Source organism: Microchirus variegatus (genome assembly GCF_963457635.1).
Source record: "Microchirus variegatus genome assembly, chromosome: 3".
In the NCBI taxonomy this organism is placed as follows: Eukaryota; Metazoa; Chordata; class Actinopteri; order Pleuronectiformes; family Soleidae; genus Microchirus; species Microchirus variegatus.
The window spans coordinates 12,313,381-12,432,987 of record NC_139804.1 but is presented as its reverse complement, the minus strand read 5'-3'; the positions used below and the strand labels follow the sequence as shown (position 1 = coordinate 12,432,987).

Below are 119,607 nucleotides of genomic sequence, written 5' to 3'. Positions count from 1 at the left end.
GGCACAGGCTTGCTATACAATGAGACGAGTTTAAGTCGGTGTATACGAGAAATTACCCTATATATTATACATAAATGTATAGATATATCTATATATATACATATATATATATATACATAAAGAATCTATACTGTACACAGCTCACAGCAGTGCTAATTTTTAATGTGATTTGAAGAGATTTTGTGGGGACAGCTGCTTTACGTTTACTGTGTTTTACCGTTTTATTCTTTTAATTCTTTTGCCGTTTAGTGCATCCTGTGATGGGATGTCGAACATCTCACTGTAAATATGGTATCATTGCAGCAACAATCAACGTGGACCTAGTAGTGGAGATGGTGGTGGTGGTGGTGCCCGACTGGTTGCCTCTTTTACCTGTACTCTGTTTTTAATAGTTTAGTACGCATCAGTACTTAACATTTTACTCCCTCCGTCTTCATTGACATTCTTTGTGTGTGTGTTAACAATCATTTTTATTTAACATGTCTCCTCTCCTTTGTTTTCTTCACGTCATATTTAATTATTTTAGTAGTTGATTTCTAAGATATTTTTTTTTAACTTTGCACAAGCACTAAAGTAGATGATTTGCCTTCACAGGTGAGACGTTGATCAACATGGTTTTACTCATTTGTGGAGATGCTGCATGCCGTTCTGTCAGTCAGCAGAAAAAAAAACTACAGTGAGATCAAAAACCACTTCATCTCTCACTGTCTAATTTCTCTCTGTCGTGTGTGTGTGTGTGTGTGTTGTTGTTTTTTGTTGCTTTTTTGTTTTTTTTAATCAAACCTGTGAATATGATCTATTTTTTTTTCCCATTTTGTAATTAATTCATTACTTTAATCCACTTCTTTGGAGAAATACTGAAGCTAAAAGATTGAATAAATTGATGGTGGTAGAGGAACAACTGGCCTGAGTCCTTGACCAAGAAAAACAAAAGTGTGTTGGTTTAAAATCATTTTAACATGGATGACAGAACAAGTGTCAATCGCCAGGACACAAACTAGAACTGAAGCAGAAAATATTCAAAGGTTTTTTTCAGTTTCTCAAACAAATACGACCCATATTTACTTTTTGTTTGTTTTGAGTACACTGTAAAGTAATTACCCTTTGGGAAGATATTGGTGCAAATTAGTTTTTTGTTCAGTTTTATTCACTGTTCACTGCATTCCATAGTCTAATAAAGTAACTGTGCTAAAACATTTTATTTAGATGTATCCATTATACACATTTAAATATTTAATGAGAATGAAGAAATTAAATTCAGTTTACTGATATTTTGCATGAGTTACTTAAATTTGCTCTACAATCCTAGTGATTTATTTTGAAGGGGGAGTCTGCATTATTTTCCTAATGGTTTTATGCAAGACCGTCGTTTTTCGTGAAAAGAAAATATGCATCCTTAGTAACATTACAGCGTTTTGTAACAGTTTTATGGAACAAAAGTCGTTTTTTTGTTACATAAATAGCATTAATTAATCTGCTCCCATTATGCATACACTCTAACAAGGTAACACCCTCTGAAAGATAACAAATGTAGAAAGAAACATTTTAATGCATAGTTATTCAAACACATTGCAGTATGAATACTGAACTATTTTAGTCTGGATCATTCGTGACATGAATTTATTATATCCCCTATGCCTGTTATTTATTAGGGCAGCACAACAGAGCATGTGCAACATTCATGTGCCATGTAATAGATTTTTTAAGGGAAAAGCATTACAATACTATACAATAGGGCAGTTTATTAGGAAAAATGGCAGACAAAACAGATTAAAAATAGCCTGTTATTGAAAAGTTGTGGTGTGTGACAGTTATGATAAAATGATTAAACTACTTTGCATTTTAAGATAAACATACTGTTTGCAGTTATTTCCAGATTTAATTTGGTTGTAGTGGTTAAGTTGGTCCGTCCGTCCGCAGGGGGCGCTGTACACAGAGCTACGCCCTGATGCAGCAGCGGCGATATAAATACAGGCAGGAAAACATGGGCTAGTTTGGCAAAAAGAAACAATCGTACATGTGTTTATCAAATTGGCTTCGTGCTGGCTAGTGACGTAAAGGTAAGACTCGCATTTTAATAATTGTCATTTATAGAGGTTTTTTTTTTAACCTTGTGTGTATAGATGTGTGTCCATGCCAACGTCGCGCTGAAGAGTAACATAATTATAAGCAAATTAACCGGCTAGCTGCGGTGTTTAACCGTGCTTAAACTGCGTTAACGAGATCGACTGAACAGAGTCACGACAGAATATAATGTCACATCTTTATAACGTATTACCAAGACGTAAAGACGGGTATTTTTTTTTGCAAAATCGGTTAATGCCAGCACAAGCTGTACTAAATGCTACCTAGCTGCTAAGGAAAGTGACAGCTCAACTTTCACGGTTGAATTGTAAGTCAAGAAAGTGTGTTATTTATATATTAAATCGCCACCGACACTTCACTTTTATAGTTCATTGTTGCACTGCATTTGTGTTTTGTGAATGGTTTGACTCGGTTTCTTTGCCTCATTAGCGTATGTGTGACTGAAGTTAGCCAGTTAGCAGTAGTTGGCTAACGTCACCTGTGACCCTAATTAACGTCAGTTTGCTTGGTAGAGCTGCAACTCACGATTATCATTATTGATTAATCTGTTGATTTCTTTTCTTCAGTCAACCGAATACTTGTTTTGGTTTCCAAAATGTTGAAGAAACTGTTGAAAAATATCTTGATTTAAAAAAAATGCTTATCGGTGTTTCTCAAACCTGATATTCTCAGCCGTCTTGTTTTATCCACAAACCAAAAATGTATCAGTTTTAAGGATTTCTTTATGAATATTTTCTGGAGACCTGGTTTTAATTAATGAAACCTATTCATCGATTATCAATCAACGATTTATTTAGTGATTGATTAATAATTCTTGCAGCCCTAAAGCGTGGTGATTAAATCATACAGTGTGTTTACTAGAACAAGGTGTCATTTTACTGGCATGTTGTAGAATGAGATTAATTTTTGTCAGGCTACAGCCTAATACAGGCCAGCATCTGAAAGATTATTTTCATAATTGATCTGTTGATTATTTTCTTGATTAATCAATGTTATATGGAGTAAAGAAACCAGAAAGCATTCACAATTAAGAAGCTGAAAAATCAGAAAACTCAAACCAGTCAAATCAATTATCAAAATACTTGGTGATTAATTTTATAATCGGTTAATCATTGCAGGTTCGATATTTAACGTGTAGTGGTCCAACAAAATTGTTTCTTACATGAATGGTCTACATTTTCTGTAGGTGGAATGAAGAATTTTGGATTTGTTTGTTTTCCAGGAACAGTGGTCAGCAACTGGCGACCCGTCAGCCAAAACTGTCAAGCCAGTATTAATATCTGGCCAGGGAGGAAAAAAATAAGGATTTTTTTTTTCATAAAATTCATACATGTATGTTTAAAATGATGGCCATGCTGAATTTAGAACCTTTATTCTGGGGGGAAAAATAAAAAGAGCAGTTTTAAGACACTAGTAACAGTCTGTGGCACATTGTTCCTTATTCTAAACCAACACATCTCTTGTTGGATTGGATTTAAGACACTATATTTTAAAAAGAAATAAGAAAACAAAGCTTGATGAAGAGATCATATGCTGGCTTGGTATTCAATAGGCCCTAGGTGAAATTTACTTGCAACCCCTGTCCTAGGAGCTTCACAGGTAAAATATCCCCCACTTGTTTTTTTTTTATCGATTGTTTTTCGCCTCATTGTGTCATTTACAGTTATACATTTTGATACTTGCAGACAGTTTTTCTTGGCTTTTACTTTTCAGCCTGTTGAAAATCACTACAAGTCACCATGTCTCATCGAGGGCCTCTAACTGCTGTCATAACAACAGTACTGGGGGCCACGCTGGGGGGGCTGCTCATATGGCGAGTTTACCGAACAAAAAGGAAGAGGCTGCCTTCTGTCCAGAAGGTGGATGAAAGCATGGAGGCGTTGTGTCCCATGGAAAAGGAGATCACGTCTGGGGAATGTCGATGCGTCCAACCTCGGAACCTTGAAGAGAAGCCCCTTCCACCTCCACCTCCACTTTCTCCTCCTATACAGATCCCTTCCTCTGAACAGCTGCTGGGAGTGAAACCAGTTATGGTGAGCTCTGAGGAGGAATGGCAGCAGCTGTGGCCACTGATGCAGGAGGAGCTGTCAGTCTTCCCTATGCTGGGGCTCGACTGTGAATGGGTAAAGACAAATGGCGTAAGAGATAACTTTTGCATGTTTAAAGTATAAAAGAGGAAAAATCCAGCCTTAATGATTCAGCCTGTGTCGGAGCTCTCTTGTTTTTGCCTACACTGTGTAGTCCTGTTGCGTGAGATTTTCGTCTGAAACTGCGCGGCTGACGAGTGCTTCAGTGAGGAGAGATTTCTATTGGCTTGTTTGCAGCAATTAGGAGGTTTTTGACCGTAAAAACATTAATTAATGCAAGTAGATCGCCATAACTCACATATATGTGCGATAGGACAACTCTCTGGGAGCTTTAAGGTGCATGTAAAGAGAGAGGAAAAATGACAAAAGTCGTACTTTGTCATCCCACAGGAAAATGTGTTACTAACCAGTAACCACTTTGCCACATTTGAGTTAGACACAAAGTTTTTAAAAATTGGTTTAAGTCTAACAAAGTGTAAAGCAAAGTATACCAGTGCATCTTAATTGGGAATAAATATAAAAAATTACTTTATGAACTTTATGTCTTGATTATTTCAAATCAAAAGAAGTGTGGTACCCAGCGCCGCTTACAGTAGCCTGTGGGCCGTACGTTAGACACCCTAAACTGATACAGGCAGACTGATACTGTGACAGAGGCAGCAGAATTATTTCTTACAGTCTCTAAGGAGAACAGCAGCTTCATTTATGTATTTTACTTTGTTACAAAGTGATTGATCCAGTCTTTTTCCTGAAATCATTCTATTCTATTCCAATTTGTTTTCTACTTGCATTTGCTACATACCAATCATCTGTTTTCAAACACATTAATTCTAACATCGTTAATGAGAAAAGACTTATCTTTCTGCAGAAATTTTTGAAAAAAAAGTTTCACAATTTCATGTTAAAGGGTTGGAATTTTCCTCTAAACCTCCTCTAACATTTTAAGTGTCTCTCTTTCTTGTCTCTGACTTTGTTTCCTCTCCGTAGGTCTCAGTGAAGGGCCAGCCTTCCGCCGTATCTCTCTTACAGATGGCCTCATACTCGGGTCTGTGCATCCTAGTGAGGCTGCTGCCATTTCGAAGTGGTCAGCAGACGTTCCCGCTCAGCTTAATGGAAGTCCTTCGAGACCCCCACGTTTTGAAAGTTGGTGTCGGTTGTTATGAAGATGGCAAACGGCTGACGCGTGACTACGGTCTATCTCTGTCATGCACTGTCGACCTGCGCTACCTTGCCTTAAGACAAAGGTACTGTTTGGTTAATGATTTTTTGTGCTTTTTTCTCCCCAGGAGCGCTGATGTGATGTAATTTTTGTTTTGGTTACATGTTAAGAACTTGTTTATTGGAAAGTGATTATGTGCATTTCTCTCAATTTTTAGGCAAGCTAAAGCAACTAACGGCCTCAGTCTGAAGTTCCTGGCAGCAGATCTGTTGAATGTGTGTCTGGATAAATCTCTGGAGCTGCGCTGCAGTGACTGGGAAGCAGATGAACTGACTCTGGAGCAGGTACTGATTATTTCAGATGCACTTAAATTAATAGAATAATTTAACAATGGGGTCTAATGTGAGATGGTTTTTTTTCTGAGAAAAGTTGGAGCCATAGATTAGTTTTACCCTTCACGCTCCCAGTTAAATTTGTTATTTCTGCGTTGGCGACAGTTGTGGTGCATCGTGTACGTTGTATTAGAAACCTCCTTTAAATATGAAGGTTTGGGGAACCCAGAGAAGCTCTTAATTAGGGATGGGAATTTCACACATTTTTAGAGTCGATTGTCGAGGTCCATGTGTTTAATTTTTAGGCTCAAAAACATGGCTGTAATGTCCATTATTGACCATCAGAACATCGATAATAAAAATGAGGGGCAAAAAAAAGGAAAAAAAGCGGACTCTCCGCTGGAACGCGTGTGTCGTCACTCACCAGACGGCTCAGGTTTTTGAACCTGCGCTCGTTAGGTGTCCACCAGAGTGAAGTACAGTGATCCTAACTGGGTGAGATGCCGTCTTCATTTAGCTCTCGTGTTATGTCCCCCACTCCCGTCCTAAACTTAAGCGCAACCTCGTTCACACTGCACGCACACACACACGCTTGGACGCGCACAGCCACTCGAGAGAACGAGCCGGTGACGCGCGCATCATCATGTGAGAGCGCAGAGAGCCTGGACAGCAGGATCACCTTTTCCTGCACAGCTTCTTTAACCTCCATGGTCGTGAACTTTACGTGTTTGTGACACCGACTTTTTTTACTATAAATTTTTTTGCCGAGGTGCGCACGTGTCGATTGTCGATCGATTTGTCGACAAAAAAGTCCCATCCCTACTCTTAATAATGCGTGTATGAAATAATGGCACAGATGGTGCCAAAATGTGACAAATAAAACCTCACCTGTACTCTCTGTACTCACTATGACCACCAAAACTATCACCAAAATTATGCAAATAGACCTTTATATAATCATTTCATTATGAGTGTGCAATTTTGCTCACAGACCTACAAAGGGCTTGAACCGAACGTTCGGGAGCGAATTGACGTCTATAGATGTTAGTGGCAGTGAATGAGTTAATATGACAGAAATAACTGAAACGTGTCTTACACAGACTTCTGAGGGGCACATATTGTCCTCTGTTCAGGTTGTCTGCCCTCTCTGAGTATCCCCATCACACTTCATGTTTATCAACTGCAGTCACACACGGTCTGTTTAGCGTTGGAGCGGCGTTCAGCACCGTCCTCCGGTGGAAAACTAGTGAAACTATCAGAATGGACTGAGAGGGTTAAACTTGATTTCATCACTTGAAATTGAGGCGTCTCTCTGGCGCTACACTCTTGTTCGACGCCGGATTAGCAACCGTCGGCCAGGATATGTTGTACATAAGCTCTGGAGAAAGTTTCGACTGTGTCCCAAGTAGATGATTCTCCTCTCCTGCTTCGTCCACATAGCAGAGTAGAGCAGAAAAGAGATCGGCGTCGGCATGACCAGAAGCATCCCTCCTTTTGTTAAGAAGTACTGCCAAAGATTTGCGCTGTAACGGCCACAATTTAGTTCTTTTGCAATGCGTTTTTCCTTTTCTATCTCAAGCTTCTTGAAGTAGCAGTAACGAGCCCATGCAGGAGTGGCTGCATATAAAGTATCCATGCATTTCCTCTTTGACGTGCAGCTGACAAGCCAAAAAAAGCAGAAAAAAACATCACCACCCCCCCCCCCCCCCCAACTGGAAACGGATCACAGCGATAAACCAACCCAAATACAAGGTTTATGGTTTTGAGACCCCCCTGAAAACCCCAGAGCTGACATGCTTCTAATATAAATAAAAAAGGTTAATTCTGGCATGATTTAAAAAGAAAAAATCATACCATCAGGTGAATGTTCTGTTAATCTTTACATTTCTGCCACAGGGAAATGATTTTACCTAAATTTTACACACTGGATCTTTTTTTTTAAGAAAATATTTAAATTAGGATTCAGGGAGGGTAAATATATTCTCCTTCATCATTCTTTGTCTTGTGTGTACTCCAGATGACTTATGCTGCCAGAGACGCCCAGGTTTCCATCGCTCTCTTCCTTCATCTCCTTGGCCTCCGAGCTGAAACCGGACTCGTCTCTTCCAGCGGGAGCTCCTACACTGAACTGGCTGCCCGCTGCCAGGGCCTGGTGGATGTTCCCTTCAGGGGCCGAGGAGAAGGAGACGACGGCACCACAGAGAAGGAGAGGAGACGAAGGACGCGGAAAGTCCCCATTTATGAAAGCCCGGAGTCTGGAGATCAGCAAGTCCCAGACCCTCGAAAGAATAGCAAGAGGAAGCCGCTGGGCGTGGGATATTCTGCAAGGTAACAGGACAACTACAAATGACTAGAAATTAAAGCTGGGTGATGTGGCTTATAAATGATGCCTCAGTAATTTTAGCCTCCCAATATATGAAAATTGTATTAATATAAAGCTGGACACTGGCTGTTTCTTTGAGCTCAGGGAAAGTTTTCTTTCTTGTTTCAAATGTGTTTATTCGGAAACCGGTGACAAAACAGAGAAATTAACAGTCGACAGTTGAGTTTCCTTGTTTTTTTGTTTTTTTTTAATCCCTGTCAAAATTAGTGGCACGTAAACAATGCAGGTCAAACAGACAGGACGGAACAAAAAAAACAAAAAAAAAACAGTTCATATCTGTTTTTTGCCGTTATAAGGCCGTATGCCACAAGACGCTGTTGTGCACTATTTAGCTTCTTTAGCCCCTCAGATTTCCCCAGAATTATTAAAATAGGATCTGTGTCTAGTCGAATCTCCAAAACCAATGAAAAGAAATCAAATATTTCATGCCAGTAGCTTTGAAGTTTGGGGCAGAGAGCGAAACTATGAGATAGGGTAGCCTCCATGGACTCACATTTCTCACACACAAGGAGACTTCAGGAAATATTCTATGCAGCTTTGTTTTGGAGTAGTGTAGTCTGTGCAATACTTTAAATTGAATCAGACATTGTCGGGCGTTTATAGAACATTCATGGATGTGCTCCAGACTCTCTTCCCACACATTGGGAGGTATCAGGGATCCGAACTCTTTCCCTCTCCTCTTTTATCCTATCTATTTTGGGAAGGCACACATTTTGTAATATCTCATATAATTGTGAGATTATGTAGCGTGGATTGGGAGTTTTCTTTCTTTAGTGGTTTCTGCTTCGCAAAGGAAAGTGACTATACGAGGATTCAAGGTTTTTTATTTTTCACTTTTCACATTCATATGTTACACAGTAACACAGAGTAAAATGTATTTTGAGGCGCTCTGACTGGACTTACATGTAGAACTGGAAAATATAAATGTATATGCACAATGGGTAGGCAATAAAACAGTAATTATCAGAAAGGAATGAGAGCGTTGTGATAAAATGACAGTGTAAAGAGCAGTATGTATATATTAGGGCTGTAACGATATGCGTATCGAAATCGAAAACTCCCAGTTATTTTTCCTGTCAGCCACATGATATGAGCTGTTAGTGCTACCAAACTTATTTTTATTAGGGGTGTCAATATATCACGTTAATTGTGATTAATTAACTACAGTCATCATTAACGCGTTATGTTTTTTAATCGCGTTAATCTCTTCTTTACTGATGTCCCCACTACCGGGGGCAGCATCTGACGCAGCGACAAAAGCGTCATAAAACCACGTCTAACTTTAATAAACACAGACATGCTGCATACCCACAGAAAGGTCAGAAACTCAGCTAAAAGCTCATATAAACCATTCTTATGTTCCCCAAACACAGTTAAAGCACAGATGGATCAAACCCACAGGAGCAGAAAAAACCTGTTCCAGCGCACACATTAAGTTGTTATATAAGTAAATGTTTAAATAAAATGTTTTGTAAATTAAAAAAAAAATTGTGGAATGTATCGTATCGTGGGTCAAAGATCATGATACAAATCGAATCGTGTGTTTGTGTGTTTGTGTGTGTGTGTGGTGTAAGTGTCCCGAAGAGTGGGCAGGTCTGAGTCAATGAAGCGCTGGGCTGCTTTCACAGGTCTCTGCACTCTCCTTACGGTCCTGGGCTGGGCAGATGCTTGTTGTCAAAACGCTCTCGACAGCGCCTGTGTGGAAGGTTTTCAGGATCTTGGTGGAGACCCTGAAACTCCTCAGCTGTCTCAGGTTGTGTGTACACCAGGTGAGCTCGTCGGAGAGTTGAACTCCCAGGTACTTGATGTTGTTTTCCACATCCATTGGAGCACCGTCGATGAGGAGAGTGCGAGTCTTGCCTCTTTCAATAATCCACTATCATCTCCTTGGTTTTGCTGACTTTCAGCTGGAGGCAGTTATCCTGGCATCATCTCTCCAGTATCGCCACCTCCTTCCTGTAGGCCGTCTCATCGTTGTTGGAGATGAGATCCAGCACTACAGTATCGTCGGCAAACTTGACAATGTAGTTGGCGGCTTGAGTGGCCACGCAGTCATGGGTATCTGAGGCATCCTCAGTGGACCTATTTGGACAATAGACGAACTGCAGAGCTGGGGGTAAAGGAGCAGATGGAGTCCTTTTTACAAGCATCTCAAACGCCTTCATGACTACTGAAGTAAGTTCCACATGTCGATAGTCATTCAGGCTGGAGGGCTTGTTGTGCTTTGGCACTGGCACAGTGTTTTTTTTTTTCGAGGCATGCAAGGACCATGGAATTAGCCAGAGACTCATTAAAGATGTTGGTAAAGACCAGTCAGGTTATCAGCACAGCTGTCCTTGTAGTCCGTCCGGCATACAGGGAACGCAGAGTCTGCATTAAGAGTGGTGGTGTTCTTCCCTCCTTTACGGTGCGCAGTCCATACCATAACCGACGGGAGTCTCCGTGGTGGACGTGAGACTCTACCTGCTTCCAGTACCGACGTTTGGCCTCACTGCTCGCCGAACTCGATAGGATTTCTCCTTGTTCTCACTCTGGAGGCCCTCTCCGTATGCTGCTGTTCAGGCATTCACCGCTTCCCAGACGGATTGGTCGACTGGTTGGGGAATGTTCTGATGGTGACTGTGGGGATGATGTTGTCCTCTAGTATGCTAATGAAGCTGGTTGCTACATCTGTAAACTCACCGATGTCATCTTGAGCTCTGCCGGAGCATTTCCCAGTCTACATCAGTGAGTGTTTCCTACAACTCGGCCTCTGATTGGACAGACCAGTGCTTCACTTCACGTGTCCTCACGGGGCAGGTAGAATGGCCGGCGCATGATGGTAAGGTATTCCAAATGGGGAGAGCAGGAGCGGGACAGGTTGGATGTATTCCTCGGGTCGCACCATCTGTTGTTAGACATACCTTTTGGATTTACTGCTGTCCGCAGTTCTATCTGCTCGGTGCACGGAGGAGTCCGACGGCCAGTGGTCAGTCATGTTTTGGAGAAACAAGGAAGGTTGCAGTCTCTGTCATGCTGGAACTTTACTCTTACTTAACTCGTAAGATGCTGGGGAGTGGTGATCCATGTGGTCTCTTCTTCAGTCTGAGCCATAGTCCAGCACATTTCCCACAATGCATTTTTAAACGCCGCTGGCGGGGCCCGTTGTTGTTGTTGCTGGGTAGAGGTAAATAACTGAGTAAGCAAACTGTCAGTACAGGAGTGCTAAAGACGGTGTCGGACCCTGGTCACATCATACGTTGTAAATACTGTAAAGTATACTAAAATGATCTACCTCACAAATATGCATGAATTTATGTATTCTAGCGCTTTATGGTCAGTATTAACCATTTAAAATACCGTTGTTGCGTATTAAGTGATATCACAATGTTTAAATAAATTCTTTGCAACCTTTTAGAGGAGACTTATGGTTTTTCAGATGTTTCCACACATCTGTGTGTATGTTTTTTGTGTTTTCATAAAATTGTGCTGGTCAGATTTAAATTAAATTAAAAGTAAACCGATGATATATAATGTCTCCTTAAAGTCATAAAAAGACATCACAAATGCCATGCAATTTTATGTTATTTGATCGTTTGATGGTGCTATTGGAACAAGAGCTCCAAATGCATGGTGCCAGTTTCATAATCTAAAACAGAATGAAATAGTTTTAAATGAGACATCCTAAATCGGCTAAAGGTTATTCTTAACATCTCCTCCTACAGGAAGTCTCCCCTCTATGATAACTGCTTCCTCTATGCTCCTGATGGTCAGCCACTGTGCACCTGTGACAAGAAGAAAGCCAAGTGGTACCTGGATAAAGGAATAGGAGGTAAGATGATACAAAGTAGTTCTTCTTCAGATGGTTGCGTTTCCTCTCAAACTTACATCTGTATATGTTGACTGAATAAAATACCTAATTTGTTGCATAGTATAGCTTTAAATGTACCTGCATTTCCTTCATGATGATGATGATGATTATGACAATAGTAAAAGTCTGTGTGTGACCCAGTTCTTCAGAGTGAAGATCCTTTTATCGTAAAGTTGCTGTTTGAGCCGTCGGGACGTCCTGACTCACAGCAGGATTATTATCTCACTGCCAAGGAGAATCTGTGTGTGGTGTGTGGCAAAGCAGATTCCTACATCAGGTAAGATGTCACCTTACCTCACAGTTGCTTATGAATGTTTAGAATTTCAGGGTCTTTTTATGAAATCATCCCGTTTCTTAAAGGTGCATTATGTAATAAATATAAAAAGGTGGCCATAAAATCCCCCTAATATGTCACATAGACTCAGGAATAATGTTCATATAACAAACTGAACTCACCAACAACAACAGTACAGACAAAATATTTGCATTAAAAAAAATATTTTGCAGACTGCAAATCATGTTTATGTTTTGAAATCATGTTTTGGCATGTGGTGCCACCTACCGCCGTCTACCAATCATTGCAGGCAGTAGAGTCTCAGCTGCCGAGCAACCAAGGGTTGCCAGTTATGTCAGAAAACAAAACTTAAAAGACCTCTGTATTTTGAATTTAAATGTAGTAACTGTTTTTGGCCACATTCTTACATATGGCACCTTTAACTTATCAGTTTTATCCAAGTAGCAACCAGTCATGTCACCCATAAGAACCACCTGGTTTTTATTAGATTTCATGCCAGCGCCATCTTGATGCTTTAGAGCGGTGTTACCCAACCCTGGTCCCAATCCTGATTCAAATGGTCAGCTTGTTATCAAGCTCTGCAGAAGCCTGATAACAAGCTGTTCATCTGAATCAGGTGTTTTGGAACAGGACAACATCTAAAACATGCAGGGCAGTGTTCCCTGAGGACTGGGGTTGGGAAACACTGCTTTAGAGGTGTCATGTGTAATACATGCTATGCTTTTATTGTATATTTTCCTCAATGAAATCGCCCGGAGAGGCGGGACCATTTAAAACATGACTTGAATCTGGTGATTCTGATTGGACAATGACAGATAATGTCTAGAACACAGATGATAACTACTTTTGCTGGCAGAGACGGTTGAAAGGAATATCTTTCTCCTAGTTGGTAGTGCTTTGCCCGAATCGCCCCATACCCCGTCCACTCATGTCCTTATAGCGAGTAATCTGACAGATAAGGACGAGCATGTCATTTCGGCTCATCGTTACCCTTTTCAGTTTTTGAATCTTAATCTGTCATTTAGGGCCAACCAATAACATTTGAAAATCAGAAATTGTTGCATGCCAATAACAAACAAAAAACTAATTCATGGGTATGTTTTCTTCCTTGCATTTGATTCTAGTTAATATTTTTGATATATTTTGTGGTAATGCTCCATGTTGTTTCACATCTATAACACCATCATTTGAAGCTTGACATAAATTATATTGCATCACAAATTTTTGAAGATTGCTATGTTAGCCAAGTGGTTCAGTCTTCCAAACGTCTCTTATTTTGTAGGGAAACATTGTACATTACCTCGCCGCTGTGATTAAGGCAACATTTCCTCCGGTCACACAGGAAAAACATCGTGCCACATGAGTACAGGCGGCATTTCCCCACAGAGATGAAGGACCACAACTCACACGATATCCTGCTGCTCTGCACCAGCTGCCACGCTGCGTCCAACGTGCATGACGGTTTCCTGAAGCAGCAGCTAGCTGAGGAGTTTGGCGCTCCTCAGGGCTGTGAGGAGGGAGTCCGTCTGCATGAGGACACAGACCGGCGGAAGGTGCGGTCGGCGGCCCGGGCTCTGATCACCGCCAGTGACGAACTGCCGGAGCAGAGACGAGAGGAGCTTCAGATGTTGATCATGAATTTCTACAGTGTGAGCGAGATGGAGGAGCTGACCGACGAGATGCTGCAGAAGGCTGCTGATCTGGGGACGAGGTGAGATTTCACTCACAAATGTAATCCTATTGATTATTCTTTTCTCCAGAACTAAACGATACTGGGTTTAGTTAACTTTCAGAAATAAAGTTAAACTCGGCACTATATACAGTAGTATGCAGAAGTATGGGCACCCCTGTAAATGTTCATGATTTTCCTTTATAATTCATTGGTTGTTTGGATAAGAAATGTCAGTTAAATATATCATATAGGAGACAAACAGTGATATTTGAGAAGTGAAATAAAGATAAAAAAAAATCATTTAAACAAAATGAGGCATGTGCATACATTTAGGCACCGTTGTGATTTGATTGACCTTTAGCACTAATTATTGTAACTCAAAGTTGGTTTGGTGACCTTTGACCTCCATACACAGGTGAATCCAATCATGAGAAAGTGTATTTAAGGAGGCCAATTGTAAATGTTTCTCCTCTTTGCATCTTCTCTGAGGAGTGGCAACATGGGAGCCTCAAAACAACTCTCAAATGACCTGAAAACAATGATTGTTCAACGCCATGGTTTAGGGGAAGGATACAGAAAGCTATCTCAGAGATTTAAGCTCTCAGTTTCAACTGTGAGGAACATTGTGAGGAATGTGAAGACCACAGGCACAGTTCTAGTTAAGGCCCGAAGTGGCAGACCAAGAAAAATCTCAGATAAGCAGAGGTGAAGGATGGTGAGAACAGTCACAGTCAACCCACAGACCAGCTCCAAAGACCTACAACATCATCTTGCTGCAGATGGTGTCACTGTGCATTGTTCAACTATTCAGGATTCATGGATTCCACTCAATATCAGCAGATTCTGGAGAACAATGTCCAGGAATCAGTGACAAAGTTGAAGTTGTGCCGGGGCTGGATCTTTCAACAAGACAACGACCCTAAACACTGCTCAAAATCTACTTAGGCATTCATGCAGAGGAACAAATACAACATTCTGGAATGACCATCTCAGTCCCCAGACCTGAATATTGACCATTTGTGGTGTGATTTAAAGCGGACTGTCCATGCTCGGAAACCATCAAACCTGACTGAACTGGACGGTACTTAGAGGCTGTTATTTCTGCAAAAGGAGGATGCACAAACTTTCTTTACTGGTGCCTAAATGTATGCACATGCCTAATTTTGTTTAAATAATTCTTGCTCACTTTCTGTAAATCATATAGACTTTATTTCACTTCTCAAATATCACAGATTTTGTCTCCTATATGATATATGAAATGTGTTATCCAAACAACCAATGATTTATAAAGGAAAATCATGAAAATTTACAGGGGTGCCCAAACTTTTGCATACCACTGTAGATCACCACCAACAATCTAGGTTAACTGTTTTCCATGATATTACAGTGTGCTATCAACAACTTCATCAGTGTAGCAATATAATATGTATATAATGATTTAAACTACACCAAACCTAACATTTCACATTGCCATTAATACTTATTAATACTGCTTTCAGTTTCTGAATATCTTTGTCATGGAAGGGAAAAGTGTAAGTGATGCAGAGTAGGACCCAGCTGTGTCGGTTGGTTTTCTGCTCAGTGACAACATCACACAGAACTTGTCCTTCTCTCCTATGAAGGATCTTCAACACGGCATTTGTGCCCCACGGTCTGAAGGTGGTGCAGACTCGCGCTGAGCAGGGCCTGCGGGGCCTAATGTACCTGGAGCGTTGCTGGCGTCAGCACTTCCTCACAACCATGAGGCCGCGCCACCTCCCGCCCCTCTGGTCCGTCGACCATAACCACGACAAGTTCCTCCGCAGATACGGAGCGGACCTGCCCATCAAACTGAACTGACAGTGAGGACCGTGGTGGTCTACTGGTCAAAGTGCCCAGTGGATTTCAAACTTTTCCACGTCCACTCTGTCATTTTTACAAGGGACGGACAACTCTGACTCACTCACCGGGACCAAACTGGTACGTGTGGTAACTGACGAGTTCCCACTTGTGACGCATGTGTGAGTGAATACTCTCCATGTTTCGCTCTTGTTTGGTTGAACCAGTGAGATGCTGCTCAGTTGCCATGAAGAAATGAACTTAAGCCTCTTGAGCACTGAATCTGACAGACACTATGTAACTGCATAAGGACACTTTTCTGAAAAATGTGTAATTTATTTATGAAAAAAGCTATTGATAATGAAATTTATGAATTCCTTTTTAGAAGAAGCTGCATCTTGCTCTTAATTTCTCCTTAATTTTATTGACACGACCCACCTCCATCCGCAGGTTTGCAACTTTACTGAGACATTGGCTTCAAAGTAAGATGGTTGTTTTATTTACATGACGGTGAATTATTCTGCTGCTGTTTCAGCCTGTTGTCTGTTTTAAGTCGATAGATGAAGGAAAAAATTTCCAGAAGCAACTTGAAATCAAATAAACTTCGGTTATTTTGCTTTTTAAAAGGCGAGAAACGTTGGCTCATTTAGTTTTAGAATTTAAACTTGAGGAGTTTATGTCCTGTTGCGGATCCTCCTGATGGTTGGGTCACTTCCATGGCTCATGTTTTAATGAGCCTCTTAATCCCCAAAACCTGACCGGAGATGTCGCAGCATCAGGACGCGAGCTTGTTTCACTTCACAGCAGTTCTCACCAACGACGTCAATTCACACAATCCAAACTGCACAGTAAGAGAAAAGATGCCAACGTACCTGAAAACCACCATAAATGTTCCCTTTTGCAAAGCAGATTTTCATCCCAGGAGTGTAATAAACTTATTTACGACAAAGGAACTGTAAATAATGGAAAACAGCTGCTTTGTCTTTATTCATATTTTCCTGGATAAAAGCCTTGAAGCCGCTTGTTTACTAAAATTATGAATGTTAAAAAATAAATAAAAGTCATATTTGTATTAATTTTCTGTGACATTGTCTTTTTTTTTTTTAAGAGACAACAAAACCACTCACCATTTGCCTTTTATTTCTTACAAAATCACAGTTTAATAAAGTCTGTAAAAAAAAAAAAAAAAAAAATTAGTACAAAAGTGGATTTACATAACATCTCATATATGAATCACTCATGACTTTCAGCTCAAAGGAGTCTTAGTTGTTTTTTTGTGTCAGGAATGACTTTTTACAATCTAGTTTTGCTGAATTAAGGCCTCTTGATTTTAGCATCGGAACAATCTGTCAGTCGAATGTTTACTCATCTTAATTAGGGTTGAATTGGTGTAAAGAGTTAAGCGCTCCCATGGTTTCACAATTCGGTCAGAAAAAAATAAAGAAACACATTTATAAATAAACAGGAAAATGGCTCAAGATGCAGACGTGATCAACCCCTTTGTCCTTAATTGCTGACAGAACTGGGCGTTTGTAAAGGTCAGTGTTGGATACTGCAGACACAACAATAACAATGGCACATGAGGCTGCTTTTCTGACGGGGTTTCCATCAAATTTGACTTGAGAATTCATTTTTCTAAGTGTATTTCAATAATTTACAATGATTTTTTTGGCAAAATGCGTAGAAGTGCTGCTTAAAAAATAAAAACATGAGTGAAATCTAGTGGAATTCCCCGTTTCTTTTTAAGAAATTCAGTGGTGTGCAATCAATCCTGTTATAAAAGACACCGACATCTTTACTGCAATACAGAGAAACCTCTGAGGGAGGAAACGCCTGATGAGTCGAAGCTTTTTAACATTTAAGGACAAATTGGGTTTGAAAAACAGAAAATTCAGTACTCATGTCTGTTCAGCTTGTTAGCGTCACGTAAAGAGAAAAGCCTAAAAATTATCTTTTTTTTTTTTTTAAATTCAGTTTAAAATGTTGATGATTTAACCTTAAGATAAGGAGGGGAAATGTTCCCACGTTTTTTTTTCTAAATTAGGCCCCCATGTTCCCACAGTTCCCACATTTCTACCCCTGCCTGACAGTTAAGGGTTAGCCACTCATTCCCGTGGCCGGCGAATTGAAGGAGTGAGCTTCCAAACTGTTGTTATACCTGTACAACATCAGTGAAATGTACTCCTGACTTCGCTCCAAGACTGCGCTCACACTCAATTTAAGAAATGTGGGACCATAGGGTTTCCATCAGTGTGCGAAATACCCATTAATAATCGGGGGGGGGTCCCCATCTCCCATTTGCTGCGCAATACTGTCACCACCCCAGGTGCCCCCCTGCAGTATTGGCAACATTCCCTGTAAGATGTGGGCTTGTGTGGGCCTTTTCCACAGCGCCATTTGGAAAGCAATGAATTAATCCATTAAAAATACACAATTAGAAATAAAAATAATTGACATTTTGTCTGGTTAAAAATGATAAGAAAGCATGCAAAGTGTATTATGTATGTAGATCATATATGTAAAACTGAAATTACAAAAATCTTTAGGAAAAAAACATGCTTTCCAATTATACTGTAACATGTTTAGACCCCCCTCAAATTTAGCATTTGAGGCTTTCAGGGGGTCTTGAATCTCAATCAGGGGGGTCTAACCCCCCCAGACCCCCCTGTATTCCGCACAGTGGTTTCCATCCATCCATCCATTATCTACCGCTTTATCCTCCACCGGAGGGTCGTGGGGTGTGCCGTAGGGTTTCATTTTGAGACTAATCTTAGAAATGTGGGAACATAGGGTTGACCCCCATTGTATTAGTTTTTCCTTTAAAATTAAATTCAAGCAAAAAGGAGCCACTAGATTTTTAGTTCTTGGAACAATTTCTAAATATAAATAAATGTACTTGTATAGCCTCTCTGGGCATCAATGACTCATCAAAAAAAAAAAACCTTCCTCACTGTCATAATGTTCTAATTATCACACTTTTCAAGGTGCTGGTTGAAAATTTCATTTCAGCTCTGTATGCAGTTTTTTATGCTAAGCTAACTGCTAAGATAAAGCTTGAAACAGGACACGAGATTAAGGAATATTCTGTTGTTCCTTAATGTGTAAATACAGTCATTATTTATGAATCCATCCAAGTCTGTTTCTACCCAAACTGCTGCAGACAATTTCAACACTAAGTTACTGCATATTATTACTGTTTTTGTTCGTTCAACAAAAGACATTTTCACACATGTAAAAAAAGAAAACAAAAAAAAAAGCAATGCATTTTAAGAAATTAATTGGTCTTTTTGCTCTATTTTTGTCTTTGCAAATACCATTCCCTTAAAGGTACACATAATTAAAGGCATATTCATAATATTTTCTAATTCTAACAGATTCTCTGAATGCTGGATTTCTGGTGCACATTTTCAACTGGGTTTTTAACAAAGGACTTTAAGGTTGAATCCACCAACAAAGAAAGTTTTTGCACACATTTGAGTCGTAAAGCTGACATAACGGACGACTTTGACTCGCATGAATTCACATTTTCTCACGGACCAATAAGATTGTCACATTAACGTAAGACGTTGCAAGAATCGCATGTATTGCTCAAAAATGGCTGCGTGAAAATAAATCTCCAGCTTGGTTTTACAGCCTACAGACCAATCGTTTATTTAATAAATAAATAAAAAACATGAAAATGTGAATTGGGCGATTTTTGGTCAAAGGCTGTTCGATGATGCAGAGTGGCTCGGGTTGTTTTGTTTGTTTGTTTTTTAACAGGAAAAAAAATAACTGCAGATTTGGTGTTTTACTCTCCTGAACAGGATGTTCTTTATGGTCATTTTTGCCTTTTTAAGTGACCCTAAAGCCCTTGAAACATGTCGGGAAACACAGGCTTTTTTCATTCCTGAACTTGGTTTTTAACCAATGATGGTGGAAAGCAGAAATGTCTCCCTCCTCTTCCTCCTCTTCCTCCTCCTCCTCCTCCTCACTGCACCACCACTGCTCCAAACAACCCTCTCTCATTATTGCTTGCGTGTTACTACGTACAATACAGGGGAGACGTTCTTGTCTTTGAGGACGGACACAAAATTATTTCACAGTCAGACCCATGCATGAGTGACGATAAGAGTCCTAAAGAAAAGACAACATTTGTTTTGTCCTCTGTGGCCCCTCAAGTTCTCTCTGCTCCGAGAGACACTACATGGACGTTTGCTGGTGTATTCAGGATGGAGCAAGTCACAAATTCTTTGGAATTTCATTTGTTAAGCCGAGATGACAGAGCCTGCGGGATTTTCACCAAGTGTCCCGTCGCAGGACGCAGCGTTTTCACACACACACACACACACACACACACACACACACATCCGCACTAATTATTCCCCAGTGATAACACTCATACTTGTCAAACACTCTCTGCATTCTCAATGCAACTCATCTGAAAACACAATTGGCACAGATTATCAAAATAAATACCCTGGAAGCTTGGCACTATGCAACAGAAACTTCACATTGTTGTTCTTTTTTTTTTTTTTTGAAAGAAAGAAATGTTATTTTAAAAAAAAAGAAAAAAAAAATATTGAATAATCTCAGTCTACTCCACATTTTCATTATTCTCACTATTACTTATATACTATATGCTGATGAAGGTCACACCAGTGTCGTAAACCTCTGAATGACAGAACTACCACTGAAACAATATAGCTCCTATTCAAATAGAATTATTTTTTTTCCACAAACGTACATAAAAATGAAGTATCTAACATCTATCAGACTCTAGATAGTGCTGTTGTCTGGTATGCATCTCTTTAATAGTGCCTTTTCTTTTTTTCTTCTTCTTTAAAACAATCAGATCCTTTCAAAGGAAAATCTGAAACCGAGAAAAAAAAAAATCTCTTTTAGTTCTGGGAACAGATTAGAAGTCACATACTTTGCTTAATCCCACCTAGGACAGATGTTTCTGTATCTCTGTGGACGTCTGTCAAGGCTCGTTCCCTCACAGGTGTCCCTCCAGGATGCTGGTGACCACCTGGTCCAGTGATGGGCCTGATGTGGTCCTGGTTGGGGCTGCAGACGGGCCCTGCAGTCGCTGCAGCTCCAGGATGCTGTCGATGGCACTCTGTAGGTGTTCACTGAGCTGGTTGTCCTCTTGGAGGGACGGTGGCGGCTGACTGAACTGCGTCTCGAGCTGGGGAGACGTATCCAGCTTGTAATATTTCAGTTTTGGGGCACTGACATCACTGGGAGGCAACTCAAAGCAAGCAGCCTGTGGATCTGGCATAGAGAGGGGATTCAGGGCTTTTATTTTGGAATTCGGTGCTGTCTGTGGGACTTCCTCTTCAGTGTCAGAATGCAGACCTCCATTGGAGACCTCCTCATCATGCTGGGGACGATGGTGTGCTCCGTTGGGTGTGTGGGAGTGGCGTTCATCCACAACACTACCTCCATTGGTAAGCTGCCCCGCGTGGTCCCTCTTGAGTCCGAGGTCACAGGCTGAGTTGTGGACCACCTTACGGGAGCCCGACTCCTGCTTGATGGTGAGTCTGAGTGCACCGCGAGAGCTGGAGCTGTACGTCTTCAATCCTGGGGGTCGGTCAGACAGTCTGGACCAAGCTGGTGGAGAGGAGGGGCTGTCAGAGGAGTGCGGGTGGGAGGGCCCAGAAGAGTGGGCTTCACTGGGGGAAGACAATGATGTAGCCAAGGCTGTCATGAATGTCTCTGGAAGGAAAGATTAAACAGCATCAGGTCACTTCATCCAGGTTATCAATACTGCTGTGATGCATGGGTGAACGGTGTATAGGGGTGATTTGGGCGATGCACTACCAACTAGGAGAAAGATTAAAAAAATGTTCCTAACCAATTCCAAAGATCCTTAGTACTAATATTTACGATGGAGTATTAGGGCCACACATGAAGAAAAATAATATTTTTGCCGTGACGAGAAAGTCAACATGTCGACATTAAACTTGAAATGTCGAGAATAAAGTTGAAATATTATGTCGACTTTAATATTAAGTCAACCTTACAAGCGCAGGTAAGGTCCTAAAAGCTCACTGTTTTAGAAATACACAGAGGATTGTGCTGGTTTAATCGGTCCCAGCACTAACGGATAAGTACACGTAGTTTGACCAGTGCCACGGAGTTCACGCTTTCAAACGTGTTAGCTGTTTATGGCTCGTAGCAGCGGACAGCAGTCATTTGAAGCTACGTTCGTTAGCTTGTTTGCGAACAATTTTGAAGTTTGTATCGCTCAGGGTTTCAAGGTGAAGTAAGTAGTTTATAGTGCCATCTAGAGGAGAGGCTGAAAGAACTGCTCCTCTGCTCACCCCCTCCCTTCCCTGAGCGCTACTGTATCCTCAGCTGGTCAAATGTCGTCCTCGTCGTCTTTCTCCGTGTCAGCAGATGAGGTTCGTGAGGCGAGGGAGAGGGCGAGCTACCGCGGCCGTAGCAGACGAAGCGGAGAGAGAGGAGGCGGGACTTCTGCTACAAGTAAAGAGACGCTTGATTTGTTCTCTCGCGTTTGTCCTAACAGGCTCCGGTAGAAACATGGCGTCTCGCTGCTAACAGTGGCTATGCAACCGCGGCCCGCAACCATGTTATTTTACATGACTTTTTGAAACACTACGAAAATGAAACAAAAACTATTATACAGCGACTAGACAATGCAGGAGCACATAATATGTATAAAAAAGTGGATTTTAAATAATAATGTAATAAATACTACATATTGTACCTTTAACTGTAGGTTAAACTTCACACAAATCAGACAAAATAAACTGTTTTGTGTAAGAGTATTATTTTAAGATCCATTTATCAACACATCTAAAGATCCAATTCTGCACTTTCCTTTACACTTCATGAATAATTTGACTGCACTATCTTCATGTTTGTATGTATCTGGTAAAGGTTGTTAAAGCTCTTGATCCTTGGTCAGTTAATAAATACTTGACTTAATATGCTGCTCCTGTCTTTATGTGGTTACTGGACATATTTAGCTATTTTACATCATACATCAGATCCATTCATCTAGTAGATTCAAGAAGGATATTTTCTTCAGGAGCCGCCACTGCTCTCCTGTGTATTTTAATTATGGCATGGAATACCACAGGGCTCTATTCTTAGCCCGAGTTTATTTTTCTACTTAAGTGTTAACCAACAGTTTCAGTCATCATTTATGCAGATGACCCTCAATTGTATAGCTTTATAAAGTAGTATTTTGTGCTAAAGGTTTGACTTAAATTAAAGGAGTTGACTTACTTTCTTCACAAACATCTTATATGTACTTTTCTTAAATAATTCTCAAACATTTTCAAAATGATCTTGTTATTTTAGGTTTATTTCATGTTACTTAACATTTGCGCTGAAGAGCTATATAAAAACAATACTTACATTGAATTTAAGGTAAATATTGGGATGGTAATGGTATAATGTCTTAAAGGGGAAATAAGTAGTTTATAGTGCCATCTAGAGGAGAGGCTGAAATTTACAACAAAGACCTGCTGCTCTGCTCACCCCCTCCCTTCCCTGAGCGCTACGGTATCCGCAGCTGGTCAAATGTCGTCCTCGTCGTCTTTCTCCGTGTCAGCAGATGAGGTTCGTGAGGCGAGGGAGAGGGCGAGCTACCACGGCCGTAGCAGACGAAGCAGAGAGAGAGGAGGCGGGACTTCCGCTACAAGTAAAGAGACGCTTGTTTTGTTCTCTCGCGTTTGTCCTTACAGGCTCCGGTAGAAACATGGCGTCTCGCTGCTAACAGTGGCTATGCAACCACGGTCCGTGGTCATGTTATTTTACATGACTTTTTGAAACACTACGAAAATGAAACAAAAACTATTATATAGCGACTAGACAATGCAGGAGCTCATAATATGTATAAAAAAGTGGATTTTGGGTTATATAAACCCATAAATACTACATATTGTACCTTTAAGGAGGAACTTTAATTTTACTTTTTGACATTGAGTCCTGTCCTGCTTTTTACTGTGAAGTATTTTCATTTAACTTAACTTAATGTTATTTTGTAACATTTGTCCAGCAATCAAGGATGAAAACAGAATTTGTTGTCGTGTTACTGAATGTGCACTGTCAAAAGAAATGAATAGATTTCAGTATTTTGTTTGGTGAACATCAAACGTCACTAGAGATTTGTATAATGAGAGAATCACTTTTTGTAGTCGATTCATTTCTATTTCCCAGGATCTGACATCAGTCAGGTCTGACATACAGTATCTCTGCTTCCTTCCTCTTCTCCCACTTTTAATTAACATCCGTCCCTGTTTTAATTTGCTCGTCACCTCTCACATCTCTTTTTTTAGTCTTTCTCAGCACGACCTTGCTCTACATTTACACAGCTTAATTACACATTCACACCTGGGAGCAAATATGGAGGTTAAGTGTTGCACACCGAGGAGCCGCCTTTGTATTACTTTGTAAGAAAATAACAGTGTGCCACTAATTCACTTTGCCCCCCGTCAAGATGTTCCTTCTCAGCTCTGTGGATTTTGAAGAGCTTTCATTTTTTTGTTTTGTTTTACACAGATGCTTGAAGTGGTGCTTGATGACTGCTGTTGTCTGCTACTGGGACACTGACCTGGGTCTCTGCGGGCTCGCCGTCTGTCCTCCACCAAAGCATATCGCTCCGCCTGAAGGAAGAGACGCTCCAGCATCACCATCTCCGCTGAAGGACTCTCCTGCTGTGAGAACGTGTTCATATCTCATTAAATGAAACGGGACCACTGTGGTGAATGTTTGTGTTTGGTTCATTTGTATTCGCGCCACTTATTTACACAATTAATAATAATAATAAACAAACGCTGCCTTGTGTCTCACAAGAAGTCTGTTGGTTGTTATCTGGTAATAATGTCCAACAGTTTCATGATGGACTGAGTCAGCGTTTGCATTTAATCAGCTGAAAATGACAAACCTCATAAAACCTGTAATTTGTTAATTTATCCAGAGGAAGTGACAATGCTTATGCTCATGGTTGATGTATGGCGTATACAGTTTCGGGTTGCATTTCTTGATGCAGCTGTAGCCCATGTGGCTATGTCTCATAATACTGCCTGAGGGCTTTAAGCTCATGCATATTCAGCAACAGTTTCTGCCTTTGGCTTTTACGCACCAAGATTTCCCCTGATGCTCTAAATCTTTTCACAAAATTGTGTTCTATAAATGATAATAGGCCACGTGAGGGACTGGCGACCTAGCCAGGATGTATCCCGCCTTTCGCCCTTTTGGCACCAGTGCCCCCCGCGACCCTGACGTGGAGGATAAAGTAAGAGAAGATGAATGAATGAATGAATAAATAAATGATAATAGATGTAAATTTTCTGCAGTATTGAGCTGAGAAAGATTGTATTTGAAGTGACCAAGCCTTCGATCGTTACTCCTTTCATGCCCAGTTTTCTGTCACCACTTCACCTGCTAAATAGGGAACCTTCCAGAACCGCGTTGTTTGTATAACCTTTCCACTCCAGTCCTTTAAATTATATATTTTAAAATGTTTATTGCATTTTGCCAGAGCTTCCCAAGAAATTGAGTTTGCAATTAAAATCCAGACTTATTTTTGATGTGGGAGTGATTGACTCTTGACTCTGAGCAGGTGAAGATGAAGAGAAAGCGATGAGTCTGCTGTGACTGTGTCTCACCTGAGCTTCTTTAAGCAGTAGCTGCCTGTATTTGTTCACCATGTCCTTGGTACGTTTCAGCAGGAAACAGGACACGGTGTCAAACTCCTGGTCCACTGTGGAGAGAAGAGCCATGTCACGTTTTGATTCACACTGGTAATGAAGGTATTATTAAACTGTTGACGGAGCGGTTTGTTCATTTGTTTTTGACATAACTTTTGTATAATATCTGTAACGCTGTTCATCTGACGCTAACATGAGCTGACTTTAAAGGTGCCATATGTAAGAATGTGGCCAAAAACAGTTACTACATTGAAATTCAAAATACCGAGGTCTTTTAGGTTTCATTTTCTGACGTTGCTCGGCAGCTGAGACTCTACTGACTGCAATGATTAGTAGATGGCGGTAGGTGGCGCCACATGCCAAAACATGATTTCAAAACATAAACATGATTTGCAGTCTGCAAAATATTTTTTTTAATGCAAATATTTTGTCTGTACTGTTGTTGTTGGTGAGTTCAGTTTGTTATATGAACATTATTCCTGAGTCTATGAGACATATTAAGAGGATTTTATGGCCAGTTGCTTTAGATTTATTACATAATGCACCTTTAAATAACTCGTGCAAAACTCTTACTGTTCCCCTCGTCACTGCACGGACTGATGCTTTTAGTTAGTCACCTTGTTAGTTTGAAGTTTGAAGCCTGTCAAATAATAGACAGTTCCTTGCACATATAGATAGATGTATTGACCTCTAAGTTTGACAGTCCGTCAACACGATTTTACTGTTGAATTTTAGCTTCCTCGCTTTCAGGGTGTATATTTGTTGTTCCTGACGTACCTGAATTGAACAGAGCTGTCATTAATGTGATCCGTGACATGCTGAGCAAATGACCCATTTAATATATTTTGACACAAACACATTGTACTGATATTGTCAAATCCATGCTTTTTCTGAAGATCCCTTCACCGTTTGTGTTCTGGGTTCTTTCAGAGGTGGAACACACCAAAAGCCAACCCTCCTCTTGTCATATGCTCTGTGTTTAGCAATTATTATTTGATGGCAAATAACAGTGTGTTCCATTTCCACTGGAAGTTGGCAGCAATGAGAAGTGACGTCACCACCAAATTGAACGCATTCCTGATGAGAAGTTCGACTGACTTACTGTAAATAAATTAGACAGGCGTGCAATAAACGATAAAAGTTGGGGTTTGTGAGGTTGCTTTTCGAGATTGAAATTTGACGTGAGGGGGCGTTCCAGTTATAGAAACAACCGCTCAACTCGTAAATTCAGACTTCTGGAACTGGAACACTGCCCATCATTTTTCAAAGGTGGACAAGTGACACCAGAACTCACTCATGAATATGTTGTTGTTTTTTCTTTCAGTATCTTTAGTTCCACTCTGTGTCATTTATTTTACCAGCTGGTGTCATTAAACCTCGGTGTACTGACCTGAAGTGAAGTCATTCTCAGTTGGCAGGTGACCAGCCCAGGTGTGATACGGCAGCAGGTGTCGAACTGCATCTGTCAGCGTGGAGAAGGCGGGGCTGGTGAACGGGTGCTGAACTGCTCTGTGGTCCAGACAAAGCTGCTGCTGGAACCTGAAGGACACAGTGACAATGTCAGTGGCCATAAGACCATGACTGGTAAACAAACAATATCATATAAACTAATCTTAGAGTAGTTATCTCATTGTGTCTGAGTCCACCAAGCAAGCAGTGCTGCTGGAACTAACTGTCCTGTGGGAAGACCGCTTGCAAGAAGCCTTCGAGAGGAAGCTCTCCAAGTCCGCAGGACTCGTCAGCGACTGTCAGCAGGCTGGTTGGAGAGCAAGGTGTTGCCCTGTGGATGCAGAGGTTTTGCAGCCCGGTCTTTGGCCAGAGCCTTCAGCAGCTTAGGCATCGAGGGAGAGAAAGGAGAGCCATCCGCTGTATCACCGATGCAGCAGAGAGAGCCTCAAGATGGCTGTGGCTCAAAAGAGGGGCGCCATGGAGTCAGGGTAGCTAGCTAACTGTCTGGACACAAGCTGGGGTCTGATCAGCCCCGGCTGGGTCACCTGGAGGAGGGCTCATGATGTTGAAAGACCTGAAACGCCCTATGATTCCAGGAACATCACTGAGGATGTGTCCAGACTAGACATCAGTAGATGTATGTACACAGGGATTGTTGTCTGATGTGGCCAACTGATTTCATTATTTCTTCTACTCTACTCCACCCTGGTTATGTTGGTCCACATCCATTTGTGAGAACCCCTTTAAAATCTATGACTGGAATCGAGGCCATCTCACTAACAAACAAACTGAAGTTTGTAAAGCCCTCACTCTCCTGCGACAAAGTCCACGGAGGACATCATTGTTTTTAGCTCATGGTGACACAGGAGCTTCCTCTTTTTGTACGTTTGTGCCACTTCTGTAAATCTGAACAAAAGATTTCAAACGCCGAAGTCACAAAATAAAACATTTGAACTTACAGATGGTGGCAGCAGTTGATCAATAGCTCCTGTGTGCCATGCTCTAAAATGGCTGATTTTCTCTATGGAATTTGGTTTGCGGCGAGAGAAATTTACAAAAGTCAGTTTTGAGCCAAAAAACATCTGCCTCAATGAGAAAATTAAGCTAATGTGTATTTTATCAGGTGAAACGTGTACTACTTTTACCACTTAAGTGTAACAGTGTAAACAGTGAGGATGAGTGTCTGGGTCCCAGAGTGATTTATGGAAACTCCAACAAGTTGAGCAAAGGCAGTGTTGATCATGTGTCAATACCTCACTTAAAAAAAACCCCCCAAAAAACCCATCCCTTTAAAATACCCTGAAAATTAATTTAAAAAAAAATCACAATTTGAAAGAAAAGATGATTTTTGAGAAGTAGTTTTCTCTCTCATCAGTACAGCACAGGATCAGCGTCAGAGCTGCGTCTCTTACCTGTGTCTGCGCATTGCTGGTCTGAGCTTCTCCTCTCTCTGCTGCTGCACAAGACGACCTGCCAGCTGACAGACACACGTATAACATATCAGTTTGGATGAGATCAAAGGATGCACACGCTATAAACAATACATTTCCTGTGTAATCATTGCAAAGACGGATTTCTGCTGCAAGACCGGAGCCAATTCACTGAGATCTTCTCTGTGTAAAAAAAACCCACACAAGATAAAGATGACATTATCAGTGAACTAAAGAGTAATTAGGGTGAGTGTGTTTTTTGAAGCTTTAGCTCATAAAATTTTAATATTTCTTGGTATGATTATAAAGTTTACATTTTTGGAGTTTAACCTGGAAAAAAGACGTATTTCAATGAAGTATGCCAGCGTGGTAAAGTTTCTCTATAATAGTAATAATAATAATTAGTAATAAAGAAAAAAGGAAAACATTAGTGCAATAAGTCACTGTCTCAGCAAACTCATCTTATTACTTATATGAAAAAACACATAATCTGTGAGTGGATTGTTTTTGAGACTGTGGGTCATTGCATCTGAAATAACACTGACTTATATTAAAGTACCTCTTCATTTTGGCAAAAACTGATGAAAAAGTATTCAGGCTGCAAGTATCAATTACTCTCATAATTGATTCATCTGTTGACTATTTTCTCCTATTCACGCAGTTGTTTGGTCTAAAAATTATGAAAATGTGTGAAAACCTTGAAATAATGATGTTCTCAAATGTCCAAATTATCTTTTGGTTGCAACCCAAACAGAATAGGAACACATGTTTAATTAAGATATCGCAGACTTTACAATAAAAACAAGGCAATCGGAGATGGCAGACAGAAAAGAGGGCCAGCTTTTCGGAAGGCTGTCCAGCCATTGGGCCGGTCGACCCCTGTGCTACTATTTTGTGTTGCATGTACAGTAAACGGAATAGAAATTAATTAACACTTATTTATTGAAATGGCTGCTAGGGTAAGTAACAAAACCACCAACAGTATTTGCAAACGAATGACTTGAAATTCTTGAAAGTCAGCATCGCCCTGAACTAGGATCTGTTGAAAACATTTGCAAACCTCTTAAGGAATAATTTGAATGAATTTTTGAAATTCGGGAAATGATCCATTTGCCCTGATACACTTTGACAGTGAACTGACTTTCTTAAAAAAAATTTAAAAAAATAAAAGTATCTTGGAATGACTTGAAATTTTCTATAGTAATAGTCAGCATCGTCCTGACCAAGGATCAGTTGAACATATTTGGAAACCTCTTAAGGAATAATTTTAATGAATTATTTAAATTCGGGAAATTATCCATTTGCAACATTCAGGTACAATACAATTTGCGTATAGTGCAAAAAGGTTACAGTTACAGTACCACCAACATTTGGGTATAACAGTCACAATTGGCTCTTTCAAAATTAGAGGTAACAATATAAACAACAATGGCCACAAAAGGCTATTTTTGCAGAAATATAAGTAACAGTACCAATAATATTCAGGTACAATTGATGCAGTTGGCTCATAGTGCAAAATATTCTGGCACATACATAGGCTGCCTACAATAATAGCTGTACTAGTATTTGCCAAAAAGTGACACAAGTGTCAGAAATAGGCGAAGCTACAGTTTTATTGGCTTTTTAATAATACATTCATTATTTATGGGTTAATGGGCCGCGAGCCAGTCCAAATTACTTGACGGGCCCCCGGACCTTAAGTTGAATAGCCTTGGTCTACAGTGAATGTGTGTCCCACCTTGGAGCCTGGCTGCAGGGTGGTCTGGATGGGGTGAAACTCGCTGGGATCTGGAGGCGCGTGAAGCTGCTGGACACCCGGAGCAGCAGGAGAGTGTGGACGGACATCGAGAGTAAACGCGTTACCCTCCACGGCCAAGGCAGCTGTTGGCTCTGACAAAGTGAAGATGGTGGTTGGATTGAAGATCATGATAATTACAGAGTCCTCATTTTTAAGACTGGAATAGTTGGACTCACTGTTTTGTGTGTGCTGTTGGACAGCAGAGTCTTCTCCTCCTTTGCAGAGACCAGCAGCCGTGGGATCAGGCTGCTGCTGAGGCACCAAGAGGCTGACGAGCTGAAGGGAGGAGCTGCTGTGGACTGGAGTGTGTGTTGAAGGCTGAGGCTTGGAAACAGGAACCTGGATTTGGACCTGGACCTGGGGCAAAGGCTGGGAAACTGATGATTGGATCTGCACCTGGTTTTGGGCAAATAAGGCTGGTGAGACATGCAGCTGATGAGGGACCCGGCTCTGGTCCTGTTGCACAATGAGGGTCTGTGGAGCTGTGGTCTCCTCAGGTCCAGCTGGAGGAGAGAATGCTGTTCTCCCACTGTCCTGAACTGGAGAGGAGGAGGAGGAGAGCAGCGGCAAGTCCTCAGGGTCTGAGTGAAGCGGAGAAGCCTCAACACACTGGTCAGATGTGACGTCCTGACCGGGAGCTGCATGGGTCTGAGGTTGAGTCTCTCTCTCAATGGTGGAGACAAGAGTCTCCATGGGAACCACTGGCAGTGTGTCAACCAGCAGGTCAGATTTGATGGGAGAGCTAAGTGCTTGCTGTGGGAGACAAAGAAAATTATGAATAATTCACAAAATCATAAAAATAATCGAAATCTCAATGGGACCAAGTGCAATATCCCTATTCCACAATTCAACTGCCAAGAAATCTTGTTAAAATATGTTCATTTATTTGATTTTGTTTACAGTCTTTGGTCCTATAATAAAGGTTTGCACACTTTTCACATGGATGAAAAGCAAGAATCTCTCTCTGACCTGTTGCAGGTGTTGCATAAAGGCTTGGTTGGGGCTCATCGAGTGGGTCACCTCCGCGACCACCTGGGTCATGTCTGCTGGTGGTATTAAAAGTTTTGGCATCCCTGCAGCTGCGTCAGGAGGCAGAGGGGGTTCAGGAGGAGGAGGAGGAGGCTGCAGGATCGTAACTACAGGAGGAGAGGAGGTCTGCAGCCCTGCAGAGGTGGGCTGCACCGAGACATGCTGGAGGACATGTCCATAAGTCTGACAGAGGGAGAAATCAGACTGAGTGACTGAAAATCTAAAGTTGTTTTGTCTCTCCACACCAGACTTCTTTGACAAAAAAAACAATTTTAGCTCAAAAGACATGGAATTCTATGGTACACCCCTGCCTTGATATTTAAGTTTGTGTTTTTCAGGTAAATTCAACTAAAATTCTTTAGAAAGAAAAACAACACAAGTGAACTTAGTGATTGAGCAGTGTGCAAAATACCCATTAATAATTATATTGTTTCACCACTCCAGGTGCCATCCTGCAGTATTGGCTATCTTCCCTGGCAGATGTGGGCTTGTGTGGGCCTTTTATGTTCTGGCACTGCAGAGGTGTAAGCTTACCTGTGGCAGTTGGTGGAATGTCTCGTCTGAACTGCTCCTCTCTTCTTGAACTGCTCTTTCTGGCAGAAGCACCACAGATGTTGGCTGGAGGCTCAGCTGTCCCTCTGTGACTCCCGCCTGAGCCGCCGGGGCCTGGGCAGCAAAAGGCAGCCCCTGAACCACAGAAGGACCGTTAACGATTGAGATGGAAGTGACATCTGAGGGAAGCATCCCTGAACTGTTGATCAAGGTAATGTGGTTTCCCAGAGCGGGGCTGTGGACCAGGGTGGCACGCTGCCCCTGCCCTCCTCCTGGAGTGTAGGTTCCAGCCAGCTGGGCTGGCATTTGGAAGACAGTGGGAGGCGCTGACTGTAGATGCAAGGGTCCTGACAGCACAGTGGCCTGACGGAGTGCGATCTGCCCTGTGGGGGTGGTGAAGACAGGGCTGAAGTTGAGCTGCCTTTGGGGGACGGTAATGATCTGAGAGCCGTCTACAAGCTGCCCATTGGATGAAGTCACACTGTGGACCGATGGACCTTGGTGAGTGTGAGTCAGCAGTGGCCGAGCTGCACTGACTGGCTGGGAGATGGTAACAGGGCACTGGCCTGGAAGAAGGAACTGGTTTTGGCCTTGGAAGAGTCCCTGAGGCTGGAGCACAAAGGAGCCGCCCTGGTTGACCAGCTGGAGGCTGACTGGTTTGGGGAGCTGCTGCTGCTGTGTGGGCTGTGGTGGTGGAGCGACAGACTTTTGGCCTGAAGGTTGGGACAGTAGAATATTTGGTGAAGCAGCTCCAGAAACAAATGTTAGACCAGGAGTGTGTTTCTGCCCAGAAGGCTTGGGGCTAATTTGAACCAGTCTGGGCTGAATGCTGATGGGTTGCAGCTTGGGTTGGATGGGGAGCCGGGCCCTCTGCAGCACAATTCCTGGTGCTGCCGCTGTTGATCTCAGAGTTGGAGTGATTAGAGGACGAGTGGTCACACTGGAAACAGCCTTGTGGATGATCATACTGGAGGCCTGGGCAGGACTCAGAGAGAATGGTGTGTCTGGAGAAGGAGCAGGGAACACATTTCCAGGCAGGAGCCCCATAAGCTGAGGTGGAGCAGCGGGTTTTAGAGAAGGACAGCCAGGCCCAACAGCCAGGAGTGACGGCTGCGGAGGCTCCACTGCTGCCTGAGTGTCTCTGGGCAATGCCACAGTGACGGGCAACGTCACAGACTTGGGAACAAATGGTACAGAGGGAAGTGAGAGGAGAGGAGCTGGGGAGTACAGAGACAGACTGCCTCCAGTTTGGGCCAGACCTGCCTCCAGAGCCATGGTCTGCTCCGTGATCTCAGCCTCCTGCAGGCTCTGCTGGAGGATATCGCACGCCACCTCCGCCTCCTCCATTTCCGCCACTTCTCCCTCCTTCTCCTCACGCCCACCCTCCACAGGTTGCCCACCCTGCACCATCTGTGGGTCTTCTGCACTCTCTGGAGATGACAGCAGAGCCTCCTCCAGGAAGGACAGGTCCACACACTCGGGCGGAGGCGTGTCTGGGGAATCCCTGCCATCTCCCAGCAGAGAGACGGGGCTCTGCAAGGCCAGGAGAAACGGTGGGACATAGAGACAGCAGAGAGCATTGTGTGATTAAACAGGAGTTTACAAGGAAAAAAAGAATCCCCCTGAGGGAAATGTTGGTTGTTGTGACGCTGCAGGCTGTGGATCCAGACACTTACAGGGGCATCTGTGAAGAGGGAGGGCTCCCCAGAGGAGGAGTTAATGAGCAGGTCTTCAGTCTGCAGCTGTGGGATGAAATCACAAAATTTTGTGTTGGGCTTGTGCTTGTATTTCACACTGTGCTCATGCCCACATCCCAGTAAAACACATACCAACAAATATGTCCATTTCAAATAGTTTGAACAATAGATCTTTTTTTTATTGGAGTAACTTCTTCTGTTACCTCATTGGTCCCATGTAGGAAGTCATTCAGGGCTTGGGGGTCGCTGTGAAGAAAAAGACAAGGATTATAAACACAGACAAATAATTAAGCTGTAATCCATCATTTTTAATTATAAATTGTAAATGTCTGATACATTGTCAAATAAGTTCACACTATGCTGATTCAATATAAGCACTGAAGTTTTGTATCGTATCAGCTTTTTATCCCCTTGGAAATTGTGTTTTGTACGGTGGCCACAAAATGCAAACGCAAATAAAAAAACCTAAATGCAAATCAAAGTTTTTTGTATTGCGTTTGTGTTTTTTCATTTGCGTAAGCGTCCACTATACAGTTGTAGCACAGCTTGGCTCGACTCTACACGTTGTTTTTTGTGCTTTTCCATTAGCGATAGTACCTGGTACTCTGGTACCTGGTACACTCTGATGACAACACTGATTGATCAGAGTGTCGTCGCTGGAAGAGTCACAAGCGCGACATCCGAGAATTCAAGAATCAAACCGAACAATGCCGAACTGTAGATCAGTTAAAAAGACTTAAAAATCCTGAAAACATGCGTTAATCTCCAAATTTTAGCAAGGATATTTCTAAAATCTCATATTTAACAGTCAACACTGCTGAAAGCCAGCGATCGTGAGCTGTATCACAATCACATCAGCTCAGTGTCAGACGGAGACTGTGCTCCGGTCATGCAGGAAGTTCGTCACTAGTTTGTGTGTTTGTGTACGATGTCACAGCTTGTCCGTGCAGCCGTGCTATGACGACTCCGCCCATGTTGAGGCCGTACCATATTACTGGAAAAGACCCAACCTTGTAGAGTCGAGCCAGGCCATTCTTCAACTACATAGTGGGAAAGTGCATATGGATCAAAGATCGAATTTGCCAACTGTTTTGTGTGTCAAAACGGCGACAGAGTGATGGTTTTATATCACGGCTGACAGAGGGAAGGCACAAACATAACAGCTAAGCTGTGCCAGTAAATCTGGACCTACTGTTGTCCTCTGTAGGATCACCTGAAGAGTGAGGAAAGTCTAGTGTCAGTGCTCCACCTCCTGAAACACTCAGGAAAAGATCCTGAAAGTGTGCGTCACAGCTGCAGCAGGAGAAGAAGGCACGTCTCTCACTGCTTTACATCATATCTGCGTAGAAACTATCTACCATTCCTGTTTTTGATTCACTACTCTGCTCTTTCCATGCGCTCCTTGATAGTGACATTAGTTTATTCAGGACAGAATTTAACACTGCGTTTTCTCCGGGTTCTCCGGCTTCCTCCCACAGTCCAAAAACATGCAATATGGGGATGAGGTAAATTGGTCACTCTAAATTGACCGTAGGTGTGACTGACCTTTTTTTGTTCTCGTAAGAATCCGACAAACTCACCATAAAACATCAAGTAGACAAGTCCCATCTTCATCCTCCATGTCAACTGAGAGGAAGAGGATGACAAACGTGATCAGTGCTAACAACATTTAACTCCTTATTATCATTATTATGATGGTAACCAGTGATTATTTTCATTATTAGTAAAACTCTAATAACCCCTGAACTTCTGTCCTCTCAGCCTATGTACTGAACATGTACTTTTTGTCTCTTTGTTCTTCTGTGAGTAGTAAGTAAATTTAGCCGAGCCTAATATTTTTCTTGAATATCAGAAACAAAACATCAAATCTTCACCTTGAATTTGCCATTGAATGTTACTTGTGTCTTAAAACTCCATTAATCTTTTTTTCAGAATAAAGACTCTTGCTGACCACTGCTGTAAAGCAGGGGTTCTCAAAGTTGTGATACCTGAGGGCCGATTTAGGAACCCAACATTGGACTGAGGGCCACCAAAGGAGAGAAAAAAGGAAGAAAAAAATAGAAAAAAGAAATCCTGTATTTTAATTAATAGTAATAATTTTAATGACCAGAGCAGACAGTGGTACATTTAACAAGCTTAGTATCTCCTGGATTAAAACTATCAACTGTAATTCATTGCGGGCCGCCAGAAATGTTTCTGCGGGCCACCATTGGCCCCCGGGCCACACTTTGAGAACCAATGCTATAAAGCATAGTGCACTGATTCCAAATTAAGGTCAACATGGTTATTTCATTTTGTTTGAGCGAGAAAATGTCCATCATACGCTAGAACCTAAGGTGACATATTCATATTCACGTTCTGAACCTACAATGTATATGAGGCCCCATACAGAGCGGTCAGGCTGAGTTCTGGTGGAGGCCTCATGGGAAGTGGTGGTCGGGCTTCAGTGTTGTCTGGTGGAGAGAAACCAGGCCGAGGCGACGAGATGGTGATGGGTTCTCCCTGTGAGGAAGGGACATCTCTGCGTCCTCCCTCTGTGGAGACACAGGTGAGACACACACACAGAAACTCTGCTTTGACTGTCAATCATTAAACCTTTACACTTCAACTCATAGCCCCATATTTAACCAGTTCCTCAGTAGAGAAGTTCTGCCTCATTAGAAGCATCTGTTTGTCTCCATTAGGACGACCGTGTGTCATTAAGTATAATTGTCTTTTAAGACAGGGACAGTAGGGGCTTCATTAACAATAAATAACATTGAATTAAGTTTAACTTGAGCCTCAGATAGGAGGTTAGGACCAGGTTTTGATAACAGAAAAGTTCTTAAAAACTAGTGCACACTCAAAGCTTTAAGGGTCATCTGAGGTCATCTGAGGTTACCAGATGCCAAAGAGGTTGGGAGACAGTTAGGATCAATATTGTGATTGATGAGTTTCTCCTAAGTCAGTGCTGCTGCAGTGATTTGGTCGCAGACACGCCGTGGTGACAAACTGGTCTCAGTCTGTTCTAACAATAGTATCACACACACACACACACACACACACACACACACACGCACACACACACACACACACACACACACACACACACACACACACACACACACACACACACACACACACGTCCAGTCAAATTATCCTCAATTTCACACAGTCACAATCAATGATATGTACTGTATATACGTATATATATATATATCATTGAATTTGACTGTATTGATTGAACTGGCTGATGAGGAAAATGCAAGATATAATTGCTTCTTATTACAGACACGAGGAGCTCATGTCAGGAGATGTGAACTTCTCCTCCTCTACTCTTCTTATTTATTCCCTCTGTTCTCCTTCTCCTCTCCTCCTTCTCACATCCTCTATCTTTTTCTCTTCTCCTCCTCCTTGTCCCATGTTATTCTCCTTCTCCATCCTCTCTCTTTTCTCTTCTCCTTCTCATATCCTCTTTATCCTCTTCTCCCCTTTCTTCTGTCCTGTTCTCCTCCTTCTTGTCCAGTCCTCCTCTCCTCTTGACTGAGTCAGAAAAACACACTGATCCAGAGGAGGAGCAAGCAGCGTGGATGTGGAAGAGCATCATCATCATCACTTGTCCTGAGCTCAAAACCCCTAATCCTCTCTTTCTCCTTCTCTCTGACACATTTTTGTTTACAACAAGACGAAGGCTACACCATCATCATCATCATCATCATCATCTCCTCTCTCTCCCTCCGTCCGTGGAGGAACCGCAATCGATGCCCAATGAAATCCACGCATCATCTAAACCTGCAGCGGTGGAAACAACAACAACAACAACAACAACAAGAGCAGGATTCACTCACATCACATTCACAGGTTACATAAGGTGAACGTGCGTTCACGCGTTCATTAATGTCCCGTTTAAAAATGACGCGTGGATGCGGAGCCATGTGCTGTTTATTATTATTATTATTATTATTATTATTATTATTGTTGTTGTTGTTGTTGTTGTTGTTATTATCATCATGAATATAGTAATTAATGTTAATGATAGTGATGATAGTGGTGGCAGAAACAGCAGTTACTTCACTGAATCATATCGGGGTAACAAAAGATGCCTTGTGTTTTAATATCATCAGCCGCGGAGCTGCTGTTCTTCTCCTCACAGCATCATCATCATCATCACCATCACCACCACCACCACCACCATCATCATCACCATCATCACCATCATCATATCTGGACCATTAAAGGGTCATTCTGCAATTCACACACACGCATAAAATAAACAACAACAACAAGAGGCGAGAGGAAGAGGAGGAGGAGAGAGGAAAACTCACCCCTTCTTTGTGGTTTATTGTCCTGTCAGTCGGGCCTCTGCGCCATCGATTCTCACTCAGTGGTCTTTTCAGATGCTAAGAGGAGGGAGGAAGAGGGGGGGCTGGGGGGGTAGGGTGGGATGGAAGAGGAGGGGTGAAGGGGGTGAGGAGGAGGGGGGGGGGCGACTGGGGAGGGTGTGAGAAACAGACTGAGGGAGAGCCGATCACAGCATCACATAGGTGGGTTTAAACACACGAGTGTAAACTGAGAGCAGGAGGAGGAGGAATCAGCTTCAGCTGCGCCGCCACCGCCTGGACGAGCTCAAGTCTGGCCGCCTCCTGCGCTCCTTCAGGCGGCAGACGCAGCGTCAAACCCCCCTCCTCATCCCTCCTCCTCCTCCTCTTGTTCCAGTGCGGAGCAGCTGCTTCATCCTTGTTACACGTGTTTTCTGTCCACGTAATTGATTTTCATTTTTCTTATTCAAATAGATCAATAATTCCTGAGTGGCTGGTTTAGTTGAGCGCCAAAGGGAAGAAATGTAGAGGGGAATATACTGTACGTCATCTTCTACTACTGCTACTACTACTACTGTTACTATACTACTGCAGCTTCTACATGTACTACTGATGCTACCACTATACTTCAACTGCTGCTGCTACACCCATTGTTGATATACTACTACAACTGTCACTACTACTACTGCCAAACTACTACTACTACTACTACTGTTTGTGTACCTTGTGTCCAGGCTGCTAGGTCAACTTAATTTCCCTTTTGGCGGATGAATGAAATACTATATATATCTACTGCTGCTGCTGCAATGAAAATAAACAAAAGAAAGAATATTTTTATTTCAATGTAAGAGGTCTCTTTGAAAAACTTTAAATGAATGTGTAAACCTGCAGTGCAAACTATCATGATGGATATAAACTTGGCCCACATTTTTTTAATGCATTTATGATGCAGGCAACAATATGAAATATTAAATTAAATTAATGACAAGTTGATTTCTGAGTCAAAGGAGTGTTCATTTCTTATTGCAATACACCAAAGTAAATCATAATCACTGTTTCAAAACAAAACAGTTTCAGCACTAAAGAAAAAAAAACGCACTTGAAAAATGTAAACAGGCCAAAAGCAGGAGGACTAGACAAACTGAATGAATGTAAAAGTATTTATGAATTAAGACAAACTGAAACAAAGATAGGAAAATTCATAAAGTTATTTAAAAGGAAATCTTTATTCATCCATCAAACATTAAGATACAAAATACACCTTTTCACCTCAATGAAGAAAAAAAAAAACTTGAGTCCAAACAAAGATAAGTCAAACTTTATGAAAACAAGCTACACAGTAAAAACAATCCACACCCTTGAACTCTCAACTCATCCACTCAGACTTCGTCACTTTGATGCCTGCTGTGCCTGACGGCGGAGCAGCACGTAGATCTTCTCTTTGATCCAGTCCTTGTTGTATGGCTGGTATGTCTGCGTGTCGGCACGATACCTGAGGAAACGTGTTATTTTACATTTAGTTTTTTTAAAATGTCACGTTATAAGCCACTCACTCTTCCATACCAGATTCCATTCCATAGAAAAAAACCCAGCAATTTTAACATGAAGGGACACAGGAACTGTTTGCCTACTGCGGTTCTAATGATTAAGTTGGTGTTGCTAAGATAAATCCAAAATAACAATTTCAAACACTGATAAGAGAAATAACAGGCAGCAATGGATCGACAACTCCTGTGTGCTGTGATGTTAAAATGCTGATTTCCTCTATGGACTTGAGTGGACTTGAGGAATGAGTGGTTTACACACAAACTTCAGTTTCCAGTCTCAAAATGGCTGTTTAATGGCTAGTGGCAAACACATTCAAAGATGAGTACGAGTCAGTACTTCAAACAACTACACCTAAAAAAATGTGAATTATTGCTGCGTTCCATTTGTAGTTGGAATTCTGAATTTCCGAAGCCATGGTCCTGAACTCGGATTTCCATCTTGGAAACTCCTAGTTCTGACTTCTGATTTCCCGATGCAAAAGGATGCTGCATAACCCTTTGATGCAGTGTTTCCCAATCCTGGTCCTCAGGAACCCCTGCCCTGCTTGTTTTAGATGTTGCCCTGCTCAAACACACCCGACTCAAATGAATGGGTCGTTATCAGTCTTTTGCAGAGCTTGATCATGAGCTGACCAGTTGAATCAGGTGTGTTGGAGCAGGGCAACAAATGAAACACGCTAGGGCAGTGGTCCCTGAGGACCAGGATTGGGAAACACTGCTTTAATGAAAGTGAAGCCCGTCAAACTTACACCAAACAGCTGAGGTCAGCAAGGTCATCAATGAAGTCAAACAGCTGGCTGATGTCGTAGGTTATCGACGGACTGTTGGGGTTCATTCTTTTTAAATGCTCCTCGTACATCTTACACACACCTGAGCAGGAGAAACACAACAAAGAACATTAACCTAATCATCCTTATTAACTGGAAGAATAGACAAATGCTACGTAACTGTTTTAGTGATATGCAGCGAATGTCCTATACAAGTGCACCAAAGGAACAACTGAAAGACCATTGATCCCTGATGGATGGTAAACCCATAATGTGTCATTATTTACCTTCCATACACTCGTTCACCGATTCATAATCAGCGTACGTCCTTCCCTCTGGTCTCTTGGTGGGCTGCACCAGCAGGATGGTGTGAGACTGAAAAACAGTGCCAGTGTTATTATGACACAGTTGTATGTATCACTTTTATAATGTAAAGGTACCAACTACACTAGAAATAAGGGTTCCAAAAGTGTCCTTCTACAAGGGCTGAGGTTCTACCTGGAACCATTTGCTTCTGAAAAACCATTTCCTCGAAGAAAGGGTTTTTCAAGGGTTCTTGGTAACACTAAAGGTTCCAGTAAGAACCATTTTGATCCGTTTGTAATCAATGTCAGGGCATTTGGTGGCCTTAAGGATTAGTAAACAAATGATTTGTTATGATAAAATGTGTCACGTTGTATATAATAGTATTGTGCTAGTTACATCGAGTAAATGTTGGCTCAAATTGAGCATGTTTTATTTGTGGATTGTCAAATTTCACTCCATATTTCATTTCCGTGACAACTTCTATGTACCTTACACATGACTCTACTAAATGTAGGTATATTTGGATATACTATAAATTGCTCAGTAGCAAATAAATATAAGCGACAGCGACCTGGTTCTGTAGCAACGAGTGAAACGCCAAACAACCCCCACATTCACGTTAAGCTTCACGGGCTCTTTTTTTCTCAAATCTGCTTCGCTGAAATAACTAGTTATCGCTGAATAAAACCAAACATAACCGCGTGTTATTCAAACATTGGACCATAACTGCGTATTCACCATATTTTCGCTTTTCAGTCGTTTTCTTTAGTTTTTCCGTGGATCCTTGCTTCTTCGCCTTTTTTGACCTCTGACACCGGAAGAACAACGCACTGTCTATGATGCATTCACGTACATCGGTGTCATCGGTGTGATCGGAAACTATCGTGTTCTCACTCGATATCCCAATTTAACAACTATTTTAAGTGGCTCGTTGTCAAATCTGTGTCAATAATATTTTAGTGTATTGATTCATTGCCCGTTGTGCATTAGTTGGGGTAAACATGCTTCCAACAACTGTATTTCTTCTCCTTTAAATCACATGGTGGAGCAGTGGCATTGCTAGGATCGCAGGCTTTCTGTAGTGCGGTCACTAAATACACCAGACTCATCTGCTAAATATGAGATTTTAGATATTTCCTTGCTAAATCTTGGAGATTAACTCATGTTCTCATGATTTCGAAGTATGTTTAACTAATCTACAGTTCGGCAATGTTCGGTTTGATTCTTCACCAGAGCAAGTATCAAAAAATCACCAGATACTATGCCTTATGGAAAAGCAAACAAAAAAATGGGTATAGTCGAGTCAAGCCGAGGTGTGCTAGAATGGTAAAGTGGAAAAGTGCCATTAATGCATGGTAAATACATGTATTTTGTTTTCCTTTGCATCGCTTCGTTCTACACATGTTGATATAGCATATTCTATTCTATTTATATTAATCTTAATAGTCAACATATTTTGTCTCTAATGTATATTCATAGATAGTTAAAATATTTGTTTATTACCTTTACCTTTAGTAGTTGCTGCTGTAAAATGTCAATGTACATTTTCCCATTGTGGGACTAATACAAGACTGTCTTGTCTTATCTTAACCTCTGATGAATAATTACACATTTTCTTATCTAGAACAGCAACATACCAGTAGTTTCTTTAATTCCATTTCCACCTGCCACAGTCTTTAGGAATCTTTTGTGTGATTTTGTGATCTACAACAAATGCATTTCTCCAGAAAATACAGTTCTCTTGCATGTTATGTGTGTGCACATCCATGTGTGTACTACTCACGTTGTTGGCTTTAATCTGTGTGCTTTGTCTTGCTGATCTTTGATCTGCCTGGGAAAGATCACAGGAAAGGTAAAATATTCCAAAAGTGTTTAAAATTGTGTGTGTGAATTGTTGACTTTGGCTGAAAATTGTAGAAGAATATATCAACCACATGTTTATCATATTATAACAAAGATAACAGGAAAGTATTATTTTAAAGTGTGACTCAGCATTCCCCACTATTATTATATTTAAATTCAAGATAGGCATTTTAGATTCATTTCTTTCAGTGGCTTACATTTCAAATTCAAATTTACTTTAATTATATAGCACCTTTCATATATTGGAATGTAGCACAAAGTGCTTTACATTACAATAAAATAAAACAAAACAAACCCCATAAACATCCCCACTCGCCTCACCCTCAACCCCATAATAAAGTTCATAAATCCATTATATAGAAATGTCAGTTAAAAAAAGGGAAATTCTTAATTTAAATTACTGACTCACAGTCCACTACAGAAAAAAAAAAAAAACAGGATAGACAGCAAAATACAAAATATGAACTATATTTTTAAATGGAGGTACAACTATCTCTTGCTAGAAATAAATAACATATCATGCACACATTTGCTCTTATCACGACGAGGGAATCGAAGCTTCTTTTAAAAAGTAGGCCTCCATATAGAGTTTGTTAAAAGCTCGTTTAAACGACATGACTTGAACGCTGCATGGCATCATTTTATCTACTTTTATGTTTTCTGTCGGCAATTTAACTCTGTCCCTACTTCAAACGTAAACACTGAATATATATGTGATTTATATAAATGCACGTTTAAATAAAGCTTATTTTGAACTGAAAAACGAGCGAAATAAGTATCAATTAATTTGATATTGAACGCCTCCCGGATGTGAGAGGGCAGGAGCCGGAAGTAGTTTTGGTTAGTTTACACCAGCGGCCGGATGTTCTGTGAGAATACAGGTCCAACAAAGACGGGAAAGCCCCAGGGTTTTAAGCCTACTTCTAAACACAAACCAAGGTAAATATTTACAGATGATTTTAGATGAATGTCAATATTTTAAGCGCAACATTCCCCTTCAATGCTTTGTTTGTTAGCTGTGCAAGTTGTTTAGCATTAGCCGCCGAGCGCGCTCGCGCTAGGTTGTTGTATTGAGTGACCCACCTCATAGTAATTTCACACAGTGAAAGCATCACCTTAACTTTATACTATTTATTAAGAATATACACACTATGCCACATTTTAATCTTAATCTTCAAAAATGTATTTGTATTATTTCCTGTTGGTTAATCAGTAACGTGAACGCAACATCCCCGTTATACACGAAACATTTAATTGATGCTTAGTACTAATGTGCACAGCAGGATGTTTAACGTTATAATGCCCTTCAATATTGAACCTTAAATAATCGGCATAGTTGGTGTCGTATTATATGAATGACGTGTCCACATTTCAATCAAGTATAATAAGTGGCGCTTAATTTCTTACTGTATTTTCAATCTTACGTGATAACTGCAGTCGTTTTTTTAATGCACATAAAACAAAGCAAAATACTAATGCTAAATTTACAAGTAAATATTATTTTCTCGAGTCCTCGAGTACTGTTAGTGTAAAATGTCTGAAAATTGTAAACAAAACAAAAAAAAATCAGTGTTTACAAACCTGGAAATGATGATGTCTCGAATTTCTTGTTTTGTCCACAAATCAAAAATGAGACAGTTTTGGTTATTTGGTTATTATCGTTGTTATATGGAGCAAAGAAATCTGAAGATATTCACATTTCTGATCACTATTAAAACAGGTTTAAATCATTAAAAAAACAAAAAAAAACACCCGTGATTAAGCATTATCAAATTTAGTTTACAATTTTCACTAATTGGTCCCGACTTGTTTTCACCTTGTTGTTGTCATTATTTTATGAATTATCTTTTTTCTCCTTGGTTTGATCTTGAAAGGCGCGTATAAAGAAGATAATATAGTCCTTTATTAGTCAAATAAAATGTATTATAATTTTTTTTTTTTAATGAAGAAATACTTTATTAGTAAAGTAGTGTGTAGGTGGATGTAACGTTAAAAAACATTAAACCTCCCACAGTCTAATATGCTTAGATACAATTATGTTTTAAACAATTGTTTATAGTTTTATATCCATACAATACCTACTAATAAATGTGGGTTACATAAATGTGATTTTTTTTTTTTTTTTTTAATCTCTGCCAAGTTTCAATACAAAATTCACCCTCCATGGGAAATACAAAATGTGAATTTTTAGGATTTATACTGTTACTACTGGTAATGATATTGCATACAGTTGCTATCAAGTATATGATATAGAACCTTAACCTCTTCTTCCCTGGCCCTCTTCTTGGAGTCCCTGCTCGAAAATGACATACCCAAACTAAATAGAGTAAAAAATCTCTGCACTTACAAGCTCTGTGTGGATTATCTTGGTATCAAAATAAAGATAACACTTGTGAGATTCCACCAGATGTGTAAGTTTTACTGTATGCCACTGTGTCAGAGTAAATGTACATGGAACACAGCATGAATGAAGGATTTTTTTCTCTCGCCTAAAAAATATTGCATTTTAAAGCAAATGTCACCTTTAAAATATGCATTAGGAGCTCAAAAACGGAGGTCATGTAACAACATGTGGACATGAGCTGTGCAAAATCTGATGCTGCTGAAGTGAAGCAGAGTGAAATTACAGAGGTTTTAGTAAAGAGATGTCTAGGCGTTGTCTCTTTCGGCAAAGTTTGGCACCATCTGTGCCTTTTGAGATGTCTTAGGTACTAAATTATTAAAACCCATTTAATTTTATTTACATATCACTATTGGTCTAAAAAGAACTTGTTTTGAAAAAAATTATGATAACTCGCTCACTCACTATGATAATAGATGCTCACTATGCAGTGCGTAATAACAACTCTGCAGCGTCTTCAGTTACGCAGCGCTATAGCTCTGGCTTACCTTGGTTAATTTGGGTGATTGACAGCTTGTTTTAAACCTCTAAACCAGTAGAATCAGACCCCGGTTTCCAAATGTGCGTGAATCACTTCATTAGCGAGTCAAAAGGACATAAATGCATATGACGCATTTGTGCGGACATTCGCCCTTCTCTAATCAGAGCGATCTAATGTCGCTCTGTAATGATCAATCAGACCGGGATTTGTTCCCAAAGCATGCTGGAAAGTGTAGTTCTTCATTAGAAGTGGTTTTGTTCCGGTGGAAATAACTTGTTTTGATAAACGGCAAAGGTAAGACAACATTTCTGCTTGTATTTCGTCCAGTTCACACATGTTTTTTTTGTTTACATAATTACGCTGACGCTCCGGTGCCGCTTTTCAATGTGTGCACTTTAACGTTTTTTTTCGCTCCTGCTGTTTGATCCATCAGTGTTTTAACTGTGTTTCGTGAACATAAGAATGGTTTATATGAGCTTTTAGCTGAGTTTCTGACCTTTCTGTGGGTATGCAGCATGTCTGTGTTTTTGTTGCTGCGTCTGACGCTATATATATATATTAACATGATAAATTTGAGCTCTTTGAAAGCTCTTTGACTGAAACATTACTTATTTAACTCTATACGCAAAAGTGAAACTTGGAAAACCCTACTTTTTAAGTTTCATGACATTATCTTTGTTTACACCCTTGATTCAGTTTGTTGAACCTTATCTTCAATTCTCTCTCTCTCTCTCGACAGGGAAAACAAGTCTGCTTTGCATGTGAGGCCAAGTATCTGCTGATCCAACGATGGTGAACAATATTGAAATGGACGTTGAAAACAATAGGGTGAGTATGAAAGAGAGTGACACGGTTGCTAAAATATTGGGTAATGATTGGCCAATAAGTATTTCAGTGCCACATCAGTGACGAAAGAGTCTTTTCTGTCTTACAGTCAGTGTGTGATGCTGCATCCTGTAGAGGAGTTTCAGTTTGATGATTTATTTTTTTTATTTGGTCATTATAAGATAAAGTAGAAACATTAGGGTTGTATAATCCTTTGCCATAAAGGAGTGGTCAAGTCAAAGTTCCCACTCACTGTCACTGTCTGCTCATAAATCATCCAGGTTTTTGTTTACCCAACATCAGTTGTGTACACAAAGTATCACAATAATTCCCTTTCTCTTCTGTTGTGGTCCAAATTCCTGTATTTCTGCTCACAAAGTCATTCAGGCTATTGTAACGTCATGTCTCCATGACTTGACAGAGGATTTAAAGGTCATGTGTCAACATTTAGAAGGGTTATATTATTATTATAAGGAGTGTTTCAGTCACCAATAAATGTCACAAATTCTTACGTGCTGGACCATTTTCTTGCACATAACTTTTCCAGTATGACTAATCTCAAATAGAGGTGCACAATATTGGTATTGGCAGATATTGACATTAAATTGTATTATCGGATATTGGCACCAAGATCTGCCGATATGATTACAACATTAAGCTCAAGAAACTGCTACCACTTTTACTTATATGCTGGCGCCCTTTACAACTTTTGGTTTATTTGTTTTGCCTTATTAAAATGTATATCACTGCAGGGTTTCCCCCAGACAACCTGCTAAGCCCTGTGGTATGGCCTCTCGGGCAGCCCACTGGTGGTTGTGGCGGTAGTGGTTGGTTTCCCCGCTGTCCATCCCCATCGAGCTATGATACTTACTTTGTTAGCCAAGCTTAACTTACCTGTCTCGGAGAAGAGTAGACAACTTTCGTTTTCAAATTCCTCTCAGCTTTCAACTCTCCACCGTTAAAATGCATCTCCTATATAGACCTTCGCTTGGCCTCGAATTTTATCTTGGCAACGATCATGACATTCATAACTAGGGATGTGAATCTTTGGGTGGCTCATGATTCGATTCCGATTCTTAAGGTCACGATTCGATTCAAAATCGATTCTCGATACAACCGATTAAATTCATACGATTCTCGATTCAAACAATTCTCGATTCAAAAATTGATACAATGCATAGTGTGTTAAGGCTAAATCATGGCATCAAAACAATAGTTTGTATAAGATAATGTGATAATGTGATCACACAAAGGCAAACTTAAGACAAAAGTTAACATTTATTCATTCAAAACAAATAAAAACTTACTTACTGTACAAAATGTAACTTGCACAAATAAAAGCTTAGGCTTGCTGCCTTTTTCTCCAAGAAGTTACAAAACTAAACTGTACACAAATAACACAAACTGGTGTTTTGTGTGGTTTTTCAAAATAGAAACTTGAAAAAGAAGAATAGATTTTTGAAGTTTATGAATCGATTCAGAATCGTGGATGATTAGAATCGCGATTCCTATGTGAATAGATTTTTCCCCCCACCCTTATTCATAATGAGGTCTTTTAGATTTCGCTGCCTCCGCCATTGTAGCTCAGTTGTAACTGGCAACCCGTAGTTGCTTGGCAGCTGAGACTTTACTACTGGAATGATTTGTAGACGGCGTTAGGTGGCACCACATGCAAAAACATGATTTCAAAACATCAACATGATTTGCGGTCTGCAAAATATATATTTTTAATGTGAATATTTTGGCTGTACTGTTGCTGTTTATGAGTTCAGTTTGTTATATGAATATTATTCCTGAGTCTCATGACAGTGACATATTAGGACAATATTTTGTGCCCCCCCCACTTGATATCAAAATTCAATGCAAGTGTGACCCACAGGGGCGATAACGAAGAGTGGTGCAAGAGGGAGAGAAAAAAGCTACAGACCTTAGCAGCTGCTGATTCAAAACAGCAGTTACACACACACATATCTATATCACAAAATCTCAGCTGTTGTCAAGTTACTATAGCAGCCTATATGTGATTCTGTTTTCGCTTAAAAGCTTGCATACATGTACACTAGCAGGGTTTCCCCCAGAAATCCCACGGTGTTTTTGTAAAATAATATGTTTTAAAGTTGACAGGAAATTTGAAATTATGACTATTATGTGTTATTGTAAGACATTTATTAACAATATTTGAACACCAACCATAGAGTGTTACAAAAAGACACACTTGAAATTAAAATAAATAATATATTTTTTTTTCAGTAATTTAAGGTCACATAGAGTGGTCCTGTTGCACATATATGTTAGTTATGGAGGTCTACTTACATACATTAATTTGTTTTTATGGTCAAAAACCTCCTTGTTGTTGTAAACGAGCCGAAATCCTCTTTTCTCACGGTGTTTCCCAGCCGCGAGACTTGAGACTGAAATCTCTCAACCCAGAAGTGACATATCAGCACACCCGCTCTCAGAAGCGCAGCTCCCCCCTCTGGAACGGTGGATGCACTGCTACTCATTATCAAAACATTGTTTTAACAATGTTTAAAAATAGCTTCTTCACGACTCCCCGCCGCAGTCCCTTTTATGACTTTGACCCGGAGTCAGAAGACACTGTCGCTCGTGAAACACCTCCACAACGGACGTTATTCTTCTTCTGCGGTTCAATGTACGCAACCGGATGTGCCCGGACTAGTGCCCGGAGCAGGACGATCGGCTGTTCCGGAGAACCGATGTTTACGTAACTTTAACGGGATTTTCAGAGATCTGGCTGAGCCCCGAGATTACAATAAAACACAGCGTTCTCCGCAATGGCTGACCTGTTTGTTTCGAACCTTCAGGGCTTCATAAACAAGGTTATGACGCAGATACACACTAAAAAACAGCGTTAATTGGAACTTCCGGTCTAGTTCCGCTTTAAGTAATTGGCCAGTGAATCTTAAAACAAGCCATGCAATGGTCACATTTAAAAGTAAATAAATCAACATCAATAAAAAAGTGGTAGTGCCCCCTCATTTGCCTCATCTGGTGCAGACCCTTTTTTTCCTGCGCACCGCACCTGCGCTGTTCTCTTCTCCCTCTCCTGCTCCGCTCGCCGCTCCTGCGCTCTGCGTGTCTCTATATCCAAAGCAGACTGGATCATTTCTCTACGTGTTTTATCCCCACGTACAAATAATGTTATTTATGACGAGGATCGAGTACAGTCACGGTGTGCAGGTGATCCGAGTAGGTCTTAGTACAACATGGTGACGACTTATAAGAGCAGAACACGCTTTTCATTGTTTTCACTCCGTGGTCTCAACCTTTGTGTCGAAGACGCTTTAACGCTGCAATTAAGGTGCATCGGATGAGCCGATCTCTTTAGTTAACTGCTCAAAGAGAAAAAATGTTCTCTGGTGTGAAATTAATGTTGCAGGGAGTTCATAATCTGCGCCGTATGCAGCCAAGAGACTTTCTAGCATTTAATAGGTGCTTTTCCACCGTGTACTTGCATCTTGTTTTATTGGTGGTGAATTTTCGGCCGATATGTTTCTGCCGGCGAATTTTCGGTGCATCCCTAAATATAACATCTTTCACCCTACTCTCACATAATACTCAATTTAAGCGAAGTGCAGTTTTCTGCATCTGGCATCCTTGTTACTTAACACTGGCCTTATTCCCAGGAATGAAACAAAAAAACAACGTATCGTTCCAAACACTGAGGTCATTTTATACAGCTTGCTTTTAAGAAAAAAAAAAGGAAATCTCAAACTCCGAACAGTCTTAGGAGATGCCTCCTCCTGTCTTTCTTTCTGTGTACCTGATGAGATTGCTTCATGTCTGGGTTACCGCATGTCTCGACTCGCCCGCCAGCCTGACAGTTTTAGTCCACAAAGTCTCCCTTTTTTTTTTTTTTTCTCTGACAGAACAGATACTAAGGGTGTGTGGGAATGAGCAAAGTGTTGTTATCATTAAAAGAATTGGCATAGTGTGTGAGTATGTGCAATCATCCTACATTATAGTTGGTTTTGTCCACAAATTATGTTTTTCCTACTTTCTAATTTTTCAATCGAGAATCGTTTGAATCAAGAATCGTATGAATCGAATTGGTTGAATCGAGAATCGATTTTGAATCGAATCGTGACCCTAAGAATCGAATCGATTCGTGAGCCACCCAAAGATTCACATCCCTACCGCCTTTTTTGTCAGCTGAGATTGGCACAGCACCCCTGCAACCCTCATGTGGATGATAGTGGTAGAAAATAGATGGATGGATGATTTATATGGTTGAAATGTTAGATAGTGCTGGACATTGTTTCTGTCTATATGTAATTTATCACATCTGTGAGGGAAGGAAAAAGCTTGAATATGAACATTAAATGGTTAAAAGGTGCTTGAATTTTACATTGCAAGTGGTGAACCTTGAAAACAGATGATTTCCCCATCTCTGTGTGGGTAACTTTGTTAGATCTCACTCCTTGTATCTTTTCCCATATGTATTTTTATACATTTCACAAAAAAGGCTGTGAAGTTACTGACAGTGACATCATCTTTTGGCTAATTCCTGCCTGTTGCTTCACCGACAAACAGCCCAACCTCACCGGACCGCCTCTTTATGGAGTTCTGGCTCCTGATTAGATAGTGTGCTGTGGGATACTGGATAGTTTTGTTGTGGATTTACTGTCAGAACCCTTTATTTAGTCCATCCTGAGTAATAAAAGTTCTAATCCAGTTATATTGAATCAGTCTGAGATGGGTATTTATTGTTAGGAGTTGAGCTTTCGAGCACACCTCCCTCCAGTCCTCCAGATTTATCTTTTTTCACCACTGTCCCGGAAACGTCCAGAAAAACATTTTGAACCGTCCCGAAAATCTTTTTTACATTTTGAGTTGTTACTTACTGATAATATAATAAAAACACAATATATTATGTTGATAATAAATAATATAGATATACTAGATTTGTTTTGTTGTTGTAGATGACAACCAACACGCTCAGTCACAGAACTGTGGCCTACCGGACCTTCTGCCACTACTCCACCATTTAGTGACTGCATTTAGTGGGTTGTAGTCATCATGAGAAGGGCCATGCATTGAGATTTGCATGAGGCTGTTTAGGGCTGTCTGGGGGCTGTCAGGTGATGACATCATGACGTCAATAACAGGACAAACTAATACAACCAGACAAAACTACTTGTATAGGTAGTTTATTTAAGTTTAAACATATTTCACAACATATTACCTACACAAAAATAAGTAAATTAACTAATGACCAAGAGCGCAGACCTCACTCGATCGCTCGTGCTCTCTCTCTCTCTCTCTCTCTCTCTGCCTCTCCCCCTCTCTCTCTCTCTTTCTGCGCATAATCCTGCGCTGATCAAGAGTTTTGTGCAGCGATTTAAGGTCCCAAATTTGACAGGCTTCATTCAGTGATTGAAACAAATATGTCAACATTAATGAAACGTTTACATGCAGTGCGGGCAAGCAAAGCAGACGGCAGCGCCGCGGCTGTGCGGATGTGTTTTTCCACATTCAATATGATTTTCACCTCAGAATGTCTGTTTTTAAAAGCTATTTGAATATATAGGCTGTTAAGAGTGTCATTGGATAGGCGAGACCTCCAGTCCGACTTCACCCGTTTCATGCAGGAGAAACCAAGCTTGCAGCAGGAGCTGCTCATTGGTGGGTACACTCAGACTCTTCAGCCAGCGCAACATTGTATCTGGAGTAAAGCAACAGTATCCTCGTCTCGTCTCAGCTGAGCTCGAGCGGCAACAGTATCTCAGCTCGAGCGGCGAGTAGTGAGTCTCTGTGTCTCATTGAACAAACGCGAGCGCACCAGCCATTTACCTTTTCACATAAGTATTTCCCACCGGTCGCGAACCTCTTCTGGTTCACAGAAAGTGTTGAAAACTTAAACAGAAAATTTTTTGTCAAAATTCTCTTTCGTCCCGTGGTTGTCCCGAGAGAGAGTATATTTCGTCCCGGGGACGTAACTCATTGTCAACGGGACGATCAATATTCTCTCTCGGTACAGTGTTAATTTTAATCCCTGCCAGAGAGTCATAGAGTAAGGATATCTGACCTTGCCAGTAAGGAAGCATTTAGAGGCTCTAATTTCCGCAAAAGGAGGATGCACAAAATGTTTCTTTTGTGGTGCCTAAACTAATGCACACGCCTAATTTTGTTTAAATAATTCTTGCACACTTTCTGTAAATCATATAAACTTTATTTCACTTATAAAATATCACTGCACTTGTCTCCTGTATGACAAACAACCAATGATTTATAAAGGAAAATCATGAAAATTTACTGGGGTGCCCAAACTTTTGCATGTATATGAGAGGAGTCCACCACAGTTGATCGGTACATTTTAGGTTCTAAAGTGAAATTAAAATCACAAGCTTAAAGAGCCTTCTCTGGAGATAAGAAATTAATAAAATTAAATTTGGCATTATAAGTGTGCAAATTACGACACATATTTCACATATAAAATATCCCTGGTAACATAATGCGTAAACTAAATGCCCAACTGATCCACTAACAACAAGGACCACTTATGATCTATGAAGCACTTAATAAACAAACCCCCACTCACAATGGGCCTAATACAATAAGCAAACAAAATATACATAGATTATATGAGTATCTGTGTGGTGTGTGGAATTAAAATCACGTCTGTGTTAATTGACAATTGAGTGCAGCATAGGAAAGTATTAACTTGTGTATGGAACAGACAGTACCTTTCTTTAGCAGATTTAAAAAAATAAAATAACACGGATCGAGTTTTCTGTTCATGTCGTCTGCTACTGCTGAAAAGTTCAGTCACTGACAGTGGTCGTCCCAGTGTAATCTGGCAAGTCTGGTCAGCCTGTTAGGTTTCCATTTCTTTGATAAAAGACTCCACATTTGCAGGATCAGCAAACGCACAAGGTGTCCCTTTGAGGAACAGCCTGAGTTTAGCAGGGTAAATGATGCCATAATCTATCTTCAGTTCCCGTGGTCATTGTTTCACATTGTCAAAGCGCTTTCTTTTCTTGTGCAGCTCCGTGTAGATGCCTTGAAAAAACATGACATGGTGGCCGCCATACATGATCTTGCCCTTCTTTGTAGCCACTTGCATGACTCGGATCTTGTCATGGAAGTTTAAAAACTTTTCAAGTTTCTCCGGGACCTTAGAAGAGAGATCAGACACCTGCCTCTCCAGTAACGTGATTTTGGGGTTCTCACCAGCAATATCATCCTCCATGTCACCAATACGATTCTCTGCTTGTTCCAATCTCCCTGAAAAGTCCTTAAACTCCTTCAGTTTTAGTTTCTATGGATCTAACTTAAACAAACTTGGCTTATCCTGTTGGGAACAAATGACTTCGACCAGTCATTGTGCTCGTTTCCATCCTGGCGTGAAACACAAGTGTAGAGCTGGAGACATGCCAAATTGCAAGTGACGAAATCGATTTTATCCCTCTGGGTTCATTTTGATAGTATCGCTAATTTTCCAACGCTAAATGGACTGTGTGTGTGCCTGCATTTTATAAACATGACGTCCAGCAATCTTGAATGTGCCCCTCAGAAGTCAGTTTAAGATATATTTTTCAGTTATTTCTGTCACGTTGAAGCCCTGTTGGAGGGACATAACATAGCCCTTTGTGATTTTCAGTTAGATTATGTCAAATATATTAAGACTTACAAGTGAACCAGAGTAATCTAAACAACTGTATGGGCTTAAAATGAATGTTTAATAAGAATTGCTTGATTGTTCTATGATACCCACAGGACCAACAGGGGTCCGGTGCAGCTCATGAACCTGCCCAGCAGCAGCCACAGGAGGCTGGGGTGCCCAGAGCACGGTCAAGGGGAAGTTCAGGGGGTGAAGGAGGAGGAGGCGGAGCAGGAGAAGGGGGAGGCAGTGGACCGGAGCAGAACGGACAGCCTCCCACCGCCCGTGCTCCCCGCGTGGTGGAGACGGAGGAGGACGAGGATGAGGAGCTGACCTTGAAATACGGGGCCAAACACGTCATCATGCTGTTCGTCCCAGTCACGCTCTGCATGGTGGTTGTTGTGGCAACCATTAAGTCAGTCGGTTTCTACACTCAGAACGATGGACAGAGACTGTAAGTGTTTGCGACGTGTGGTGATTTCTCACTTCTGGTGTGTGAATGAAATGCCATACAATGTTTTAGCCACTAGGTGGGGTTGATGCGTTATCTTTTGCATAGTTTGAATTTCAAGACATCACTATAATTGCATTCTGAGTCTTGTGGCAGAGTCTGGCTCAGAGCACAGAAACATAACATTTTATATATTAAGTTCTTGTCCAGAGCAATTTAACCCAACAGAAATAGCAATTAACATAAATCAATCACGTTTGAGGTCAACCATTGGAAGAACCCCCCCCCCACCCCCACAGAAACTGTACTCCGATATTACATGGAAACTATTTAATTCATGTTGTGATACTGTGAGTTAGTTTTTATTTTTGATTATTGCATGTAGAGTATGATATACTTTCCTTTCTTTGCTGTTGATAACTTGAACTTGACTCACTGCCCTCAGGATCTATACGCCGTTTCCTGAAGACACAGACACGGTGGCACAGAGAGCTCTGCACTCCATCCTGAACGCCACCATTATGATCACTGTGATCATCGTCATGACGCTGGTGCTGGTGCTGTTATACAAATACCGCTGCTACAAGGTACACACTCAGAATCACACTGCAACACATATGATGTTGTCACTGCAGACCTGAGATTCACTCTGTGAGGTTTGTTTAAAACAGATTTACCTGCAGCCTTTTGACTTGGGTTTGCTAATAACATGAACAATGAAACTGTTTTCCTCAATTGTCCTACTAACATAAGAATAGCAGAATGCACACTGAAACAGGAACCTAAAACTAACTGTTATTACACAACGCTATGTGTACGTATACCCAAGTATGTGACATACGTAACCTTTTATGTTTTCATAAATATGTGTTGTCTGGATGCATGCATGTTCATATCTAGTATTCTTGTAATATGCACATATGTGCATATATACATAAATAGATATATCTCAGGGGAAAGTACTGTTTAAGAGGAGCATAAAAAAGCATAAATGGTTGTCATGTGGCCTTTCTAATGTCAATGCATTCAGTAGAAGCAATTGAATTATTTTTTTAAAAATTGTCACAGCAGAAAGTAGTGTATATTGTACATTACTTAGTATTATTAGACAGTATTATTTTATGTTGGAATATTTTGAGGGATCTTTATACTGTTTAAGGTTAACATTAGACAGTGAGTTGTCATAGATGTTCATACCCTTCAAATATTGTAGCTGCATCATTTAGTTAGTCAGTTACTAACTGAATGAGTTACTACCTACCAGTGATAGAGGTGTGTAGTTGTTCTGGGTCAAAACCAACAGACCAGAGAAGACAATGTTGATATAGCACTTTCTATAAACCTGCACAGTCCTGTAGATGCGTTTCTGCACATACACTGTGCAGAAAAGCTGCACAAAAATCTGGATTTTAAATTATAGCAGTTATCTGTAATGTTTAAAATGTATTCAAGTACTGTTGAAACATCACTCACCAGCAGCAGCAGACAGGCACAGCTGAGGCTGAGCACTTCAGAACAGTGAATCTTTGCTTTGTCAAAACTCAGTATTGCTCACTGTCTTGTCCACTCTGGAAAAAAAACACCCATCTAGTAGCTCTGGTAGTTTAAAAAAAAAAAAACTGAAGTGACAAGTTTTCTCAAGCACTGATTTGTTGAAACGTTGTTATTTAAAATCCATTGTCTTTACTGTATCTTTTCCTCCACAGGTGATCCAAGGCTGGCTATTCCTCTCCTCTCTGCTCCTGCTCTTCTTCTTCTCTTACATCTACCTCAAGTAAGCCATGACCCCCTGAACATATTATCTAACTAATCATAAAATCTTTTTTCTTCAGTTTTGTGTTCTGCATTTTTCAATTCAAAAATGTCTTGAAACATTGCATAAAAGTTGGGGAATCAATAAATGGGAATACGAATGCATTGGAAACAGATTTGGTGAATGAATGATGGTACTTAAAATCACGTTCACTGGAAAAGTAACATAAATACCTAAAACGGCAGAAAACTCCTCAGCTGTGGACCGAACTTGATTATTTAAAGACAGTCCGTTTCGCCCTTGGCTGTATATTTTGACCTCAAAGAGGATTTTGAGGTTCAGGATTTAACTTTTCGCTGCATGTCTGAACAGATATTCAAAGTTTGGATAGAATCTGACAGCCTCTCTTCTTTCCATTCTTAATTGCACCATTTAGTGCTTATATTGGTGAACCGACTCCCAATATTCACTTAACAGCAGTTAAGCAGGAAGGCACATAATGTGTGTAATTTAAAATGTATTAAAATAATATTATTCTTTTAATACATTATTATAAAAAATTATTAAAATATGAGATATATACTAATGGAAATGCTGCTATAGTTTTTAATATAATGCTTTTGTGATTCTTAGCGATGATAGATAAAGTATTCACACTCTGCCTCTCTCTATCCAACAGAGAGGTTTTCAAGACCTACAATGTGGCCATGGACTATTTGACCCTGGCAATAATAATTTGGAACTTCGGAGTGGTGGGCATGATGTGTATTCACTGGAAAGGACCTTTGCGGCTTCAGCAGGCCTACCTCATCATGATCAGCGCCCTCATGGCCCTGGTTTTCATCAAGTACCTGCCAGAGTGGACGGCCTGGCTTATATTAGCTGTCATATCTGTCTATGGTAAATCCTTCCTCCACAGTGCTCTTCCTTTTCACTTTAAACCGTCTGTGCTTTTAAAGAACAAAAAAAAGCCTTTGTCACAATCTTTTAAAGATGGTTTTGTGCAACATTCAGTCATCTGTTTCCTTTTAGTGCTTAAGGACAAAAGCAACAACTCAAAATACTCGTCTAACTTTAAAAAAGTTTATTATGTAAAAAAAAACTGCTGCTTAAATGTAACTTATGGATTTTGTTTTCTCTCCAGTGTGATGTATATATTCTAAATATATTCTTTCAAAAAGAAAATCTATTGACAGAATAAAACCAAGGCATTTAAATTAAATGACATATGTTTGAGTTGCCAGTAAGTTAGATAACAGTTTAATCTACTATAAATTTACTCTCATTGCACATATTGTGCTTTTGAGGTTTTAACATTTCATACTCGCTGGAGAGCCTCTCTTTACTCAATCAGAGACATTTTGACCTCCTGTTATCACACTTTTGACCCTGGGGTCTTCTGTCTGGTGTCTCACATCACTTGTGTATCTGTCTTTTCTCCTCTGACAGATCTGTTAGCGGTGCTCTGTCCTAAGGGGCCTCTGAGGATCCTGGTGGAAACTGCTCAGGAGAGGAACGAACCCATCTTCCCAGCTCTCATCTATTCCTGTAAGATTATAGTCTTAAATATCAAGTTTCAAGTTTGTCATGTGCATTAAAAGTAGATAAAATGCAATGAGATACATTATGCCCTAGCACTCTGGCAACCGATAAAATCTATAAAATATAGCTAAATAAATAGCACAATACATTAGTCAATATGCTTATGGAAAAGTTAATTTATGAACATAATATACACTTTATAAAAATTGGTAGTTAAATATAATACAAAAAAAACCATCAGTAAAATATTAATTTGATTTGTAAACGCTGTTTAAATCAAACAACAGCAACGAAAAATCTGGGGCGTGTATAAACTGTGCGCACGCACACAAGAAGACGGTGTATGCTTGCTTTCATGCACACGACGGCATGTATATAAAGCTCCGCAAACTCTTGTCAGGAAGAGACGCTGCAATTTTTAGCTCTGTATTCACAGTGTTTCAAAATAAAATGATTAATGTGCCTACAGTGACAAACATGAATTATTCTGAACACTGATGCACCACGTACGTTTGAACATGTGTGGATAAGATCGGAGAGAACACTGAAGACAAAGCTGAACACGCACTACAAATGTGTGTGTGTGTGTGTGTCTGTGTGTTTCCATGACAACTGACCGGAAAAAGGTGCATGTGACGTCATGTTTACGTGATTCCGGATTGTTAAAATTAGTCTCTAAAGTAACGCTAAACTGTAAAAACAGGCACATACGCAGTACACAGGTATGCTGGTTATTTGTAGCGCTGCTCTTTTCGTTTAATAAACAGAACGCTCCAGTTTGACTCTAGGCACGCTAACGGCGCTAAAGGAGCTAACTGGTAAACGGTGCCTGGACTCCGGTGTAAACATGACGTCACGCGCATCTTTTTCCAGTTGTCATGGAAACTCGTCATGCGTTAACCTGCATTAACATAGTGCCCAGCACTAATGTAAATAGACGCACAGGTGCTGACGTGAACACATGAACACACGTCAGTCTACAATGTTTTAAATGCTCCAAAATAAAGTTACGGACTAATTTGTTGTAAGAAAATGGGACTTTAACGAGTAGAACATTCCCTAATCCCATTTTAATCCAAACAATAACGAAATAACTGCAAAAAATGTATTCCGCCACAGCTGCGCCTTTCATCAGAAGAGACTGGGGATGCAGCAGCACGCTCGTCCTCCCTCTTCCTCCCTCCCCAGCTTCCACAACACAATCATTGACAGTAATTAATCATTACATGAAGTAACTCAGTGAGCTCTATCTGCTTATTCTGTGCACAATACGTGAGTAACTGGATTGTGACGAGTGACGCTGACAAATTTATAGATTGTTGAAATGATCTGTAAATTCAGCTCACATGGATAAGTCATGTCTCAACAAACATGTAACATCAGAAAAACAACAGCTACAGGATCGACGATCAATGCACAGACAGTTTTTTTAAACATCAACATTAATATGAGAGCAGCCGCGGTGACTCTTGACATTTAGTTCCTTCGTAACATTTTTTTTCAAATTCATACATCATAAATTGATACATTGATCGTGCACTTTCCTCATTTTTCTTTTATTTTCCTCCTTTGCTGCAGCATTTGTCATTGTTCTTCAGGAAGAAGGCGTCAGAGAGGGCATTTAAGAGCCATTTGTATATTAATTTGTGGGGAGAACAAGGGTGTGGTGTGTTACTCATTCACCTCCGCTCAGTTTTACGTTTGATGGGATGTATAAAGAGAAGGTGCGCAGGACTTGACGTATGCACGGTTTTATAAATATGAGAATGTCTCTGCGTATGTACTTTTCAAATCTTGTGAGTACGCCATATTTCAGTATGAAAGCTGCGCACTCTTTTATACATGAGGCCCCTGGTATTTTAGTAAAAGTCTGGACATTTATTTTAGTTTTTTGTTTTGATGGTCTTAATATTTAGTTCATACATATTTATTTTTACTGAGAATACTGTATATACTCTAACTGCACTACAGTGCAGACATAAAATGGAGATTTAAGAGCCAGACCAACCAGATAACTGGTCATTGAAGTATTATTTGCTGTCATTAAACGAAACATTATCGGATGGATACAAAAAAGAAAACTGTCAAATGATATGGGCCAAAAAAATCTACATCAACAGCTATTCGCTGCCTTGATTTCTAAAATTGGCATCCGCCATAGAATTTCCCATAATGGCCACGCCCTAATTTTAAGTTTGTTTTATAGCTTGACTAGGTTTGTAACACAAACTTTAGAAATTTTTATTTGACTTGCACTTCCTTCTCAGCTACAATGGTGTGGCTCGTCAACATGGCCGACACTGACAGGCCACAGAGGAACTCGACAGAAGCATCGCCGCCTCAACAAGAAGGTGAGTGAGTTTGTGAGTATTTACCGTTTATCTGTGTCCAACCTGCTGCAGCTGTTGTTGTGTATCCTGACTGATATCGCTGGTCTGCAGCCGTGACGTCTCCTGCCGCCTCCGCTCAGTCACAGGACGATGGGGGCTTCAACTCCTCCTGGGTCAACCAGCAGGAGCATCAGCTGGGAACTATCCAGTCCACTGAGGAGACCAGGAGGCAGGTCCAGGAGATGCCCTCTGATCGTCCCCCTGTTGAAGAAGACGACGAGGAGCGTGAGTGCAGTTTTCCCAAACCTCAAAATGGTCATGTTTGCAAATGTCTTGTTTTCTCCACAAACCGAAATGATTCACGTATATATAACATCAAACAAAGTGCAGTGACATATCATCTCCAAACAAATGGAACGTTTTTAGGAATTTTTATGGGACCCTTCTGTGAAATTAGTTTGTGGACTGTTTTTAGTTGGAGCAGATGAGAAACTGATTATTTATGGCAATGGCTCGGTTTGGTGTCTGTGCTATTTGAGCAGCCACACTGTCGCTCTCTGTAACCTAAAGCTTCAGTAAATATGGGGTCGGAGCCTGTGTTTGAACACTAATTACAGTTTAAGAAAAGATTTCTATAGGGCTTTGAGGGTGTAGGGGCAGAATAATTAACTCCACCCTGAATGCGGTGTCCCCCTGTGTTTTCAGGGGGCGTCAAGCTCGGCCTTGGAGACTTCATCTTCTACAGCATGCTGGTGGGAAAGGCCTCGGCTGCAGCCAGCGGCGACTGGAACACCACGCTCGCCTGCTTTGTAGCCATCCTCATTGTGAGTGACACCACAGCTGCTTATTTTGGGGTCAGACTCAAGACACCGCAAGCCTGACTCTGTCTCTTAACCCCGCGTTATGTGAACCACTTGATTTCTTTGTTTGGTACACAGTCACTCAGTGTGTCATTTCCTGTTTTGTTTTGTCTGTCTGTGGCTCTGCAGGGTCTGTGTCTGACCCTGCTCCTCCTCGCCATCTTCAAGAAAGCACTCCCCGCTCTTCCCATCTCAATCTTCTTCGGCCTGGTCTTCTACTTCGCCACCGACAACTTGGTACGGCCCTTCATGGACAAGCTGGCGCTACACCAGTTCTACATTTAGCAGGACGCAGCTTTGATAACCTTCACACCCACATAAGTCTCTGGCTAACAACTTGAGAATGTCCCATTCACAGCCTGGGAACAAAAGATGATGACTCATCTTTCCTACAAACTCACGATGATGGGACAGTTATTTTTGTTCTGCCTTTCTTTCTGGCGCCACGAGACGGTATTCCCCACAACAGCTGTTTCCACATATTTTATTTTCCATTTTTTAAAACCAAGTAATGACATTTCAGGCTCGACTTGGGACCTCATCTTCAAATTGTCCGTCACTGGTCTCAGGCGAAATCTTAAGTTAGTGAGAATATTTTACCTTTATTTATCCAGGGAAGCTTTTCAACAACTCATCTGCTACTTTTTCACTCCCCTCACATTCATATCTGGGAGCTACCCATTTCAACTGGGGCTTAACAGCAGGAGCCTTGCTCATGGACACCTTGGTGTTAGCTGTTGGGTGTAGGAAGACAGTTTGATTGAATTTCTGCTCCAAAGACTTAAATCAAACAACATTTCCCTTCATTTTTCCTATCCTCTGAGCTATGAGCAGCCTTCAAGGAATGGAAACTCGATGAGGCTATTGATTATAGATCGATATATGTAGAGTTTGATTGTAAATGAGCGGTCAGCCACCACAGAGTGCTCTCCTCGCCACATTTACCAATGGTTAGGAACTTTTCTTTTCGATCTCAAAGCTCCCAGAAAGATTTGCACTGAACAAGATGTGTTGAACACATCGCGTGTATCTTTCACATGTGGAAAAGTGGGAAATGTATATCAATAATTTTTGTGTTTTTGTGACCCTTATTTCATCACATTTTGTGAACTTAAAGCTGTAGTGCGTAACTTGTGGTGATTTTATTATTCTGCCTCTGGTCTTGAAATGAAAATGATTATCCTTGGAAACACGGAGAGAGAGTGTTGTATGGAGCTGATTGTGTGAACTCATTTGACAGTGGTGTGAATGTAACAGACGTTAGATTACACACTACAGCTTTATGTTGCCCCATTGAATTGACGTCACAGTCTGCAGATGGGAGTAAACTTCACAAACATGCTCATTCTGAGACTCATCTGCCATGTTAGCTGTGTGCGCTGTCAGCCACTGAGCAGTTCTGCTGGAGCAGTTGGAGGTTCAGTGCCTTGCTCAAGGGCATTTTCAGTCGTAGTAATCGTCGTAATTGTTGTTATTGTGGGACAGAAACATGCTTTTCATTCTCTACCCTGACTGAGATGTACATTTTTTGTAAACATGTCCAGGGATTGTAACCTATGATCGTCTGGTCACAAACTCCGAACCTTTAGGCAACAGCTGCCATTATGACGCTCGCCTGGTGCCGTCTTTAAAACTATGCTACATCACACACTTAAATAATTTTGTCTGTACACAGACACTGTTTTTTTTTCCAAGATATGCAGAAGCAACACTTTGTACTTTTTGAAACATAAATGTTAGCGGGGATCCCAACACATGGATCAGGGAAATCTGGGAAAACATCACAACAAACAATCGGAAAAACCCTGTCCTTGTAAACGAGGGGGTCGTAGATCTGGTTGAATTTGATATTTGAATTTGTGGACATTTTTCCTCGTCATTAAATAGAGTCTATTTGGCTATTTTAATCCAATTGAACAAGAAAACGGTTTGAGTTAAAATGTGTATGGGCTTTTGTGATTGCTCTTTTGATCTTGCATTCAACTTTCACTATTGGTAGCAGAGAAAAGAAACCAACAAGGAATATTCTGCTGAATTGCTCTGAGACTATATTTTCCCCTTTTTGTTTTGAGGTAATATTTGGGGTGATTGGATTCTGTTCTGGCCTTCACATACCTATATGTGTGTTATGCAAAGGTTATTCAATTCAGATTTTGTTCTTTTTTTAATAAACAAAGTGAAAATAAGCTGCTACATGTGCACATTCTCATATCTCTCTTTTCTCTCTCTTTGGTGACTCTTTAAATCCGAAATAGAAAAATTGTTGTCATAATTTAAAGTTGTCATGATGTTCAAACTAATTGCACTGTGCGGAGGCGGTAGAAAAACAACTGTCTGTGTTTATATCGTCGTTTGTATCGTAATCATAGTTTGGTTTTGCTTTTTTATTTGCATCATTGCTGTCAAGTGTTGACTTGTGATTGTGACTGTGTTTTTAAAATACAGGCGCCTCCAATGCTGGTTCAGCAGAGTTACATCTCTGTTTACGTGTGCATACACACGTGACATGTAGTACAGCTGTAAACACGGAATCCTGTCCATGAATTACATTACAATCACAATGTTTTGATCATTGTTGTGTCAAAAAGGTTTAAATTATTACCATTTAATCATCTGCTCTTAAGTCAAGTACACCATGAAAAGAGTGAAAAATACAATGAACATGAAAAATAATTATTTTTATCTTGTCCCAGTCCAGGAAGTGCAAATATGTCAAAACGAACTTATTACAGACCTTGAGTGAGCACAATTCATTACGTTCCACCACTCCAACACAAAAGAGACAAAGATGTGTACTGTGTTCTCTTACATTTTCGTCTTTGACACAACCCTCTAATACTGTGTTTTCACGCCGTTTCCTCTCACGCTTCATTGGCGCTGATTTCCAGTGAGTGAATTCTGAGGCATTCGTCTCAGTGTGGAACTTCCTCGAGGTGCTGATGCACAGGCATTCAGCGCTTACAGGGGCTTCCATCTGATGCCAAGTCCTCACTGGCTGGAATAGTGGCTCAGTGTGGCAGTTTAGTCTGTTAACCCCAATGATGGAGTCGGCCATCGCTCTGGCATGTGTGTCCTCCTGTCACCGAATCCAGACACCTGCTCTGTCCTGATTATGTTACACCATGCACTTAAAAGTGCTTGACATTCAAAACTTAAAGGGACAGTTCAGTGTACTCGGTGTACATGTTCCCTGGGGCCCTTCCAACCAGTGTTCATCACCATTATGTTCTAAATAATCTGACACCAACAAGAAATGTATGAAGTCAAAAGGTTTTTTATTCCAAAAGAATGAAATAACATGGAAAAACCTTGTTCTTTTTAAAGTAAATAATGTATGTGAAAATATAAATGTAAAGAACAATAAAATACTGTAAATAACGTTAAAAAAAATTATATACGTTACACTTTAAAGAGACCATATAAATAACTCACATTATACACTTTTTAACAAAATATAAATAATAGAAGTTAAATAGTTTTCTTGGGGGTACTAAACCCACAGCAGGCAATTCCTCATCAGCACCTTTTAATCACTGCTTCTACTAGTTAGCGATAGCGTCAGCTAGCGTTCAGACGCTAATAGTTAGCTGCTGTCTGTGTCCCCGTTAGTTTGACAAAGAAACTGTTCAGTAACAGCAGTCATTTACTGTTAATGTTATCATTATATCATTATCTGCGCCAGCAGCGCCACTTACAATAGTCTTTCTTTCTTTTTTCTTCATCCTCTTTTTTTTTTTTCCGGTCCCCAGCACACTGCTATCCAAGAGGAACTACACTGAGACAGAAACATGAAAACACAGAAAAACTGATTGTGTAGACACTTAACAAAAGACTTAATGAATATGTTGAGGTCAATAGAAGCAAACGATACAAAATAAGTTCATAAAGTGGTATAAACTTCAGCTTCCAGCCACAAAAGGCTGTCTAAATGTATAACATATAACAATCGAATATACTCCATAGTCCATAGAGAAAGTCTGCATTTTTTGCTACTTAAACACAAAACTTGCTAAAGTTGTCTGACAATCAGTCAGTTGCTGTCATCCTGTTCATAGAGTGGATTTAGGCAACAGTGTGTGTGTGTGTGCTAAAGGTTTCCCAGGATAACTCTCCTAAAGGGATTACTGTGCAGGGAGGGATGTAAGGAACTGAGGATTAGATTTAGTAATCTCTCTTAACTGCAAACAAGCCCCGACACTGACACAGGACAAACCCGCACAAAAAGAAACCAAAGAAAAACATTTCAAAAATGTCCAGGGAGCAGCTGGACAGCCTGGTGAAGCGCATGGAGGAGACGCTGTCCGAGATGGAGCAGCTGAAGCTGCACTGTGGGAAGCAGAGCGAGGAGCTGAGCCATCTGGTGGTGGAGCTCCGCAGAGAGAACCAGGAGCTGGTGGAGAAGTACAACCTGCTCACTGTGGAGATGAAGGAAGCCAAGGAGATTATAGAACAGCTACAGGACACAAAATATGCCTTCAATGCAAAGGAGAGGCAGGCACAGAAGCTCAGCCGCCAGCTCTGAAGACATGAGAGCGAGGCTCCAAACATGACCGCAGGTGGACATGACCTGGATTTGCTGAATACAGAGTCCAAGCAGCTTGTTGCAGAGGATTTCTGAACACTGGGCGTGCACGAAAGCTAAACTGAGAACATCTATTTTCTTAAACATGTTGAAAGGTTGTACTTTTTGTCTCCATATGTGTACGTTTTAGGTCCGGAGGAAGTTGGATGTAAAGCTTAGTAATTTGAATGTTAACTTACAGTAAACCCTGTGGCTTTGGCCTCCTTTCAAATCCACGGCTAGACTTAATGACCGGGAATCCAAACTGGAGGTCTTAAAGAAATGTGGCTAAAAACGTGTGGCCAAACGGTTCTGCAGACACTATGCTCATTAGGTTTCTGTAATTAAAACAACATGCCTGGAAGCTCGGCTGCGCTGACATCGTTAAGTTGTTATTTGATGGCAGCCAGTGGATTTTATTTTTAGGTGTTCATTGAGCAGAAAAAAGTGGGCGGCTGTGTATTTTTGATTCTTTGAAATGTCAACGTGCCCAAAATAGGCTGCGTGATTATCCCTCACTGCTCTGAACTGTGTGGAAAGGTGTGGAACTCGAATGTGTCTCCATCCACACTGAGACTCACCGCAGGTATTTCTCACACCATGGAAGTGTGTGTGTACAAGAAACACAGATGTCACTGAAAACTGCCTCTGTCCCACTACAGTGACCCAGCAGGCACAAGAAAGTGACAGAAAACTGAAGCGGCGAAATGGAATTCAACCATCTTCCATTTTTACTTCTTACACCTACACTTAATCTACTGTGACATGTCAACAGAAAGAAAGGTTCCATAGTTATGTTTTGCTTGTGTTTATTGTGTTGTTCATTTCAAGACATTTGGAGTTTAATCTGGATTTATTGAGCCTAAATCTAATCATCTGGAAGTAAATGTTATTATTGAATCTGAATGGCTTTTGAATCTATGTGATTTTTGCTTTTATCCAACACACTGCATGAACTGGGGTTAAATTCAGCTCCACTTTGACAAACTTCAAACTCACTGCATTATTAATAGCTTTATATTAAATACATTTTCAAATACTTACATTATTTAACACTGTGATGTCGTCTTTTGGCAAACTTCCTGGCTGATGCTGCTGTTAGTGAGCAATGTTGTTTCTCTCAGTTTGAGAACCAAGGCTGTCAGTGAGAGTGGTTTAACACGGATTTCAACTTATTTTACTGCATTAATGCTACATTTTGACACATTTAACAGTATATTGTTTTACAGTGTGCTTTTACCATCTTACCTTCGCCATCATTGACTCATAATTGAATCCTTGTGCACTATATTAAAAAAATATAAATATTGTACATGTGCTTCAAAACCACATGCTTTACGTTTAATCAGCTGTTTGATCAATAAATAGATACTACAGTTTAATGCATCTTTTCTATGAAGAGGTTGAGCTGGAGCTGCAGGTGGTTGATGGTAGAGCTGCAGCTATCGAATATTTTTGTAATCGAGTATTCTACCAGTTATCCCTCGATTAATCGAGTAATCAGATAAAAAATAGCAACTTTTTTTTTCTCCAAAAAGTTCAATAATAATAATTTGTGGTAACCTAACACATGGGTGGGTGCGTATGCTTGTGCTTGTGCTTGTGTGTAGGCAATAGTATTCTCGCAATTTACCATGAATAAGTTTATTATTTAAACAATTCAAAGCTTAACATCGTATCTAGACAAATCGCATCACGAGTCACGACATCACAACTGGATGCTTTCGGCTCAGACACTGAATCATTGAGGACGTGCTGTTGTATGGAGAACTAAACCTGACATAAGTATAAATAAATAAATAAATACAGGAATAAATAAATTAATGCTTAAATAAATGCATAAATAAATAAAAGCATGAATAAATAAATAAATAAAATAATAGATAAATGCATAAATAAATAAAAGCATAAATAAATAAAATAATAGATAAATGCATAAATAAAAGAATAAATACATAAATGCATGCATAAATAAAGAAATAAATAAAAGTATAAATAAAAGAATAAATAAATAAGTAAATGCTTTACATTTATTCCTATTCACCTACATATATTTATTTCTGTGTCCATATGTTAATGAGGTTGGAGGTCCTGACCCCAGTCAACAACATAACTGATCAAATCAGAGAGCCAGAAAAAAGCAAATGATTCCCATCCCAAGCCTTGCTCCCTGTAATGTTGCAAATACGCTCCAGTTAGTGCAATGGCCTCGATCGGGAGGCCACTGGCAGACCTGCTGCAGGATGACTCTGCAAAGTTATTGAAAATTATTTCAAATAAAAATTCACCAAAATTCCTGGAAATCATTTTTTTGTCCAAAATAAGAGGTGTAGTATGACCATTAGACTTTAGGGTGAACAGAAATGCAGAAATAAATAAATAAATGTAGGCGAACAGAAATGTAGAAATACATGTAAAGCATTCATTTATGCATTTATTTATTCTTTTATTTATACATTTATTTATTTATTTATTTATACTTATGTCAGGTTTAGTCCTCCATACTGTTGTGGTACGCCAGCTGTCGTTTGCAGTGGTTACACTGCGCCTTGTTGGCTTCTTGTTTTAAGCGTGAAATGGTCCCACACTTTGGACATTTTCTGCCTTTTACAGGCTGTTTCACTCTCCATCGTCGCGCCAGCTGAAGTCCCGGTGTGCATCTGCTAAAACGGTCCGTGTGGAACAATTAAGCGAGTACTCGAGGAATTTTTGTAATCAAGTTACTCAAATTACTCGAGTAATCGTTGCAGCCCTATAGTTGATGGTCCACTCCACATAAAGTGGAGTTTCTGCTGGCGTGACACCAGACGCTATAAATACCTGTGCACTGAACGTGTAAAATGTTTAACATGTTCAGTGAGATCTCCGTGCAACCACACGAGCAAACAAACGTGGCTTGAATGGGTTTCTGTTGGCGTTAAATATAGTTGTGGTTTTTCTGGTGATTTGCATGTTTTCAAACCCATGAAGAACCCATGGCCCACCATGAATCACTGAGTGTTTCAACACACTCTCTGAAGGAATCACTGGCAAAAATAAATAAATAAATACATGGAAAAATACATCAAGATGTAAGCAGTTGAGAGTAAGTACATCCATGATGTATTTTTACACGTACCCACAATCACTCATGCATAATTTCAGGAGTTCTGGACATGTTTGTTTTTAGAGGCTAGTGGGATGTTTTGGAAAACCTCACCAGCCAAAAGAGAAGATATAGGAAAGTGAAGAAGGTTCTGTTTGTGGAAACACATATCTATACTGGCTGACATTTAAACTTGGCTTTGGTTGTGGCAGTTGAGGTTTCCTCTTTAAAGCTCAAAATAATCACCTATATATGTTCATTTCATACAATTTTAACATGGTCAGAATGATATACCAATTAACCAAAAAGATTCTTCTCAGATCAGACTTCAGAATTAGTGACCACACCAAGCAAAAAATCAACTTAAAGATTTTTTTTAAGTTTAGTTTATAAAATTTTAATTAAAAAAAAAGTTTTATAAAGTTGTCCAGACAATCATGGTTTGAGTGGGGGTGAAGTATTGTTTTTAGTGGCTCTGTGTGTCTGTCTTTCTGTTTGTTTGTTTGTGCTTCCACACTTGCACTTGAGGCTTGTTGTTTAAATGGGGTGAAGTCTACCATCTATGATTGCCTTGTTTATTTATTTTATTATTATTTATATGAATCAAAAATATTTAAGTTGTCTTTGGTCTGGGAAACACCTATTCATAATTTTAACCAGCTGTGTGATATTTTATGTACAAAACAACAGCGTGATCAACATGCCCGTAGACAGACACCTGTCACGTTTGAAATCAACCGGACCATCGGTTCGAGAGATATGCAAATAATACACAGACAAACACACAGACAGACGTTCCTGGAATTTATACATAGATTCCTAGAACGTCTTCTTCTCTGTTTTTTGGTGTAACGTTACAGCCCAGCTTACAGTGCTGATGTCTTTATGGGGAACTATTTGAAAAAGGCAAAAAAAAAGACTGTTTACATTATATGCCGTTTTCGTCTGGACGTGGCCTAAGAACACTGTATGTCCAGAATACAAATACGCATGGCTGGAATTTTGAAATATTAACTGCCACACGGGCCATCAAAAATATATTCTAGCATAAATTGTGGTGGACAGAACATGTTGTCTGCTTTCAAACTCATCACAGTGGCTGTGCATAGCATAGCTGACCATTCACAAAGCGTCATTTCTTGACTGGCAGCGAAACAACCAATCACATCAGCCTATATTTTAGCACGTTTCTCTGGTTGTCCCTACCTTTTCCGTAAACTGAAATTTCTTTGTGTTTTCTGTAATGTTGTTGTGTTTTCTGTAATCTCGTTGTGTTTTTGTGAAATGTTGTTGTGTTTTGACCTTCAAGGCCACCATAATGTTACCCTAAATAAATAAACAGCATGTTGCATTTTTACGGCTATAAACAAAAGGAACCATGTTGTTAAAATGCTAGTGATGTTTTTAATTTGGGGCCATTTTGGTTGTTGCTAATGCTTCACATTATTAATAATGATATTTATCAAAATCAAAAGCTTTAGTTATTTTTCCCCCATTAATAATCAATAAAGCATATATATCATGAAATATCTCATTTGGTACAATAACAATAACCTGTATGTGCATATTATTTTGGTCAGACAATATAAGCTATCAATTATCTTTAATAAGATATCTTAACAAAACACAAGGGTTTATTGAATATGTAGGGCAGGGGTGTCAAATTCAAATGACCAGGGGGCCAATGAACGTCTAGTATAGTCGATAGGGGGCCGGCCTAGAGAACAAAAAGTGGGGTGAAAACAACTTTCGACAACTTCTCGATGTGTCTAGCTCATTTACGTAGGTGCAAAGCTCCAAAATGGACGGCAAAATTCAAAAAGGCTGACTTCCTGTTGAGTTGAGGCCATGGTCTTCCCACCAAGTTTCGGGGATATTCGGTGGAACTCAATCTATGCCGAAGTTATAGGGCACTTCCTGTATCGTGGCGAATGGTCGAAATTCGCAAAGGGTTGCCATGGTCACGCCGTTTTGATTCCACAACTTTGCTAACATTGGTCCTACATAGATTTGTAGGAACTTAGATAGATTTGTAGGAACATACATGGATTTGCAAATTAACAAAATGGACGCCAAAATTCAAAGGCCATGGTCTTCCCACCAAATTTCAGGAAATTAGGTGGAACTCAATCTATGCTGAAGTTATAGGGCACTTCCTGTATCGTGGCGAATGGGTTGCAGTGGTCAAGCCGTTTTGAATCCGCAAAACCTGCTAACATTGCTAACAAATATATATTCTGTCACCTCGCTAGCAGCTGTGCTTCAGCTAAACACAGTGTTTTAAAGACGGTGAGGTTGTGGGCCATGTTTTCATTATAACATAATATTAAAGGTGAAGTAAGTAGTTTATAGTGCCATCTAGAGGAGAGGCTGAAACTTACAACAAAGAACTGCTCCTCTGCTCACCCCCTCCTTTCCCTGAGCGCTACGGTATCCTCAGCCGGTCAAATGTCGTCCTCGTCGTCTTTCTCCGTGTCAGCAGATGAGGTTCGTGAGGTGAGGGAGAGGGCGAGCTACCACGGCCGTAGCAGACGAAGCGGAGAGAGAGGAGGCGGGACTTCCGCTACAAGTAAAGAGACGCTTGATTTGTTCTCTCGCGTTTGTCCTTACAGGCTCCAGTAGAAACATGGCGTCTCGCTGCTAACAGTGGCTACGCAACCGCGGTCCGCGACCATGTTATTTTACATGACTTTTTGAAACACTACGAAAATGAAACAAAAACTATTATACAGCGACTAGACCAGGGGTCTGCAATCTTTAGGATAAAAATGAGCCATTTTTGTCGTCTCTCCACCCAAAACTTCATTTGGAGCCGCAAAAAAACCCACAAGATGAAGATAATAACACATATAAAGGTTTTTATACAGACAAACTATATACAATAGTAATAGTCTCTTTCATTTATGACATTTAAGAACTACAACATGTTCAGTTTATATCCAACCTCTATACCCCGTAGACCTGGTTCTTCCATTGTTTCATTGTTTGTGGCAAATTAAAGAAATTAAAATGAACCCACTTTGAAATAAATGAAGCAAATATTTGGATTGTATGTTGTTCGTGCTCAAGAAAAACGGTATGTGGATCCAAAGATGAACAGGACACATCCAAACATGTACTGAATATTGCATTTTACGTCGACATTGGATGTTGCACAAGATATTAAAAGACTTTTATTTGTCGCCTTGATCTCTAAAGCTACAAGGAGCCACTGCAGAGCGGCTGAAGAGCCACATGTGGCTCTAGAGCCGCAGGTTGCAGACCCCTGGACTAGACAATGCAGGAGCACATAATATGTATAAAAACGTGGATTTTGGGTTATATAAACCCATAAATACTACACAGTGTCCCTTTAAGTGGGGGCCCGCAGTTTGACACCTGTGGTCTAGGGCCTAACTGTACATACAGTCCTGTCAAGGAACATTTGGGAGCCATTTTCACTCAGACAAACATTATAACCCAGCATTTACATTAGACCCAGAAAGTCTCCAGCAGGGAGATGTCTGTGGGTGATTACCCTGGCATTACATGGACGCTTGGTGCAGAGAAAAGCGCATGATCGTGGCGTGTCGGTCACAAATAAACCTCATTTCAGAGACGTGCTCCGGTGGAGCTCACAATAAACGAACACACGCCGAATAACTGGCTGTTATTTTTACTGTGTGAAATTACAGAGCGTCGTAAGCGGGAGGGGCCGAGAGGGACACAGGAGGGACAGGAGCTGCAGGCGCGTTGGTTAAAAAGCGCGGCGGAGAGTTCGCAAACAGCAGCGCTGCCTCCTGTCTCTGTGTGTTTCCTGTTGGACGTGAGACAGGACAGAGGAAGGGGAGAAAGAGAGGGAGAGACAAAGAGGACCAGTGCGACACAACCGGCCTCATATACCCAGACACATCTGCACCGCAGAGAGAGAGAGAGTTGCATTGCTTCGACCGCAGGGATTCATCCAAGTCGAGACCCACCAGCAGCGGGTTGATTCTGCAGGAAAGACACCGCGTTTGAAGAGGGTGAGGAGAGGCACATTTTCTCATAATATGTCACACACGCTACTCACAAGAAGTTAAAAAAAAAAAGTTCATGCTACAGTGATATTCTAGCATGAAAGCAGGGCATTTAAGTAGAAGGGTGCAATGATAATGTCTGCTAACAACAGTAGTGGCAATACCACAACAAAACAATGTCTCAATAACTTGATCTTGGTCTCATGATGCTGAAGAGGACTGTTTGAATAGTCATATGAACCAGAACTTTTAGTTCTACTACATCAGACAGTTGTTGTGATGTGAACAGCATGTGCATTCAAAAGTTTAGAGAAGGTTAACTGAAGTTCACCTAAATCAGGGGTCTGCAACCTGCGGCTCTAGAGCCTCATGTGGCTCTTCAGGCTCTCTGTAGCGGCTCCTTCTAGCGTTGAAGAAAAAAGTATTCATGTTTTTCACACTTTTTTGTCAAGATAAAGGCGTAAATAGAAATGTTTTCATATTTTATCCGTCACATCCAGTTGAAAAACCTCCCCCAAAAGCTAATAAAATACTATAAAAAAATAGTTTTATTTGTCGTTTTTCTATACTTTAAAGATTGGGTATCAACTTGCGACAAACTGTGGATTTTTAAATAGAGTATATATGTGTATATACTCTATACAAGTGATTTTATCTTCATTTTTAGGATCAAATAGGTTTTGCTGCTCCAGATTATTTTTATTTGGGTGAAAAGGGGACAAAAATGGCTCTTTTCATTCTAAAGGTTGCAGACCCCTGACCTAAATGCTTAGGTGCATTTTAGGTATACATTTTATTCAGAACAAATCAAATGTTTGGAGAAGCTGAAATCATATGATCTGTTTTCAAAATATTATGTTCAGTACTTGACCACTAATTGGATGATTGTTGCAGCTCTGATAAGGTAACAATACACCATGATGAATAGAGCCAAAACAGACAAGTTAGGGGAGAAGAGGCAGACAAAACAGTTTATGGTTCATTGAGTCTTTATAAATATATAGGCATAATATATCAATTCATTGACATATTTGTACAGAGGCTGCAGTCACGGCTCACATACAGGACACAAGACACTGCTTGCCCTTGATGACTGATGAATAATTGTAAATGTGGGTGGATAAAAGCGTGTACGCCCTCAGGCTACAGGCTTCCTGAGCTGTTGTAATAATAAGGAAGTGATACAGAAAATCTCAGTGGGAGTGACTCAACACATCAGCTGTTAATAGTCAGATCTAGAATATCATTAAAACAGAGTGGTTAACAATGTCCCTCTGAACAATGTTCATCATTTGAATTCATTCGCTGGCTCCAGCTTCTGAAACATCTGCTTTTGTCTGTTTTTTTCACTGCTTTGTATAATTGTTAACCGGGTTTTTGGTGCGTTGCTATAAAATATATGATGTTATATCGGCTTCTGAATAAGCATGATATGCAGCTTTGATTAAATCATTTATGTAAATACCTGTCAGCATGAATGAAAATAATGATGGGGGCATTCCTAGTGATCCGATGGGGGACTTAACATAGAGCAGTCTCAGATTACACCAACACCACCCAGGAGCTATGACTCCATGAAGTTGGTCAGTTTGGGGCTTTTGGTGTTTGTTTTTGTGAGAGTCAGATCAGACAGGCTGACTGGCCTGTGAGAGCCACTTAACATGCATCAGAAGCTTCATGTTTATGTCAGTTAAACAATTAAATGAGGCGATAACAGAGGAACATCACTGGCATTTGATTTGTTGTGTTTGTGGTATTTAGTTTGGTGTCACACAAACAAATATAAACCTTTAAGCCATTGGAATCTGAATCATAGTCATTTTTATCTTCAATTTTCCACAGGAATGATCTAAACTGTTGCTGATTAAGCAATGGCTTGCCCACTTCTGTTTGAATTGATAAAACTATGCAGAACGTATGCATAACCGCATCATTTTATTTGCATAGACCTCTAGGTAAAGTAGCTTTAGCGTAGACTAACATGTTTTCCATCTCAAACAGTCTTCACTGATGCAGATCCAGCTGTTGATCATCTGCTGTGGCTGGTGGCTGCAAACCAAACCACAAGATAAACTACAGTCGATACAGTCATCGTGTTTGTTCAGTTTGATGATAAATGCTCAAATACTTTCTGTAAAACATTACTACACATTGATTTATACACTTGGACATGTTTTAGGGAGCAGAACGCTGCAGGACACATTTGTATAGCCACTACTAAAACCAAAGCTCATTATCTATGTATCTATATCTTAATCCTGTTGTTTTGTTCAGGTTCTTCCTGCAGTCTCTCTCTGCCCTCGTTCATTGGTATTGTATTTGTTGGCATGTGTCATTGCCCAGACTCTCGTCCTGGCTTGTTTTTCCCGAAAAAGTAGCTCCGTGTTTAATAGTCTCTATTAGTCACAGTGAATAAGTGTCTATTTTATTTCCAGGCAACAATGAAGATGCTCCTGTCACTGGTAATCCTTCAGCTGCTCTTGGCTCCAGCGCTCACGGTAAACTCTCATTGGATCCAAGAATGAATACACACACAAATGACGAACGTTGCCTGCAAAGTCCACATCTTTTCAGAACTCTGCCATTGTTCTAAACATCTACTTTTTTCTTTTTCTCTTTTAAGTCAGTGTAGTTTGTAAACTCATTTTTGTTTAATATAAAACTTTAACTAAATGACCAATCTGTCTATCAACAGAAAATGAACGGACAACAATCTCTTTGATTCATTAATCTTGAAAAGGATTTTGTCAGTGTTTAGTTTAATGACAATGATTAATGGACAAAATGGTTGTCCAGATTATCAGTAAACTCAAAGAAGTGAAACAGGATTATAGGTCATAGATTAGGTAATGAGTGTTTCATGTGCACATTTTAGTATGAAACATTTTCATTGAAAAAGAAAGCAAAGAAAATGACATTATAACCAATGTTCTTGTCGATTTATTTGCTGTTGTGTATTTAAACTGCTGGTGTGTATTCAGGTACCCAGTATGGATTACTGGGACTCGTGGGCTCCTTATGGAGAATGCAGTCGCAGCTGTGGCAGCGGAGTGACCATGAGAAACAGACATTGTATCACTCACAGGTAAAACTCCTGCTCTTTGGGTCATCTGTGGTTATCTACACACACACACACAAGGTTTTCATGACTTCAGGGAACATTGCATTGACTTACATTCATTTCCTGGAGCCTTATTCTAACCTTAACTGTAATTACTAATGGTCTAATCCTAACCCTGACCCTAACCTTACCCCCAACTTAACCTTAAAACATTTCTTCACCTTAAAACATAGGCATCTACATTATGGGGACTTGTTTTTTTGTCCCCACAAGGAAACAGGTCCCCATAATGTGACTGTGTAAACAGTTTTACGTCCCCACAACATTTGTAATACATGGGCGCACATTACACGCACACACACTGCACTTTAACTCACAGTTGGTCTCTTTGTTAGAAACCCTGCCCTTTGTGAGGCCCCCAAACTCACACACTCTCTTGCTTTCCTCTGTGGATAAAGTTAATTGTGAGGTTCAGTGGCACAGGCTGTATCTTGATAGTAAAAGAATGCCTTGAATACACTGGACATGGTCTTGTCTTACATTTTAAAACAGACTGTAGGCAGGGAGGACCAAGTTTTAAAGGGCTTCTCATCACTGGGTGTTGGCCATCAGCTGCGAAAGAGGACCAGATGGGAGTAACCATTTACATCTTTATGTCTGAATTTTTTTTTTTACATAATTTCATGCTTTTACGTTGCTGCAGATGTGTGTCGGTTTTACAAGTACATCATTTTTTCTCACCATTCTGTGGTTTGTTTGAAATGTATCTCCCTTTACATCTTACTGTATAGGACAGATTGTTTTTGTAGCTGCTTGAAATTGAGCCACACTTTGTCTTCAGTCTTTGGTTTTATTGTGAAATGTTGAATAATTTAGCTCCCATCACATACCAAACTCTGTAACAATAGCTTTTAAAAAAATTTAATTAAAATTAAAGCAGCGTTGTGCACCACCACTAGGCCGGGTAAGCCCTAGACTCTGTGTTCTGGCCGGCCACTTGTCTCACGTGAAGTTTTTTGAGGCAATCTGTCAATGTATGGGCGAGTTACAGGGCACTTCTGGTTTCGTGGTGACCTACTTCCTGTGTGCAGGTTATAATTTGCAGACATGTTCAAACTTGGTCTCACATATCAAGTTTGAAGCCGATCGGTCAATGTACGGGCGAGTTACAGGGCACTTCATGTTTTGTGGAGAGCCATCGGAATTCGCCAAAATTCCAATGGCTGCTGTGGCCACGCCCTAGTGAATCTGTCTATCTAGTGAAAGTTTCCGATAACTTGTGATCTTGGATGGGTCTAGTACAATTTGGCCCTCAGATAAAGTTCGTTCAGTTACGAAACTTGCGAAATGCAAAGATGGATGCCTAATCCAAGATGGCTGAATTCCTGTTGAGTTGAGGTCATGGTCTCAAGAGGATTTTTTGTTCGTCTTGGGCCTAAACTAAATTTTTGGCCGCTCCATCACCTTGGACCCTTGGGGGTCCAGAATTCCTAGAATAACAATAGGTGGAAGTATAGAATATATATGTAAGTATTTGAATAAAATACTTCAGAAGTGCAGTCACTTTCCACCACTGCACAGAATGTCTAATTAAAATGTCTTTAAAGGTGCTGAACTTCATCATTCATGTTCTGTGTTTACACTCTGAAAATGCTGAGCACGAGGAGAAGCTGGGTGTAGACAGATCAAACTTCGAGTTTGATTTGTTTTGGAAGAAAAATGACCGCCAGATAGAACATGTCTGTAAAAAGGTTTCCTCAACATGTCTGGACAGTTTTCTGATTAACCTTATTTAATATTTCAACGCTTACAGGTCTACTATATTGGATAATTGATGCATATTATGACGTTTTCCATCTGTTCACTTAGAAAAGCACTGTTTGATGTTGGTTTTCAACATGTCCATGCAGCCAGCCAGTCAGTGAGTCAGACACCCTGTTATTGAGTCTCCTCTTCCCATGAAATGCTGAATAAGTTGTAAGAAGTCATGCCCAATGCTACTGAGCTGGATTAACACTGTCATGTCTTGTCTGCCGTCGTTCTCTGAATTACACCTTTTAAATATCATCATTTGACAGGCTGAATCATCAAATTACCAGACTGTCATCAAAATGACTCATATTTCAAAACAAGCATTCGTCTGCAAATTAGGGTGGTCATTTTGGTCCCACACACACTTCCCTTAAGTATATGACTGTTTGGACATGTTTTAGTTTCAGTTTTAGCTTGCAGACAGGAGCGTGACTTATCAGTATGGCTGGAAGGGAAGGTAGCAAAACAGCAACCCGTTGTTTCAAGGTTCACTGTCATGCATGTTTGGGTTCATCAGAGTTGCTGTTGAGTCTGAGTTGTTTTATAGGCACAGATTAAGGGGGAATGCTACTAAACTTGGTATTAATGAACTCTCAGACAGTTTGTATGCATTTCATCAAGTCATTACAGGGATGAATATAGGAAAACATGGTTTTTACAACCTCCATAAAGTATAAGTAAGTATTTATGTTCAAATAAAGTATGTTTCAATCTTCTTCTTCTACATTCCAGGACTGATGGAGGACACAACTGTGTTGGGCCAGATAAGTCCTATAGCTCCTGCAACATCCAGGTGTGCAAACAATACATTATATTTGTTCTTTAACATTTTTGGCTTGTGAACATGCTTATAGTTGAATGACATCAATATCAACATAGATTAGGGTATCATCTGTAAATATATAAAGATCTGATATATTATTTTTATCTAGCCCTGTTTATTAAATGTTTTATTGGCGGTTTTTGCACTGAATTGACCTTTGATTTCTCTGTTGCCTCCCTCAGGAATGTCCAGAGGGATCCAGGGATTTCCGTGAAGAGCAGTGCTCTCAGTTTGATGGCACAGACTTCCAGGGGAAACGCTACAAGTGGCTGCCATATTATGGAGGTGTGAATGGGTTTGTCTGGCCAAATATTGATGTTATGTGGTCATATTAACTCATGAGACAAATTCTCATACCTGACAGCTGAGAACCCCTGTGAGCTGAACTGTATGCCAAGAGGAGAAAACTTTTACTATCGCCACCGCAGCGCTGTGGTCGATGGTACGCCATGTCACCCAGGACGGAGGGATGTTTGTGTGGGCGGAGTCTGCAAGGTAGGACATTAAAACAAAACTGCAGGAAGACAAACATTAACAGCCGTCTCACCTCCTCTCTGCTCTCAAGAGTTTTTAAAGTTATTGTTTCAATCTCCATGTTTGGTATGGTAGACATGTAACACCTGATCAAAAACAAGAATCCAGTTTTGAGGTTCATATTAGAGGTTTATATAGTGATGTAACAGTAATCTGATTACTTCAAGTCAAGTAATGAGTAAAGTAAGTGATTACACTTGAAAAAATAGTAATTAGATTACTGTTGCTTTCCTGCAAGCAGACTGCGTTACTGTGTTACTAAGTGGCATGTACCAGAAAGAATAGAATTAGGCTGAAAGGTCTATTGATTTATAGCGTATTCAGTTTGTGCATCATGTTTTTGAAAAGTAAGTATGTAAAGTAATTATTAAAGTAACTAATTACGTTTGAAAATGATTAATCAGTTAAGTAACTGGATTACTTCCTTGGAGAAGTAATCAGTAACTAATGACTATTTCCAAGTAACTTGACCAACACTGCCCAATGACTAAACAAAAAGTTCATATCTGTAACTTCTCCTTCTCCAGCGTCTGGGCTGTGACAACCTGTTGGAGTCTTCTCAGCAGGAGGACCCCTGCCTGCAGTGTGGGGGCAGCGGACAGTCCTGCTACAGGGTCAAGAACAACTTATCTGTACGAGACCTGCCAACTGGTACGATGCACATGTTTTTGATCACACTTTCCTTTCACTGAGGAACCGGAAAACTCTCCTTTTTACCATGACATCAAACATCACAATAGGGAGCCATCCATCTTCTACCACTTTATCCTCCTGTGGAGGGTCACTGTGCCAGTCTCAGCTGACATAGGGTGATAGGCGGGGTACACCCTAGACCAGGGGTCACCAACGTGGTGCCCGCGGGCACCTGGTAGCCCACTTCACTTCACCTCACTTGCATGTATCCGTATGATCGCTCAGTAAAATATCTTTGATATTGTTTATAAAAACTGGTAATCGTTAGGAGTAAGCACTGGAATGAATGTGTATGCAGTTGAATGCATAATATTAATCATTTAAATGGTAAACAAACAAAAAAATATTATATGGTAGCTCTCTGTCTCAAAAAGGTTGGTGACCCCTGCCCTAGACAGTTCGCCAGTCCAAGCAACCATTCACTCTCACATTCACACACAGTGAGTGTGTCCAATTTACCTAATACCCATATTGCATGTTTTTGTGGGAGGAAGCCGGAGAACCCGGAGAAAACCTACATGCAGAAAGGCCCTTATTCCTGAGGGTTCGACCCTGGATCTTCTTGCTGCAAAGGCAAGAATTTCTAACCACTACACCAACCGTGTGGCCCCTAAAACATATTAGTGTTCATTTATTGAAATTCAAATGATTGAATCTGTCAAAATAAGAGTATAATGTGGCCTTTTTCTCCAAAAGCAGATGTAAATGACTATTTTAGCAGTTTAGCTCCATTCACCACATCTGTCCTGTAGGTGAAGCCAATTTCAATACAGCTGCATTATTGAGAAGTAGGCAGACTTCTTTAGATCAGCTCTGAATGGAGTTTTTTTGTTTGTTTTTGTTGCGTGAAACCCTTGTGTTTATTTTTTATCCCAGGCTACAACCAGATGTTCATCATCCCTGTTGGAGCCACCAGCATCAGCATCAGAGAAACAGTGGCCACACGCAACTACCTCGGTAAGAGGGTTGACTTTATGGGATAACAAATTACTTAAGAATCACAAAACAATCAAACATGTTTATTTCCTACTTTGTACATCATTTTACCATTTAAATGGGAAACATTTCTGCATCTTCAGCTATCAAGAACCTGCGTGGGGAGTATTACCTCAATGGCCACTGGGTAATTGAGTTTTCCAGGGCAACACCGATCGCTGGCACCATGTTGTACTACCAACGTGGTGCTGAGGGCGACAACGTGCCTGAAACCATCATCGGCCGCGGTCCCACCACTGAACCTCTTGTTGTTGAGGTAAGATCACACTTGGGAGATATATTTTTATCACACGACACCATATTTCTATTTTTATAGCCACTGCTATAATACAAACCAGACATTTCCAAGAGATATGTCTGAGATAGTAGATAATGAATGGATGAATATTAGATAAATTAAACTTAATTTAACGTTGGTTAGTCAGTTAAGTATTTCACTTTATGTACAACCTTCAATCCTCAGCTGATCAGCCAGGAGCCAAACCAAGGGGTGGAGTATGAATTTTACCTTCCTAATGGACGCTCCAGGCAAGGCTACTACTGGAGTTTTGGATCCTGGTCGACCTGCAGCAGAGAGTGTGGATCGGGTTAGATCATCTTATGCATTTCTCTTTGTTTGAAGCTGTATGCTCATCTTGAAAATGAAAACAATTAATTTCCCCCTCTTTTTCTTCATCAGGCTACCAGTCTCGGTCGGTCTTCTGCACCATTGATAATGAAGCCTATTCTGACCATCTCTGTGCATCTCTGCCAAGGCCACAGTCCAACCGCACATGTAACCCCCACCCATGCCCAGAAGTCCACAGGTAGATTACAGTCAAATGGAAATGTGTAGTTTTGAGAACAGTTTTTGACTGGTATTGGTGTGTTATGACTTATGACTGTGTAAAAGGCTGGCGGACCTGTATCCACCACAGTTGTGGCGATCCTCACAGACTTAGGGCCTATGTTAACAGGTAAACCAGGGTCTGTGGTCGTATTGTTTAGATTTAAATAACTGCGAAGAAAGGGGGGATTTGAAGTTTGGAACATTCATTACACAAATTATAATATTATAAATGAAGCACCTTTTTGTCCAGATAATGCTCGACATAATCAAACATTTATAGTCACTTTCTTCTAATGAAAACACATTTTTTGATTTCCAACAACATAACTCCACTAGTGCAACCCATGATTTTTGTCTTCTGTCTCTCAACTTTGATTTTCCAAGCTGGAAAACTGGGGAGTGGAATCTCTGCTCTGTTACCTGTGGTGGAGGCTCTCAGGTGCGCAGCGTGCAGTGCATCTCCCATGATGCATCAGGGCCCCGTGTGGAAGAGGACGCCGTTTGTGCTGCTTACACTGAGGCACCGCTATCTCAGCAGACCTGCAACATGCACAGATGTGCCGAGTATCGTGTGACCAACTGGAGTGCGGTGAGTGAACTGTGCGAGTTAGATGAAATCAAATTTCTAATAAATGAAGATGAGTAATAATGATCCTCTGAAATTGAACAAATACAGAATAACTGAGGATGTAGTTACTATGGAAACACACATCTTATGATAAATGTGTAATTTATGAAAGTAGATTCAATCAGAACACTGATATTATCAAAACCATATTATTTCATATCTTGTCTCAATTTATTTGTAATAATGTTTGAATTGAGTTTTAATATTAACACGAGATGAGGGCATATTTAAATATCAAATTAAAGCATCAAATTGCAGACTGTTGAAACATTTCTCGAAGTGTTGAAAATACATTTTTTCTTAACTTGACAAAGTATGTGATAAACAACTGTGACCAAAGGTTGATCATTATTGATCATCCTCAACATTCAGGTGAGTGTCTGTGGCATAATCTCTGTGGTTGTGTGTGTGTGCAGTGCTCTGTGACCTGCGGTTCAGGTGAACAGACCAGAGAAGTGACCTGTGTGGGTTCAGGTGGGATGATGCTGGAGGAAGCATCCTGCAGGAAATTGCTCCGTCCTCCTACTGTCCAACCCTGTGAGACGGCCGTCTGCCCCAGACAGATCAGCTGGCACGTTGGCGAGTGGGGACTGGTGAGTGTGGTAGACAACAGTGAGCACCAGTCTTGTATAAAGTACTTGAAAGTGATACTAGAGCAAAAGTACAAGTATCTTACCAGAAAATGACTTTGGTAGAAGTTAGTCACCTTACGTAAAAGTCTTAAAGTACCTGACATTTACTGGATATAAAATGTACTCAAGTATAAGAAGTAAAAGTATTTAATTTTGAATATGACATTTATTGTGTCTTCTTAACAATAAAAGCATAATAGATACAGGCGAACAACATTAAATTATTAACAAGCTCTCTCTGACGTGTTGCTGCTTGCATTTTTGAAACTTCTGGAATTTGTGAAAATTTTGGAGTTTGTGGAGCTTCTAGACACACTGTGTTTTAATTAAGCTTAAGTTGAGACAATACGGTTAGGATTAGAGGTTAGGGTTAGGGTTATAATAATTAGCTGCGGTTTATCTGCGTGAGCTTGCTAGCTGTAACAGCTGGTAGCTGAGACACGGCGTCCTGATCGTGTACAATAGAAAACCTGGAGACAGGAGACCAGAGCCTTGGTGTCGGACACGGTAGCCGCTGGTGTTTTTTAAGTCCACTGCGGCTAACAGCTGAGCGGCTAACAGCTGAGCGGCTAACAGCTGAGCGGCTAACAGCTGAGCGGCTAACAGCTGGTGCAGCTAAAAAACAACTAGCACAGGCATTACGTCATCAACTAGACTTTTATTTTGTAGTAACGAGTACCGAAGATGGTTAAGGGAAATGTTTTGGAGTAAAAGTACACAATTTATTTCGGAAATGTAGTGGAGTAAAAGTAAAAGTTGGCATAAATATAAATAACGAAGTAAAGTTCAGCTATGTGAAAATTCTACTTAAGCACAGTAAGAAAGTACAACGAGCCGCTGGTGTGTTTTAAGTCCACTTGGAGCAGAAATCTGCGGCTAGCAGCTGAGCGGCTAACAGCTGATCGGCTAACAGCTGGTGCAACTAAAAACAACTAGCAGCAACAAACAGGCATTACGTCACCAACTCAACTTTTATTTTGTATTAACGAGTAACTAAGGCGGTTAAATCATATGTATCTGAGTAAAAGTACACATTTTATTTAGGAAATGTAGTGGAGTAAAAGTAAAAGTTGTTGTTGAAATATAAATAAAGAAGTAAAGTACAGATATGTGAAAATTTGTACTTCGTTACATAATAACACTGGTGAGCACATACAACGCAGCGCAGTTGTTTTAGGTCAGTATTAAATCTCATGGTGGCATCACTTTCTTTTCTCTGCAGTGTTCTAAGAGCTGTGGCTCAGGTTCTCGAGAGCGTCAGGTGATCTGCTCAGACCCAGAGAGGAACCTGTATCCCGTGGACCAGTGTGATGCCCACCCTAAACCCTCCACAGTGGGGCGCTGCAACCCACAGGCCTGCTACAGACCACAGGGTCAGTCTATGCAACACTGGATCCTAAATTGAACCAATACATGTCAAAATCATCATTTACTGCAGGAGAATGAACTGTATGACTTCGAAACCCGCAAATTGTGCTGAATTAAAAATATTTTGTGTGAGTGACTAGTTCAAACAGGGTAACAGAAATGTCACTGTGGGTGGTGGTATTCATGTCCCCCAGCACAAGTGATGTGAAATTTGTAATCTCATTACACGAAAAAATGGATAAAAACACCAGTCATCATAGTTTGAGCCTGCATCTATATAATTTAGCTACTCATAATAAATTGAGCTGTCATTGGTTTGTCATTTTTCTGTGTGCAGTTGTCCCCAGCATCCAGGACCCACGTGGTCATGACAACACTCAGACTGTGTTCCAGCCGTATGTGCCAGATAACACAGCAGGTAAGTGTCAAACTCTGTCACTGTAGAGCTTCTAAAAAAAAGAGAAACAAATCAATTAAATCAATGTGTTGATGGATATACCACTTTGAGAATTTGAAATATTTCCTAGCATTTGGACCAAAATTATTGTAGGTGTGACTGTACCTTCCTCCTCCTCCTCCTCCCTAATATCACTCCAGTCTCTTTGTCCCAGTAAGCACTTGTCCCCTCTGTGCCTCCTCCTCTGTCCCAGGCCTGATCCACATGTTTTCTGGGGTCACTGGACTTTGTCAGCCTGATTAAAATATTTCAGAAGCAATGAAGTGTGCCGTTTCTGGCAATTTTCACTTCTCCTTGTTGTCCCAGTGTCATGAATTTCAAGTCTGAGGTATTGCATGTCCTCACATGTTACTGAATTATTCACACTGAATGTGCATACTTGTTACAGTGCTTTCATCTATCTAAAAACAAATACGATGGTTTCCTTGTGTTTTTTATTGTGTTAGACATGTGTGAAATCTGACTGTGTAGCCTCAGACACAAAAGGCGTAGATTTTTTATGTGTGAACTGAATTTAAAACAGGCAGACTGTGGGGTCTGGTGTAAATTTACACTGTGTGAATTCCCCTCTGTGTTGTTTTCATCTCAGTCCACAGACCAGAGACGGATCAGACCCAGACAAACCCCATCCACGACCCTCATAGCTCCGCCCCTGCTCTCCACTGCAGCCAGTCTTATTATGGTTGCTGTCCAGACGGACACACTTCAGCCGGAGGCCCCCAGAGTCTGGGCTGCCCACAGGACCCAGCGCCCATTCCTGCCCAACCAGCCTGCATTCAGACCAGGTATCAAACCTGTCATTACACCGTGGTTGAGGTCACATATACGAGCAGTTTAAGTCTTAAGCCCCTTTTACACATTGTTGTCCTGCCATTATGCCACACAGTCCAGATGTCTGTGGAAAAGAGACAACCAGAAACTGTGGTGTTACATGTCACGCCTCTGGTTATGTAAAAAAATCACACACTGGGCCAGAAATATGCCAGTTCAGTGTCGACAAAAATATAATAATGGGTTTTCTTGAAGGGAACTTAGTGGGTGTCGAAGTTTTTGTTTTTTCCTTGTTGTCATTCCACAAGCAGCCACCGCATTTACCACCAAACGACCAGGTTGAAGTTCAGCTTCTCTTACAGATAAAGCTATGCTGAGGTCAGACTACATGTTGTAATCATGATTGTAGCTGGATCTGGCACATGCAGTACTTCTGTAAGCTGTACTGCTTTTTTCTTTTTCTAGACTGTCACTTTTTCCTAAAATCAAGTTCGAACTAATATAATGTGACACACTATTCCTTTGTAGATGTTCAGACTTCCCCGTAGGGCCATAGTGATATTTTATACTGTTTTTTCCTGAACACAACACGCCACTTCAGATGCCATTGCAGTCTTCTCGCCGTGTGTTGTCTAGCTCTAGCTTTGTCCATCTAATATGACACAATGGTCACCATAACAGACAAAAAGATTGTTTCGGTTTGAGCTCGGCGTTAGTGAAAGATACTTTATGCGGCACTTTCATGAATAACTGTTTAATTTCTTTGTACTTGTCTTTTTTTTCCTATGCATCAGTTATGGCTGCTGCCAAGATGGTGTGACGGCTGCTCAGGGCCTCAACAAGGAGGGATGTGAAGAGTTTGTGGCCTTTGCACCAACTGTAAGCACACCAAATTTACAGACCTATTAATAAAAAAAGTCTGCTCATTATTGATCATAATAAAGGTTTTAAAAAAAAAAAAAAAACTTGGAATTAGTCAAACATTTGAAAACACAAAAACAATGTTTATGTGTGGACAAAGACTAGGGCTTTGCTTGTTTATCCTCACCCTCAAGAAGGTAATGATGTGACAACTAATGAAACTCAGTGTCAAAGAGCGAAATAGACCAAGGGCCAATACCAATTCCTATCTTAACCCTCAATCTTAACCCTCAAGCTCAACCATTAATCTTAACTGGCCCTCAAAACCAAGTGTTGAGGGTTATTTTGTCACTTAGAAATGGGACACCCCTTAAATGCAGATACGTCTTCAGACTGTGGAAGAAGAAGAAGAACACATTTACGTCAGGATTATTTATTACGATCCGTTTGTCAGTCAAGTTATTAGGTTGTCAGTTAGTTATAAGATGATACTCATACAAATACCACAACCACGGATATATTCAGCTGCCAGTTACCACACACCACGGCTTATTGAAAAGAGAACGATAGCAAATGGCCGGCTATTGACAAAAGATCGTAAAATGAAAATAAATGTTACGCAACAATGACGTCAGTAATCCATAATAGGGGCCTAAACTAAGATAATACAATGGTTTTCATCATTTTTATATCTCTATTAACAAAGAAAATACTTAATTTGAACCGTACTCGCTTCGCTGCTTTCGACGCCATCTTTGTTATGTGAAAACACGCAAAGCATTCTGGGTAACCCTTGCTACCAAGGGTGGTCTCGGAAAATCTCAATATTGAGGGCGATACAGCCCTTAAACTTGCCCCTCAACTTAATTTTTCTGAGAATCAGGACAGCACTTGCACTAGAGGGAGCACACATTTTTGAGATTGAGGGTTAAGATTGAGGGTTAAGCAAGGAATTGGAATTCACCCCAAATCTCATCATGACATGTTTCTTCTTTAGGTTGCTCCTTCTCTCCCCACTGAGAATGCAGTTCAGTGCAGAACCACCACTTACGGTTGCTGCTACGACCGCACCTCGATCGCAGCAGGACCCAGCGGAGAAGGCTGCCCTGATCCACCAAACCACAGTAAGAGAACGGAGATCAATGCATGCAAGTTTTTTCTGATCGTTTTTTCATTTTTTAAACCCTCCTTGAAAAAAAATGAAGTGACTAGAAATTAGTAAACAATACAATTATTGTGTTCAGATTTTTGATTTAGTCATTAGCCTCATCAGGAAATCTTTGTGTGTTTCCCAATAGATAGTAATGCATTTAAAGCCAATATTGTCCAATACTGATATCATGGCAATACCAGACTTCTGACTGATTGTACTCTGTTATCAAAGACAGAGTACAGGTTAGACTAGGGCTAAAAAACTCGATTTTTGATTTAAATAATTTTTTTGTTTAATCTACCAAAGACAAAATAATTATTCATATGATGTACTATGTGTAAATGCATGACGTTTTATACATAGTGACATACACAATGTTTCAGTGTAAGTTAATTAAACTATTTAAATACAACCTCCATGACAGTAGCGCACACTCTGTGTTTGTGGACTAAAATACAGCGACAGCATGATGCCAATCGCGGACCAGACTACTGTGTTAAATATTGAGATTTTAGACATTTCCCTGGTAATTCTGGGAGATTAACCCACGTATTTGGGACTGTTAAATATTTTTGAATGATCTACAGATCGGCACTGTTCGGCTTGATCCTTGTGTTGGAGTTCTCCGGAGCAAAAACTCTGATACAGTCACATACAGCGGTAGCTTGCAGCTCGCAATCAGCGGTGCTGTCCCGATTTGTGCTACTGCCTTTTGTTGAAATGGGCTTTAAACAAGCTTTGCAGCGTGCATTCACGTCTGCTACATTTCCTGCTCTCAGCCTCAACCCGAAAAATATAGAAGAAACTGACCAGGGGCCTCGTGTACAAAGGTTACTTACGCACAAAAACGTGGCGTACGTCCTTTTCCACGCTCACGTTCAGATGTATGAAACGTGAAATGACCATGGAAATGTGCGGTGCCCACGCCAACTTTATGGCTGGCGTACGCCCGTTTCTACAGCTATTGTTCCTTTGGCGACACTTAGTGGTGATGCTGGGAAACTGTTAATAATATGAAAACAAGTAGTCATCAGAGTGATGTGCACATCAGAGACACACTTATGAACAATAAACACCTTGCAAATGGTGCAATCCGACATGAGCGAGTATTTAGTGAACACGAGGATTTACTTGCAAACAATGATAATTGGCTCATAAGCCGATGCGGTCAGGAGTGAGCCAGTCAACCCTGAGCCGAGCCATGCCAGCTGTGTGGGACGGAGTCATCCGAATGTCATCCAGGTTCATCAAACTCCCATACAATGCTGTTAAACAGGCCAACATTAAAGCGCAATTTTCAGCGAGAGCCGGTTTCCCTAATGTAATCGGAGCTATTGACTGCACACACATTGCTATAAAAGCGCCGTCACAGAATTCGTTTACGTTAATAGGAAACATTTTCATTCCATCAATGTTCAAATCATATGTGATGCGCAAATGCAGCTAACATCGTGTAAGGTGGTCTGGTTCAACGCACGACTCATTCATTATGACTAACAGGGAACAGGCTGGCACAGTGTGTGATGGGTGGCTTCTAGGTGAGTAAATAGTTTATAATAGTTTATTTTAATTGTCCCTTATGTAAACCAGCGCAATGCACATTTGGGCATGTGCGCATTCAAATATCATGTTTTTGGGTTTCTTTATTTTCTGCTGGTGAAATTAGAGCTACAGAGCTTTCTAACAAGCCTCTGATCGTCTCCCTGTGTTCAGTATTCATGTCAGTGAAAGTGGGCGTAAAGTTGGAAATGTCGTACGCGGCGCACTTCTGCATTCTTTAATTGTGAGAAAAAAATTAAAAAATAAAACATGAGTCAAAGTGTTTAATATCCTGCCATCTTTACGCACGAGCGGTGTGTATTGTGAGCAGCCAATTGTATGACCTGTCGCGGTCATTTTGCTTCGGCGGTGAGCACAAACCCTCTGCTTCACCTTCACCTTGAGATCTGACCATTTCTGATCTTAGGGTGTGTGTGTGTGTGTGTGTGTGTGTGTGTGTGTGTGTGTGTGTGTGTGTGTGTGCGCTGCTCGGATACCACGGCATTTACAGACTCACGCACACGCTCCCAAAATCTTCCTGCGCGTTTTCATTCATTCACTAGAATCTCTTGCTCAGACTGTGTGAAATTCCTTTACTTTCCTTTATTCAGTGCGTTATTTGATCAAAGAGGTGAATCTCAGGGCCTATTTAAATTGATTTGCATATGTAAATGGGGCGTGGACGGGGAGGAGTTTAGCACCTCTGCATGTGCGCTCAATTCCACGTTGATTTGGGATGTACAAAGGGAACGTGCTTGGATCCATGCGTACGCACACTTTGATATATCTGAATTTATTTGTGCGTATGACAGTTTCTGGGTTTTGGCGTACGCCAAGATTTAGTAGGAAATCCACGCAAGTCTGTACATGAGGCCCCTGGACATGCTTGGACTAGATGTCCAAGCACAATTAACGCTTTTCAAAGTTAATATTGTAAAAAGACACGGAATGGCACTTCAGGGTCAACCAAAAACTGCTAATACTACCAAGCCACTTAGCTTAGCAGAGACACACTAAGTACTAGTACTTAGTACCTGTATTTGGACAGGAGCTGTGGTCCATGGCGTAACGGCATGGAAACTTGCTGAGTGATAATTGCAGTTCAGACTGTGATGCAGAGATTTCGTGCTCCTAACTTCACCTCCCCTGTTTCTTTGCTGCAGTCGAGCGCTCCATCTGCTCCCTGCCTCGTGCTGCCGGCTCCTGCAGCCACTGGATATCACGCTACCACTACAACGTCATCACTTCCAAGTGCGTTCACTTCTGGTATGGAAGTTGCCACGGCAACAGCAACAACTTCATGACTCGGGCCGAGTGTCAGAGAGCGTGTGAGGTGCCTGCACCGAGCCATCAGGGCCCGAGGCCTGTAAATCCTGCTGGAGAGCAAACACCAAGAAGTGAATCTACCCCGAGAGGAGGATCCACATCCGGAGGGTCACACAACATGGGGGGGGGTTTCACAGTCCCGGGAGGTTCGACCAGAGGCAACAGCAGACAGGCCACAAGTGCTGCCACCAATGCACACAGAGCTAGAATCTATCTGCGGGGACGCCGGCCTTCACCCGTCACCGCTGCTCAGCACAGCAGCCCAGCTGCGAGGTAAGAGCCCGGAGACGCCGGGAGCTCAGTACCTGCCCCAGTCCTGCTGTCCACCACTGCTGTTCACTGCCTTCTTATTCCCACTGAAGAAGCCCCACTCTGCCTCACTCTGGCTCTGAGTACAGCCAAAGAGTGAGCTGAAGGGGACAGAACCCACAAAACAAAGACTAATTATCTCCATCATTCACTCATCTCCTCAAAATCTGATGATGAAGTTACTATAGCCCCTTTTCCACCTATGGTCCCAGCTCACCTCGGCACAGCACGGTTTAGGTTGGCTTTTTTTATAGACATAGTGTCGCCTCAGCTCGGTTAGAACCTCGCCATAGCAGGTACTAAAAATAGTACCAGTGGAAACGTAAAATAATCGTGCCGTGCCGAGTCGAGCTAGTGGAAACGTGCCATATGTTATCATAGTTTCATGTTTACTTAGATTTCCAGACTACAACAAGGTTTTACAGGACATGACAAATCAGATCCAGAACAAACCGCACGCATTTTCAAATAATTCAGCAGAACTCTGAAAGAAATGAAGGATAATTATTGAATATGTGAGTTTAATGTGTCCAGTTAAATCAGCCATCAAACTTAAAGAGCCTAAGGTTTTTGTGGTTAAACTTGTTACTTCACTGTGGTGATGTTGCAATGAACTCCAGAGCAGCGATTAATAACCAGATGAATCAGGCTGATGCTTGTAATGGAATCTGGTTTTATGTTTTTCTTCTTCATCCAAGCACTGACTAATGTGCAAATAGACAAACACACACAACAACCTTCTTTACAAAGCTGATGTTAACAACTATTCCCTTTATTAGATCCCATTGTAAAACCATTTGATGACACATTTTAAGAATCACTGCTCTAGTTCACTGTGACATCACTGATGTTTAAAGAAACATTGCTACACCAAACAATCACCATTTTCCTGCTCGGAGGTTGAATTTCTCTATAAAAATATGAATCATTTTTCTGTGCTACAAAATATCTTAAATGTGCTTTGCTTTATTGTACGCACCATGCTCTTCATGTAGCTTCACATCGCTCACTGTGCTTAGATGCTCCACGCTCCACAGCCGTCACGCCTGCTTTGAGTAGCAACACGTTGTTTTCTGCCTTTACCTTTTGACAAAATGTCAGGAGACGTTGATGACCTCACAGCGACCTTTTCATTGTTTCACTCTCTGGGTAGAGTTTCTGTTCATCGTCTTTGTGCTTTGTGTTTGTGTTGTTTGTGTGTGTCGATTGTTCCACCTGACTGTGTCAGGCATGTTCTTCGTGTAGATCAAACCTAATAAAGGTTGTGCTGTGATGCTTCATGTCGTCGTCTGCGTGTCGTCACTAAACTCTGTTGTTTACATGTGGGTACAAACATTTGAGGGTTACTTTGTCTGTGGGGGGGGAATGTGGTTCTCTAGTAGTGGGGAGCTGGTACTGTGGGTTTTTACTTGGTGTCATTGTTTGTTTTGGTGTGTCCTCATTTGCATGAGCAACAAGAAAGGTCCTGTCCTGTACCCCTCGTCTTTTCCGTCTGAGCTTTCAGTGACAAACCTCTGCAGCCATGTTGTGGCCAATCTTTATGTCTGCTGTGGTGACCCCTCATTAAACAACCAACAGTGGAACATAAAGTGACATTTCTTTGATTTTTCTTTCTTTCTGTCTATTTTTCTTTCTATATTTTTTGCCTTTCTTTCTTTTCCAAATTTTTCTTACTTTCCATTTTCCTCACTTTTTGTGTTTTATTTCCACCCTTTCTTTCTTCCCTCCTTTATGCCCTGTTACCATCATTTCTTTCTATCTCTTCTCTGTCCCCTTCATCTGTTTTTCCCTTATTTATTTTTCTTCTTCTTTTTTCCTCCCTCCTTCCCATCCTTGTCGTGTCCATCTCCTCTCTCCCTTTCCTTTCTCTTAATTCTTTTGTATTTATCATTCCTTCCTTCTTCCTTACCATCTTCCCCTTCTCATTTTCTTTCTTTCTTCATTGTCTTTTTCCCTTCCGTCTTTCCTTCCCTCTTTCTTTCCTCGTTCCTCCTCCTGTTTCCTCAGTCTGACTCTGGGAGAAGTAACCATTGATAAGTCGGACCCGTCCACAGTGGAGGCGTTGGTGGGTCAGACTGTGGTGCTGCCATGCAGAGTCAGTCCACCACCATCCTCCACTGTCATCGTGGAGTGGAGACAAGATGGAGTTCCTCTGTCCACTCACAGGTCAGAAACACACACAGTCACACATTTAGGGCTTTAAATGAACATATAGTTCTCCTTTTACATTTTAATCAGTGTTTTCCTCAGGCATCACCAGCAGCCCAACGGCTCTCTTTTGGTTGGTCCGCTCACTAAACTGGACTCTGGTTGGTTTCTGTGCGTGGCCATGCGGGAACGTGAGCGAGACCATCGCTACATTTACCTTTCTGTCACAGGTAATGTCTCACATTTACACAAACTCTAGTATTGATTATATAGGTTAGAGCTACAAAGGATTTTTTTCTTCATGGTCTAATCTCTTGATAATTCTATTGATTATTTGGGGACAAAATGTGTGTTCAGGTGTTTCCTGAATCTCAAAATGTTCACACATTTTCAGTTTATTGTCAGGGAGAAACAAAGAAACCAGAACATACGAAGCTGCAGTCAGATAACTTTATTTTATTATTTGAAAAAACTCAATTGATCAGTTGAATATCAAATGTCAAATAATGCAGAAATGGACAAATCATTGATTGCAGCCATTTTATACACTGGGGTTCACCTTACACTTAGATCTTCAATGACACATTGTCTTATAAGTTTTATTCAAATGAATGAAGACCTTTTTTATACAATGTTTATATATATATATATATATATATATATATATGTATATACATACATTTGTATGTCAGAATTGTTGTAACAACCATACATGTCTTTCTGGACACTTACACTCAGTGTGCCATCCGTTAATTGAGACCAGATTCAGTCAAAACCCTAAATTGACTGACTTTAACGACAGTTAGTCTGTCTCTCATGTAAACTGTGAAGACTGGGCTGAAGCTCTATTGTCACAGATCAATTTATGAAGAACTTTGTTTATTAATCTGACAGTGTCACTCTGTGCTTCCTATCTCTGTGACTCATAGAGGGATCATCTCAGCTCATTCCCACTTCCCTCCCCAGAGACGGTCCTGTCCCTCGGTAAGAGGCCTCTCTACTGTCTGTCCTTAAAGTGGACGAAACGACGTTTACAGACACACAAACTTCTTGATATTTGGTCAAATTCTCTTGCCTCCCATGTTGCATGTTTGATCGGCTCTGCTTCCTCCTGTGTCTGTTCCTCAGGTTCAGCATCGACCGCTCAAGTCCCTCTTTGCTGGAAGTGCGAGGAGGACAGACGGCAAGAATACCCTGTGTTATTGTCCCTCCCTCTGCTCTGCAGTCAGTCAGCATTCAGTGGACGAAAGATGGACAGACTCTCACTCACTCCAGGCAAGTCTTGTTCTTCTTCAGTGGCTTTTTGAAGGGCAGGGGCGAAAAGAAAAAAAAGGGCATGCAATTTTGCCTCGCGTAGAGGGCACTTTAGTGCTTATTTTGGCTCCAAAGAGGTCACTTTACCATGGGCTTTGGTTCCAAAGAGGGCACTTTTTAGGGCAGTTTATCATGTTTTAACCGGGGCAGTTTAGTGTGTTTTGCTAACCGAGAGGGCACTTTACCACGTGTTTTGGCTCCCAAGAGAGCACTTTAGAGCGTGTTTTTGCTTGCAAAAGGTCATTTTAGCACGTGTTTTGGCTCCACAGAGGGCACTTTCGCGCATGTTTTGGCTCCCAAGAGGTCAGTTTAACGCGTTGTTGGCTCCAAGGAGAGCAGTTTATCATGTTTTAACCAGCCATGGGGGCAGTTTAGTGTCTTTTGCCAACCGAGAGGGCACTTTTGCATGTGTTTTGGCTCCCAAGAGGGCACAAGTACAAGTACTTTTTTACTGTACTTAAGTAGAATTTTCACATATCTGTGCTGTGCTTTGTTATTTATATTTCTGACAACTTTTTCTTTGACTTCATTACATTTCCTAAATAAAATATGTACTTTTACTAGAATTATATGCAGTATTAACATTTTAGACAATTCCTGCTCCAGAGTTGTATATCCCAATGTTCCCACGTGTAACTTCAAGTATCGTGACTCGTGACACAATATCAGTCGTTGCAAGAGAAAATGTGTTCACAATGTAGTGACTAAATCATAGCTGCATCTGTCACACATAATATAATTTCCATATTTGGTAAATTAACTACAACTTAAGCATGTTATTTTAAAAAAAATAAAAACATTTTAGTTGGGAAAATTTTGCAAACTCGTTTGGGGAAGCAAGAAGAATCTGTGGGTTCTGACCCCAGTCTTTGTGAATCATATAGTAAATGACTTGACTCGTGCGTTTGCAGGTTTACCCAGAATCCACATGGTACTCTGGTGATTAGCGGTCTGAAGTCTGAGGACTCTGGTGTTTACACGTGTACGGCCTCCAGTCTGCAGCAGCTGGAGCAGAGGCAGCTGCAACTTAAAGTCCAAGGTGCGTTTCTAAAAACTAAAAACATCCTGTTATTTTAGTACACTACACCAGGTCTGTCACCATGAAGTCATGATAGATAGATAGATAGATAGATAGATAGATAGATAGATAGATAGATAGATAGATAGATAGATAGATATATAGATAGATAGATAGATAGATAGATAGATAGATAGATAGATAGATAGATAGATAGATAGATAGATAGATAGATATTGTGTGGACACCATTCCACATTTTTCAATTTTTCCTCACTGAGGAACCTATACACCTATACAACATAATAATACTATATGATGTAATAATAGGTTTGTTTTAAGATATTTTGGTTAATGAAATTCATTATATTTAAACACAAAACACCCTGTGACTTAGCTGCAGTGTTGTAGATAAACTGTTTTAGTTTATTTTGTTCTTTTTTCATGTTTATATATTTTGTAGACTTTATACCATGTGTGTTATGGCCAAGGGAAACATTCTGATCATCTGTATGTGCTGTGCATATAGCAGAATTGACAGTATAGACTCTTGAATCCTGAAATGTTACATATCATATCCTTAAAGATAGTTTGGGGAAAACAAAAGGGAGCTTTCATGACCCCAGTATACACTCACTTTCACATAGTCAGCAGGAGGGGGCAGTAAATCACACAGTTTGCAATAATAAGAATCCAGGGGAAACTGAACTGATACTGAGAAGAGAATAGGTTTTAAAATGAAAAGAATATGAGAATATATGTACTTTTATTTGCATCATTTTTCATTTTTTTCTTTTAATTGTCCAGCTGACCTGAAGATCACGACAGCTCCTAATAACATCCAGGTTGGTGAAGGCAGCACAGCTCTGCTGCCCTGTGTGGTGTCAGGAGATAACATTAACATCGGCTGGTCCAGGTAATGAAGTATTGTTTCTCCTTTTTTAGACCTGATGTTTCATAAACACCTACATAGTTTGTTTTCAAATTAAGATATTTACATTTGAAAGGTCTTGCCCCAACTCATTTTTATTTTTTTTTCTATTATTATCATCAGTATACTGTATTTAACCAGAAAAGATGAATTGAGATCTCTACAAGAGAGTCCTGATCTAGACAGACAGACAGCAGCAAGTTTATAGACAGACAACAAATAAATAACAGTCAAATGTAAAGGAAACAGAAAATATCATATTCATCGAAAAGATATACAGACGACAGAATTATGAAAGTCGAGAATGAGTTGAGTTACAGTCTGATTTAAAAAACATCCAATGAGACCAGTTCTATTTTTATTTGGACTTTTTCATGTATCTGTTTCTCTTTAATGCTTTAATTCTGTGTAGTGTTGTTTTTTATGTAGATGTGGAGGATGTGGGCGAGGAGGCTGTGAAAGGCAGGAGGAGGTCTATCTAATACTGTCTGCTTATTATTTATTTGAACGATATTTGGCTTATAATTGGCTTTCAAAATACAACATACAAAATACAACCCTATTGTAAGACTTCTTGAAAATAAGTCTTACATGATGAGAAAGATGTTTCATTAAATCAGAATAAAAAAAAGTTAATTAAAAACGGATTCTCTTTATTAAAGAGATTATTATTATTATGTTTGAAAGTTTATTATTTTAATCCTCAGTCTATTTATTTATACATTTAACTAAGTACATTTCATATTAACGCAGGAACACATATTCACCATTAACTATGTGCTTACTAACATGCATATAAGTTGCATACTAACTAGACCTTTAAGCACGTATTAACACCATTGTAATTCATGTCTTACTAGAGTTAGAATAAGGTGTTAATACGTGCTTAATAATTACTAATAAAGGACTATATATGTGAATATGTGTTCCTTAATATAAAGTGTTACTCTTTAATCTCTTATTAATATTTAGGTAACACTTTAGATTAGGGAACACATATTCACCATTAGCTAGGTTTTTACTAACATATATAAGTAGCATACTAGTCCTTTATTAGTAATCATTAAGCATGTATGAACACCTTATTCTACATAACCTTATTCTACCTCTATTGTGACATGAATTAAGAGTTTTCCTACATAAGGTGTTAATACGTGCTTAATATTTACTAATAAAGGGCTAATATGCTACTTATATACAGTAAGCACCTAGTTAATGGTGAATATGTGTTCCCTAATCTAAAGTGTTACCTTTATTTATTGTTTTAATTATTAGGGACCTCGACACAAAGGTGGCGAGGAACCTATTGAAATTGCTCAGATTATTATTATTATTATTTTTATCCCTGGTAAATCTTGAATTTGACCCCATAAACGTGCGTGAAAAGTGACGAAAATTTCAGAACTGCCGAAAAATTCGATAAAATAATGTACTTGTGAAAAACCAATGCAAAATGGCTCAGTAACACCCCCACAGGTCAAGTGCCTATGGAGCTGGAAAAAGTTTAGTTGCGCCGAAGTTCTTGAAAATCGGTGGGCATATTGCCCGGCCCGAGACGGAAAAAAAAATCCTCTTGATACCATGACCTCAAATCAACAGGAAGTCCGCCTTCTTGGATTTGGCGTATTTCTTGGCATTTCGCAAGTTTAGTAACTGAGCTTGCTGCTCTGAGGCCGTTTATCCTAGGAAGATAAAAAAAAAAAACGCGTCAAATTGTACTAGACCCTTCCAAGATCAAATGTTTGGAGAATGTTTCACAGATTCAAAAGGGCGTGTGAACGGCAGCCATCAGAAGTTTGGCGAATTTTGAGGGCTCGCCGCGAAACACGAAACGCACTATAACTTTGCCATACATTGACCGATCGGCATGAAACTTCACAGGTAACACGAGACAACGCCCCTGAACATGTCTATGAACGCGAATTTCACCCAAAAGCGATGTCGGCCATCTTGGATGCGTTCTTCTCCCGCGCAAAACTTTGAAATGCATCTCCTCCTACAGTTTTGAGAAAACCCCCACATATCTTATATTTTATTTAGTATTTGCTTTATTTTACTTTATTTCAGTTTTCTGCCTTTTATTTGTAATGCATTTTGACTCCTTTTTTTTTTATTTACTAATTACACTTCAGTGATGATGTTTCCTGACAGTTTTGTCTCCATAACATGTATTTCTTTCATCTTTTCTTCCTGTAACTGTTTTGGTGGGTCTGTATGTATGTGTGTCTGTATGTATGTGTGTCTCTGCCTGTGAGAGGGTTTTATTGTGTAAAGCAATTTATATTTAAATACATATCACATAAATAAAGTCTGATTGATTGATTGAATTCTAATTAACCTTAAAGAGAGAAACTTGTTCTCTCTCACTGAACAGCAGCAGCTTCACAAATCACAGGCAGTTTTAACTGACTAAATTTTCATTTGGACAGAAATGGCGTCCTGGTGCGCCCGGACGGTCGTGATGTCGTGCTGTCATCTGACGGCAGTCTGATCCTGAACAATGTGAAGCCATCGGACGAGGGAACGTACACGTGTAACGCTTACACCGGCATCTACTCAGTCAGCGCCACGGCTGAAGTGAAGGTCATTAAAGACACGCAGCAAGGTGAGGATGATCGTCCCACTCATTCGTCTCGATTGTGTGATTACGTTTGTAACGGTACAAAGTACAGTACGGTACGGTTTGGAACGGTAAGAGGTGGCCCTTCCGTCCAGTGTTCATCACAATTATGTTATAAATAATATAATAATCTGACACAAACGAAAAATGTATGAATTCAAAAGTTTTTTTTTATTCCAAATGAATGAAATAACATGAAATAACTGTTCACAAGCTGCATATGTATATATATGTATATATAAAATGTACAGAATGACATCACCTCCTCTTTTTTGTTGCTGTCACGGCAGGTGATGATGTGTCGCCTGACTGCGTGGACCAGCCCGATCTTGCCAACTGTGAGCTGATAGTTTACGCCCGACTTTGCTCCAACACGTACTACTCCAGCTTCTGCTGTGCCAGCTGTACCAGACATTCACGCAAGAAGAAGAATGACAGGCTAGGCTAAAGGCTAATGCCGCAGAGTGTTACACAAAAAAACCCCCAAAAACAACTGGACGTTCAACTCTGAACTGCTGTCTTTGCGAAAAGGACTAAAAACACAGGAAAACAGCCTGTTGGTGTAGTTAAATATGTGAAGTATTGTGCCTTTAAATGTCAATACTGAGGCAGCATTTTTCTGTCTCACCTTTTTAAAATTAAATTATTGCTCTCTGACCTACTGTAGTCTGTAGGTTCTCTATTTTTAAGAGAATCAAAAGGCTTTTATTGTGAAAGGATTGAAAATATATTTTTTTTAACCACTAGTCTTTTCATCAGAATAGATAAATAAATAGATTTATAGGATTCCTCTGCTTGTTCCTGATGCTGTGACCTACGACGACCTCTGACCAGATTGTGCTTTTATTTTATAATAAAATAAGAATTTGATTTAAAACAAAACTGGAGTGTGTAAACTTTTAGTTTTAATGTTGCAGCTGAATATCATCTCTCACCTCACTGTTTGTTTCCTTCAGTTCGCATCAAAACTCTGGTTGTCCATTGTGGGCCACTGTATAGACAAGCTAAACCCAAACCACAGCTCCAGGTGATTGTGCACTTGTACAAAATGAGTATTTCATTTTCCATTTTTGCCAGAATTAGAATAATTTCAACCAAGTTTTACACACTGGCTTCTAAAGCAGCATCAATGATGTAACCATTATAATAATAATGATGATGATGGAAATAATAGTCTTTATTTATACACTGTAAAAACAAAAAGTTGAGAAAACTTCAAGGCAACTTACTGCAATACAGCCCAACAAAAGATCTCCATCAACTAATATTATTTTGTTCGACAAACTTGTAAGTTAGAGTTGTGGCAACTCAAAATTCTGTTTTCAAACAGTTTGCTAATTAATCTTTTGTTCAGATCATTAAAAATGGAATAAATTAAGAAAATACATTTTGAATTTTGAGGTGGCACAACTCTAACTTACAGATTTGTCGCACAAAATAATATGAGTTGATGGAACTTTTTACAAACTCGAGATCTTTCGTTGGGCTGTAAACATGTGAAATTGATTGTTGATTGTTGCAACTTTTTAAGTGTGTACTTTTTGTGTGTTTGTGTTTGTACTTTTTGTGTACACTGTGAAAAAGAAAACTCAAAATTTCAAGGCAACTTTCTGCAATCAACTTTTGAGTTTACATCCCAGTTTGAGTTTTTAAAAAAGTTAAATCAACTAATATTATTTTGTTAGGCAAACTTGAGTTGTGCCAACTCAAAATTTAAAATGTTATTTATTTTTTTTTTTTTTTACATTATCTGAACAACATTAGTTAGCCAAATTGTTTGAAAAGGGAATTTTGAGTTGGCACAACTCTAACTTGCAAGTTTGTCCATCAAAATAATATTAGTTGATTTAACTTTTTTAAAAACTCACAATCGTTTGCCTTGAAATTTTAAGTTTTTACACCTTTTTCTTTTTTTACAGTGCAGAACTTGCAACAGGCTTCACAAGGCAGCAACAATCACAAACACATTTCAGTTCACCAAAATGATTTATTTGTTATATGAAGCAAAGAAATATCCAAATAGTTGATAAACAGCAGATTCATTTAGTAATATAGCAGTTGTTTTGCGGCTCTAGATTAGATATTTTGTGTTAGTTTTCTGTATTTATCGGCAACAAAGTACATATCTGTTATTGTCTTTAGTCAACAACGGTGAGCAGCTGCTGTGTGTCATACAAAGCTTCAGTTGACACAGAAATGGAAGTTTCCTCTGTGTGACTGTGTGACCTGTGGGTTGGTGCAGAGCTGCAGGTGCGTCCTCAGAGACGAGGGCTGTGGTGATGTGGGAGTTTTGCACTTGTGTCGTTTCTGAGCGCAGAGAGCGTTGTGCAGGACGCGCTCTGTGCCCACATCCGCTGCTCTGCTGTCGCTCTCTGCTCCTCTGCACACTTTTTACACAGATGACACTCCTGTTATGTTGTTGTTCTATTTTGACAATTACTGGGTTTGTGAACACTCCACAACATTAGTAAATCCTGTTGTACGTGTTTTAACGACTAACTTTAATGATGTTCAGGTTAATTACGGTATTAATTCATACATTTTTCAAGGTTAACACAGTAATAACTTATTTATTTTTAGTATTTATATTACTTATTAACCATTGTTAACCCTTATCAAAGCCCTTAAACAATCACACAGTTGGTGGAACATGTTTTAAGTGATGCTTTGTTTACTTTACAAAAGGACAAGGAGGAGCATTAGTTAAATGTAAAGTGTCATCATTTGAGTGCTTATATAATGTCTATAATAATATTTTATATAATGTCACTGAAACTGTCAACTGTTACAGAAACCTTTAATAAAAGTTAACTATTGAACAAGATTTCCAGTCATTTAAATCAGTTATGAACAGCTGTATATATATATAACTTTATTAATATGGTTAGTCAAAACATTAACAGTTAATAAATGCTGATTAAATAATGTTGACCTGTATAATTGACCTGTATTGTAAAGTATAGCCATGGGTGTTAATGTTTTTTTTATATATTGAAAGGAGAAATAAGTAATAATAAAACAAATAATAATGGACCGATTCATGGAAAATGAAAATGAGTTGCAGCACAAATCAGCAAATCAAACTTTATTTCATAAGCACTTTTCATACGAATAAAATGAAACACAAAGGGCTTCAAAAAAGATTTTTTATTGAACGTTTTATATTAGTGTAAAACCAACATATAACCAAATGTGGGAGTTACTTTCTCAGAAGATGTTCATATTTTCTTCTACTCAGTCTTTTAATCAGCGGTCTTTCCTGTGGTCTTTGTAAAGGGTAAATGTTTTGTATTTATTTAGCACTTTTCTACTCTTGATGACAACTCAAAGCTGTTTTACGCTACAGTTTTGCCATTCACCCATTTGTCGCTGTTCTTTTCTTAAATATTGTCCGTTTTATACATTTTTCTTTTCAGCTTCCTGTAGTCTTTTAGTAGTCCATTATGTAGATATCCTTTACAATTATCTGTCCTTTAATTGTATATTTTGACATACGTTACACAGATCTAAGACAAGGGGAGCTAGTATTTTCAGTCATGAATCATATATTATTTTCCAAAATTGGGTTGTTTTATCACATTTCCCAAAAAATATGCATTGACCTGCATCCAATTCTCTGCAATTTCTCCAACAAGGTACAGTTTTGTTTAATTGTTTATTTATGACCTTTCACAAAGACTGGTTTTTATTTTATTGATGTTTTTTCACAGCAAATTGTTCGACATTGACATTACAGCTCAAACGCCATCGGTCTTTTACTGGAAACAAAAAAGTAAAAGTACTTTACAATAAAAAAAGAAAGAAATACAGCAGCAATAGACGCACTAAAGACATAAAAGGTATACTAAAACCCAATAAAACATTTAAATAGAGCGGTAAAATAAATAGTATGCGTAGTATATTTGTACTTTTATTTAAACGCGGGGGCAAACAGCTATAGGTTTTTAAGGCTAGATTTAAAAGAATGAATTGATTTGTCAGAGTTGTCTTCTGTTGCCCTTATTCTCTGTCACTTGTTTTTGTTTTGTTCATTTGTTCTGTCCACTTCCTAAAAGAGCAGGGGTTTGCTGATTTGTATTATTGTACGAAGTGTTAATGTTTAAATCTGAGCACAGCAGTGTTTATTTGTAGGTCATATACAGTAAAAAAACAACAACGTGGTTTTGATTTTTTAAAGCAGTTTAAACTCTTTTGTGTGGTAATAATCTACCTCTAACAAAAATATCATATCTGTTAAAACACATTTGATTTGAACGTTCTGTACAGATCTGTACAGAAGTGTTTAATCCTTTTTTTCTTGTTTAGATTAAACCACAGTTTGTACATGCAGATGTCTGATATGAAGGAAAATAGACAAAAGTTCTTTGAAACACTTTTATTGAGAAGAAAAACACATTTAATGATGAAGAATCTATAAAAATCTGTTTGTTTGTTTCATTTTCAGAGTATGTAAGTAAAATGTGAGCGGAATATATGTTTTCTTTACATAAATCAGTTCATTGTCCTCTGCTCGTCTCTCTCTCAGTCGTTCTATTTCCCACTTGAACCCTGAAACAATCACAGAGGAAACACGATGTCTTCATTAGTCGTGAACTTTTCATTGACTGATTTCTAAAAGGCTGTGTGTTGACAAACCTTCAGTTTCCAGACCAGAAAGGCCACAAAGGCTCCGTAGATGCTGCTCTTGATGATGATCACAGTGTAGGAGAGTTTGGCTTTCTGTGTGGCCCTCAGGTAGTTTTCTGGAAACATTGACATGATGAGATGCAATCGTGATTCAAAGAGGGGAAACAGACAGCTGATGTTGGTTTGAAGTGATGCAGTGACATGAGCAGAAGCACAGGGTCATATATTCACCTCTGATATGCAGGTCTTTTGGAGCTGGAAGAAAAATAAAAACATGTATTTTTAAGAACAGATGATTGTGTCCATGTGTGTCCAGATCAGGTTTAGATTATGAACATACCTTCTTCACCAAAGATGGAGGCTGAACGATTGATGTAGTTCGACCCATTGAAGAATGTGACCAAGCACTCGTACTTCTTCTCCTTGTTGTACCAGTCTTCAGCAGAGACTCTCAGTCTGCTGCTGATCTTGTAGTACTTGCCGTCCCGCACGGCAAATTCGTCAGTGGCAACACCTGGGATGACCTCCCCCCCATCATCCTTCCAGGACACGCTGATGTGGTCTGGGTAGAATTCACTGGCCACACAAAGTAAAGTCTTCTCTCTTTCATTGTCCTTCAGGCTCCGACACTCCTTTGACGACGGCCTAAACACCTCCACCTTTGGTTCTTTGGCATCATGCTCTGCAAAACAAATACGATAAAAAGAGTGTTTGGGTATGAATCGGGGAAAAATCATCCTTTCACCTGCAGTTTGATCTTCAGTTAAATGTTCAAGTTTTGGGATAAATTGATTCACAATGGAGTCTGTGATTTATATTTGATATTTAAAACTTGATGAACCACGTGTTCATCATTGTGTTGTTAAGGAGCAGGTAAAACGTCCATGAAATATCAGGAAAATGTCAAACTTTGAAATGATGATGTTTTGTCCACAAACTGAAATGATTCATTTTTAATGATTACTATGATACATAGAGCAAAGAATCCAGAAAATATTCACATTTAAGAAGCTTAAAATGAACTAACACCATTTATTGCTACTATTCATATATTTTACACAAAGGCAGATATAAAGAATTATAAATTGTGCAGATGTATAAGTATAAATCACTAATACACCTTTTTTATCTACTGAGTTAAAACATCTAATGATAAGCCATTTATGAATCATGAGTAAACAAAGTGGCGACATGTTAACACCATAGTTTAATCATGAGACAAACAAGATTTCTAGTTTAACAGATCACACAAACCACATATGTATATCTGCACATCGATGTCTGTTATTTTTTTTAAAGGATTAGAACAATCTTACCAAGAACAGTTAGTCTGGTTCCCTCTCCAAAATAAGCAGGATAAGATCCAGAGCACATTGTTGACTCACAGGTGAAAAACTGACACAAACTGAACTCAACTCCTATTTCTCTAATAATTATCCCTTATAATTTAATTATTGTTCATTCAATACTTTTTAAACATTGACAGTCACATATTACTGAGTTCTGTATCTGAACTTGAGCCGTTTTCTTACATTTTCGTGCACACACGAGATAATTAACAACACTTACACAACTAGGTTACATTAAGGTGAGAAATGAAGCACTTTTGCACAGGAACATCTTTTCTTACCCAAAACTGTCAGTCTGGTGCCACTGCCAAAGTAAGCTGGGTTGAAGTTATTCACACTGATACAAGGCTACAGGAAAAACTGATCGTCTCTCTAAGCTTTAGACCAACTCTGTTATTAATTATAACTTATAAATACTGTATATACATTTGTGTATCTATACTATAAGATGTGATATTAACGTATTTTACTTGTCTTACCTAAAACAGTGAGTTTAGTTCCAGCTCCAAAGTAAGCCTCTGACTGGAAACTCACAGTATTTCACACGGAGTTGTTAAGACCTCACGGTGACCGTCATATTCAGAGCCAAACTTTAAATACTTTACACAACATTCTATTACAACTATTTTATTCCCGATCATCATTATGTTCTAAACTGTGACTATAATGTTAAGAGAGAGATTTTCTGCAGGATTTCTTACCTAAAACAGTGAGTTCAGTAAAGCCTCGGACTGGAAACTCGCAGTATTTCAAAACTCAATTCTTACGTTTTCGCTTGAAGTTGGTGCATTTTCTTCCCAGTAAGTGTTTTCTTAACCTTGATATGAATATAAGCTGAGAGATTTGAGTCAGTGCTGTTATTTCTGAGGGATTTCTTACCTAAAACGGTGAGTTTAGTTCCAGCTCCAAAGTAAGCTTCGGTGTATGAGCACAGAGAATTTCAACTGGAACAAAACCTTGTCCTGCATGTTGCCTCTTGTTTTCTGAGGCAACTCGTCTTTTATCACTTCCTCACCAACCTCCATCCACAAAAGAATGTGCACAGCTGAATTTACAGTATCAGGAAACTCTCATTTTAATACCATCTTCTTTTATGATAATTTCCTGCACCACAAGTCTGTTTAACACTGTTCCAGTTACTTTAAACTCACCTAAAACAGTCAGTTTTGTTCCAGCGCCGAAATAAGCCTCGTACTGACACAGTGTTTGACATCAGTGACCTAAAACTCCGAGCCAAACTCAAACTATATAGAACTCATGAAGCTGCAGTTGCTTTTTTCCAAAACATCCACTTCTACTTTTCTCTTGTCTTACTGTAAATAGACAACACGTTTTATTGTTTCTTACCTAAAACGGTTAATTTTGTTCCTCCGCCGAAGTGAGCTTCAGAACCACTGGAGTCACAGTGGATTTGACTCACACTCACATTCTGTGTTTCTTCACCGGCTTTTAAACTGAATTCGTTCTATTCTATTTTATATGGCATATTTTTATAATATTTACAGCTTTTATGCAGCAATTATGCTATTGTTAGTCAGTTAAGAAGCCCAATTTCACTCATTTTAGAGCTGAAGTTTGGTGTGTTGGTTAGGGTTGTTAAAAACAAAAACAACAACAAGAAAACGTGTTTGGACTCTAAATAGTCATGAATGAACAGTAATGAATGGAAATAATTACCTAAAACTGTCAGTTTGGTTCCTTTTCCAAAGTAAGCAGGATCATTGTAGTTCACAGTGTTTTCTGCTCAGCTCAATATTGTCCTTCACATTCACACCGGCCTTTTCTATTTCAACCTTTATCAACAATTTTCTAAATATGATTGAAATCATTGAAGCTCGTTTATTGTGACTCTAAAACAACGTGACATGAGAATGAACAGTAATATTTACCTAAAACTGTCAGTTTGGTTCCTTTTCCAAAGTAAGCTTCGTTGTTGTTGTCACAGTGTAAAATGACTGAACGTCAAACTCTCCAGTCTGTCTCTATAAAAAGTGTTTTTGGAACATTTGTAGCAATGTTTCTGTTTACATTAAGTCTCTAAATGAAAGTGTCAGTGATTAATGTACAATACATACAACTGGTTCCTTTCTGAAGAAAGCATGCTCAGTGTTGGTCAGATTTCACTCTTTTCTCCACATTCACATCAACATTTCTATATTTAAAGGTTATTTTCATAATATATAAATATAACATACACAGAGTCAAAGGTGCAGTCAACAATAAACAGTAATAAATGGAGATATTTACCTAAAACTGTCAGTTTGGTTCCTTGCCCAAAGTACACAGGATTACCAGTGTTCACAGTGTTTTCTGCTCAGCTCAATATTTCAAAAGATTCCACAACAGATTTTTTTCTTCACATTTTTCTTAACATTTCTGTTGTTGACATTTTATTTGAATATGTAAAAGCTCAGACTCACCTAAAACTGTCAGTTTAGTTCCTTCTCCAAAGTAAGCAGGATAAGTGTTGGTCACAGTGTTTTCTGCTCAGCTCAATATTTCAGGGTGTCTTTAATAATTTTTTTTCAGTATATACATAGTTTCTAAATCAAGGTGACCGTAATGAATATGTAGTAATAAAATACATATTTACCTAAAACTGTCAGCTTGGTTCCTCCTCCAAAGTAAGCAGGATAATTGTTATTCACAGTGTTTTCAGACTCAACTAAAACTGTGAGTTTAGTTCCTTTTGCGAAATAAACTCCAGATTCTCTGTCACAGTACAGATGCGCTAAACGATAAACATTCAAGTAATGAATAAAGAATAACAAGCGTAACATTTACCTACAACTGTCAGTTTGGTTCCTTCTCCAAAGTAAGCCTCGTTGACATTGTCACAGTGCAAAAAGACTGAGCATCAATCTTGACTGAGTCTCTCTTTCTCGACCATAAATGCATTTATTTTTTTTGCACATATTCATCTGTTTACACCTCAGCTCTAAAGTGGAGGGATTTTCATGAATAAATCGGAAATAATAGGAAATATTTACCTAAAACTGTCAGTTTGGTTCCTTGGCCGAAGTAAGCAGGATTACCGTAGTTCACAGTGTTTTCTGCTCAGCTCAATATATTTCACTTTGTCCTTCACATTCACACCAGCTTTTTCCTGTTCTGTTTTTAATAATATGAGGCTGTTGAAGTTCAGACTTACCCAAAATTGGGCCCTGTGTTCCTTTTCCCAAGTCAGCTTCAGTTCCAGTGTCACACTGACCGTCTCCCCATCCAAAAACTCATCAAAACTTTATACAAAAATGTTGCTGAGACATGGTCTAATAATCCAGGAGGATGAAGATTTAATCCTGCAGTCCAATTGTGACGTTGAGTTTTAGTAGAAATCAAAAGGTTTGAATGTTAAAAGTTTATTTAATGTTTAAAATCAAAATATTCTCTGCATAATGTGTTTTTATTTTTGAAATATGAGAGTCAACATATTATTGATGTTTTTTTAATATACCGTGTTCACTAAGCGTGTAGTGTGTGTGTGTGTGTGTGTGTGTGTGTGTGTGAATGGGAGGAGGTTTTTGTACAGCGGCTCTATGGGAATATATCACTGTGTCCCCCCTGTCCCCACGGTGAAAAAGCATCACACAAAAACCTGCAGTGTTTTTGTCATGGTGCATATCTCAGCCTCCATCTGTGTGGAAGCAGCTGTGCAGTTGGCGCTGCAGCTCCCTGCACACACACACACACACACACACACACACACACACACACATGCACGCTGCTGCTATTTCTGCAGCAGCTAAGAAAAGACACAACTGCGGGGAAGGAAAAACGCAAAATAGTTTTTGTTTTGTTTGTGTTTTTTTTTTGTGGCTGCTCAGAGGAAGTGACATCACTGGCCTTATTTTCCCTTACACACACACACACACACACACACGCACACCCCCCCCCCCCCCCCCACACACACACACATGCCTGATTACTGTCTATTTTTCCTCATTTGTTTAAATAAATCATTATTTTTGCACTGGAACTCGTCCGTCTTTTTGTTGCAGACTAATTATAATATAAATTATATTATGTTGTATTATATAACATATTTTATCTTGAATTATATTATATTACATACATACATAACTACTTTGACCATCGATTTTTGGTGTTTTTCTTAACATTTAAAACAATCTCTTTGATTTTTCTGCTTCTTAAATGTGGATTTTTTTTTGTTTTCTTTGCACCGTGTGACAAAGAAATGATTGAAACAGAATAATTATTGAAAAGAAACTGTTTAAAAGTCCAAAACTAAAACACACATTCTAATTAAGAGATTTTCATGAGCAGGCTTTTTTGCATGATCCGTCTATTATTAAGTGGAAACGAATGATAAATAAACATGCAATTCAGGATAATGGTGGTGAAATAATCCCTAATAATAATCCCCACTGAATTGAAGGAATTTTACTTTCTAAACTCCCTTCAGTTAGATTTTAGGAAGCAACACGGCACTATCACTGCTGCCCTAAAAGTTATAAATGCTATGTTTGAGGCATTGGACCCAAAAAGCTTTTGTGTTGCTCTGTTCATTGACCTGTCCAAGGCATTTGACACTGTGGATCACAATCTCTTGCTAGATATTCTTGTCAAATACGGCATGTCCGCACAAGCTGCCACTTGGTTTAAAGATTATTTGGCAAATAGGACGCAATGCGTTCAGATGGCTGGAGTAAGTTCCAGCTTTCTTGAGGCTACAAAAGGTGTACCTCAAGGTTTAGTTCTAGGACCCATTTTGTTTACAAGCTACATGAACGATCTGTGTGCAAAGTTGTCAAATGCCTCATACAGTTTGTATGCTGATGATTCCGCAATTTACTGTGGTTCACAATTGATTGCACAAGCATTCACATTTTTGCAGTCTGCCTTTGATGCAGTGCAGAAACTGTTACATTAAACTGTTCCCATGAGAAAATAATCCCCTCAATTAGAACTTCAGAGTTGCAGAGCCAGTACCTGGGATTAATTATTGATGGGGAGCTATCATTCAAAGTGCATGTTAAAAATGTGGTTTCTAAGTCAAGGACAAAGCTCAGTTTCTTTTACAGAAACAACTAACATTTCTCCCTCAGAGAAAGGGAATATAGGAAGCTTCTGATATCAGCTACCTTCTGACCTCTACTTGATTATGGCGATGCTGTATGTGTGCTTCTAACAGCTGCATAAGTCCATGTCTACCATGGTCTACCATTGTGCTCTGAGGTTTATCACTGGTTCAGTGTGTTGCTGCCTTGCAGGTCACCATTGTGAAATGGGTCTTTTTTCTGGTTAAATAAACAATAAATACATAAAATAATTAAACAATAATTTGAAAACATTATTTTGAGGGCTGGGAAACAAAAATGGTACAAACAATTAATCCAATAATTGAGAAACTAATTCACAGATTTATTGATTGTAAAAAATAAACCTAATCATATCATGTCATAATATATTGTGTTGTGCCAGATCATAACATGTCCAATATCATATATCATAATATATTTATTTTTTTTGCTTTATTGATGTAGTTTTATAGACTGATTATATTATTATACACATTAAGTTATTATAACATGAATCCGCAAAGATAATGATCGTGGAGTAGAACGTGTGATATGCACAAATAAATATAAAGGAGCTTTATGAGCTTTGATGAGGTTTTAATGAAGAACATGAAAATTAAAATTATTATTGCACAAATAATAATCTGATACTATAAATACTGTGTGATATAAGTGTATGTATGTAACATATTTCACACTGTAGCTTCATATCCGTGTACATTTAAAGTAAAAAAATATGTGTTTAATTGTGAAGCATAATAAGTATTTTTATGAGGTTATGTCTATGTCTGTTATATGTACACTATGAATGATTCAGGCTACTTCTTTGCTGCTTTCAAATATTTGACCGACTCATAACTCACATAATTATCCTGATTTTCCCAAATCAGAAGATGATTTGTGAATGCAGTGCAATCCCCCATGAACCCTGCAGGGGTCAGTGTCTGATAACCTCTTATACTTTGAAGTTCATTTTTATCTGGTTGCTGCACACTGAAATAAAATTAAATGAAATATAATAACAGATATACTTGGCAAGAGTGAATAAAACAGTTGAGCGAGTGTTCGGGGCAAATTATATTTACCATGTTAACAACACCTGCATGTTTATCTGAGCTGATCTGCTCTTTGTGGTGATGGAAACTGCAACACTGTTCAATATTTCCTTTCATGTTCTCATGTAAATTTTTTTTTTTTTTTGTACTTCAGTTGAGAATTTGTTAAAATCATTTTGCTGTAAGTGTATATTTTAACTAGCAAATTTCCAATATGACAAACATTACACAACTAACAACAACCAAAAAACATTTACACTTTTCAGTTTCTTCAGCAGATGATTTTTTTTTTTTTGCTTCAATGTAGAATAGTAATTTGTGTCAATTTGTGTGTATAATGCTACCTTTAGCATTATAATGTGTTTTTAACATTAATAAACGAAAACTGAAAAATGTGGCATCTAATTAAAATCACTCTTTCTGTTGCTAATGACCTCACTCGTAATACTAGTAAGTACCAAAATGCCCACTAGTAGTACTAGTAAGGTGTTTTTGGCCTACTAGTAGCACTAGTAAGGGTCCAAATATTCACTAGTAGACATTTTGACCTCACTAGTACTACTAGTGAGGTCAAAAACATCTTACTAGTGCTACTAGTGGACATTTTTGGCTCTCACTAGTACTACTGGTTATTCTCAATGTTACTGTAGTACTAGTGAGGTCAAAAATGCCTTACTAGTGCCACTAGTGGACATTTTGGCTCTTACTAGTACTACTAGTGGTTATTTTCAATAAGTGGTCAAACACTTCTTACTGGTGCTTTCACTAATAATAGTAGTGGTTATTCTCAAGGTTACTAGAATTACTAGTGAGGTCAAAAATGCCTTACTGATGCTACTAGTGGGCATTTTGGTGCTACTAGTAGAGTCCAGTAGGGCACTAGTGCATGACACATGTCTAAGGCCTATAGTGTGACTAATGCAGCACAGTAGTTTTACTAGAAAGGTTTGATTGAGCACTAGTAGGCCAAAAGTGGCAATAGTAGTGGAAAAGACGTTACTAGTAGACAGTCGTTCTACTAGTGCACCCTAGTAGTTCTGATCGTGTGCTAAATTGTCTTTCTAGTGAGGACAAAAACCTTACTACATAGACCTTAAGTCTGATATCAAGGATATTGAATAAATGCTCAAACGGCTTGTCATACACCCTGGCTTTTTAGTCGACTATTCTTGGATGCGATGATAACACACACTGTAGTCATCCCTGTAGTAAAATAACAGCACAGCTAAAAAAGGTTCTGGGGCTAAGTTACTTATATGGAAGTAAGATGATAAGAAATCCAATTACACTTGGAGACAATTGTCCAGGTTTGTCCTGCTGTTGCAAGAGAAATGCAGCTCCCTGCAGAGAGAGTCTATAAAAGGAGACACATTAAATCTCATTTACAGGAGATGGATTTTTGGGTGGGGAGTGAAGCTAAACCACATCACTGTGTACTGGCAGCGCAGAAATAAACAGCAGTGTGCGATGTGTTCGCACTCGAAATGATTAGTGCCCCCTTTGTTATGTCTTCTCTTGTCAGCTGGAATTGTTTCCCAAAGGATCCCTCGTAGGTTGGGGGGCTTTGTGCGTATCCAAACCCAATGAGGGTCAAAGACGGACTGTCATGCTGTTGCTGATACCAGAGCATTAACAGAAGGCTATTATCACTGTGACTGCAGCTGATCCTCACATCGGTTTTCTCCTTCACTATTTGAGGAGGAGACGGTTGAAATGTAACAGCGCTCACCTGACCTGTGGAGAAAGAAGATTTAGTTGATATAATTTATTCAGATTAAGCAAAAGCAATACAAGACTCAAGTATCATATATCATTATTATTATTATTTTTTTTTATGAATGATTACTGTCTTGTAATTAGTAGTACATCTTACATTTAAAACAGATGAAGAGAAAACCAAACATGTGAGTAGATAAAGACATTGTAAGACAGTGATGGAAGGAAAAGTAAGAGGCAGGGTGATACGTCTCTGTGTGTCGGTTAATTCATCTCCACTTCCTCCTGACATGAGCTTTGAACCATGTCCTGTGTCTCCATCTATTGGCTGACTCAGTTTCTCAAGATACAGATATACTGCATTTCCAAGTGTTCACTTTAGTTTCTGTCAACTTTTCCTGCTTTTTTTGTCGCACTGGGATAGAAAAATATCAAATATTCACTAACTGACCATTTTATTAGGTACACAGGACACCTAATAAGCTCAGGGGCTCTCTTCTGCTGTAGTCCACTGGCTTGGCTTTAGATAGTGCATTCAGATTTGGCCTTTCTTTAACTGTAATTCATTATTATTGCTTATTATTATTAAACTCATGAGCAAAATAATTATTTGTGATATTTAATCGTGAAGTTATAGATGCCTATTTTGAAGCTTTTTGTTGTTCATCACGTCACCTGTTGCCTTCAAAACTGTAATAATAATAATAATGCTCTCAAGCCACTTACAGTTTTTCTCCATTGGTTTGGCTCATTTCTTGAAACATAAATGACATTCTCAAAACTACATGGACAAATCTCCAAACCACTTTGCAGTTGTCCAAAACAGAATTGCATTTCTCATTCATTTATCAAATTGCAATTGTCTTAGTACATCTTTGTAAATGATTAAGTACTTGTAGCACACAGTTAGCACAGTTTCCAAGTGAATAGATCTTGTTGATCTAAACTGATTGTCGAAGTCTCAGTCTAATGGTTGTTCTCTGCAAAACATGTTAGCATCATTTCATTGTGTAAGTCATCACTTGCACAATAGTCTGTTCAATTGTCAAAATTAGTCAAGAATATCATATATGAATCTCTTGGAACATTTGATAAATTTATCATAATTGACACATTCTTTGATCTGATCTGTCATCTAAGATGTGTGAAACTCCTCCTTTGTTAGCAAAGTTCTATTTTCACCTGACCTTGACCTCAATTACACAGAAGCTCCTCATTTTCTCGGGCCACCTTCATTCTGATTTGATCCCTGAAAATGAGAGGTCTGGTCGGGCCTCACCTACCAAAGTGTGCACTTGTGTGGGACAATGTGAATTTCCTCCATGGCCTGCTCATCAGATCCAGGTTCACTACTCATCCAAGGATGGTCATGGTGTTCCTACCACCTTACTCTCCTTTCCTCAATAGTATTGAAGAGTTTTTCTCCGCTTGGCGGGAGATAGTGTATGAGCATCATGCTCAAAATCAGAGGTCCCTGCTCCAAGCAAAGGACTGAGGACATGAGGGATATTTCAATGTTCCTCTGCAACAGCGACAAAACATCTAAACATTTTGACTTGCAGTGCTTACAATCCATTGTCCAAAAGGACAATGGATTTTGAGGCCACTGGCTATTTTTATGAGAAATAAATTTAGTTTTGACACATAAGTCAACTGTTTTGGGAGAGATATGAGCTTCTGCAGGTGAACCATGGTGTTGTGCTGAACCATCCAGGTTATTTTGTCAAAAGCACCAAGAGCGTAGAGAACGTCCGGTCTGGTTCGAGAAATGAGCCAAACCAATTGAGAAGGATCTTTTGCATTTTGGTGACACTGACTATTTATATCAGAAAGGAATTTAGTTTTGAAGCATGAATGAACAGTTTTGACAGAGATATGAGCTTTTGCAAGTGAACTATGGTGTTGTGCTAAACTATCTTAGAGTTTTGAGAATGTAATTTCGGTTTCAAGAAATGAGCCAAACCAATGGAGAAAAACTGTAATACGCCTCATTTTCCTCATTCTGATGCACAGTTTTTTGCTCAGCATCTTGAGCTAGCTGTCTTGACACTGCACACGCCTGAATTCACAGAGTTGCTGCCATATGATTGGCTTATTAGATTTGTGTTAACAAGCATTTGAATAGGTGTACCTTATAAAGTGGCTGTTAGTTTGTGTGTTGTACTGAATCAACACTGTTTCTCGCAGCTGTGTTGCAGTGTCATGTGACTTTGCTGCTGTTATCTGTTGCATCATCATTCTGGAGGTTTTTGTGTGACATAGTCACTGTCTTTATTGCTGTGCATACTTGCTGCTCCAAAATATTCTCTGCTGTCCTCAGGGTGTGAAAGGTTTTGGATGTGAAGATAAGCCGTTTTCTCTCCGTCTCCACTCACACTGAAGCGTTTGGGAAACGATTTCTCAATACTGGGTGTTTTATAATAAACATAGCCAATCAGCTTTAGGGAATTGTCTCCTGCTGAGCGCTGATACCAGAGGATCGTGTCATAGCTTGGGATGTTATGTGTAAGGCTCACATTGACTTGACCTTTTGATTTCATGAAAAGGTCAGCTGGAGTCTGAAACACTTGTTTTTCTTTACTGAGGTGAACACCTGTCAAAAGAGAATGTATGGATTAAAATTTGCTGTTTGTGGATCACCTCTTGTAATGCACCTACGGGAATAAATCAATTACTGTGAAAGCAGCATTAAGAAAGAGGCATTAACTTCCTTTGAAAATGCTTTAAGGTTTGATATGAATTTTGAAATAATGCGGCTTAATGAATGAATGATACCTTTTATCCAGCACGCAGTGATGATAGATATGATGAGACAGGGCTTCATGTTGAATATGAGGAGTCAGCGACTGGCTCCTCTGTGCTTTGTACATCAGAGGGAGGGGCAGGAAGTGGATGTGGAGAAACTGATTTACATAAGGTTTTTTGGCAAATACAGAACTTCCTTTGAGTAAGACTGCGTTAACAGGAACTCCGGCTATGAAGACTTGTAGGCCCTAATAAGCCAAAATTGTTTTCTTCTACTAAAAGATGTTGTTAGAAACACATAAAATATTGCCATTGATTTAAAAATCTATAATATTAAGTACATATTTTGACATGCATAGGACGCCATGCTTTCCGTGCGCAATGCACTCTGGGGGGGATGACATATAATGGTTGCACTTGGTAGAATAGCTATTGACCTAGTGTTTGTTTGATTGTGCACAGTTAAAGTAATTATAAAGTAAAATGCCACATTGTGCTGCTTTTGGATCCAATTTCCAGTCAAAAGACAACAAGGGGATTGATGTGAGTTTACACTGCTTTCCTACTGACAAGAAGAGGGGAAAACAGTGGGAAGATCCCTGTGGACGGACACAACTTCCCAAAGATCCGCGGCTGTGTTCTCAACATTTTTCTCCACAACTGCTGAAAGAGCTCACCGGAGCGGCTGGGTATAATTGAAGACTAAAACCAAATGCTTTTCCAACAATTTTCCCACATAAACACCCTCGAGCAGCGAGTGTAATGCGCATTAAAAACGCCACAGACAAGAGACGCTGGATGCTCTCCTGAGCAGGCAACCCGCTCCTGTAACGTTAGGCGAACCATCAGACACAGCACTGGTCACAGAGGAAGCTGATAATGCACCTCTTCAGTCAGTTAAGTAATCAGTAAGTGTAACGTTACAGTGTTCTCCAGTCTGCTACTGAATGAGCTGATGATGTGCTAACTCTCAGCTAGTTGGTAAATCATTAGCATCACAGTCAATACTTCATACACAAAGCTGTGTCATTCACACATGATTCAAGCCCTGAAGCTAGTGAATAACAATGCAGCCACATAATATTCTGAAACGCACAGTGGATTATTAAAAGACAAAACGTGTTTTAATCCCTGTATGTGAATGAACACTAACGTTATGTAGATTAACAACTTTAATGAAAACACGTTTGTTGTTTTTGCGACGATGAAGTCTGCTAACGTTTATGATAACACGTTAGCATACAGATCGCTAGCTTAAAATGCTAACGAGTCCACTCACAGCAGAAGTGACATCTGTGTCTGTCTCTGTCTTTGTTAAGAAGTACAGCCACAGTTTACTTCTTCTGCGGGTTTTCCTTGTCCATCATCCAACGGTGAACACACCGACACACACACACACACACACACACACACACACACACACACACACACACACACTGCAGCAGCAGCAGCTGCAGCCTTGGCTGGGAGCATAAGTAGCCTTGTGTTCTTCGTGACCGTCAGGCGATTGGCCGAAAAAACAACCAAAGCGTGCCACATATGAATGATGCTGCCACTCAGACAGATAGATCCAAACACGTCAGATGCAGCGGTACAGTGGCCAGCTGATGTGCACTGAGTTGTTACCATGGCCCACACTTACACAGATAAACGTGAGTTGGATAAACAAGAAGAGGAGGACACTCGGTCTCCTCCTTAATGTTTTGTTTAGGTTTAAAATAAAAAGGCTGAACATATGAACAGTCACAACAGTGTCCCGAAGCCTTATGCAACCTTATGACGACACTACCCAGAGTGCATTGCGACGTAAATAACAATGGCGACCTACGAGTTAAACTCTTTTTTACAAATTTTATAAAAACTAAGACATCAAGAGGGTTTTTTATATCACTTTATTATAACTGATACTAACATTATTATTTATCTTTTAACAACTACAATTCTTCATAGACGGGGTTCCTTTTAAAAGCTAGACATGTTCCTCAAGGTGACTGGAGAGATGTGAGGATGCAAATAACTGAAAAAGTCGGTTTGAACATTATCCCAGGAACTCCTACTATCTCTATAGTCAGATTTCCACATAATATCTGAGCGAGAACACAGCAGAAGTAAAATCTGATAATTCACAGCAAGCAATTGAGTGTTATGCCTCCTGTATCCTCAATCAAGTCCATATCCGGGCCCAATGCTGTGGCGTTCTTGTCTGAAAATTATTAAGAATATGTTTCTAAAAGTAAATTAGTAAATAACAAAGATGATGAGATAGCAACAACATAGGCCTTTTGGAGAAGAATAAACTCCATTTTCTGAAAAGAGGTGGCGCTGTGCTGGGGTGTACTCACAGCACAGAAGCTGTTAAAGTATATCTGGATACTGGCGTACACAGTCTGACCTTAGTCTTCTGTTAGAAAACTGCAGGTTTCATATTTCACATTTTAGAAACATTGGTGCCCTTTGTATTTATTCATTAAACTACTTGTTTTTACTCACAGTAATCACTAATAGTGTTCAATAAAACTGTTTATGGCTTTGGTTCAAAGTTCAGAATTCGACATATTTTCCATTCCAAAAACACCAGATGGCTCTATTGAGCTGTGGCTCTCTTCGTTGGCTGTATCTGAGCGAGGGATGAGTCTAGATGAATGATTGACACCTCTGTGGCTTCCTTACAGCCAATAGAAGTTTTGATTGACAGCTTATTAGCCAATGAGAAGCAGCAGAACGCCCGGATGTGATGCGACTGGCTGCTGCCTTTGTATAGGATAAGCTGCTCACCCAGCGCATATGCCAAACAAGTTTTTGACTTCCGCGTTTATTTCCGGGTTATGGGGCCCATAGAGCATGCGCAGTAGTGTCACTCCCATAATGCCTCTCGGCTATGTGAACGAGCTGTCTGCGTTATCGACTTGCTCGGCGCGTACATGAACAGCGAAAGGCATGATGGGAGTACGCTAATGACGTGCGCTAGTGGATTTCATGAATACCGACGTCACGTTAACTTCGGCTTTAAACCATGGATTTGTAAATAAATGCAAAATTGAAAAGTACAGTGACGTAGATAAAGATTAAAACGATCAATGAAAATGGTTCATTTAATTGACTGTGGCTATTACTCTATATGTGTTACAGGAATCATGTTGCCTTTGCCTGATTTCCCTTATATCATTTTATAATTATTAGGAACAACAACAATGTTTTTAAGTAGTTTAATAACTCCCGATTCTTTCACTCAACCTGTTTATATTTCAACTCTAAGTCGTGTGTTCATCACATTTAAAGGTGTATTATGTAATAAATCTGAAGCAACTGGCCATAAAATCCTCCTAATATGTCACAGAGACTCAGGAATAATGTTCATATAACAAACTGAACTCACCAACAACAACAGTACAGCCAAAATATTTGCATTAAAAAAACTATTTTCCAGAATGCAAATCATGTTTATGTTTTCAAATCATGTTTTGGCATGTGGCGCCACCTACCGCCGTCTACCAATCATTATCATCGGTAATCCTCTTTCAAAATCCTTTACAGAGGACAAGATTAAGTCGATTTCACCCAACTTTAACATGGAATAAAAAGCCTTTTTTCCATAAGTAGTCCGAGAGTCATACACTACTGAACTAAGTACTTCCTAGACTACCTGCATGAATAATATCAAGTACTTTTACTGTGTACTTTTTGAATAATCCTCTTTCAAACTCCTCTACAGAGGACAAGATTAAGTCGATTTCACCCAAATTTAACATGGGATAAAAATTATTTTTTCCATAAGTAGTCCAAGATTCATACACTACTGAATTGAGTACCTCCTAGACTACCTACATGAATAATATCAAGTACTTTTACTGTGTACTTTTTGAATAATCCTCTTTCAAAATCCTCTACAGAGGACAAGATTAAGTCGATTTCACCCAACTTTAACATGGAATAAAAAGCCTTTTTTCAATAAGTAGTCCAAAATTCATACACTACTGAATTAAGTATCTCCTAGACTACCTACATGAATAATATCAAGTAGGTGTACTTTTTGAGTAATCTGCTGTCAAACTCCTTAACAGAGGACAATATTACATAGAATCTTCGCAACCATTACTTATTCCATCCATCCATTTTTGACAGCTTGATCCTTTCGATAACGGATGGCTGCTGCTGAGCTCAACTGAACTGAGGAACGAAACACTATGTGCATGCATTTCAAGCCTGTCAAATAAACAAATAAAGTGTGTCACTAAATGTCTGATTGTTAAATGTTTTATTGCACTGAAATGGAAACAATAAATAATAAAAGTGGGAAATAATAAATAAAAAGCAAAATGACAAAGTAAAAGTATTATAAACACTGTACATTTTAAATATTAAGAATGGAATACAAATTTAAATGCAATCACACAAAAAGTAAATAGCTTAAATAATACAAAACAAATATTAAATCGAGAAACTAAACAAACTAACACACAAAAAGTGTCAAACAAATGAAAAATAAAATAGAAATTTAAATATGCAATCAAATCTTGCAGCTATTGGTGAGTCTCTCTTCTGTCTCCTCTCCTCTCATTATGTGTACCTAAGTTTGTTAATGGGGCGTGTGTGTGTGTGTGTGTGTGTGTGTGTGTGTGTGTGTGTGTGTGTGTGTGTGTGTGTGTTGCTTGACTCAACATTAGCCGTTAGCTTGGAGAAAAGGACAAATAAAGTGTCTCCCGTTTCTGTAAAAGTCTTCTATAATAGACACACAGCAGCGCGCCGCCGCGACTGTTTCGCCGTGGACTGAATCCGTCACAGTTCTGTGTTTGCGAATCATGAAGAGTCAGTGACAGCTGAACGTGATTCATGTCCTCCTCCGTGACAGCTCTCTGTCTCAGTTCGTTCGTACGCGCGAATCATGAGTGAGTCAGTGACTGACAGTGAACGAATCACAGCAGCACGGAAGCTCACAGAGCTCCGTGAAGTTGGCCCCCCACCCCCAATAAAACCATTTCAAAATACTTGTAATCGATTGTGCTTCGTTTGTGCAGGTTTGTGCAGCAAAAATTGTCGTTTGTGCTGCTTTAGTTTTTGAGTTATTAACATGTTTATATCCAGCCCCCCATATTGTCCAAATGAGCTGTACAACATTGTTATGCATAGTAATAATTACTTCATTCATGTTAGCTTGTTACCTGAGGCCAAAATTAACGTAACATTAACAAAAATTCTTGCTTCTTTTATCATTTGCTCGTTCCAGTCGCTCCTCCTGATGTCTTGCAATCAAAGACGTCT

At 39.8% G+C, this 119,607-nt stretch overlaps 5 protein-coding genes and 1 long non-coding RNA gene across 6 annotated transcripts; 3 read left to right on the top strand and 3 right to left on the bottom strand.

Moving 5' to 3' along the window:
* The first annotated feature begins 3,813 nt into the window (after positions 1–3,813).
* Positions 3,814–16,621, top strand: exd2 (exonuclease 3'-5' domain containing 2). The gene is made up of 8 exons (XM_083887397.1): positions 3,814–4,223; positions 5,160–5,416; positions 5,549–5,675; positions 7,681–7,991; positions 11,751–11,857; positions 12,038–12,173; positions 13,534–13,902; positions 15,486–16,621. The coding sequence occupies exons 1-8, from the start codon at positions 3,825–3,827 to the stop codon at positions 15,700–15,702; spliced, it is 1,923 nt and encodes a 640-aa protein (XP_083743523.1). The 5' UTR covers positions 3,814–3,824; the 3' UTR covers positions 15,703–16,621.
* A 4,038-nt stretch (positions 16,622–20,659) lies between these two features.
* Positions 20,660–34,928, bottom strand: LOC310924741 (BRD4-interacting chromatin-remodeling complex-associated protein; the record flags this gene model as incomplete). Its single annotated transcript, XM_083886561.1, has 12 exons — positions 34,885–34,928; positions 33,508–33,550; positions 33,284–33,349; positions 31,590–33,140; positions 30,996–31,238; positions 30,203–30,779; positions 29,967–30,118; positions 28,211–28,275; positions 26,740–26,888; positions 25,308–25,402; positions 24,251–24,353; positions 20,660–21,381 (listed from the first exon to the last, which is right to left on the bottom strand). Exons 1-12 carry the CDS (start codon positions 34,923–34,925, stop codon positions 20,660–20,662), a joined length of 3,807 nt encoding a protein of 1,268 aa, XP_083742687.1. The 5' UTR covers positions 34,926–34,928.
* A 3,915-nt stretch (positions 34,929–38,843) lies between these two features.
* LOC310925250 (enhancer of rudimentary homolog) lies at positions 38,844–41,033 on the bottom strand. The gene is made up of 4 exons (XM_083887147.1): positions 40,961–41,033; positions 40,204–40,291; positions 39,899–40,019; positions 38,844–39,094 (listed from the first exon to the last, which is right to left on the bottom strand). The coding sequence occupies exons 1-4, from the start codon at positions 40,961–40,963 to the stop codon at positions 38,992–38,994; spliced, it is 315 nt and encodes a 104-aa protein (XP_083743273.1). The 5' UTR covers positions 40,964–41,033; the 3' UTR covers positions 38,844–38,991.
* Positions 41,034–42,929: 1,896 nt separating this feature from the next.
* psen1 (presenilin 1) lies at positions 42,930–62,452 on the top strand. The gene is made up of 11 exons (XM_083886781.1): positions 42,930–43,024; positions 45,707–45,795; positions 53,533–53,870; positions 54,313–54,454; positions 55,574–55,641; positions 56,300–56,520; positions 57,070–57,168; positions 59,430–59,513; positions 59,604–59,777; positions 60,198–60,316; positions 60,482–62,452. Exons 2-11 carry the CDS (start codon positions 45,757–45,759, stop codon positions 60,635–60,637), a joined length of 1,440 nt encoding a protein of 479 aa, XP_083742907.1. The 5' UTR covers positions 42,930–43,024; positions 45,707–45,756; the 3' UTR covers positions 60,638–62,452.
* Positions 62,453–71,973: 9,521 nt separating this feature from the next.
* Positions 71,974–98,266, top strand: LOC310924958 (papilin-like; the record flags this gene model as incomplete). The annotated part of the gene is given in 29 exon segments (XM_083886824.1): positions 71,974–72,002; positions 74,432–74,494; positions 74,978–75,081; positions 77,602–77,662; positions 77,875–77,977; positions 78,057–78,187; positions 78,754–78,877; positions 79,796–79,876; positions 79,999–80,171; positions 80,379–80,502; positions 80,595–80,721; positions 80,808–80,846; positions 80,848–80,871; positions 81,129–81,333; positions 81,789–81,965; positions 83,227–83,377; positions 83,710–83,790; positions 84,419–84,614; positions 85,395–85,479; positions 86,459–86,585; positions 89,317–89,752; positions 91,796–91,954; positions 92,039–92,166; positions 92,866–92,920; positions 93,065–93,211; positions 94,162–94,289; positions 95,075–95,183; positions 97,628–97,803; positions 98,109–98,266. Coding segments are annotated over 28 exon segments (3,666 nt in total). The 5' UTR covers positions 71,974–72,002; positions 74,432–74,437.
* Positions 98,267–102,258: 3,992 nt separating this feature from the next.
* LOC310925430 lies at positions 102,259–103,095 on the bottom strand. The gene is made up of 4 exons (XR_014592801.1): positions 102,785–103,095; positions 102,676–102,699; positions 102,454–102,560; positions 102,259–102,366 (listed from the first exon to the last, which is right to left on the bottom strand). It is a non-coding gene; the product is annotated as an uncharacterized lncRNA (long non-coding RNA).
* Between the last annotated feature and the right edge of the window lie 16,512 nt (positions 103,096–119,607).

Bases quoted from the DNA above. Each gene is read 5' to 3' on its own strand.
- exd2 (XM_083887397.1), top strand. From the start codon at position 3,825: ATGTCTCATCGAGGGCCTCTAACTGCTGTCATAACAACAGTACTGGGG. The intron at 7,992-11,750 runs GTAACAGGACAA...CTCCTCCTACAG, and splicing joins GGCGTGGGATATTCTGCAAG to GAAGTCTCCCCTCTATGATA. The intron at 12,174-13,533 runs GTAAGATGTCAC...CCGGTCACACAG, and splicing joins AAAGCAGATTCCTACATCAG to GAAAAACATCGTGCCACATG.
- LOC310925250 (XM_083887147.1), bottom strand. The intron at 40,020-40,203 runs GTAAATAATGAC...TCTCCTGCTCAG, and splicing joins GGTGAACGAGTGTATGGAAG to GTGTGTGTAAGATGTACGAG. The intron at 39,095-39,898 runs GTAAGTTTGACG...ACGTTTCCTCAG, and splicing joins GCTGACCTCAGCTGTTTGGT to GTATCGTGCCGACACGCAGA.
- psen1 (XM_083886781.1), top strand. From the start codon at position 45,757: ATGGTGAACAATATTGAAATGGACGTTGAAAACAATAGG. The intron at 53,871-54,312 runs GTAAGTGTTTGC...CACTGCCCTCAG, and splicing joins CAGAACGATGGACAGAGACT to GATCTATACGCCGTTTCCTG. The intron at 55,642-56,299 runs GTAAGCCATGAC...TCTATCCAACAG, and splicing joins TTCTCTTACATCTACCTCAA to AGAGGTTTTCAAGACCTACA.